At 37.9% G+C, this 120605-nt stretch overlaps 5 protein-coding genes across 5 annotated transcripts; 3 read left to right on the top strand and 2 right to left on the bottom strand.

Moving 5' to 3' along the window:
• Positions 1–48113: 48113 nt before the first annotated feature.
• LOC131994832 (uncharacterized) lies at positions 48114–48810 on the bottom strand. Its single transcript, XM_059361749.1, has 3 exons — positions 48748–48810; positions 48358–48696; positions 48114–48272 (listed from the first exon to the last, which is right to left on the bottom strand). The coding sequence occupies exons 1-3, from the start codon at positions 48808–48810 to the stop codon at positions 48114–48116; spliced, it is 561 nt and encodes a 186-aa protein (XP_059217732.1).
• Positions 48811–64960: 16150 nt separating this feature from the next.
• LOC106083621 (glucose dehydrogenase [FAD, quinone]) lies at positions 64961–94995 on the top strand. Its single transcript, XM_013246764.2, has 5 exons — positions 64961–65251; positions 65436–65556; positions 90157–90561; positions 90621–90952; positions 93885–94995. The coding sequence occupies exons 1-5, from the start codon at positions 65090–65092 to the stop codon at positions 94695–94697; spliced, it is 1833 nt and encodes a 610-aa protein (XP_013102218.1). The 5' UTR covers positions 64961–65089; the 3' UTR covers positions 94698–94995.
• Positions 94996–98114: 3119 nt separating this feature from the next.
• LOC106083595 (general odorant-binding protein 84a) lies at positions 98115–101206 on the top strand. Its single transcript, XM_013246725.2, has 4 exons — positions 98115–98419; positions 98989–99050; positions 99115–99241; positions 101005–101206. Exons 1-4 carry the CDS (start codon positions 98146–98148, stop codon positions 101094–101096), a joined length of 555 nt encoding a protein of 184 aa, XP_013102179.2. The 5' UTR covers positions 98115–98145; the 3' UTR covers positions 101097–101206.
• A 1714-nt stretch (positions 101207–102920) lies between these two features.
• LOC106083588 (tRNA-uridine aminocarboxypropyltransferase 2) lies at positions 102921–104366 on the top strand. The gene is made up of 2 exons (XM_013246707.2): positions 102921–103098; positions 103456–104366. Exons 1-2 carry the CDS (start codon positions 103004–103006, stop codon positions 104213–104215), a joined length of 855 nt encoding a protein of 284 aa, XP_013102161.1. The 5' UTR covers positions 102921–103003; the 3' UTR covers positions 104216–104366.
• A 3777-nt stretch (positions 104367–108143) lies between these two features.
• Positions 108144–116379, bottom strand: LOC106083617 (uncharacterized). The gene is made up of 7 exons (XM_013246761.2): positions 115933–116379; positions 114826–114950; positions 114632–114763; positions 113332–113852; positions 113184–113273; positions 112949–113118; positions 108144–109337 (listed from the first exon to the last, which is right to left on the bottom strand). The coding sequence occupies exons 1-7, from the start codon at positions 116295–116297 to the stop codon at positions 108497–108499; spliced, it is 2244 nt and encodes a 747-aa protein (XP_013102215.2). The 5' UTR covers positions 116298–116379; the 3' UTR covers positions 108144–108496.
• Between the last annotated feature and the right edge of the window lie 4226 nt (positions 116380–120605).

The following is a 120605-nucleotide window of genomic DNA, read 5'->3' as shown; positions in this document are numbered from 1 at the left end:
GCCAGCTTTACGAGTTCGACCGCTATCGGGATTTCGACAGACGGACGGACGGACATGGCTAGATCGATTAATGGGATATTAGACGAATATTTCGAGCTGTTACAAACGGAATACCTAGAATAGTATACCCCCTCCTATGGTGGTTGGTATTAAAATGTATAGGTCGACTAATTGCTTTCCGCAACCTTATTTAGTAAATCCTGATGAACTCTGCCAACCTGGAGCAAATGCTTTCTTCTGTAGTTTGACAGATGTACCCGAACTTAGTAACAATTCGTTTCTGCTGCCCTGCAACTTCTCCATTCCGTGTTTGCACCCTACACCGCAACTGTGGAACAGGGTATGTTTGCAACACTAAGAAGGAGACGTGTTAGACTCAGAGTTAAATGTTCCATTCCGCTTGGAATTACTTTCTAATTCCATGTATTCTTGTAGTTAAGGTTCAGGTCGCATTTGTGTCCGATTACCATAAAATTTTGCTCATGCCATTTTTTTTGGCCCAAGTACCAACTCCACTGATTTTGGTCCAAAAACGGCCCAGTTTTAGATATAGCTCCCATATATGCCCGATTATGGCTGCATTAGCCACAATTTTAAATTCTGAGTCGAACTCTACATTTCATCGCAGGCACAGAAGGGATGCAAAAAAACCGCAAGGTTAGGCGTTTTTCTATTCGCAAAAAAATGTTCTCCCTTATAGGGTGGGACGGTCTGGGGTAGATACTAATAATTAGAGACAATTCTATTAACATTTTGTCTGATTGCATTTATGTATACCTTCAAGTTCCTTCAATTTCATTCACCTTTTCAATTTATTCAAATCTTGTCATACTATTTCGTCGCAATAGGGGCATACAAAATTCCCCCTCAAAAAAAATAAACAACCACAATAATGAAACTGGAATGAGTTCAAAGCACTTTTTATAGATGTTTACATAAAGTCATATTAAATTATTTTTACCTTTGCATTGAATAACGATTACAATTAAGGTGCTCGCTTAAGCAATTAAGAGGTACGCTGCAGCTATATGGCAAAAGTAAAGCGAAACAGCGAATTACTACGCATGGTCGGACTAAAAAGAAATGGCCAACAATCATCACAAAATATACAAGTCACACCAGAGATTGCCTTTAAGAAATAATAAAAGCGAAAGATATGGAATTCATATGGTCAATTGGCGAAGCGTAATGAATACAATTAATGTCACATGCGCCATAGAAAAGGAAAGGCGTAGAGAAATTTTGGCTATGACCATGGTAAATGCCACTTCAGGCTATTGAAAAATACGGACATCGTGGTAGCTCATTATCCCAATGGCACTCAGCGTTCGCATGATACCAGTGGCAATATATTGCCAAATCATTATTCCCATCCCAGAGTAGCCAGTAGGGGATGAGTGATTTGTTTTTTTTTTTTATCAAATGCATCATTAGATGAATGACTGCTGATTCCGTTTCAATAAGATTTGCCCGATTATTGGCACTTTGGTATTTGTGTTATAAATTAACCCCCAGGAAACATTTAACAGACTACAATTTCACTTCTATTTTGTTAATTCCGGTTGAAATAACAAAACAAAACAAAAATAAAGCACAAAAAAAAACTCCAAAAAACAGAAGAAATCCATGGGCGCTCATGCATTAATCAATCGTTTGAAGAAGTGCTGCGGTTATGGCTTTCTCACACTCTGTCTCTTAATCAACGAAAATGCCACACCATTAGCTACACCACCCCCTTTCGGACAACTTCAAGCGACAAGGAAAGATTTTAAAAGAATTTTAAATTATATAGGAACTTGTTTTTGTGGTTTGTTTTTATCACCTGAGTTTTGGTCAATGAAAGCTTGCGTCTGTCTTGCCCTGCCCAATGGCCACCCAAGAAATGGGCCATAAATTAAACGACTAAGCGCATTTCTATTTCAAATAAATTACCATTTCGTTTTGTAATTAAGCTAATTTTTTAATGAAAGAAAACATTATTCCCAAATATTAGAAATATTTTTGTATAATTAAAAAAAAGATAATCAAAAAACTTAGTCATGCCGAAAAATAAAAGGTAAACATGGAAATATGCCTATAATACCACAAAAACTTGGTATTAAGCGAGAATTCATAGCAATTTTCCAACAGGTTGATGTATCGATAACTACAGACGGGAAAATAGAAGACAGTTTATACCAAATCTAGGAGGCCACCGTGGCGCAGAGTTTAACAAGTCCGCCTATGAAGCTGAACACCTGTTATCAAATCCCGGTGTGATCTTCAGAAAAATTTCCAGTGATAGTTATTCCCTTACTAGTGCTGGGTACATTTATCAGGTACCCTGTCATGTTTAAAACTTCTCAACCAAGTGATATCTCTATGCGGCACTTCGTTTGAACTCGGCAAAAAAAGGTTTGAGTTTAAACTTTCATCTGACTGCACTCATTTATATGAAAGAAGTATCTCTTGTTCCTTAATGGAATTTTCACGGGAAATTTAGTTACAAAAAATCTTGTACTTAAAAAATTCCTATTTTAGGAATTATTCTTTTTATTCTACCCTAAAGCACACCTTAATCATCTAAGCTTATTCACATTTGAAATGTTTTCCATAATACTTCCCCATTTTTAAATTGTTATTCTCCCACTATTTTATTAAATACAAAATTCTCCCAATGGAAAATATTCCCTCAATTACCAGCTAAAGTCTTCCCTGTACTCTCATTAAAGGCCTTAAATTGCCCTCTTCCCAAAACTGACCTCAGGAATTTGACCTATCTCTAGCAGCTATACAATGCACACCAACCCACTTCGCCAAAGGTAAACAAAAGTGAAATGAAATAAAGACACATACATAAATAAAAAACATCCACAAATTATGCGATTGCAACGTGAGAAAGTAAACAATTTCAATTTTCTTGTCGTGAAAAATCGCCAAAGAAAATTTACCCCCTAAAACCTCAGCAAAGTTGAGATAATTTAACAGGAAATATTTCAGCACTTTTAGCTACAGACAATTGCCGCAGACGTGCAAATGATACGTAAAACAAAACAGACCCTAAACATAAATTTAAGGTAAACTTTGTTGCATGTTGTTCCAGCCACTCTTTGAGTGCGGGTGGAGAAAGAGAGAAATACAAACATCGAAATAATAGCTTCCACGTAATCACAATTAATCATGACTGATTTTCTGCTCCATCTGTATGAAAAGATAACAGGCGGCACATCAGGCGTACATATCGGCAGCAGCATCGTTCAGAAGCAACAATTGCTGGCACAAGTATTTGAAACATTAACACCAAACGAAACATTATAACAGCAGACGCGCAAGCGCCATGGAGAAAAAGTGAATCCCAATTAGGGTGGGGTATAATCAGTTGGGTGAAAATGATAATAAAATGGTATTTAAAAAAATTTAGGAAGTTTGTGTCTTAAGTCTTTTGTTTTAGAGGCATTGCGAATTGTTATACCCACCTTCACAAAACTTTTCATACGATCACCTTAAAATTTGACATAGACAGTTTTTCGATTTAAGGACGAAGCTCATTGAAAGGCATCGATTCAGATGTGGATTTAAGGGGAAACTGATACGAAATGTTACCAATATTGAAAAGCTGAAGAAATCCATACTACGAAGATGGGACAAAACAGCGGCAGGCAGACCGATTCAGAACAAAAATTAAGTCAAAAGGTGCTGATATCCAGCAAAAGTGAATGCATTCTAAAATTGAGATTACTTCCACACATTTTTATACCCACCACCGTAGGATGGTGGTGTATAGGGGGTATACCAACCTAGCCATTCGGTTTGTAACACTTCGAAATATTGATCTGCGTCCCCATGAAGCAAAGTATATGATCTTTGCAACGAAAAACTCAAACTGAGCCACTATGCAATGAAACTGAAATTATTTTTTCAATTGCGGTTTCATAAAGACACTAATCTCTGCATGAATCTACAATTGTCGGACAGCCCCCACAACATACCTTTGTTAAGTGCATTGTAGTAGAACCCCAATCACGTCTCACTTTAGAAGTCATCATTGAAGATCGAGGTTTCATTTTCTAAAACAAAGAATTCACCAAACATAATGGAGATCCTGAAGAATCTAGACGCCATTTGTTCTGAGATTTTCATCAGTTCTCCTTTACATCAATGGAATCCAGAATGGGCCTGCGGCCATTAGGGGAGGTTAATTTTGACGGTCTCCACAATCGAAATACAAATCGATCAGCCAAATCGGATACAAATTACGGCTTCCAGGGGATTAATAAGTCAAATTGGCAGATCGATTTGTACGGGAACTATATCCAAAACTGTACCGGTATGGCCCTTTTGCAATCTACAACGACCTACATCAATATTAAGTATCTGTACGAAATTTCAAGCGGCTAGCTCTACGCGTTCGACCGCTATCGTGATTTCGACAGACGGACATACGGGTGGATGGACATGGGTAGATCGACTAAGAAGGTCAAGACGATCAAGAACATACATACTTAATGGGATCTTTGACGTATACCGACCACCATCTAATGTTGGTTGGTATAAAAATTAGAACAGAATATTGGTCCTGCAGTGCTTCATTGAGCTTTTGTTAATTTTTCTAAGACTCTGCGATAAAGACCACTCTTTTGTTGGATTTCAGCAATAGAGCCAGGCTGACCAGGTGTGGTCCGGCAGATTTGAACTTTCAACAAGTACGCACTCTCCACACAGACTTATCCTCGTTAACCATATCTCCTTTGAGAGGCGGCTCTTGTTTCACCAAGAAGTTTTTATTTACTCTGCTTTTCATCTTTCACGGTGTTCGTTCAGGTTGTCTGCAATGTTATCTACTTTGGTTCCGATGACCACTGGTTACTGGTTAAGGCACTGGTAACCATGCTTTTAGAAAGGCGGCGTTCCGGGACAAGAATCAAACGGTAGCTAAATAACAAGCAACACCTTTTTAAAGACCAATCTGAATGACATGCTCATTGTGCCTAAAATTAATATTTCAGTCTGTTTATACCCTACACCACTACTATGGTACAGGGTATTATAACTTGGTGAATTTGTTTGTACCACCCAGAAGGAAAAGAGATAGACGCATTGATAAGTATACCGATCGACTCAGAATCCCTTAGCTATGTCCATCTGTTTGTTTGTCCGTGTACAAAGTACAGGTCGCAATTTTCATCCGATCGTCTTCAAATTTGGCACTATCATTTTCTTGGCCTTAGAGACAAGGCCTATTAAAATGGGAAAAAAACCGGTTCAGATTTAGATATAGCTCCCAAATATATGTTCCTCCAGTTTAGACTAGTATTGCAATAATCTGGTCGTTTGTTAACCGATTCTCACGAAATTTTGCATGAGAGGATCTCGATTAAGCTTACATTAGCTTCCATACATATGTTCTTCCGATTATGACTAATATTGAAATAAAGTGGCTAGTCTTAAATGGACCTTCTCAAAATTTGGCACATACGATTCTCTTATGGCCCACGCGGTTACTGGTGAATTGCAAAGAAATCTGTGAACGTATATGATTCAAAGCCTATCCAAGCGTTTTTATCACTAGAGCTTCTCAGAATTTTGCACAAAGTCTTTTTTCTCTCCCCATTTTATTATTCCCCCTCGTTCATTATTTATCTACCAAAAATATTATATGCTGGTATATGAGTTAATATTTTGTCTTTATTTTTTTTCGTAAAATCCCCCATAATTGTGGAGCACTGGGTAAAAGACATTAAAGTAGGTAGACCTTATCATAGGTGCTACCATGCCGCACATAACATTTGATTTTTTTCCTAGTTTGTTTATGGTTTTTCATGCAAACCTTAAAATCCAATGGACAAAAAGTCAAGCTTAGCTAATTTTAAGGCAAGTTATATCAAAAGTTCAGACAACAAAGGAAAAACGCATAATTTTGCTGTAGTAATTAACAGTGTGGTTGCTTGCATACATAACTCAAAGCTTTAGTTTAAGGCAATTCACATTTTTCCAGCCACCTCTAACATTTGGAGCATGCTGTTGGCCCCCAGAGGATGAAATGGAAAACCAACTACTCAAATTCATTCTGTTTTTACTGCTGTTGCGTTTGCTAAATAGTATTTCTTTGAAAAATTATTAAAAAGAAACACGATTTTTCCTAAATCCCAAACATTTTAAAAAGATTAGATAAAACCAAAAACTAGTCTTAAATGCTTTGAGTAATACTTAAAATTATGCAAAAAAAAAGAAATGCTAAGAGTATCTTAAGTTACTATTCAATTCGTTGTTATGCCATAGGATTTCCTTTATAATTTCGACTACTTCCCATGTTTGCCAATTACGAAAATGCAAAATACAAAACAAACAGCCGAAATGTTTGACGTTTCGTAGTTGTTAAAGGGACATGCTTTTGGTTAAATTATCTTTTATTTTCATGAGACTTACAAATAAATAACAACAACAACAACAACAATAGCAGCGACCAGATGTCAAGATTTCGTCAAACAGTAACCGCAAAGAAACGTGCAATACTTTACCATCATTTACAAGCTTTTGTTTGCGCCTGCTGTTGTTGCTTTTATTTTGTCTGTCCTCAGTAAATTCCAACAGGGTTCCTGGAATTGCCAGAAATGAGAGGCAAGTTTTGAAAAATTGATTTTGTCATCGTATTCCTTATGTTATTGTTGTAGCAAAACAAAAATCATTAAAAAGAAGAATTATATTGAGTTATGGAGAAATGCTTTTAGCATCAGCCATCGAATCTTTGGATTGTTAATGCTTCATTGGAAAATGTTAATTGGTGGTATTTTCCATTGACGGTAGTAATGATGATATTGGCAATAGCAAGACATAAAAAAGCGTAGGAAATTTCGTCACACAAAGTACTTGAAAAAATGTTTTACATCATAAGTTCATAGCATAGGAGTCTAGTACATCACTTTAGCTCTGTAAAAATGGAGCATAGGCAAGGACATTTTACACATTAGCCAATGTACTAGAAAGTCATACAAAATTTAGCCATACCAATCCTTAATACGCAAAACTTTAGCCAGATCGGTAAGAGTTGTCCGCTTGGGAGGTTTTTGGGTATAAGACTGCTCCAAAGATATATAAAAAAATTTTGTATTGGACTCGTACTCTACTCCCGGAAAACAAGGTTGCTGACGCCCGGCACGTAACAGCTGTGAGCACCACACAAGCTAGAACTTTAAGGTCCAATCTGTGTGTGGTGTTCATCATTGTCACGAGAAGCTTGGCTGCGAGCTACCGGACATGTCCACCTGTTGCGGATAGTGGAATGCTCCATATGGAGTAGCTGCAACTGCAGTCGCGAACAATCAGCGGTATAGAGCGGAGAGTCTCGGTGAGATGTATTGGACTAGTACTCTACTACCGGAAAACAAGGTTGCTGACGCCCGGAACGGGACAGCTGTGTTCACCACACAAGCTAGAACTTTAAGGTCCAATCTGTGTGTGCTGTTCATCATTGTCACGAGAAGCTTAGCTGCGAGCTACCGGAAGTGTCCATATGTTGCGGGTAGTGTATTGCTACGGAGTAGCTGCAACTGCAGTCGCGAACAATTAGCGTTATAGAGCGGAGAGTCTCGGTGAGACGCCGGACGGCACAGGCTATTCCATAAATACTGAGTGCCAGTGATGCTCGATAACACAAGGCGAGATATTGGAGAATGGCCACCCTGTTGCTCACCTACAGAAGCTTAACGTGGATTGCCATATCCACACAAATATGCCTTTGGGCAAAAACAAAAAAAAAAGGTGCTGACGAGCTAACCAGGTATGGATCACTGATAAGCTGGCACCATAGCACACAACCGACAAGCCCTTTCCCGCTAAGTCTTCTTGATAAAATTCTCGTAGATGCTTACGATGCTCTATGAAATCTAGGCAGTAAGGACATATCCTTCTAGCCAAATCTCAGAGGGAACCAAACATTACTTATTTTATGGTCGGCCCAGTATGCCGCTCACGGCGCTGGAGTTTAGTATAGCCTTTCTATACGCAAAAAATTGCCATTTTTATGACAAACAAAATACTTGTATTACACAGTCTTTCTTTTATTGTTACAGTGTAACGTTTCGCTTCAACATATCAAATTTAAGCCATAAATAAATCATTATTGAACGTAATTAATTAGGTTTATTGTAAACCCTATACCAGCTTCGCTTAGAAGAACCCTTCTTTTGTTGTTAAACCATACACTCTTTACCGGCAAACATTTTTTGTTAACCGCAAACGATTATTCATTTACAGGACCAATAATTACTCTCTTGGGTCTTTTCAAAGAGGAGACCTTTTAAAAAAACAAAAAGGGTATTTAAAGTAGCCTTACCCAAAGGAGAGGCTACTAAAACCACCCCTTCCCAAACGAAAGGGTACTAAAAGTATCCTTTTCCAGTACTAAAACTACCCTTTCCCAAAGGAGAGTGTGTTTCCCAAAAGAAAAGGTACTAAAACCCCCCTTTCCCAAGGAAATGGATACAAACACTACCCTTTCCGAAAGGAAAGGTCATTAAAACTACGCTTTCTCGAAGGAAAGTGTACTAAAACTAATCCTTTCCCAAGGAAAGGGTAGAAAAACAACCCTTTCTCAAAAGATGGAGTAGTAAAACTACCCTTTCCCAAAAGAAAGAGTAGTAAAACTATCATTTCCCAAAAGAAAAGGTACTAAAACTACCCTTCCCAAAAGAAAAAGGTGCTAAAACAACACTGTTCGAAAGGAAAGGGTACTAAAACTACCCTTTCCAAAAGAAAAGGGTGCTAAAACTAACTTTTCCCAAAGGAAAGGGTACTACAATTAATTTTTCTCAATGAAAAGGGTACAAGAAAATCGTTTCTGAAAACCATTTCTTAAAGGGTACTAAAACCTCCCTTCTCCAAGGAAAAGGGTACTAAAATTAGCCTTTGCAAAAGGAAAGAATACTAAACCTAAACCTTTCCCAAAGGAAAGGATACTAAAACTACCCTCTCCCAAAGGAAATGGTACTAAAACTACCCTTTTCCAAAGGAAAGGGTCCTAAAACTGCCCTTTTCCAAAGAAAAGGGTACTTAAATTAGCCTTTGCAAAAGGAAAGAATACTAAACCTATCCTTTCCCAAAGGAGAGGATACTAAAACTACTCTCTCCCAAAGAATAGGGTACTAAAATTATTTTTTCCCAAAGGATATAGTTCTAAAACTACACTTTCGCAAAGGAAAGGGTACTAAAACTACCCTCTCCCAAAGGAAGGGGTACCCTTTCCCAAGGGAAAGGTTTAATGTAAGTTAATGTGGTTTTGTAATTAAAGTACAGGTGCATTACTTGTCGAATCGTCACATAATTCTATAGATATCACTTTTTTGACCCAAGAACGAACTCTAAAAATTTGGTGAATATCATTTAAGTTTAAAGTATAACTTCTATTTGGTTGCCCAAAAAGTAATTGTTGGTAATATAGTAGTAATATAGTCGGCGTTGACAAATTTTTTCAACGGCTTGTGGCTCTGTAATTGCATTCTTTCTTCTGTCAGTTATCAGCTGTTACTTTTAGCTTGCTTTAGAAAAAAAGTGCGCGAAATGTTGTTTACATTTGTTTGTTTGGCGTCAATTTTAATATGGGTACCACATGTATTGAAAGAAATTCATTTAACAAACGCAATCAACGCTTGTGATATGCACCTTAAACGCAATGAATTCGATCCGTTTTTAAAACGAATCATAACTGGAGATGAAAAATGGATTGTTTACAACAACGTTAGTCGAAAACGATCATGGTCCAAGCATGGTGAAGCAGCTCAAACCACTTCAAAGGCTGATATCCACCAAAAGAAGGTATACTGTCTGTTTGGTGGGATTGGAAGGGTGTGGTATATTTTGAGCTGCTTCCAAGGAACCAAACGATTAATTCGGATGTTTACTGTCAACAATTGGACAAATTGAATACAGCCATCAAGGAGAAGCGACCAGAATTGGTCAATCGTAAAGGTGTCATATTCCACCAGGACAACGCTAGACCGCACACATCTTTGGTCACTCGCCAAAAACTGAGTGAGCTTGGCTGGGAACTTTTGATGCATCCACCATATAGCCCTGACCTTGCACCATCAGACTACCATTTACTTCGATCTTTGCAGAACTCCTTAAATGGTAAAACATTCGGCAATGATGAGGCTATAAAATCGCACTTGGTTCAGTTTTTTGCAGATAAAGGCCAGAAGTTCTATGAGCGTGGAATACTAAATTTGTCGGAAGATGGCAAAAGGTTATCGAACAAAATGGCAATTATATATTTGATTAAAGTTCATTCTAAGTTTTATTAAAAATGCATTTACTTTCTTTTAAAAAATCCACAATTACTTTTAAGGCAACCCAATATAACATGTCACATTCATATCTATAAGGCTGTAGAAACCAAGGGAGTGGACTTGGCCAATACTGGCTCCACTCCGACTCTGGGGAAGAAATTTGAATTCGACTCGGAATTCCTAAATGACTTAAAAATGCTATGTTTTTTATACCAACCATCATTGCATTTTATATCCAATATTGTTGCGATGGAGTAATCATCGGGGTGCTACAATCTTCATTCATCGTTCATATTGATTGGCTAGCCCATAAAATATATATATTCTTGATCATCCCTACATTCAACCTAGTCTTGTATGTCGCTCCAACTATCAATATCACGATAGCTTCCACACTAATGAAGCCATGTTCGTCCGTCCGTCGATCTGTTGTTATCATGCTACAGCCAAATGTAGAGTTGCAAATTGTATATCTAGGAGTGCTATCCGATTCAAGTTTAATCTCATTGATAGCAGAGTCCGAATGACTCAAATTGAATCAGTGAGTTTCGTTAGGCCCATCGACAGTTATGCCGAATGTGGTTCAGTTCAGTCTATAAATGGATATAGGTGCCATATAGACCGACCACATAGACCCCGATTTAAGGTCTTGAACCCATAAAGCCACATATAATACCCAATTTCGCTAAAATTTGACTCAGTGAGATACGATAAACCTTTTGACATCGCAACTGAGTATGGTCTATAACGGACTATATTTGGATATAGGTGCCATATATACCTATCTCCCGATTTAAGTTCTAGGGGTCCATAACAGGCGCCTCTATTATCTGATTTCGCATAAATTTGGCACAGTGAGCTGTGTAATGCCCTTCCGTCCGCGCAGAATATAGTTCAAATCGCACCATCGGCACCCATATAGACCGATTTCCTCATTGAAGATCTTTCAACCATAAATGGCATATTTATTACCCAATTTTGATGAAATTTTGTACAGTGAGTTGCATTGGATTCCTACATATCCTTCTTGACTATGGTGAAGATCGTATCATACTTGGATATAGCTGCCATCAGCTGGTAATTTTTTACTCCGTATTGTTGGTATATATAACTACCAAAATTCTTCATTTTATTTTATTTCTTTAAATCAAATTATTACATTTTTCCCTCATTTCTCTCCATTTCAGATTACAATTCTTACGTTCTAATTATTTTTTCTGCCAAAGGTAAGACAATTTGATTACTTCAGCAATTTTCATAAACAAAAGAAATTTTGCGTTTATTCCTCTCTTCGATATAAAGAAATTAACATTAAATCAAAGGAGACATTATAAATGTTATTAAAATTTTAATATATGTTAAAAAACCGCTTTACATATGTTTAACAAATTTAGATGAAGTATATCTTTTTATATATAAAAATCAATTTGTGTTTGTTTGCAGGTTTGTTTGTTTGTGTGTTCCTTATAGACTCAGAAACGGCTGAACCGATTTTCTTGAAATTTTCACAGATGGTGCATAATGACCCCGTGGTGAAAATAGGGTACTACATTTTTTGGGGGGGGGCGGACCCTCCCCCTTACCCTAATTTTCAAAAACGCCAGATCTCGGGGATGGGTGGTGCGATTTAAGCGAAATTTTGTGTGCTTTCATATAAAGGGTGATTTTTTGGAGGTTAGGATTTTCATGCATTAGTATTTGACAGATCACGTGGGATTTCAGACATGGTGTCAAAGAGAATGATGCTCAGTATGCTTTGACATTTCATCATGAATAGACTTACTAACGAGCAACGCTTGCAAATCATTGAATTTTATTACCAAAATCAGTGTTCGGTTCGAAATGTGTTCATTCACCGTAACGTTGCGTCCAACAGCATCTTTGAAAAAATACGGTCCAATGATTCCACCAGCGTACAAACCACACCAAACAGTGCATTTTTCGGGATGCATGGGCAGTTCTTGAACGGCTTCTGGTTGCTCTTCACTCCAAATGCGGCAATTTTGCTTATTTACGTAGCCATTCAACCAGAAATGAGCCTCATCGCTGAACAAAATTTGTCGATTCACTGAAAATGATTTCACTGAAAATGATTCACTGAAAATGATTTGCAAGCGTTGCTCGTTAGTAAGTCTATTCATGATGAAATGTCAAAGCATACTGAGCATCTTTCTCTTTGACACCATGTCTGAAATCCCACGTGATCTGTCAAATACTAATGCATGAAAATCCTAACCTCACAAAAATCACCCTTTAGTACCCCAAAAATAAAAATTTGGTATCCAAATTTCGGATGGGGTACCTAGGGGGGCTGCCCCACCCTTAAACCTATCAAACATATATTTTGATCAATCACGACAATATAGGACTCAAACGAATATGATATCAAATTGTCGGACCAAGTGCTAGGGGGACCACCCCTAAATCGGACATATTTACCGACCATGGCAATATGGGACTCAAATGAAAAGTATTTGCGAGTTGAATACGAATCTAATATCCAAATGTGGGACCACGTTTCTGCGGGTCCACTCCTTTCCCAAAACATCCCCCAAAACTGGACTTATTTACTGACCATGGGAATATGGGGCTTAAATAAAAGGTATTTGAATGTAGAATATAAATCTGATATTCAAATATGGGACCAAGTGTTTGGGGGCCCACCTCTCCCCAAAAAGCCTCCCCAAAAGGCAATATGGAACTCAAATGGATGGTATTTGGAAGTAAAGCACGAATTTGATATCAAAAATGACTATGGGGCCACCCCACCCCCACAACACCACCCAAATGGGAAGTGTTATCTGACTATTGCAATATGAGGCTCAAATGAGAGGGTTTTTAAAGTGGAACACGAATCCGATATATATTTTCAAGGCCAACTCACTGAGTGGCCGCCCATCCCCAAAATACCCCCAAGCAGGTCATGTTTGCCAACTATGGAAATATGGGGCTCAAATTAAAGGTATTTGGGAGTAGACCACGTATCTGATATCAACATTAGGGGCCAACAGTCCAGCGGACGTCCCACCCACGGACGTTTGCTCACCAAGACAATTTGGGTCTTAAAAAGAGTGGAAATAAATATTCATAGTTTTTAGGGCCAATACCCCAAACCGGACTTATTTGCTGACTTTTGCAATAAAGAGTTTAAATGAGACTAGAAAACGAATTTGATATCCAATTTTGAGGGCAATGGCAAAATGAAGTTCAAATAAATGAAATATGAGAATAGAGCACGTTGCTGATATATTTTCAGGGCTTAGAATTTGGAAGACCACCCCACTCCCCAAAACACTCCTAAATCAGGCATATTTACCGACCATGTCAATGTGGACCTTAAATGATAGGTATTGGGGGGTAGAGCAAGAATTGATACCCATTTTCGGGACCAATTTTCTGGGGGTCTACCCCTTTCCCAAAATACCCCATAAACAGCAATTTTTTAGGGACCATCGCAATATGGGGCTCAAATAAAGGTATTTGGGAATAGAATACGAATTTGATATCCAAATGTAGGACCATGTATTTAGGGCATCATCTCTTCACCAAAACACCCCCAAAGGGAGAAAATTTTCATATTTAAGATTAGAAAACGAATTTGGTAACCTATTTTGGGGCCATGTGTTTAGGGGACGCCTCATTCTATAAACTCCTCTTAAGCCAATGGCAATATGGGGTTTAAATAAATAGTATTTGAGGGAAAAGCACGATGCTGACATTTTTTCAGGGCCAAGTATCTGGGGGACCAACTCTCCCCCGAAAACACCACTAAATCAGACATCATGAGAATATCGATCTGATATGAAGTATTTTAAGAATGGAGTACACCTTACATCCAAGCTTGAATTCGTAGACCAATAAAGATCATATGGGATTCAGATAAAGGCACTTATATTGTTAAACTGTTAGTCAAGCGATATACTATTTTCATAGCATGGTATTTCACTAAAAGATCTGTAATTGTCGAAAATAAATATTCCAAGGAAACTTTTGTTCCGTATAAAGCAAAAGAAAGCGCAGAGGAGCGGGCCCGGGTCAGCTAGTTCAATATATAAACAATTCCTTCAGTTGGAAAAAGGAAATATTGGGTTACCAAAAAGTAATTGCGGATTTTTTAAAAGAAAGTAAATGCATTTTTAATAAAACTTAGAATGAACTTTAATCAAATATACTTTTTTTACACGTTTTTTCTAAAGCAAGCTAAAAGTAACAGCTGATAACTGACAGAAGAAAGAATGCAATTACAGGGTCACAAGCTGTGAAAAAATTTGTCAACGCCGACTACATGAAAAATCCGCAATTACTTTTTGGGCAACCCAATAGTAATCAAAATGCAATAATAGTTATAAAAAAATTTTTTCAAAAAAAAATCTTTTTTAGTTACCACCCAAATTTTATTATAAAAAATGATTGCAAATATTTTAACAAATTCGCATAAATCCAATAACTTTGACATTCAATACAAGTGATAAATTTCTGTAATTTATTCCTAATTAACTCTACAACCACAAATTCTGTTTTAGAAGTCATAAAAGTAACATTAATCATGACCATAGGAGTTGACCAACTTTATCATAAAAAGGCCCTCAAGCATACAATGAGTGTTAAAAACTATTCAAATGTGACCATCAATGTTAAATTTCTCAAATTCAACACCTCAACAATTTATCAGCATTTTATGACACAGGTTTCACTACAGAACCACATTAAAAAAAAAAACAGCCCGACTTTTAACAGTCATTAAGAAAAAAATTTGCATAAGAAATCAATCAATATCCAAATTTTTGCACTTTTGCGAAAAGTGAGACAAGTGCTACAATTCGCTATCAGCACTATGAAAGGTTTATTATTATCAACATTATTACCAGACAAAGAGGAAAAATGAATAGACCTCCCATCCTATGGTGGTGGGTATAAAAAAAACTCATTTAGATTTGCGTAAAAGGCCAAACCAAGAGGAAATGCTTTGAAGATTTATTTAATGGCCATTGATTTGAAGAAAAAACGCATATAACAAAAAAACATATCTGAGCGATATGTAGGTAAATAATGCAAAAAAATACTAAAACTCCAGCTTACTATTAAACCAGCCAGTCATAGACAACGTTAATATGGGAAACTGTGCGTTGCATTATATTCAATTTAGATGTTTTTTTTTTGTCTTACTCTGAAAGATTAATGTGAGAGATTTTCAAAACGGCAAACAAAAGCGGAAAGACCAGTTATTTTTTTGGAATACTGGTCAACTGATTCAGTCAATATACTCGTAAATTTGCATAAGAAATGGAATTGATTTAAACTATCTCAAAGTGAGTGTACACAGACATAACAAGGATAAGAAGAAATTTGTTTATGTATAAACAGGTGTGAAATAAAATCCATTGAGAAATCCAATTAAATAAAAACATTTCTCAATTTTCTGTTTGTTTCTCTTTCGAGACGAGCCTAATTATGGAGGATTTTCTTCGCAAATGGAAAAGGAAAGCTAGAGATCGCAACACATACTAACCACAATGGGATAGGTTTCTTAATTTGGTTAGAATTACTCATCGGTCATATCAGGTGTGAAAATTTCAAAACTCGAATATATTGGCAAAAAAAAGCATCTATGATATAAATACCACATTAACCACGCTCGACAACCCTGTCTATTAGCTGTACTTTTCCCAATTCATGTGTCTTTGAGTAATGGCAGATTTTTTGTCTACACAATTACATTACTCCCTTGGTATACACATGATTGTGTGCATCTGTTGGAAGTCGTATTGATGGCTGTGAACGCCAGACAACGCTAACGACTCTTGTTGTTACTCCGTGTGCCCTGGTTCGAATCCCGGCCAGGCTCTACTTTCATAACAAACCCCATCAAGCAAAATTTCAGCCAAACTGGATAAAAATTGCACCTTCTAGTGGCTCAAGAAGTCAACATGCAAGATCCGTTTATATGGCAGCTATATCAAAACATGGACCGATATGGCCCATTTAAAATTCCAACCGACCTACACTAATAAGAAGTTGCAAATTTTGCCCACAAACATTCCACAAAGGAACAGGGGCAAACTTCTCACATATCAATGAGTGCAGTCCGATTCAAGTTTAAGCTCAATGATAAGGAGCTTCCTTTTTATAGCCGAGTTCGAACGGCGTGCCGCAGTGCGACACCTCTTCGGAGAAAAGTTCTACATGGCATATTACCTCACAAATGTTGCCAGCATTAGGAGGGGAAAGCCACCGCTGAAAATGTTTTCTGATGGTCTCGCCAGGCGAGAACCCAGGCGTTCAGCGTCATAGGCGGACATGCTAACCTCTGCGCTACGGTTGCCTAATAAAAAGTATTTGTGCAAAATTTCAAGCGCCTGGCTTTACTCCTTCGAAAGTTGGCGTGCTTTCGACAAACAGACAGACGGACATCGACTCAAAATATCATGACGATCAAAAAAGAAAAGGAACAAGTATAAGCGGGGTAAGTTCGGCCGGACCGAATCTTGGGAACCCACCACCATGGATTCTGTTAAAAATTTATACAAAATAAAGTTATTAGATGGGCATAATTTTATTCAAAATTCTGTCAAGCTAACATACTTTAAAGCTTCTAGGAACCGAACAAGTATGATCGAGAGACCAGTTTACATGACCAGTTTACAGCTATATCAGGTTATAGACTGACTTGAACCGTATTTGGCACAGTTGTTGGAAGTCTAAACGGAACACCGCATGCAAAATTTCAGCCAAATCGGACAAAGATTGCGGCTTATAAAAATTCAAAAAGTCAAAGCGGGAGATCGGTTTATATGGGAGCTATATCAGGTTATAGACCGATTTGGATCGTACCAAAAAACACATTTGTTGAAAGTCATTACAAATCGGACAAAAATTGTAAGGGCTTAAGAAGTCAAACCGGCACATCGGTTTATATGGAAGCTATATCAGGTTGTAGACCGATTCGGACCATTTATGGCACAGTTGTTGGAAGTCACAACGGAACAGCACATGCTAAATTTTTGCCAAATCGGACAAAAATTGGGGCTTATAAGGACTCAAGAAGTCGGGAGATCGGTTTATATGGGAGCTATACCAGGTAATAGACTGATTTGGAATATATGCATATAGCACAGTTGTTGAAGGTTATAGAAGAACATTACACGCAAAATTTCACTCAAATCGGATAAGAATTGCCTTCTCTATAGGCTGAAGAAGTAAAATTGGGAATAATGAAACGACTTGGACTATAATTGTGCACATTGCACCCTCTAGAGATTCAAGAAGTCAAATCGGGAGATCAGTTTATATGAAAGCTATATCAAAACATGAACCAATTTGGCCCATTTACAATCACAACTGACCTACACTAATAGGAAAATTTCAAGCGCTTAGCTTTATTCGTTCGGAAGTTAGCGTGCTTTCGACAGACGGACGGACATAGCTAAATCGATTTTCAAGACGACGTTACTTTATTGAGTCTATTCCGATTAGTTACACATGGAATGCCGATATTAGTATACATCCCCACCCCATGATGGAGGGCATAAAAATTAAAAATATAACAATTATTTAAAAAAAAAAAACTCAAAATACATTTTTCCCCTTTCAAACCACCTTAGATGTCTTAATCTCATCTTGCACACACTTTCATATTCATTTGACATCATGTAATATTGCATTCAATTTCAAACAAATGGCTTAAGAAATGCTTATCTCTCCTCCTCAAAACAATACAAAAGACTTAAGAAACATGCATCATGCTCAGCCAACATATGGTGGCAGCATTAAGCATTGTGAAATAAAACATTTAAACCATCCATCCACTATCCAAAGCTCTCGTGTTAGCTAATAATAGCAATTTCTGTTTTGTTAAATAAGATTTAAGCTTAAAAATGTTATCATTAAATTGCATTTAAGTTCTGTTGTGCAAAATCCCCGTTGATATATTTAATAGTACAATTATTGGTAAGCAACTTTGGCCAGAGAGTATGGTATGCCAGAGGAGATTGAATGCTACAAACAGATGTTTTAATGTGGCAGCCGTAATGATTGCTGCAATAGTAGCAGTAACAAAGCATTTGTAAAATTTTGTTTAAATTAAATATAAGTATAGGGAGTTACAGTATTAGGAACCCATACATAAAAGTATAACGTCGGCATGTGTTTGTAAGACTTTCCTTTTTTGCTTGGCAGCTTTGACCCATCTTCCTTGCAGCTTAAATAAAGATTTCACCGAGTCAGCGGGCATTTTGCCCCTTTTGAATCAAAATGTTTCTGCAATGCTATAAAAAAAGTTTACATTCTCCCTTATTGTTTTATATTTTTCACTTCATTTGTTGGTTTATAAAATTAAAAAAATCGTATACTAAGGGGGCCACAACAGCATCGATGGTGAAGTGAAGTGAATTGGGTGTCATGCTTCCATGCATGTACTTAGGGGATATTTTAGGCAATACTAGCTTTATAATGGAGCAATCACCTCAAGATTGATGTTTAAAACTAAAACAAAGAAAATATTTCCAAAGAAATTTTAGCAATTTAAGGCAAAAAAAAACCTTTTTATATCCTAACCATAAGAGGAGGTTGGCCGTCTCATGCTATAAAGGAGAAAATGATTTTTGCAAAAAGAGAAACGCAAATCCTCCTGTTTTTTCTCTTGATGCCAATCAGAAATTAATTCAATATTATGGCGTTCGGTTAACTATAACCCATGCAGACATGGCTTCCATATGGGTATGAAATGAAAATAAATGAAAAATGTGTTTATTTTAGGGGACAGATGAACAAATTTTCACCTTAGATCCTTTTCCATTTTTGTCCCATAAAATAAAAAAAAAATGTTTAAAATTCTTTCATTCTCATTTCTATCTACTATACCACATTAATAATCTATTCTTCAATCCCTTTCATTTGATACCCATATTGCCTAGGTTAAAAGGTCCAAATATTTTGAAGGCCCCAAAGGCCATTCCCGGGTCCAATTTTTAGAATTTGTTTTGCACATTTGTATTCTACTTGTTATTATCTTTCGTTTGATATGCATATTGACCAGGTTGGAGCACTTCCCAATAAGGGGGATTTCGGGGGGTCCACATGCCTTCGCCCCAAAAGCGGACTTCAGGTTCATGTTCCTGCGGTTAACCCACATGTACGTATATAGATTCTAGTTTCAGCTAACCCCAAATATAGTAGTGGTGTGGAAAACAATTAAGCAATTGCTAACTTAAAATTTTCTTTTTTGGGATTACTTTTTATACCCTCCACCATAAGATGGGGGGTATACTAATTTCGTCATTCTGTTTGTAACTACTCGAAATATTCGTCTGAGATCCCATAAAGTATATATATTCTTGATCGTCGCGACATTTGATGTCGATCTTGCCATGTCCATCAGTCTGTCCGTCTGTCTGCCGAAAGCACGCTAACTTCCGAAGGAGTAAAGCTAGCCGCTTGAAATTTTGCACAAATACTTCTTATTAGTGTAGGTCGGTTGGTATTGTAAATGGGCCATATCGGTTCATGTTTTGATATAGCTGGCATATAAACCGATCTTGGGTCTTGACTTCTTGAGCCTCTAGAGTGCGAAATTTTTATCCGATTGGAATGAAATTTTGCACGACGCGTTTTGTTATGATATCCAAAAGTATTATTGAAATCGGTTCTTAACCTGATATAGCTGTCATATAAACCGATCTTGGGTCTTGATTTCTTGAGCCTCTAGAGGGCGCAATTCCTATCCGATTTGGCTGAAATTTTGCATGACGTATTTTATTCTTACTTTCAACAACTGTGTCAAATAAGGTTCAAATCGGTTCATAACTTGATATAGCTGTCATATAAACCGATCTTGGGTCTTGACTTTTTGAGCCTCTAGAGGGCGCAATTCCTATCCGATTTGCCTGAAAATTTGTACGACGGATCCTCTCATGACCACCAACATACGTGTTATTATGGTCTGAATTGGTCTATAGCCCGATACAGCTCCCATATAAATCGATCTCTCTATTTTACTTCTTGTGCCAACAAAGGGCCCAATTCCTATTCGAATTGCCTGACATTTTACACAGGTCTCCAACATATAATTTAATTGTGGTCCAAACCGGACCATATCTTGATATCGCTCTAATAGCAGAGCAAATTTGTTCTTTTATCTTTTTTTGCCTAAAAAGAGATGCCGGGAAAAGAACTCGAGAAATGCGATCCATGGCGGAGGGTATATAAGATTCGGCCCGGCCGAACTTAGCACACTTTTATGAATTCCGCTGTAAAAATTTTGGGAATTAGAATTTTCTAGCTGGAGGCCACCGTGGCGCAGAGGCTAGCATGCCCGCCTATGACGCCGAACGCCTGGGTTCATATCCCGGTGTGAACATCAAAAAAATGTCAGCGGTGGTTATCCTCTTACTAATGCTAACTACATTTGTGAGGTATCCTGCCATGTTAAAATTCCTCTATCAAGTGGTGTCGCTCTGCAGCACGCCGTTCGGACTCGTCATAAAAAAGGAGGCATTTTATCATAAAGCTTAAACTTCAATCGGACTGCACTCATTGATATGAGAGAAGTATCCCCGGTTCCTTAATGGAATGTGCATGCCAAATTTATTTGTGTCAGACTTTTCCAGCGCTTTTTCCAAATTTAAAACTGCTTGTCTTGTATAGGACCAGACCAAGGACAAGGTATACATAAATGTCTTGTTTGAGCCATAATTTATAGATGAGAAAATTATTTTCTGACACTTGGTTTCAATATATCAAAGTTTTACAAACTTAATAATAAGAAAAATATTAACACCGGGGTATACACAAATCTACATTAAGTTTTGTGAATTCGACCGTAAATGTTTTTGGATTATCCCAATAACTATGTGTGTCATGTTTTCTTAATCGTAATCTCTCCATCGTTATTCAAGCGTAATCCCAATAAGCAAGTCTTTGCATAACTTGTCACCTTTTTAAATAAAAAAAACACATCAACAAGTTTCTTAAGCAAATCAGCATGTGGCTTATATTTTCTATGCAAGTCTTTCTATTTGACTTACTTTTGGTGTAATCGAAACTTGATTGCATATATAGCCAGCCTACCATAATACTATATAAGCCACTAATTATAATTCACAAATTAATTGGCTTGTTATTACTTTCATACTCCACCAGCTGCCAACTTGTGGTTTAACTATCGAACATAGCTCCCCCGTTTTTGTGGTGAATTGATTTTCTCAACTGCTGGCACAAATTTAAACAAATTTCCGTTGCGATATGTGTTAACATAATATCCCATATACAAAACGAAATTAGTGCATTTAACTGCAAAAAATAAAAAGTAAAATTTTTCCTCAGCAAATATGAACAAAAAACAAGTAAAAGCGCGCTAAGTTCGGCCTGGCCGATTCTTGGGCACCCACCACCATGCTAAAATATGGGAGCTATATCAGGTTATTGACCGATTTTGACCGTACATGGCTCCGGTGTTGGGAGTGCAAAATTTCAGCCAAATCGGACAAAAATTTTGGCTTCCATGGCCTCAAGAAGTCAAATCGGTAAATCGACTCAAATGGGGACTATATCCAAATCTGAACCGATATGGCCCATTTGCAATCCCCAACGACCTACATCAATATAAAGTATCTGTGCAAAATTGCAATTGGCTGGCCCTACGCGTTCGACCGCTATCGTGATTTCGACAGACGGACGGAGGAACATTTACTTTATGAGGTACTAGATCAATATTTCGTGGTGTTACAAACGGAATGACTAGATTTATATAACCCCATCCTATGATGGTGGGTATAAAAAGGCATTCAATTCGGCCGGGCCAAACTTTTGATATCCACCACCATGAATATATTTGTAATCCTTTTTTATTATAACTCTACTAAATCCATACTAAAATCCAAATTTAGTTTATGTGAAGTTCAACGGCAATACCGAGAGTTATAAGGAAAACGTTTTAGAGAAATTTCGTGAGAATCGGTTAATAAATGACTAAATTATTGGGAGCTATATCCAAATCTAAACCGATTTTGATAAAAATCCGAACGTTTGGTGGTTAGGTTAGGTTGAAAAGAGGGTGCGGAAATTAATCCGCCCCATGCCACTATGAACATTCACCTAAGCCAGTAATCGGCTTGCTGCGCGCTCTAAAAACTAAAAACTAACCTCGAAAAAGTAAAGGTTACGTTAAGAATTCCGTGCTAATTACAAATCCTTAATTGTTTTCCATAGCACTCCCCTAAGTGGATTCATTTCTGGTATAGTATACCCACCTAAGTACCCGTGTCTTTTAGCCTCGAAAGCCGGGCAATGACAGGGGATATGCTCCAAATGTCTCATCATCTTCCCCACATGCCCTACACATGCTATCACTTGCCGCACCGATTTTGCATAAGTGAGCTCACAGTCCTATGTGTCCCATTATGATACCAATAGCGATACTCACATCCTTCTTACTTCCTTTCAATAATAGGATCGTCCTCTCACGATCCGGGTCACCCCATAGGATTTTCGCCGTCCTACCGACTGTTTCGATGTTTCACAGTGTTACATGTTCGTTCGTCGCCCACGCCCTTAAATCGGAATGCGTCGACCCGAAAGGTTTCAGATTAACTAAGTTTATTGACGCCAGTTCTCTGGCCCTCACTACCAAATCGTCTGCCCTCTCATCCCCCTTAATCCGTTATGGCCCGGCCCCCAAACGTTGCGGATTGTGCTACCCTCAGAGCAGTCGTTAATCTCCTTCTACACTCCAAGACTGTTCGTGACCTTACCTTCCTTGTTGTCATTAATCTTATGGCGATTTTACTGTCCGTAATGATGGTCACACTCGACGACATTTGAGTGAGAGCAGAGACAACGGGGAACATGTTGAGGCTTTTGATTAAAAAACGCATTTTCCACAGGATACGACGGGACTCTCGGAGACACCGGAGTCTTGGAATAATGAGGTTGATCGAAGGTTTATCATAACTGAATTTATGGTCAAGGAAGCCTTGAGGAGCTTCAAACCATTTAAGTCACCCGGACCTGATGGAATATTTCCGACGTTACTACAGAAAGAGGCAGACTATCTAGCGGCTAATCTAGCCAAACTTTTCACAGCGGAAATGTGCGGAAAGACACATTGATACCATCCCAAGTATTTGTATCAGTATCAGTACCGGGTAGACCAGGTCCTAACAGACTGAAAAAACCATATGTTAAGGAACAATTAGATAAATTTCGGGTCCCATGACATTAATATAAGGGAGAAAGTGGCATAGGGCACTCCATAGGAGGGCATTTTATCGCATTCCTTTGGTTGACTACCATAAATAACCAACAAGTAAAAGCGTGCTAAGTTCGGCCGGGCCGAATCTTATATACCCTCCACCATGGATCGCATTTGTCGAGTTCTTTTCCCGGTATCTCTTCTTAGGCAAAAAAAAGGATATAAGAAAAGATTTGCTCTGCTATTAGAGCGATATCAAGATATGGTCCGGCAATTAAATTATATGTTGGAGACCTGTGTAAAATTTCATCCAATTCGAATAAGATTTGCGCCCTTTGGGGGCTCAAGAAGTAAAATAGAGAGATCGATTTATATGGGAGCTGTATCGGCCTATAGACCGATTCAGACCATAATAAACACGTATGTTAATAGTCAAGAGAGAATCCGTCGTACAAAATTTCAGGCAAATCGGATAATAATTGCGACCTCTAGAGGCTCAAGAAGTCAAGATCCCAGATCGGTTTATATGGCAGCTATATCAGGTTATGAACCGACTTGTACTTTATTTGACATAGTTGTTTAAAGTAACAATAAAAAACGTCTTGCGAAATTTCAGCCAAATCGGATAGAAATTGCGCCCTCTAGAAGCTCAAGAAATCAAGTCCCCAGATCTGTTTATATGACAACTATATCAGGTTATGAACCGATTTGAACCATATTTGGCACAATTGTTGGATATCATAACAAAATACTACGTGCAAAAAATCCTTCAAATTGGATAAGAATTGCGCCCTCTAGAGGCTCAAGAAGTCAAGACCCAAGATCGGTTTATATGACAGCTATATAAGGTTATGGACCGATTTGAACCATACTTGGCACAGTTGTTGGATATCGTAACAAAATACGTCGTGCAAAATTTCATTCCAATCGGATAAGAATTGCGCACTCTAGAGGCTCAAGAAGTCAAGACCCCAGATCTGTTTATATGACAGCTATATCAGGTTATGAACCGATTTGAACCATATTTGGCACAATTGTTGGATATCGTAACAAAATACTACGTGCCAAAATTCATTCAAATTGGATAAGAATTGCGCCCTCTAGAGGCTCAAGAAGTCAAGACCCAAGATCGGTTTATATGACAGCTATATCAAAACATAGACCGCCATTTACAATACCAACCGACCTACACTAATAAGAAGTATTTGTGCAAAACTTCAAGCGGCTAGCTTTACTCCTTCGGAAGTTAGCGTGCTTTCGACAGACAGACGGACGGACGGACGGACAGACGGACGGACATGGCTAGATCGACATAAAACTTCACGACGATCAAGAATATATATACTTTATGGGCTCTCAGACGAATATTTCGAGTAGTTACAATCAGAATGACGAAATTAGTATACCCCTTATGGGGTATACCCTCCACCCCTTATGGTGGAGGGTATAATTATGGATGTTGACTGAGGAGGGAGTTCAACCCGTTCCTATGCAGACGATGTTATTGTACTTCTTAGGCGTAAGGATCCGAACCAGCCATGCAAAAAGGCCGAAGGGGTCTCCAGAGGTCTGAATGTTAACCCAGAGAAGACTGAAATATGCCTGTTCACGAGGAAGACGAAGGTGGGCCAATTTAATGCACCACGTTTCCTCAACGAAACGATTTTCATATCTGACAAGGTCAAGTACTTAGATGTGATCTTGGTCAGGAAACTGAATTGGAAGTGTCATTTTCAGGAGCGTACTGAGAATGAGTTCGAATGGGTTCGAATCCTGGTGAGATCATCAGAAAAATTTTCAGCGGTGGCAACATTTCCCTTCTAATACTGGCAACATTTGTGAGGTACTTTGCCATATAAAACTTCTCTCCAAAGAGGTGTCGCACTGCGGCAAGCCGTTCGGACTCGGCTATAAAAACGAGGCCTCCTATCATTGAGCTTTAACTTGAATCGGACTGCACTCATTGATATGTGAGAAGTTTGCCCCTGTTCCTTAGTGTAATATTCATGGGCAAAATTTGCAATTACTGAGAATGTTCACAGATGTTGGGCACTATGTAGACGGGCCGTAGGTTCGAAATTGGGCCTGAATCCGAGGATAGTCCACTGGCTGTTCAATAATTACTTACGCCTCAGTAGTTTGGTGGACTGCTATGGTGAAAAAGTGCAACATAAGGACCATACAATAGGTTCAGAGAAGATGTTGTCTTGGTATAGGCGGAGCGATGAGGACCATCTCCACTAGGGCACTGGAGATTATAATAGATATCCGATCGATTGACATACAGATTAAGTGTGAGGCAACCACTGTGGCTATGAGACTTAAGGCGATGGGATAATGAATTGAGGATGGGAGCAGCTCATACCATCGCGGTATAATCGAGGCGACGATAGGAAACCTGAAAGGAAGGGAAGAGGTTTCCAATCGGATACCTGAGACGTCATTTGAGGTCGAGTGCGAGGCGCTGCTGCCAGCGGCACAGTGTTGGATTGAAGGAGCCCTAGTATTGCCATTTGGAAGATCATGTGACACGGATGGATCAAAGCTAGAGGACGGAGTGGGCCTGGGGGTCTACATTGAGAACTCAAGCACTGAGATCTGTCTTAGACTGCCTGACCATAATACGACCCTGCAAGCGGAGATCCTGGTGATCACGGAATGCGTGAGGTGTTGTGATACTAAAGGTGGTAGTCGCAGAAGCAACCATTATGTAAAATATTGGAAAGATTGGTAGATAAATGCGGTCGCAAAGGCTCTAGGAGTGAAAATCGGGCGATAAATGTATGTGGGAGCTATATATCTGAACCACTTTCAACGAAACTCAACAGTAAGAGAGTCTCTCTTATGACTCTCTTACTATGTACATAATTTCGTGAGAATCGGTTAACAAATGACGATGTTATTGCAATATTATTCAAAGTCGGACGAACATTTATATGAGAGCTATAACCAAATCTGAACCGATTTTTTCCAATTTCAATCAACTTCTTCTCTAGGCCAAAAAAGATGCACGTACCAAATTTGAAGAAGATGTGATAAAAACTGCGACGTGTACTTTGTGCACAAATTAACATGGACAGGAGGACAGGCAGACAGATGAACAAAGCTAACCAGAAAGTGATTTTTAGTCCAACAGTATATTTATCAATGGATTTATCTCTCTTCCTTCTAGGTGTTACAAAAAAATACACTATAATACACGGTGGTGGTGTAGGGTATACAAATTATATCCCCTGGATATTAATAACGAAACATCTCCACTTTGTATTCCTAAACCACATCGAGTTTCATGCAGTGTTGGAAATCTAATCAAAGCTTATTTATGAGAAATATTATGCTATTTGCTGCAAGTTTCGCTTCTGGTTTCGCAATAAACACAAAGATTGTCAAGTTAAAATGTGGTGCTACATTTATTATGGAATAATCAACATTATCGCAATTTTTTTCTCTCATGCATTTATTGCTTGTATGCAAAAAATAGAGACGACCTGTTTTCCAGGTACCAAAATAAACCAAATTTCATTCATAAATAGAGGAATCAGGCGGCACATAACATTTTCTTTGATAAAACCAGACACTATTATTGGTTCATAGTAAATATGGTCTATGATTTGTGTTTTGGTAGTAGGCAACCAGTTTATTTTTGCCATTTTACTATGCCAAAATGCAGTGAGAACCCCTTCGCCTGGCTATCATTCATGTGTATATGTATGCCTAAGGTTTGGCATTACGAGGTAAACTGCCTTTTCATTTTTGGTGACTACTTATTTGAACATTTGATTCCATTTTTCCTTTACTTCGTTTCTTACCAGCCAACTCTCATGAACTTTTTTTCCAAATTTAAATGTCATTGGTGCACATTAAGACTCATCCACTGAGATGAGAATAATGAGAGGGGGAGAAGTACCTTGAACAAAATGCAATTAAATGATTTGTAATGCAAGTCATAAACATCTCGAGTTTATGGTCATCAACATCTGTAGAAGCTGTGATGTCTATTTCAAAATGGAATTGAAACACATTGCGTGTTATTTTTGGAAAAAAAAACAAAGGCAATCCATATGCTTGTTTGGTGGCAGCAAACAAAAGACTTAAGTGACAAACTTGTCTTTTGGTAAACTGGCCTTTTAATAGTTGATTTTTGTTTTACCATACAGCCCAAGTAATAAAATTGTTAGCATTTAGATCTATATTTTAAAGTTAAACGAGCTCACCACTTCTTGAAGTTGCCCCTCAGCTGCACTTTACCTCCCCTGTACCTTCAATTATACAATCAATCGCATAAAAATGCAAACCAGTACTTATTGTTTCATCTTTAATACACCCCCTCTCTACCCCCCTCTACACCAACACTGCTGTTCCTAGTCTACAAGACGTAATATACAATAATTATTTCAAGAAATATAATGAAAGACACAAACATCATATTTGTGTTGTCCAGAGTTTTGGATAAAATTTTTATTAATATTCAGGTATTTTACTAATAGAACCTGAATTATTTATTTGCCTACATTTTGCATTTCGTTCATTCCTCTGGTCTCAGCTGATAAAAATAAAAATCGTAAATGATTGCAGGCAGTTATTTGACTTCAAAAGCACCACAAACAACAAACCAGAACAGTCAACTAATGCAGCTTCATTCATTGACCTTGTCCCCACCATTTCAAGTGCTTTTTGATGTCTAAATGTGATAATTAAATCATTGTCTAAAAATATTGCAGTAGCAAGAGGATGTGTGACATTTTATTCATCATACGCAAAACTGAGTGTGGAATACACCACATCACCAGATGGTGTGGCAAAACATCTTGGGCTGGCAGAAGAAATTGAAAAAAAGAGTAACCCATTAACGCCTGACTCTCGATTCCCATGACCGATAGTGATGAAATTTCGTATATTTATTATTTGGAGCCATCGTAGCGCAGAAGTTAGCATGTCCGCCTATGACGCTGAACGCCTGGCGAGACCATCAGAAAAAAAATCTTTCACCGGTGGTTTTCCCCTCCTAATGCTGGCGACATTTGTGAGGTACTATGCCATGTAAAACTTCTCTCCAAGGAGGTGGCGCACTGCGGCTCGCCGTTCGGGCTCGGCTATAAAAAGGAGGCCCCTTATCATTGAACTTAAACTTGAATCAGACTGCACTCATTGATATGTGAGAAGCTTGCCCCTGTTCCTTAGTGGAATGTTCATGGGTAAAATTTGCAAATTTGCAAATATCAATATCAACAAATTCTATAGCCTATTGGTTCTTCCAGACCATAATCGTAATCTACTCCCTCATATATTTCAATGGAGTCAATATCATCCAATATGCGTATTTGATGAAATCATGGGCTCGGGGCGGCCCCCTAGGTACCACGGACCTAGGTGGCCTTAAAATTGTTATACCTTCCACCATAGGATAGGGGGTATACTAATTTCATCATTCTGTTTGTAACACTTCGAGATATGCGTCTAAGACCCAATAAGTATATATATTCTTAATCATCGGGAAATTTTAAGTCGAACTAGCCATGTCCGTCCATCTGTCTGTCGAAAGCACGCAAACTTATGAAGGAGTAAAACGAGCCACTTGAAATTTTGCACAAATACTTCTTATAGGAGTAGGTCGGTTGGGATTGTAAATGGGCCAAATCGGTTCATGTTTTGATATAGCTGCCATATAAACCGATCTTGGGTCTTGACTTCTTGAGCCTCTAGAGGGCGCAATTCTCGTCCGATTTGACTGAAATCGTATAAGTAGTGTTTTATCATCATTTCCAACAACTGTGCTGAGTATGGTCAAAATCAGTTCATAGCCTGATATAGCTGTCATTAGATGGCCCAATTCTTATCCGATTTGGCTGTAATTTTCCATGGGGTAGTTATGATACCACTTCCAACATTTGTGCGAAGTATGGTCCAAATCGGTCCATAACCTGGTATAGGTGCCATATAAACCGATCTTGGATCTTGACTTCTTGAGGCGCTAGAGGGCGCAATTATCGTCCGATTTGGCTAAAATTTTGCATGAGGTGTTTTGATATGAATTTATAAAACTGTGATAAATATGGCGCAAATCGGTACATAACCTTATATAGCTGCCATATAAAGCGAACTGGGATCTTGACTTCTTGAGCCTGTAGAGAGAGCAATTCTCATCCGATTTAGCACAAATTGTGTACAACGGCTTCTCCCATGGCCTTCAATATACGTGTGCAATATGGTCTGAAAAATTAACAAAATTTCCCGTACATCTAAACTTTGAATAAAGTTCCAATAAGAATGAAATTCTAACAAAAATTCCCTTAAAAATTAAATTTTGACAAAATATCCCATAAGAATGAAAAAATTTCCCATTAAATGAAATTTTTACAAAATTCGCCATGGAAAGAAATATTAAAACAAAAATTCCCATAAAAGAAATTTTTAGAAAATTTTCCAATGATTTAAAATTTTGACAAAATTTCCCTTCGAAATAAATGTAAAAAAAAAATTCCTCTAGGAAATGCAATTTTCATAAATTTCTCACAAAAATTAAATTTTAAAAACTCCCATAAAAATGAAATCTATTCCATAAGAATTACATTTTGACAAAATTTCCCACAGAAAAGAAATTTTGTCCAAACTTCAATAAAACGACAATTTTATCAAATTTCCCATAAACATGAAGATTTGACACAATTTCCTAAAATAATTAAAGTTTGATAAAAATTTCTTTTGCAGAAAATTTTACAATTAATTTGAGTTTTTTATTTCAATTAAATGTTTATTGCAATCACATTTTGGCCACACGAAACCTTGATACCATTGAGATATGCAAATATATGTATAAGGAGACTACCTCTAATAGATGCCATAAGTCAGAAAATGAAAGGGTATTCATCCAAGTAATCTTTGCCATAAATATAAATGTTGATGTTTAAGGCCATCCATTCAAATTGCCAATGATTTTTCGAAGATGGTTGTCATTATGATGAACACGTCGTGTTTTCCTTTCCATAATCGAGGCACTCATCATACTCACGCACTTCATAACGCATAGTGAAGGGGAAGCATATTGCACTACAAAATTATTCAACATAAAATCCTCAAATATGCAGCCAATTTGAACAAACATTTTCCAATGCAATCTAACTGAGTTGGCTTATAAATGGAGTGCGAACAAAATCCCGCAAAAAAACGAAACAAAACGGCATCATTTTGTGCTGCTTTGGCAGTTAAGACCATTTGAAAACAAAAAGCAAGTTAGCAATGATATGGACATTGGTTTATTTCCGTTGCAAAAAAAAACCCAAAAGCCTATGAATGAAACTTAAAAGCCGGCAATTGAAAAAAACGCAAAGATTCAAAACCAGCCGATGAACAAACATAGAAAGAAACACCGAACAATTGACCAAAAACTAGGCAATGGTCTATGGGGTAAAGCATAAATTGTAACTATGTTGGGCTATTTTAAATGTTCGTTTTCCTTACACTGGTATATGTAAGTGGCGTCTTTGAAAAAATCCCCTAACTCTTGTCGCCTCTTTTTTTTTTGCCTGCTGGGTAATGGCCTAAAGACGTTTAGCCACTTTGGTATGCACAAGGCACCACAAGGAGTTTGCTTACAGGTGATACTTTGGTTTTTATAAAAGGCGAACCATACAACACACTAAGCTGGTTGTAGTATTGTTTTGATGTTAAGACATGCACCAAGTGTGGTCTTTGAGTTTGTTTGATTATTTGCTTACTTCCTATTTTCACTTTTAACCGCCAAAAACCCAGTTGGCTTAGGTGGTTTATATTTTCGTTTTTCTTTCTTTTCTAGCGATTTTGCAATGTTATTGGCACATATTGTCTGTGATGTCATTTCACACAGCAATGGCAATGACAATAAAATTGATAAGAAAGAAACCCACTTATGGTGAGTTGCAACACCAGCAGCAGCAGTCATCACAACACCACAACCACTGCTATTTAAGCATGGATCATTATCCTATTCAATAGATATATGGTGTTAATATGCAACAATGTAGGCTACTAAAGTTTAAGTTCGAGGTTAAGTTTATTGCCTACAGAAAAGAAGAGAAAAGGGATTTAATTTTGCTTGGTGGTAAAAGTTACGGTTTTATAACCAAAACCAATAGCCGTTTTTACATCTTGAAGTAATTCTATAAGGTAATCGATTTCAAATTTTTATTCACAAGGGGCTTCAGTATTTAACAGATTTATCTGAAATTATATAACGTTTCTTTGCAAAGGTAAGGTAAGGCATATGAAACAGTTCGTCTTTGGTAGTGTTTCTTCTATAAGGCAGCAGGAGCCTATGGTTTGCTGGCTGGATTTTAGGAACGGAGGCGATAGGATGTTGTGTGCATCAGTTTTCTATGTAATAGGGCGAAACAAATATCTTACCTGATGGTTTGAACCTCAGCATACTATGTCCCATACACAAGAAAGAAGACTAAGGAGAAAATATGTGGCAGGGGGGGGGGGCACCTCGGAGATTTCTACATCAATTTAAATGAACTTTTTTTTTTTGGAATCTTATGGTAACCCAAAAATTGTACTAAAACTACCCCTTTCCAAAAGATCGGGTATTATCACTACCCATTCCGAAAGGATCGAGTACTAAAACAAGCCTTTCCCAAAAGATCGGGTACTAAAACTACTCCTTGCCAAAAGAAAGAGTACTAAAGGTACATCTTTCCAAAGGAAATAATACCTTCCCAAAAGAAAGGGTACAGCACCAACCTATCCCAAAGAAATGCAAATTTGCACATAAACATTCCAATAAGGAACTGTTCACGGATCAGTGAGTGCAGTCCGATTTAAAATTAAGCTCAATGATAAGCGACCACCCTTTTATAAAATAAAGAGCAGTTTTTGTTGAAAGATTAGTTTTAGTACGCTTTCTTTTAAGAAATGGTTGTTTTAGTACCCTTTCTTTTAAGAAAATGTAGTTTTAGTACACTTTATTTTAATAAATGGTAGTTTTAGTACCATTTTCTTTAAGAAAGTGTATTTTTAGTACTCTTTCTTTTAAGTAAAGGGAAGTTTTAGTACCCCTTCTTTTAAGACAGGGTAGTTTTAGTACTCTTTTCTTAAGGGAGGGTAGTTTTAGTATCCATTTTGAAGAAATGGTAATTTTAGTACTCTTTATTTTAAGAAAGTGTAGTTTTAGTACCCTTTCATTTAAGAAAGACATTTTCAGTAACCTTTCTTTTAATAAAGGTTAATTTTAGTACCCCTTTTTTAAGAGAGGGTAGTTTTAGTACCCTTTTTAAGAGAGTGTAGTTTTAGTACCCTTTTTAAGGAAAGGTAGTTTTAGTACCCCTTCTCTTAAGAAAGTATAGTTATAGTACCCTCTCTTTCAAGAAAGTGTAGTTTTAGCACCCTTTCTTTTAAATAAGGGTGGTTTTAGTACACTTTCTTTTAAATAAGAGTATTTTTAGTAAACTTTCTTTTAATAAAGGCTATTTTAACTCTTTCATTTAAGAAAGGGCAGTTTTAGTACTCCTTTTTCTTAAGAGAGGGTAGTTTTAGTACCTTTTTTTAAGAAAAAGTAGGTTTTGTAACCTTTCTTTTAACAAAGGGTATTTTTAGTAATCTTTCTTTTAATAAAGGTTAGTTTAAATACCCCTTCTTTTAAGAAAAAGGGTACTTTAAGTACCCTTTTTTAAGAAATGGTAGTTTTAGTACCCTTTCTCTTAAAAAAGTGTAGTACCCTTTCTTTTAAGAAACGGTACTTGTACTACCCTTTCTTTTCAGAAACGGTAGTTGTAGTACCCTTTTTTAACAAAGGCTATTTTTCGTAACCTTTCTTTTTATAAAGGTTAGTAACCATTTTAACCGTTTTAGTAACCATTTTTTAAGAGAGTGTATTTAGTTTTAGTACCCTCTCTTTTAAGAAATTTTAGTTTTAGTTCCCTTTCTTTGTAGAAAGGGTAGTTTTAGTACCCCTTCTTTTAAGAATGAGTAGTTTTAGTAACCATTTTTTAAGAGAGTGTATTTAGTTTTAGTACCCTCTCTTTTAAGAAATTTTAGTTTTAGTTCCCTTTCTTTGTAGAAAGGGTAGTTTTAGTACCTCTTCTTTTAAGAAAGATAGTTTTAGTACCTTTCTTTTAAGAAATTGTAGTTTTAGTACCTTTTCTTTTGGGAAGTGTACATTCTTTTAAGAAGTTTTAGTACCCTTTTCTTTAAGAAAGGGTGCCTTAGCTACCCTTTAGCAAGGGAAAATGTTCTTAAGCTACCCTTTCCCAACGGAAAAGGTTATTTAACTACCCTTTCCCAAAGAAAAGTGTACATTAACTATCTTTTCCCATAGGCATATACATAAACTACCCTTTTCCTAAACTAATGAAAAGGCACTTAAGCTACCCTTTCCCAAAGGAAAAATTAAGGGGTGTTTAAACTACCTTTTCTCAACGGAAAGTGTATTTAATCTACCCTATCCCAAAGAAAAGGGTGCTTAAACTACCATTTCCCAAAGTTCAGGGTACCTAAGCTTCCGTTTCCCTTGCCTTTGGAAAAGGGTACTAAACTACCTATCCTTTGGGAAAGGATTCTAAAACCAGGGAAAAGAAAAATGATGGGTTGTTTAAACTACCTTTTCTCAACGGAAAGTGTATTTAATCTACCCTATCCCAAAGAAAAATGTGCTTTATCTACCCTTTCCCAAAGTAAAGGGTACTTAGGCTTCCCTTTCCTTTGATTTTGGAAAATGGTACTAAAACTACCCTTTCCTTTAGGAAATGATACTAAAACTAATAACTTTTTCCTTTGGTAAAAGCGTAGCGCAGAGGATAGCATGTCCGCCTATGACGCCGAACGCATGGGTTCAAATCATGCCAAGACCATCAGAAACAATTTTTAGCGGCAGTTTTCCCCTCCTAATGCTATGCTGGCAACATGTGTGAGGTATTATGTCATGTAAAACTTCTCTCAAAAAAAGATGTCGCACTGTGACACGCCGTTCGGCGTTCAGTGCACGCTTGAACTTGAATCGGACTGCACTCATTGACATGTGAGAAGTTTGCCCCTGTTCCTTAGTGGAATGTTCATGAGCAAAATTTGTAGTTTTACTAAATCTAGTAACTCTTTTCTTTGAGAAATTGACACTTTGGTTCTCTTAGCTTAGGAAAGAGTAATTTTAGTAATCCTTGTCAAAGACAAGGGTTCCTAAAATGCCCTTTCGCAAAGCAAAGTGTATAAAAATTACCCTCTATCAAAGGATAGGGTACTAAATCTACTCTTTGCCAAACTATGTTGCACTAAGAATTTTTGCATCAAGTGTTTTGCTTCACCTTTAAACAAGAGTATATATAATATAGCTATCAATTATGTCTTTTAGTTGGTATGCGCCTTTCTATTTGCTCGATTTAAGTTGGATAGTAAGGATATTTTGTTAGAGGTTTTACTTGATATGTCAATATTATGAATCATCAAAATCTGGCTAAACAATGCTTTCCGCATTACACTGCGCGTTCAAAATAATATCGTATTTGCTTACAATTGGTAAGTAGACTTGGTAAGGTAGGGTATTAATTAGTTGAAACCGCTCAGCTTTTACTTTTCCTTTCCTGTTTGTTTTGGCTATGACCTATTTCAACATATTATGTCCTTCCACATATCACTTGACCCCGATGTTATTAATAAACCGAAGGAAAAAAATTTAACAAAAGACTTAAGACACAAACCCACGTAATTGATTTATTGAACATATTGAACACAAACAGAGCAGCACATCTATGAGAATAACAATTAGCAAATGTTATTTAATTATTTGCAAAACGCATAACAATATAAAAATCAAATTAAGCATGTTCCGCATGAGTTGCAACTAAAATAATGGTCTTCTATCTGCTATGAAAAATATTAACATTTGGTTTAGTGGCAACACTGTTTTATGCACTGAAGACCATATCCACATTTAACCTTTAGTTAATAATTTTATTGGTCTCAACTAATCTTAGCTTTACAAAGAAAGAAAAAAAAAACAACCGCAATGTTTGGAAGCAATGATTGAATGATTTTTGTTTCTATAAGAAAAAAACAACAAAACAAATATGGGTTAAACAATTAATAACCATTGATTAACAAAAACCAAAAAATTTTAAGAAACTTTAAATGTTTGTACCTAGCATACAGAAGAATGGCAGAAGACAAAGAGAGAAAATGAAAAATTAGTTAAACAAAAGCAAAAACCAACTATGAATGAATCTCTGCATTGAACGAAGCGTAATTAATTTCAAACGAGGGAGAAGAATTGTAGCGGAAAAGCGAATTGTTAAATAATACCCCAGAAAGGAGGATGGGTATGAAAATTGAGGGAATTATGAGCAATAGAAAGATTTTAATGATATGATTCGAAGTAGTTTCAGTAAATGAGTGTGGCAGGAAACAAAGTAGCAAGATACTGCAATCTTAAAGCTACATTTACTATGTAAAGGAACAGCAAATCTGTATATATTGCCATTTTATGTTTTTAATCCTGCATCATTTTTAGATTTTCTACCAAACTTATTACATCTTACCCCTTTAAAAAAAAAAAAAAAAAAAACAATAAAAAGAAACCTCAACTCGTAATAAATCAATGCAAACAAACGGTAGTGGATTTTAGCTCTTCCTGTCAGCTATCATAAGCTGGGCATAGACTTAAGATTTTCTTGTTGCCGCTTCTGTTAACCCCCTGCTGGCAAAAAATAAAAACCAACTCACTACTTACACACACACACACCATGCTTCTTTGCCCCCATGGTACATAACCTACTGAAGATGAGGTTACCCATAGCCATCATGCATCAACAATTGCATTTGCTTTTATTATATCCATATACACAAACTGTCTGTCTACCCGTTCCGTCTGTCTTTATTATTTTGTTATTAAAGGCAATATGTGAAATTCACATGACCTTAACCACATGGGCAGGAAAAAAAAACAAAAAATGTACGCGAAACCCATCAAACAATAACTGCAGAAATAAAATGTGTAATTAAAAAAGGCACACAATAATAATGACGTTTACATACGAGTGAAGAGCAAACCTATGATGAATACTTGTCTACAGTATATTCTTCATTCATAAACTTGTGCGAAGTACCTATGTTTAGTATTCATATTTCAAAATCAATGTGAATAAAATACCATCCATATCTGATGATGAATGAAGTATGTGTAGAGAATTGTGTCAAATGTAAATAGAGAGGAAACTATGAAATTGTTGAACTTTGATGGTAAAAAGATGTAGTGTTATTTATAGAAAATAAAAAGTGAAAAAATCAAAAGACTTAAGACACAAACTTTGTGTTAACAATTATGCTAATAAATGAAACCAAATTTCTTTGTGTTATGTTAATAAACCAATGTGAAGTTAGGTTAGGTTGAAAAAGAAAGCGGATATTAATCCCCATGCCTCAAAGCACTTTAGAGTGTCCCAAAGCACCAATTTTTTTAAACACATGCCCTCCATTTCCTTTCTTTTGATTCGCATAAGCGTAATATTATGGCGACCGGTTAATGGTTACCCTTATCAACAGGAAATCCAAAGTTTTAAGATAATTCTAGGTCCTAGATTTGTTTATATTTACATATAGCTCCCATATATAAGTAATCAAGCTAAACCCGGCCCGCTTCACTGCGCCTTCTTTTACACCATATGAAATACAACTTTCTTACCAATTACACTTCTTTGCATTAACTAAATTACCTTTATTTTCTGATCATCTTTTTGTGGAACGACCATAAGTTATTCCCCCCAGTTCCTGTTGTGCATAGATATTTTTCAAAATTTCTCATTTTATAAAAAACGAACCGGGCCCACTACGCAGCGCCCTCTTTAACGCTCATATAGATTTTATTTAAGCCTTATATTGCAGTGCTCGATATAAAAGTCCTGTTTTGGAAGAGTTTTAAGATGAGAACATTTCGAATGTGAATATCGAATTCGTGTCATTGAAGCGCAGAGGTCTGTTCTACTTTCTTATACTTTTCTTTGGTCTCCTATATTGTAGTGGGTAAATATGTCCGGATGTATGGGTGTATTTGGGAGTGAGGTGTCCTCCCAGACATTTGGCCCTTAAAGAAATATAAGATTCGTGCTATACTCTCAAATACTTTTTATATGAGCCCCATATTACCATAGTCAGTAAATAAGTCCTGTTTCATTTGAGCCCTATATTGGCCACTATATCCATTTTCGGGGGTTCTTTACCCTCAAACACTTTGCCCCAAAAAACTGAATTTCTTTTCTACTTTCAAATACCTATCATTTGAGTTCCATATTGTCATGATGGGTCAAATAACCAATTTGAGGTGATTTAATTAGGTTCAGCACCACCTAGATACCATACCACAAATTTTAATGCCATTTTCCTTCAACTCCATAACTGCCCACACAGATATCTTGGACATCATGTCAATATGGGGCTTCAATGAAACAAATGGCAAAAAAAAGTCCATGTAATGGGCGATTTCTCCACCCCCAAAACCCCCCAAATGTGCATATTATCATACCATGATTATGTGGAACTCAAATGAAATGAAAAAGCAATAATCTACTCCCAAATTGCTTTCATTTAAGTTCCACATAATCATGGTATGATAATATGCCCATTTGGGGGGTTTTTGAGGGTGGAGAAATCACCCATTACATGAACTTTTTTTGCCATATTCGTAATTTACTCCCGAATTCGTTTCATTGAAGCCCCATATTGACATAATGTCCAAGATGTCTGTGTGGGCAGTTTTGGGGTTGGAGCGGCCTGTTGGGTACTCAAACTCAAATTTTAAGACCTACGAATATGGTCTACTCTCCAATACAATATGATACCCATATTGTTCCCATCGGTCCACTTTAGTTTTTGGGTGGTGTTTTAAGAGTTAGGGGAAGGGTGCACCCCCTTCCTATATTGAAAAATTATATAGCCGATGTTTCCTTACAGACCTACACAATCTGTGAAAATCTCTAGAAAATCGGTTCTGCAGTTTATGATTCAATACGGAACAACCAAACAAACCGATTACCATATAGTCGTTATAAGCTAATATCCCCATTTGGGGGGTTTTGGGGTGGTATAGGGGGCTATACATCGACCTGATTCTGTATGCCAGATTTCTAATCTAATCTCGAATATCTTTTGAGTCCCATCTTAATATGGACGTTCAATTTATCTGCTTTTAGAAGTTTTGGGGTTAGGGCGACTTCCGCGGTACTTGGACCCAATTTTTAAAACCATATTCGTATGCTACTCTTCAATACCTTTCATGTGATATCCATATTGTCCTTATCGGCCCACTTTTCATTTTTGGTGGTGTTTTTGGAGTAACGGGGGAGGGTCCGCCCCCTTTCCCATATCAAAAAATTTAAAAGCCTACCCCTTTTTCCAGACCATATTCGTAATCTACTCCCGAATACCTTTCATTTGAGTCCCATATCGCCATGCTCGTCAAATAAACCTATTTTAGGGGGTTTTGGGGTTGGGGCTTATTTTTACAAAAATTTTTAGCATTCGTCTTTGATCTGAAAAAGTGTAAAATGTATGTTTATGCAAAATTTGGTGGTGAATGGATAACAAATGCGATCTTCACCTTGATTACAAAAAAAACTACGGACGGCCACATGGTACAGAATGGAGAAAGGAACTAAATCGTATTGTACACTGCATTCCAGCAACAATAGTTGCCTAGCGTACAATTCATGTTTTAACCACAAAAGTCATAAATGTGTACATTGTTTACGAATTTCATTCTAGGACTTAAAATCGGTCCTTAGTGCCTATACAGCCAGATTCGTTGGTTTCGCTGGGCATCTTAATAGGTGATTGGTGTCATGGGGTATAGTGCCACACTCAGTGCAAATATTTGTAGTGGTATAGTCTAACCTTGAACGCTATGATTTCAGCCTATGCCAGCGCCCGGATCTCAGTTGGGCCGGATTAGTTCAGGTCCTCCCGGACAGATCTTTCTCGTCAGCAGCAATGGGTGGTGAGTGCTCACTAAGAACTATACTTACTTATAGAGGGGGGTAACGCTTCCTGACCAGACTCTGGGAAGGCAGTATTGTTCCAGTCATAAAACCGATCGCAGTAGGAATGTATAGTGTGGGACAGTCCATTGGTTATATACCGAATTCGGCGAAGTTCGTTTTGCGCTCGAAATACTATAAAATTTACTTCGACAAAACTTAAGTCAGGAATTTCATGCTACTCACAAAATGCTTATTCGTTTTTCCATTGCAATCAATTAAGTTACAGCAGCGAAAGCCACCATAGAAAATGCTCCCTCGTCTCATCATCTTCCCCACATGTACCGATCTATCACTTCTAAAACAGTAACTGATATAGACATAATGGTCAAGCGGATCACGAAGGCTCTTAATGACTCGCTTGAGTCAGCATGTCCCACATGGACGCCAGAACTGGTAGGTCTAAGGAACGACAGTAGAAAACTCTTTAACAGGGCGAAATCCACAAGGGCACGATTGGGACATCTATAAAGCTGAGCTAAGAAAATACAAAGACGAGATGAGAAAGGCTCAAAACAAATCCACGGTGGAATTCTGCAGCTCCGTTGAGGATAAATTTAAAGCCTCTAGGCTAAGGATGATTCAATCTTCCATACCTATATCATAAGTCAGAGAATGTGAGGACACTGTCTGGTGAGGTAATACCAGAACTACTCGTTGACATACACTTCCCGGGAAGAGGTTATGCATTCGCTGAAGATTATTGCAAAAATTGTATCTTAGCCGAAAATCCTTTGGGTGATAAAAAAGTTTCGACACCTTAAAGTCGTCAGGCCTTGATTCCGCATCACCGACTGCATAACAGGCTGTGCCCGACAAACTGGCTCCTTGGCTTAGGGACATATACTTTGCTTGTTGTCTCCCTCCATCCTATATAACCGTAGGATGGAGGGACACGAAGCTCATTTTCATTCCAAAAGCAGAAAATCCTTGCCATAAGAAAGCAAAAGATATTTGCCCTATTAGTCTGTCATTCTTTATGCTGAAGACTCTTGAGAGTTTGATAAAAACATATCTTAGGGCTAAGATTCCTGGAGATCGCCTGTCTCGGCAACAACATGCATATAATAAAGGCAAGTCCACTGAAACAAGCTTTCACGACCTAGTCGGCTACAAAGAGGGTTCTCTCGCTGTCAAGGAATATACAATGGTAGAATTTCTTGACATTGATGGTGCTTTCAATAATGTAAAACCGACGTCAATCATCAATCTCTACCGTAATAAAGTTTATTAATAACTTACTTACTAAGAGAAGCATTACAGGACCTGTGGATGTAAAAAGATGGGTCAGCAGAGGGACTCCTCAAGGCGGTGTACTGTCTGCTCTACTTTGGAACAAAGCCATTAACAATATATTATTGTCTCTGGAAGAAAAAGGTGTAAAAGTGGTCACGTATGCTAATTGCGGTTAGGGGAAAGTTTCCCAACACTCTATGACATATACTTCAGGAAGCTCTATGTGCTACAGCAAAGTGGGCTACCGAAAGTGGTCTAGGCGTAAATCCGTGCAAGACAGAAGTTGTTCTTTTTCAGCAGGAGATACAAGTTACCTACAGTGACACCTGTTTCCTTAGGAGAAGAGAATGTTCCATTTACTGATAGCCCTAAACACCCGTCTGTTTTGCTGGACAGGAAATTGAACTTCAAATCAAACATTTTGGAAAGGACAAGAAAGGCAACTCTTGCCCTATACATCTGCAAGGGAGCCATTGGCAAAATTTGGGGGTTTTAACTTCGTATCATGCACTGGTATCTATTGCAGTTTTCAGACCTATAATGCTATATGGTGTTGTGGTATGGTGGACGGCGCTTCAGAAGTCCACCTACTGCTTAGTAGTCAACTGCATCCAAAGGATGGCTTGTTTGTGCATCACAGCTGCATCTGATGTACACCACCGACACCATCTGATGCACTGAATTCAGCAGGAGATACAAGTTACCTACAGTGACACCTGTCTCCTTAGGAGAAGAGAATGTTCCATTTACTGATAGCCCTAAACACCCGTCTGTTTTGCTGGACAGGAAATTGAACTTCAAATCAAAAATTTTGGAAAGGAAAGGAAATGGAACTCTTCCCCTATACATCTGCAAGAGATCCATTGGCAGAATGTGGGGGTTTTAACCTCGTATCATGCACTGGTATCTATTGCAGTTGTCAGACCTATAATGCTATATGATGTTGTGGTATGGAGGACGGCGCTTCAAAAGTCCACCTACTACTTAGTAGTCAATTGGATCCAAAGGATGGCTTGTTTGCGCATCACAGCCGCATCTGATATACACCACCGACACCATCTGATGCACTGAATTTAATGCTACACCTTCGGCTTCCGGACATTGTGGCCAGACAAATTGCTGCGACCACTGCCGTGAGGCTAAGGGAGATTTCTCTTTGGTCATGTGGCGGCTACGGACTCTGTGTTGATACAATGCCGAGGCTGTGTGGATTACACACTGCCTGAGCCGCTCTTTGATAAAAAGTTCTGTACCACTGTTCCTGATAGAACTGATTGGAACTACGATATCCTTGGTAACAGAAGTTACATAGCCTCCTATACGGATGATTCCAAACTAGATGACCGGATGGGCTTTGGGGTGTACTCTGAAAAAATAGAAATCTTCATATCGAGAAGGTTACCACTACTGCAGTGTGTATCAAGCGAAGATCCTTGCAATTAAAGAAGTGGTGGAATGGCTAAGATAGAATGTCATAACGACAACTGGCATAAATATCTTCTCAGAGAGTATTTCCAAATTCAAAAACCGCGCTCCACTGTCGCAGATCTCTCAACGTGATGCAGACATCACAGTTCGAAAGTTACCAGTTATGGGTGCCGGGCCACCCATTACGTATTCCGTGGAAAATACTTTTTCATCCGAAAACTCAACATGTTCTACTTACTGTCAACTAATATTTCAGTATGGATATGGGTTTTTTACAGAACCATTTTCATTTAAGCAGCATCTTTAATGCAATAGACCTGTTCACTGCAAGGATTACAGGAGGTACGTTTTGCCGTTTTGATCATATACCAATGTAACAAAACTTTTAGAGCTGATGGAATAACATGTTTCTCTATGACATCAAATGTCTGGCTTCAAATACGGGGGCAAATATCAAAACATTTTTCAACGATGGTCACTCATTCATTAAATTCTGGTAGCATTGGTAAAGCTTTCACGCTTAAAAACTGCTCGGGGGGAAGTGTCACTTTGCGGCATGACTCACCGCCTTAAATTTTATCTCAAAAAAGTCGTTCAGTTCAAAATTCAATTCAATCTGCCTCTTCACATTTTGTATTCTACAAATATCAATTTAACACTCTCAAGTAAATAGCTACCTCTAAGGTTTCCTACTCGAAGTGCAGATCGCTTAAAGACAGCATTCGTTTGTGTTTTAGTTTTTAATTTAATAAAATTTTCACAATTTAATTTTTTTTTCAGTTATGTTTTTTGTACAACTACGTAGATGAAATTGTGCCACCTTCCACTATATAAGTGTAAATAACTTTCTGGTGTTCGAAATAATTTATAGTACAATTAAAATCCAAATTTGTTGGTGTATATGGTGGAAAAAACCTATCACTGACCATGAAGTTGGACATGTTATACATGATGTTCTATTAACAAAAAAAAGCAAAAATAAGTTTTAGTTTGAATTTAGAAATGATAGAAATCTATGATATCTGTTTCCACTTACCCCCTTTATGGGGCACGAACATGGCACATTACTTGTCTGCAGGGCTTCATTTAATAATGTATTGGCCAAGGGTATGGACAATAATTTTTGCAGAGCATCACACAGGTTAACCTTAAGGTCCACGAATTTCAGCCATTTACCACTGCCTCGGGAAATATGAATTTTCAATTGTATCTCAGCATCTCTATCCAAATCGTAGTTTAACATCAAAAGAGATCCCAAAGTGTATTTACTGGTGGCCACTTTCCTCCATGTACACTCAGCATATTTGATGCGATCACTGAACTTAGGACAGCTAACGCGATCTAGTTTGACAATGAAGGGTTTTTTTCGAGCAGCCTGGTAAAGTTAAGGCATATAATGAGCAATATTTCCTATGAAAATTGCATCAACTTACCTGGGTTTTGGGTAAACTAGCAAAAAAGGCTATAAGCAATAACAGAATTTTGTAGAATATTTTCATCATTTGACTATTTTAAGGTTAGGATTCAGCTTGGAACATTATATTTTTTTTATCGATAGGTCTGATAGCAAATTATGTCATTACATATTAGATGACTGATAATGACTATTATTAGGTAATTTATAGTTGATTGCTACTTTAGAAGCACAAAAAAAATCATAATTACAACCATACTAATTATGATTTGGTTTTTGTTTTGGTTGCCTTAATATCTTGTTTACATTTGGCCTGGGCTCACTTTGAATATCCATTTCTGTCTACAAGCTGCTATATTTAAATATTTCCCTATATGACCCGAAGTACAAATTATGTGAATCGATCCGTATGCTTATCAATCTCTCTTCCTTCTGGATGTTACAAACAAAAGCACTTAGCATAAAAGCTAGTAGCGCAGTAGTGGTGTAGGGTATAAAAAAGTTCTCAATTTTTGATCTGAGCAGTACAAAATATCCTAGAAGAACACATAGAATGTCGGGAACATAATGTTGTTTGTCCATATCTTTAATATGAAGTGTGATACAGGCTGTCAATGATGGCAATTTTAGCCTCTTCAACTTTCTGAAGGCTTTAAGTGGTTATCTAACATGCTAAGCCGTTTTGCATGATTCACCCAAATTGTTTAGGCATATGGACATATAAAGGGTGATTTTTTCAGAGCTGTAGAAAGTTTATCAAAAAAAGAAAAAAACACATAAAATTCAGAAAAATACATGAAATCTTTATTTGAATCAATAGTACGATGCATATAATTCAATGTTTGAAGATTATTTCATGCAAATGTTGACCGTGACTGTTCAAGAAGTCAAATCGGGATAGCAGATAGCAGGTTAAAAACTTATTTACTCTTAGACGAGTATTTCGAGGTGTTACAAACGGAATGACTAGAATGGTATACCCGCCTCCTATGGTGGTGGGTTTAAAAAGGCATAAAGGTAGACCGGGCCGAACTGTGGATACCAACCAGCTCGGGTAGACATGTAAACCACCTTTTGTCTTAATCAGGTGAAAAATGCATAATTTATGTACCCACAGCAGCTATATCGAAATATGGTCCGATCTGGACTATATAGGACACGGAGTTCGAAAAGACTAACGTAAATCACTGTGTCAAAATTCTGCGAAATTGGATAATAAATGCGCCTTTTATGGGGCCAAGACTTTAAATCGAGAGATCAGTCTATATGGCCCAAGACCTTAAATCGACAGACCGGTATATATCGCAGCTATATCCAAATCTGAATCGATTTGGGCCAAATTGAAAAAAAAAATCGAAGAGTCTAACACAATACAGTGTCCCAAATTTTGGTGAAATCAGACAATAAATGCGCCTTTTATGGGCCCAAGACCTTAAATCGAGAGATCGGTCTATATGGCAACTATATCCAAATCTGGACCGATCCGGGCGAACTTAACACAACTCACAGTCCCAAATTTCAGCAAAATCAGACAATAAATGCGTCCATTATGGGGCCAAGAACTTAAATCGGCAGATCGGTATATATCGCAGCTATATCCAAATCTGGACCGATCTGAACTAAATTAAAAAAAATATGTCGAAGGGCCTAACACATCTGACTGTCCCAAATTTCGGCAAAAACGTACAATAAATGCGACCTTAAATCGGCAGATCGGTATATGTCGCAGCTATATCCAAATTTGGACCGATCTAAAACAAATTAAAAAAAAAATGTCAAACGGCTTTTACACAACTGAGTGTCCTAAATTTCGTCAAAATCGGATAATAAATGGGTCTTTTATGGACCCAAGGCCTTAAATCGAGAGATCGGTCTATATGGCAGCTATATCCAAATCTGGACCGATCTAGGTCAAATTGGAGAAGGATGTCGAAGAATCTAACACAACTCACTGTCCCAAATTTCGTCAAAATCGGACAATAAATGCTACTTTTATAGGCTGAAGACCTTAAATCGAGAGATCGGTCTATATGTCAGGTCAGAGCCAAATTGAAGAAATATGTCGATATGATCTAACACAAAATCGCAAAATAATAAAGGTAGCAAAATCGGATAATAAAGGTAGCTTTTATGGGCCCAAGACCTTTAATCGTCAGATCGATCTATATGGGGGCTATATCAAGATATAGTCCTATATGGCCCATCTTCGAACTTAAACTGCCTATGGACAAAAAAAAACCGGTAAAAACCAGCTGAATATCTCTATTTTTTAAGACTGTAGAGTGATTTCAACAGACAGACGGACATGGCTAGATCGTCTTAGACCATCAAGAATATATATCAGTTATAGTTTCGGAAATGGATTTTTCGATGTGTTGGAAACAGAATGACAATATCTATATACCCCCATCCTTCGGTGGTGGGTATAAATAGCGCACAGTGCCTTACGGCTTCTTTCCTCGGTATTTCTCTTCTAGGATAGGTACGAATCGAGGACTATGCCAAGGTAGTACTTCGCCTCCTTCGACATCTGTAGGGCGACAACGTCTGAGCTCCCGTATCTCATATCCATGCTAGAAGAGTATCAGCTCCGTCTTCCTTGGGTTTGTCCTCAACCCATTTCTGGTAGCCCACCGCGACAACCTCCTCAGTGACGCTTCCATGATCTCGCTAATCGTCGACAGAAACCTGACTTGGACCAGCAGCACTACGTCGTCTGCATAAATGATTATCCTCGTGTCGCCCATTAATCGCTAGGTCCCATAGAATGGGCTAGAACACCCCATCTTGGGGTGTTCCTCTGGTCACCCGCCTTCTGACCACACTATCTCCCAGGTTCGCATTAATAATCCTGCTATAAAGCATATTATTGGTCCACCAAGAGTAGACCATATTATTGGACCGCCAAAGTGTACTCCTTGTGTTGGAGAGACGTCTCGACCTCCTATATCACCTCGCGAAGGGCCGTCTCCAACGACCTGCCTTTAAAGTATGAGAGTTGTGCCCCACTGAAGTGGGCCGACTAGATTAGTATACTAATGTAGTCATTCCGTTTGTAACATCTCGAAATATCGATGTAGGACCCCATAAAGTATATATACAATATATTCTTGATCCTCTCGACATTCTGAGTCGAACAAGCCATGTCCGTCCATCCGTCTGTCGAAATCGCACGAGTAGAGCTAGCCGCTTGAAATTTCGCACAGATACTTAGTAGGTCGTTGGAGATTGCAAATGGGCCATATTGGTTCTGATTTGGATATAGCTTCCATCTAAACCGATCTCCCGATTTGACTTCTTGAGTCCCTGGAAGCCGCAGTTTTCGTACGACTTGGCTGGAATTTTGCACATAGTGTTCTTTTATGACTTCCAACAACTGCGCTCACTACGGTCTAATGTGGTAAAGAACCTAATATAGCTTCCATATAAACCGATCTCCCGATTTGACTTCTTGAGCCCCTGGAAGCCTCAATTTTCATCCGATTTGGCTGTACATAGTGTTCTGTTAAGACATCCAACAACTGTGCCAAGTACGGTCCAAATCGGTCAAGAACATGATGTAGCTCTCATATAAACCGATCTCCCGATCTGACCTCTTGAGCCCTTACAAGCCGCTAATTTTATCCGATTTGGCTGAAGCTTTGCATATAGTGTTCTGTTATGACTCTCAACAACTGCGCCAAGTACGGTCTAATTAGGTCTATAACCAGATAAAGCTCCCATATTTTAGCAGAATTCATGGTGGTGGGTTCCCAAGATTCGGCCAGGCCGAACTTAGCCCGGTCTTACTTCTTTTCCAATGGGTTTTGCCCTACCCCTATAAAAATGTCTAGCTACTAAGGCAAGTGGAAGAAACACATAATTTTTACAGCAGAAGCTGTCTTGATAAGAGGTTGTTGATCAGGTCTTTGCATTATTCATATTGGGATCTACAGAGTCACAGGCTTTCTATCTTGGAAGGCTGATTTTGCTTCAATCTGGTAGATCTTGCATCCTATCTCTGAAATGTCTTCTCAAATACATATTTAAGGTGGAATGGGTTCAACGGGGCATGTAATAAGGTCCTACAAACGATTATAAGTTGGTAAGGCGCAGTACCACTGAATGGAAAGCACAGAGTAGATATTTAGGCCGATGCTCCTGCGGGGGATGCACATTATAGTGAGTCAAATTGCACTTACCAAGTGTCTAACAATTTTGTAATCTTCGACAAATTCTAAGCCAACCATAAGTCTTAAAACAAAATCAAGCTTCCGATTTTGAACGGTAATTTGCTTGCTCTTCCTCTCTTTATTTCCACCCACATCTCTCCATTGCACCACATGAATAAAACCAACATTACAACTGGCAATACCTTAGTGAATGACTACCAGTAAAGTTTCAGCCTAAAAGTGTAAAATTTGAAAAATTTTGCCCATGAACGTTCCTCTTAAGGAACAAGGGCAAACTTCTCACATATCCATGAGGGCAGTCCGATTCAAATTTAAGCTCAATGATAAGGGGCCTACTTTTTATAGCCGAGTCACAACGGGGTGCCGCAGTGCGACACCACTTCTTTTTTTTTCAAATATAATTTTTTCACATAAAAAAGTGTTCAACTACGCGGATGGAATTATGCCACCTTCCACTATAAAAGTGTAAATAACTTTCTGGTGTTCAAAATAATTTGTAGTACAATTAAACTCCAAATTTGTTGGTGTATATGGTGGAAATAACTTATCGCTGACCATGAAGTTGGACATGTTGTACATGACGTTCTTTAAATAAAAGAAAAAAAAACAATAACAGAAATACGGAAATGCAGTTTAAATTTTGTCATAAATGATATCCAATTCCACTTACCCCCTTTATGGGACACGAACATGGCACATTACTTGTCTGCAGGGCTTCATTTAATAATGTATTGGCCAAAGGTATAGACAATAATTTCTGTAGGGCATCACACAGATTAACCTTGAGGTCCACAAATTTCAGCCATTTACCTCCACTGCGGGATATATGAATTTTCAACTGTATCTCAGCATCTCTATCCAAATCGTTGTTTAGCATAAAAATAGATCCCAAATTATATTTACTGGTGGCCACTTTCTTCCAATTGCACTCCATATATTTGATGCGATCACTGAATTTGGGACAGCTAACACGATTTAGTTTGACCATGAAGGGTTTCTTTCGGGCAGCCTGATATAGACGACTTAAAAAAGATTTCCTATGGAATTTGCAGCAGCTTACCTGGGTTTTGCAAAAACTTTCAAAGGCCATTATCAGCAGCACAGTTTTGTACATAATCTTCATTATTTAATTTTTTTAGGGCAATGATTCTGCTTATGACACTATGCTTTTAATTGAGAGCACTCATAACAAATTTAGCCTTTATTCATACTTTATTTAGTTATATTTAGCTTTATACTTTTTTTAGCTGACTGATAATGGCTATTAATAGTAATTTATGGTTAATAACACCCTTAATGGAGTTTAAAAATCTTAATAACCACTATACTAATGATGGATTTTTGTTTTTGTTTTGATCGCCAAAAAGACTTGGAAGAGGCTTATGTTTGATCTTATTACACTTTGTTTATACCACTCAGACTATGTGGGAGCTATACTGCAACTTTGACCGATGTGACCCGACCGATAAATTCATTCATCAAAATGCATAGTATATGGCTGAATCTAGAATCTCGAAATTTTCGCTGACAAAATTTAACTCTTGATGCGTAGATACAAAGCTGGGTTGTTGAAAATTCGTGCTGCAATACTATGGAAAGCACGAAATTCAATGATAAATGAAATTGATAATGGAAAATTTCATATTTTGGTTGCCCAAAAAGTAATTGCGGATTTTTTAAAAGAAAGTAAATGCATTTTTAATAAAACTTAGAATGAACTTTAATCAAATATACTTTTTTTACACTTTTTTTCTAAAGCAAGCTAAAAGTAGCAGCTGATAACTGACAGAAGAAAGAATGCAATTACAGAGTCACAAGCTGTGAAAAAATTTGTTAACGCCGACTATATGAAAAATCCGCAATTACTTTTTGGGCAACCCAAACAATGTCGCACAGTGGGAAGAAATCGAAAAAAAAAACCACTAAAAAAATATGCCGTGTGAGAACGGCTAGAGATATCTCTTAGCAGTTTGTATTGGTTAGACCTGAGGTGTTAGCGAGATCGTGTGCAAGAGATCAAGGACCTAAGTTGTCCGGACGCCTTTTCGCAGGCCCCTAATAACCTGATATAGCTCCCATATAAACCGTTGGGGCTGCCAAATCTTCGTTTGTAATCGGATTTTCAAAATGTTTGCTGGATAGTGTACAAAAATCTCTACAAAAAAGTATGCTTTAGGTCTGCAATATCTACACTGGTTTCGGGGATATTCGACTATTAATTTATACCCACCACCATAGATCTAGTCATTCCGTTTGTAACACCTCGAAATATTCGTCTCGTCGTTCCGTCCGTCTGTCAAAATCACGATAGAGGTCGAATGTGTTCTCCCGATTTGAATTCTTGAGCCACTGGAAGCCGCAATTTTTGTCCGATTTGGCTGAAATTTTACACATAGTGTTCTGTTATGACTTCCCACAACTGTGCTAAGTACAGTCCAAATCGGTCTATAACCTGATATAGATCCCATATAAACCGATCTGCCGATTTGACTTCTTGAGCCCCTGAAAACTGCAATTTTTGTCCGATATGGCTGAAGTTTTTAATGCAGTGTTCTGTTATGCCTTTTAACAACTCCGCCAAGTACAGTTCAAATCGGTCTATAACCTGATATAGCTCCTATATAAACCGATCTCCCGATTTGACTTCTTGTGCCCCTAGAAGCCGCAATTTTCGTCCGATTTGCCTAAAGTTTTGCATGTAGTGTTCTGTAATGACTTTCAACAACTCCGCCAAGTACAGTCCAAATCGGTCTATAACCTGATGTAGCCCCCTTATAAACCGATCGCCCGATTTGACTTTCAATTTACAAAGGCACTTGTGGCTCGATTTAAATTTTTACGCGTGATTTGGATTCGTGACAAAATTCACAACTTTTTCACATATTAAGTAAATAAAGCATTTCTGGGCCTTGGTATTTGAAAAATTGTTTTATTAAAAATTTTCCTATTTTGAAGTAAAGGGTGATAAAAAACACATAATATTCAGAAAAATTCATGAAATCTTTTATTTTAATCGATAGTACGGTCCATATAATTTAATGTGTGAAGATTATTTCGTGCAAATGTTGCCCGTGACTGCGCCTCAAAAGGTCCATCAGCTTAGTCCAATTTTGGCATACTCTTTCCAACATTTCGGCCGGTATCTCACGAATAAATTCTTCAATGTTGTCTTCCAATGTGTCAATTGAAGCGGGCTTGTCTGTATAGACATGAGCTTTAACAAAGCCCCACAAAAAATAGTCTAAGGGCGTTATAGCGAAATAAAATGCTTTCCGAACTCGCCACTCAATAAGTCCATTGTTACGCGTGCTGTGTGGCATGTGGCACCGTCTTGTTGAAACCACATGTCATGCAAATCAAGCTCTTGAATTTTGGGCAAACAAAAAACGTTGGATATCATCTCACGATAGCGCTCACCATTCTCATTTACATTTTGATTCGCATCATCTTTGAAGAAGTACGGACCAATGGTGCCACCAGCCCATGAACCGCCAAAAACTGTGACTTTTTCTGAATGCATTGGTAGCTCTTGCAATACTTCTGGCTGATCTTCACTCCAAAATCGACATTTCTGCTTATTTACATACCCATTGAGCCAAAAATGAGCTTCGCCGCTGAACACAATTTTGGATGAATGAACTTTCTTAACAGAGCACGCAAAATTCAATAATTTGCAAGCGTTGTTCATTTGTGAGACGATTCATGGTTAAATTATAGACCAAACTGAAGATGATTGACAGTGAAACAAAACACGAAACGTGTGTGTGATGTTTAAACCAGTGTTGCCAAAAAGATAATGGATAAAAAATCACCCCTTACATATAGCACCCATTTGTGGGGATATTGTAGACCTCAAGCGGACTTTTTGTAGGGACTTTTGAGCAAAATTACAAATTTTGCCCATGAACATTCCACTAAAGAACGGGGGCAAACTTCTCACATATCACTTTTGAGCACTTACCAAAAAAATTTGGAAATCGAACCACAAACGAAATTTTGGAAATATCGAGGTGACCAGTTTTCGAAGCCTGCGAAAAAACGCCTAAAGATTTGCACACAATCTCGCTAACACCTCAGCTCTAACCATTCAAAATTTCAAGGAGATATCTCTACCCGTTTTCACAAGGTACATTTTTTACTAGTTTTTTTCGATTTTTTCCTACTGTGCGTCAGCTCGTCCAAATTGGAAGTAAGAGCTTTTGGTCATTTGTAAAAAGAGTAAGGGGGCAACTCGTCGACTATCCCGATCCAGTCAGAGATGACCAGATATTCACTGACCCGGTTGATAAGATTAACCTACTAGCTGGGATGTTTGCAGGGAATTCCTCATAGCCGGAAAGCAATCAACCACCCCCTGTGATTGAAGGCGTATCTGATTCGATGCCCCAGATATTCTTTTGTATAAGAGGTGTCAAAAGTGTTCTTGGCAATCTCAACGTTAACTAATTCTCGGGCCCGAATGGTATATCAACATTTGCCCTGTTTAAGTGTTTTTCGATGCTTACCCGTCCATTACTCAATCTCTTCAACCTTGCTTACCGTGCGGGTGTTTTCGCGGCGTGTTGGAAGGTTGCAAACGTTCAGCTGATACCTAAAAAGGGTGAGGCGAGCAAACCTGCGAATAACAGACCAATTACCATATGATCCGCGCTTTCCAAGGTTATGGAGAGCATGGTTATTCATTATCTTGTGAGTTATTTGGAGTCTAATGATATTCTTAGCGACGGGCAGTCGCGCAGAAATCGCTCCAAGGGAACGTTGGGGCCATCAACCACTTTGGTGAGAGCAAAGTCGTGGCTCTAGATATCTCCAAGGCATTTGATAGGGTTTGGCAAGGTGGACTTTTGTCAAGGTTAGTCGCTTAGGCTATGGGTAATGACTTTCTTCGATTTATATCGAGCTTTCTTCAAGATGGCACTATACAAGTTGTTATATATGGATTCTCATCCATTGAATTCAAGTTCACCGCAAGGTGAACCCAAGGCTCTGTCCTTTCTCACTTCCTTTCCTTATTTTCATTGACAATCTTTTGGATTAGACTTCGAATCCGATCTACTCATTTGTGGATGGCAACAAACTCTTTCTTTCATTTGCTTTCGACCATAGGCCGTGTCTTCAAGAAATTAAAGACAGGAGGCGGATTATGAATGATACAGTACTTGTTGGCCATTTCAGAGTGGAGTCAATTGAACAGAGTAGATTTAAATGCACATAAGACCCAGTGCTGTTTGTTGTCACATAAACGATTCCCTGACTCTTTGCGATCCTCATTATCTATCGGCGGTATTGATATTTAGCAATCAGACGCTCTTGATGTTCTTGGAATTATTGATGTTCTAGAAATGAGGATACAATGTGATATACGCTGATCAAATCCTATTTTCGATGTTTCGAAAGAAGCATTCAAGTGCTCGAGCTTTCTTAAGCGGCGCAGAAATTATTTCAATTCCGATGATCTTCTCAATATTTATACAACCTACAACAGGCCTAAGATGGAATATAACTCCCATGTTTGGGCAGAACCCCAAGGTCCTCCATGAAGCTACTTGACCGGCTTCAGGGGAGAGCGATGGTGTTGATCGGCGATAGTAGGTTATCCAATTCCATTGTTTCCCCTGAGTACCGTTGGAATGTGGGCAACGTGATACTGTTTTATCGATACTATCATGGTGTTTAGTCCGCAAAGATATGTCTTCGTATCCCTGAAGTAAGGAGGTTCACCAGGGACACACAATTTTCTAGGAACGCACACCGGTATATGATCGATTGGCCAGTTGACCAAACCCTGCATTACCGTGAAAACTCGTCTTTTGCCCGAACAATACGAATGTGGAATCAACTTTCCCACTACTTACGACCTCCAGAAATTCAAAGCAAATGTGAATAAACACTAATCCCTCTTTCCCCCCTCCGTCTTTTTACTTTTCCCTAACGCAATGAACAGCAAGTATAGGGGACATCCCCTGTGTGTTGGTTACATATAAAACAAAAGTAATTAATATGGTGGAAATCAGACCGTCTGTCTGTTAACGAATGTGACAACCACCAAAATTAACCAACCCTAGTATGCAATCCAGCTAGAAAAAGGCATACCCTATGATTGGAACTTGAGCATGCCATATACATAAATTTCCTTAAACTCATGATATCTTTCTAACTTCTGGTTTTAATCCTGCCTGCACAGATATCTCTTGCGGTGTTAACTAAAAACCCCTTACCTTTATGCCGTTTTTCCTTACTAAGCCTCATTTGTCATCATTGCTTTAAAGCAAACCATAAAATCAGTTTTTCCCCATTCATTAAGGTGCATTGCCAATTTCAAATACTTCAAACAACAATTAGCCTTTAACATATCTCTCCAAAACTCACCAGCGAAACTTAGCTGGGTTTTGAAAGATTTGGCAAACACAAAAATTTAAGTTATTTCTTTTTGTAAGATATACCACAAAGATGTACTCCAAGCCGCACAATTGCGAAAACAAAAGGAAACCTGAGTTAAGCAAACAAAAGACTTAAGACACGAACATCAACGAATATCACTTGAAAAGTAATATAAAGGAGACCAATTTTTTTCAAAAGCTTTAAGGGACTACATTATAAATCATCAATTCATTGAGTAAAAATATTGAAATATATTTTTTTGTTTTTTTTTTCTCTTGACTTCAATTACACCTCAACTATATGCCCCGAGTCAAAATGAGGAAATAATCCTTTAGCACCCACTTCGAAAAGTAACAACTGCTAACAATTTCATTTTATTGCAACCTCAAATAAATGAAGCTGCATGAAATGTTTCTCAAAGAAAATAAATAGAGAAAAGCCCCAAAAAAGCAACACAATTTTACTTATGCCAGCATTAGGCAATTGCTTCATGACCGCACTTTAACCTATTTTTGTTTTTTTGGTAGCGGCAGTTTTTTTTATTGCGCTTTATTTTTTTATTGATAACAATTCAGCAATTGTTGGCAATTGAAAATCATTGGCCACAAATCAAAGTTTGTTGTGTTTTCAAAAGGCAGCTGCTACTTTGATGCTCCACCCCTTGAAAATAAATGTGATGATGACTACTATGAAGTGATGGTTAGTTACTATGCCGGATGGATTTTAACGGAGTTTCAAAGTGGGCCGTTTTTTTTAAGTTTCTTTACGTATTTTCTTTGGCATCTTGGCCATTTATAAATAATGTATGATTTATTTTTATTGCTGTCGGCATGGCAAATGAATTTTCTGTTACACACTTAACTATTAATTGCATTTCATTATCATTAACATTAACATTGGCTATTTTTGTTTTGTTTGTGATTATTTTTTTTTTTTTTTTTTTTTTTTTGCTGGTTTAAATTTTTTTTCTTATTATTTCATTAATTTGTGTTGAGGGTCTGGGAACTAAGGCTTAAGTTTTTTCATACTTTTTGATTGTTTTTTGTTTACTTCTTTATCAATGTAAGTGAATTGATTTGTTTAATTTTTATTGTTTACATTTGTTGGGAATTAGCAAATCTATTGGATTGTTATTAACGTCAATTGCCCTTAGGGTTTATAATTTATGGTTTCTCTGGTCGAAGGAGAGGCAGATGCAATAGATGCTTATCAATCGATTTAATATTTTCTTCAATTCAAATGCATTTGCTTTCAGCAAATTCTATTGATTGGCTAAATTAAGCTTGAAAATTCGTGACATTTTATATAATTTGTTGGAATTATTTTTGTTATTTCAATGACTTCGAATCAGGAATTGAAAAAAAAAAATAAAATCTGTCCACTAAACCGGATTTATGCCAAAAACCATGTAATTTTTAAATCCTTCGCCATGGGGTTAGAGCAAGTTAATTACACCATGTCAAGGTTAACACCTGAGGTTGGTAAATTCCATGCTTAGTTTCTATGGGCCTAGTACCCCAAAGAACAACACCCTAAACGAAGATGGCCAAAATTTTGTATGGCCCTTTTCACCTACATACAATACAATTTTTTTTTGGCGTAAAGGTGAAACCTATTAAAATTGGAAAAAATAGGTTCATGTTTGTCCGATTTTGAGAAATATTGCAATAAAGTGCTCATTTGTTAAAAGATTCCCTCGAAATTTGGGCGGAAGGATTTTTTATAACTCACCACATTACTGGTGAACTTCGAACAAATCGGAACCAGGCCCGCTGCGCTATGCCTTCTTAAACTCTCTAATATCTTTTTAGGGTGGGGATAATTCGCCCTGAATGCGGATATCGAATTCGTACCATTGTAATCTATGACGCTGAACGAGTTCGAATCCTGGCTAAGTCATAGGACAAAGCGGTATATATCCTCTCTTAATGTTGGCGACATTTGCTAGGTACAATGCCGTGCATGGTCATTTAAAAAATTTTCCCCAAAGAGGTGTCGCACTGCGGAATCCCGTTCGGACTCCGCTATAAAAAAATCCATTCTCATAGAGTTTAAACTTGAATCGGAAAGCACTCATAGGTGGTAATGTTCTTCCTTAGGGTAATGTTCTCTTTAGGGGAGGGATGGATGGCACCTCAGACATTTCGACTCAAATATGGATTTAAAATTCGTGCTTCCAAATCCCTTTAATTTGAGCCCTATATTGCCATAGCCGGAAAATATGAACCGTTTGGAGAGTGTTTTTTTGGGGCTGGGGCTGCCACTGGTATTTTGCACTGAAAATAGATATCAAATTCGTTCTTTATTCTCAGCGAAAATGAAGTTCAGTTTTGGGGGTGCTTTAGGGCGTACCCCAAAACACTTGGCTCCAAAATTGGATTTTGATATTATGGGACTGAATTCATTTGAGTTCCATATTATCATAATGGGTCAAATAACCCATCTGACGTATCTTTAGGAGGAAAAGAGCCAACTAAACTTGAACGCAAATTTTAAAGTCATATTCGTAATCTACTCCCTTATACCATTCATTTGAGTCCCATATAGCCACGGTCGTCTAATATGCCCATTTAGGGGTGGGCGACCTCCCATTACTTGGACCTAATGTTTTATGCCATATTTGTAAACTGTAGGGAATGGATGAAGGGTCCAACCCTAGGATATATTAATTGCAGGATGAAGGGTCCAACCCTAGCAGTTTTGAGGGCAAGATTAAGGGTCCAACCCTAGTGGTTTTATATTTCATTAAATTATGAATTTTATGAACAAATCCTAACCAGACGAAACGTCCTAGCTGGATAATGTTCAGTTTAATTTTATATTTATTTTACGGGCCAAGTCAGACTTAAAAGTCCTAACTTGTCCTCCTATGAGTTTCTTCCGCTTTAAATAATGAGACAACTGTCTTCGTTGAATGCTATTAGAAGAATGATTTTATTTTTAACAAAGTTTAAGACTAAGCCTACAAGTGTTTGACAAACTTAATCTGTTATACACTCAAAACAAAAGAAAACATGTTATACAAACGAGAGTGAGAGTACTCACTATAGATCATATGACAAAACGTATAATAAAGAAAGAGACAAATGCTATTAGGTGAGTGATAATGATTCGAGTGTAAAATTGCAAATGAGAGAATAAATCCATGGTATATAAATCAATGGTATAAGTTAATGTTACAAATGGTAAAAATATCAATGGTATAAATCAAAACTCAAAAGAGTGTTTTAATATTTAACGTTAAAGAGAAATTGGTTACACTCAAGCAAAAATCTAAGTTCAAATAAAATTAAAGTGCATTACGTATAATATCAAAAATATAATTATCTTCAATGTGATTTATATAAAAGCTGCTTCTACATGCTCCCCCTCTGCCTCAGAAATCGTCCCGATGATGTGGCAGGACATTCCCGTATCTGTGTGGCTGTCGTCGGTTGCGGTAGGACCTTCTGTTCATTGTAGTATTACCTTCTGTGGCATTTGTTGAAGGTGGTATATTTTCGATGGGTTGTTGCATTATGTGTGTTGTGTCATTGGGTGTAACGTTTTTAGGCTTGAGTATCGGCTTTGTAGTAGTTGCATTCTTGTTCGTCGCAGTTGCATTTTCAAATTGCTCTGTGTTGTCTGTTGAAGAGGCTTTCCTAGGCCGACCTCTACGTTTGAGTTTATAAAGAGGTTTATCAGTATTTCCTTCATATAAGGTTAGGTCTGATGAGTGATAAGTTGCTATTGGAACACTGGGTTGATCCATTGAAGCTACAGTGTAACACGAGGTTCCCTTTTTGTTCAATATTATATATGGTCCATCACGCCGAGGTACCAGTTTTGAAGTGAGATTATTATCTTTCTTACTAAGAATGTGCGTTGAAATAAGCACTCTGTCACCAATTTCAAAGTTTTGCTGCGGTCTGCGTTTCAAATCTGCATATAGTTTGTTTCTGTCTTGCATCTTTTCTTGGCACTCCATTGCAAGGGAAAGGCTATCAGCAAGTCGAAGAAGGTGAGGTGTTATTTGAGGTACGAAATTTTCTGCTTTTACTATAGCTTTTAGATCTGTTTGAACTTGCATCGGTGTCCTCAATTCACGCCCAAATGTCAAATATGCGGCAGTATATCCAGTGGATGCACATTTCGCAGTATTCATGGCAAATCTTATGGATGGCAAATTAACATCCCAGGTGGTATGATCTTGACCAACGTAGATTGACAGCTGCACTTTTAAGTCACGGTTCTTCCGTTCCACCGGGTTGGCTTCCGGATGATACACCGGTGTAAATGACTGCACAATGCCTAAGCAGTAAGTGAGTTTTTGCATTACGCTCGAAATAAATTGTGTGCCATTATCTGAATGGACTCTTCTTGGAATTCCATATCGCAAAAAAACTTCGTTTAATAAAATTAATGCACAGTTCTCAGCTGAAGCAGTTTTTAAAGGAAATAACTCAGTCCAACGGCTACATAAATCCTCTACAATCAATATCCACTGGTGGCCTTGTGGGGTGCGTGGCAGTGGTCCAAACAAATCAATTGCTATTATTTCGAATCTCTGATTGCTGCTAACAGTTTTCAGAAGACCAGCAGGTTTTAAGTTTGAGGGCTTATAGCGTTGACACTCAATGCAGCATCTGACATAGTTTGTGATCTGTTTTCTCATACCTGGCCAATAATAATGTGGCGATATTCGACTGATTGTTCTATCGATTCCATAGTGACCAGCGGTAGAGACGTCATGAAAGTTATAAAGAATCATGCTACGCATTGACTCAGGAACTACCAATTGTCCATTTTCTGATTCTTCCTCAGAGCAAAATCTATATAGAACACCATCTAACATGATATAACCTCTGCCTGTGTATTTAGACACATTTTCGTCATCATTTTCGAATGAATCAATTATGGCTTTCAATGCTGGGTCTTTTATTTGTGCCTCTCTGAAGTCTTCAGCTCCTTTGTGTGGAAAATCGATTTCAATGGCCATACATTCGCACTTTAGCTCATTGTGGCTCTCCAGCAAGCAAGGTGGTCTTGAAAGGGTGTCTGCCACAATATTTTGGCGACCAGGGGTATATTCAAATCGAATGTTAAATGTCTGGAGTTGTAGAGCCCATCTTGCTAGACGACCTGTTGGGCTTTTTAGGCTAAATAGCCATTTTAAGGGCTGATGATCAGTGAGCACCAAAACTTCAGAACCTTCGATATAACCCCTAAATTTTTGAACTGCCCATACTACCGCCAAGGCTTCTCTTTCTGTCGTAGAGTAGTTTTTCTCGGCTACCAATAATAATCGACTCGCATATTCGATTATATGCTCTTCCTCCTTCTCCCCCTGGACTAAAACAGCCCCCAAAGCATAGTTGCTTGCATCAGTTTTCAATATGAATGGCAAATTTTCGTCAACTTGTTTTAAAATCGGTGGAGAGGACAGAAGGTTTTTCATGGTATCAAAAGCTGACTGCTCTCTTTCTGACCATCGCCAAATAGCGTTTTTCTTGATTAAATCTGATAAAGGTTTAGAAACGTTGGCAAAAGAAGGAATGAAACGCCTGTACCATGAGCACGTTTGTAAAAATGACAAAACTTCTTTTGGATTTCTTGGTTTAGGCCTTTCCATTATAGCTTTTGTCTTTTCTGGATCGGGTTTGAGTCCTTTGGTAGTAAGAATATGCCCAAGGTATTTGATGACTGGCTTGCAAAAGAAACATTTTTCTCGGTTGAGATGAAATCCGAACATTTTAAGTCGTTCAAATATTTGTTTTAAATCGGATATATGTGAACCCAAATCTTTTGAACAAATAATGATGTCATCCAAATACGCCAGGATTAATATATTCGGTAGGCCATTGCGAAACTTATCAATAAGACGTTGGAACGTAGCTGGGGCATTTTTTAAGCCAAAAGGCATTCTATTAAACACATATATACCAAACGGTGTTGTGAAGGCAGTCTTCTTTCTATCCTTTTCCGCAACTTTTATCTGCCAGTAACCGGAACGCAAGTCTAAGGTCGACATGAATGGCGTGGTTTTCGCTGAGTGTAAAAGATCATCGATCCTTGGTAAAGGATATGTATCTGCAGTAGTTATCGCATTTAGGCGACGATAGTCAACGCATAGTCTAATTGAACCATCTTTTTTAGGAATCAGAACAACTGGGAATGCCCATGGAGATTCTTCTTCTTGTATGATGCCTTTTTCCAACATTTTATCTAGCTCAGCTTTTAAAACAGTTTTCATTTTTGGCGAAATCCTGTATGGGGCGTTAGCTATGGGTTCATGTGATCCTGTTTTTATATAGTGTTCTACATGAGGTGCTGGAATATCAATGTCCTCAAATATTTCCTTTTCAGCTACCAGTAATTCTTCAAGTGATTTTCTTTCTTTTTCGGTCAAATGTGGACCTTCACTTCGACGGAGCTTTATATCAATTGAATTTAATTCAATTGGTGTGAATATTTCATCGCAATACTCATCGTATTTTACTTTCTTTGGAGGTGGAAAAAGACTTGAAACAGATTGGATTTCGGTATTTTCTGAAACTGAGTCTTTAAAGATTTTGTTTATACTTTTTGGCGAGTAATCATTATTGCCATTCTCGAACCAGGACAAAAAGTCTTTTACAACGTCTGGTGTCTCATTCACCTTTTTAATCGAAGAAATACTATTTATTATACCAGGTTGATGAAGTTTGAAGCTAAAATTTGTTGACGGATCATCTTTAAAATGCCATATACGTTGGGCTAGGTCCAGAACAATATTATTTTCTTCAAGGAAATCTATTCCTAGTAGGGTTCTGTTTCCTATAGCCTTGGGCAAACAAATGAAACGTATTTTCTTAAAGCGTTTTCCAATTATAATATCCACTACTGTAGAGTATACGGTCTCATTTCTAGCAATACCATCTGCCAGTATAATCTCAGCGCATACTTTTTGGAATGGTACCTCTTTTTGAATTAGCTTTTGATAAAGAAGGTAACCAGCAACGCTAGTTCGAGCTGCGGTGTCAAAATATGCCTCTCCCTGTAAACCATTTACATTTATGTCCACCACTGGGACGTTACGTCCCACTACTGTAGAATGCATGGAATTAAAATCAAGGTGACCATCTCTTGGATCAGTATTCGAATTTGTTTTATTACAGAATGGGCAATTTGAGCGGTAGTATCCTGCTGCTCCACATCCGTAACAGTTCAAATTTGTTTCTGGCCTTTCCCTAGCATTCTTGTGCTTTTCTGCTTCAATTTTCTTGAAACAATTTTCTGCCAAATGGTTCCGTTTTCTGCAGAAAGTGCATCTTAGGACAGATTTTCCCTGATTTTCGGCTGGCTTTGACTTTTCTTCCACCTTATCTTGCCTATTCTCAGCAACAAGCATTTCAATTTCCCTTGCCTTACATAGGAGATCATGAAAAGATGTTACGCTTTCTCTTTGAATTCTTTCTCGGATTTTCAAACTAAGCTGGCTAAATATCATGTTAAGCATAGTATTTTCTGAAAGTTTTTCTGATAGTTGTGCGAAAAGTCGTCGCTTTCTACAAATGAAACTGTCTGTAGTCTCAAACAACTTTTGTTTTTCTTGCGCAATCTCACTGAATATTCGCCAATCTGGTTTTGGAGGTGCAAAGGCTCCTCGTAAAAGATCTACAGCATCATTGAATGTCTTTGCTTCATCCTTGACTCCTTGCCACCAACTGGAAGCGTAGCCTTCTAATAATAGGGGAAGACTAGTGAGTGCCAGAAAGTCTGAAATATTTTCGGCTTCTTTATAGACTAAAATTGTAGCTAAAAAATCTTCTACGTTTGTCGAATTTCGGTTGCCATGAAAACGAGCTGTGCAGTTACTAAATGTCGATTTGACTTCTTGTCTGACGCTTAAACCACTTATGAGTGTTCTGAATTGGGCATCGCTTAAGACCATATTTCGTGAAGCCTCGCTTGTGGTTCCAGAAGAACCTTTTGTACTAGCGCTTGTACTTGCACTTGTACTAGAACTAGTATTTGAATTTGCCTTGGCAACATTCTGAGTGCGGTCCAACTCCATTGCTAATCCACTGTTTAGGGTATCAGTTAAAGATGACGTTGAACGTGGGCTTCGCCTTACAGCCATATATGGTAAAATATATTTTCAAAATAGGGGAACCCTGTTTAAGAGAATCTTCTTCAACCTCGCTGCCTATAGCAATATCACCTCTCTTTATATGGAATATCACTCAAATTCAAAGCAACAACGCAAGCCTTCTTTGCAACGACAACAACGAATGGTCAAACCGATGACTGAGATGATGAATTGCAATAACAACAGAAGCAAATGAAATAATGGTTATGCTGAAGATATGCAACAACAACTACAGAAGCAACAGAAATGATGATCGTGGTGATGATTTGCAACAACAACACTGGTGGGATTTGACGACTAATGCAATTGAGTATCAGCAAGAACGCAATAATGCACTGAAACCAAACCAATGCTGGACAACAACAACAATACTCCAAGAATAATCAGAGCAGTATGGTCGGACAAATGTTTGATGACGTCAGCACCACGTTGAAACCACAGAAATAGTAAAAATCTTATTAATTTTCAGGAAACTTAAGTTTTTGTTGGGCGCCAATTGTAGGGAATGGATGAAGGGTCCAACCCTAGGATATATTAAGGGCAGGATGAAGGGTCCAACCCTAGCAGTTTTGAGGGCAAGATTAAGGGTCCAACCCTAGTGGTTTTATATTTCATTAAATTATGAATTTTATGAACAAATCCTAACCAGACGAAACGTCCTAGCTGGATAATGTTCAGTTTAATTTTATATTTATTTTACGGGCCAAGTCAGACTTAAAAGTCCTAACTTGTCCTCCTATGAGTTTCTTCCGCTTTAAATAATGAGACAACTGTCTTCGTTGAATGCTATTAGAAGAATGATTTTATTTTTAACAAAGTTTAAGACTAAGCCTACAAGTGTTTGACAAACTTAATCTGTTATACACTCAAAACAAAAGAAAACATGTTATACAAACGAGAGTGAGAGTACTCACTATAGATCATATGACAAAACGTATAATAAAGAAAGAGACAAATGCTATTAGGTGAGTGATAATGATTCGAGTGTAAAATTGCAAATGAGAGAATAAATCCATGGTATATAAATCAATGGTATAAGTTAATGTTACAAATGGTAAAAATATCAATGGTATAAATCAAAACTCAAAAGAGTGTTTTAATATTTAACGTTAAAGAGAAATTGGTTACACTCAAGCAAAAATCTAAGTTCAAATAAAATTAAAGTGCATTACGTATAATATCAAAAATATAATTATCTTCAATGTGATTTATATAAAAGCTGCTTCTACAAAACTATTGCCTAATAATTTTCATTTTAGTCCCATATTGACATGCAAATTGCAAACTTTGCCCATGAACATTCCACTAAGAAACAGGGGTAAACTTCTCACATATCAGCTTTTTACCGATTCAGAGCATACTAGGCACGATTGTTGAAAGTCGTAACAGAACACTATGTGCAAAATATCTGTCCGATCAGACAACAATTGCGGCTTATGGGGGCTAAAGATGGCAACTCGATAGATGAAATAGAGGGTGCAGATATTAATCCGGCTCATGCTACAATGAACATACACCTAAGCCAATAATCCTCTCGTTGTACGCTCTAAATAATAAAATGTGGCCTCGAAAAACGAAAATCTAAGTCATGTTTTTCATACCACACCCCTAAGTTGGTTCATGCCTGCAATTTTGTCTTCACTTAAATGCCGCTATCTGTTAGGCATAGGAAATGCTAAAACGTTTCATCATCTCCCCCGCATGTGTGCCGTTATCACACCCAAAGCTATACTGACCTCCTTATTACTTCCTTTCAGTAATATCATCTTCGCCTCAAGATTCGGATCTGCCCATATGACTTTCGTCATCCTACAGACAATTTCGCTTTTCGTAGCCAACGCTTTTAACTAGGACTGCGTCGACCCGAAAATCTTGGAGTTAACCAAGTTTATTGATGGCAGTCCTCTGGCCTTCACTGCCAAAACTTTTGCTCTTTCATTCCCCCTAACTCCGTTAAGGCCCGGTACGGTCGTATTAGTTATCCTATCATCACGAAATATCCACATATAATTTTTTTGCGCATATACGAGCGTAATAAATATTTGCCCGATTTACACTTATAAGGAATGGCACTGCTTAGTTTCATTTAAATCGTTTCTGATTTGGATGTTAAAATGTCAACTTCTTTCCCAACATGTTTTGGTGCAAAATAAAACAAAATACTTAAGACCCAAACTTATTGTGAATTTTGCCATACGTCAATTGAGCTATAACATGCCATAATTCAAAATATTTGTCTAGGTGTGAATAATTTTGATATGCTTCGATGCAAAAACCATAACTGAGTTGTTGGTAGTCGAAAAAAAAACAAAAGACTTAAGACACGAACTCCATAAAATAGCAAGCCTATACCTCCAATTGTTACAAATTGCTTGGGTAATGAGAAAAGACAAATCGTACCGTTACTCCAAATAAAAATTGTGTAAAATAGTGGTAAATAAATAAAGTGCCCAATAAAAATCAATTTAAAAAATTTTTAGGTAAATTATGATTGCATAGAGGTAAGAGGGTGAATGATGTGTCACAAAAGGTTTCACTGGGGGAGTTACCTAACTCACCAGCTGTAGCAAAATTAATGCAAATAGTTTTTTGGTGTCCAACAACAAATTTGGCAGTAATTAGTTATGTAGCTACAGAAAAAAATGTCTTAGTTTTGTTTTAATCACATTTTGTCCAAAAATGCCTATAAATAATAACATAAAACAACCATATAAGCCATATGCAATTTAATTATATTTTTTATTTTTTTACTTTTCAACATTTCGTTACAGATACAGTTTGTTGTAATAAAAAAAAAAATAACAACCAAAAACAACAACAACACGACAATCACCCATAATCACTACCAAAAGCCAGTGAGTTTTTTTTACAACTCAATAAAAGTTCGTCGTTTGTGTTTGTGAGGCTAAACATGGCCCCCGGTTCTTGCGATTGTTTGGTGGGGGTGCCAACCGGACCCACCTTGGCAGCAACATGTGGCGGCAATGCATTTATGTTATTCATGGGTTTGTTGGAAGTATTTGTGCGGTCCCAATGTGATCTTGAGGATCCTTGTGGCCGAGCTAGTTCAAGGGTAAGTATGTAAAAGTGAATGAATAACAATCAGCTGCATATATTTTTGGTAAAAAACTTTATTGAAAATAAAAGAAAATTTATTTTTAAACCCATATAAACATGGCTTGTTTAACAAGATTACATTGGCTGAAATTGTGTATGGATTATTTTTTTATTATACATATCCCTATGTCTTTTTGTAGTTTCGTTCCGAACCCGATTATGAATATGATTTTGTTGTGATTGGTGGCGGCTCAGCCGGTTCTGTGGTTGCCTCACGCTTATCCGAAGTCCCCCAATGGAAGGTGCTGTTAATTGAAGCCGGTAAGTTTGGTCTGCATTGCGTATTTTCCAACATGACGCTAATGACGTCTAGCCAATAGAAAAACTACTAGCCAAACTAGTTTTGTGCTATTTAAAATTAATATGTGTGTGTGTTTGTAGTTGTGTGGTAATATTATATGAAAGCTTTTGAGAGTTTTTGATCTTACCAAAAAAAAGCATAGCAATGACAAGTGTTACCAAGAAAAATGTCACATTGATTTGTCACATGAGAGAAATAAAAAAGATATTCGAATAATTATATTTTATTCCCAAATATTTTTCATTTGTGTCTCCTAATATCCCTGATTGGTCTAAATGTACGCTAGTGTTGTATTTTGGTGGTTTTTGGTTAGGATATTTTGGGGTTGGTCTTTCCTTGTCAAGATCGGATCAAATTCGTACTCATCTTCCATAGATCTGTTATTTTAGTATCATTCTTGTTCGTAAATTGTATTTACTTGAGTTGTTGTTGTAACAGCTCGATTGCTAAGTTTTGATAAATAACATGATGCGGGATCTCTGTGACTTGGATGGGGTGCATCCAGTGGAATCTGGTAGTAAGTCGAGGAGAATTGGCAGATATTACGTGTGTTGTGTGCTCTCAGGTTATACGCAGAAGATACATTAAGCACGTTGCGATTAATCCCAGCTCAATAGGAATTGAGGCGTCTACATTTGCCAAACATGAACATACCATTAAGGAACAGAGGTACTCTCACATATCAATGAGTGTTGTCCTGCTTTTTATAGCCGAGCCCGAAGGACATGCTGCAATGCTACACCTCTTTCGGGAGAAGTTTTAACATGACATAGTACCTCACAAATGTCGGCAGCATAAGAAGGGGATAACCAGCGCTTACAATTTTTTTCTTATGTTCCCGCCAGAATTCGAACACAGGCGTCAAGCTCCATAGACGGACTTGCTAACCTCTGCGATGAAGTAGCCTTTTAACAAAGCGGAAATTCGAAATGCTCAGATACCCACCACCAAAGGATGTGGGTTATTAAATTCTTCATTCCATTTGCAACACATCGGAACATCCATTTTCGGCCCTATAACGTAAGGTTAGGTTGAAACGAGGTTAGCAGATTAATATCTGCACTATGCCACTATAGACATAGCTCCTAAGCCTGTAATCGGCTTGTTGTGAGCTATTAAAACTAAAAAATAGTACCCTCGAAAAAGAAAATTTTAAGTAAGGAATTCCGAGGAATTCCGTACTACTTACAAAATCCTTAATTGTTTGCCATACCACTCCCCTAAGTTGGTTCATGTCTGGTATCGTGTCCCCACCTAAGTACCGCTATCAGTTAGCCGCAAAAGTCGGGTAATGACAAAGGAAATGCTCCAACGTCTCATCATCTTCCCCGCATGCCCTACACATTCCGCAAGGATTTTATATAAGTGAGCTCGTAGTCCTATGTGTCCCGTTATGCTACCAATAGCTATACTGACCTCCTTCTTACTTCCATTCAGTAATAGCCTCTTCTTCTCACGATCAGGGTCTCCCCATAGGATTTTCGCCGTCCTACCTACCGTTTCGCTGTTCCACAATGTCACATGCGCTTTTTTCACCCACTCTCTTAAGTCGGACTGCGTCGAACCGAAAGGCTTCGGGTTAACCAAGTTTATTGAAGGCAGTTCTCTGGTCTTCACCGCCAAATCGTCTGCCCTTTCATTCCCCCTTACTGCGTTAAGGCCCGGCACCCATACGATGTGGATTTTGCCATTCTCAGGGAAGGCGTTAATCTCCTTCTTAGACTGCAAGACTGTTCGTAACCTTACCCTCCTGGTTGTTATTGCCCTTATGGCCATTTTACTGTCCGTAAAGATGTTCACACCTGACGTCCTCGCGTTAGCACCACACCACCTCACGCTTTCCGTGGTCGCCGGGATCTCCGCCTGCAGGACCGTATTATGGTCAGGCAGTCTAAAAAAGATCTCAGTTCCTGGGTTCTCAATGTAAACCCCCAGGCCCACTCTGTCCTCTAGCTTTGATCCATCCGTGTAGCAGGTCGGTCTTCCAAATGGCAATACTAGGGTTCCGTCAATCCAATACTGTGCCGCTGGCAGCAGTGTCTCGCACTCGATCTCAAGGTTCATCTCAGGTATCCGATCGGAAACATCTTTCATTCCTTAAAGGTTTCCTATTGTCGCCTCGATTATTCAGCGATGGTATGAGCTCCCATCGCTGTAAGTCTTGTAGCAGCAGTGGTTGCCTCACGGCCTAGTGGGCGTGGTCCTCATCGCTCCGCCTATGTCAAGACAACATGTTCTCTGAACCTGTTGTATGGTCATAACGTAGCACTTTTTCTCCATAGCAGTCCACTAAACTACTGAAGGGTAAGTTAGTATTGGTCTAATCACGCTTCTGTAGCGACAGTGGACTTTCTTTGGATTCAGGCCCAACTTGGAGCTTACGACCCGTCTACATAGTGCCCAACATCCAATTCAGTATCATGTCCAAGATCACACCTAAGTATTTGACCTTGTCAGATATCAAAATCGTCTTATTGATCGTGGTGCGTTAAATTGGCCCACCTTTGTCTTCCTCGTGAACAGGCATAATTCAGTTTTCTCTGGGTTAATATTTAGACCTCTGAGTCTAGCCCAGTCATATGTCATATGCAAGACCTTTTCGGCCCTTCTGTATAGCTGGTACGGATCCTTACCTCTTAGAAGTATTATAACATCATCTGCGTAGCAGACGGGTTCAAATCCCTTCTCAGTCAGTATCCGTAATTGGTCACCCATAGGAGTGGCGATAAAATTACCCCCTGTGACTTGCCTTGTGCCACTTTCTCCCTTATATTTATGTCATGGGACACAATTTATCCACATGTTCCTTAGCATATGGTTTATCCAGTCTCTAAGGACCCGGTCCACCCGGTACTTGTCTAAGGATTGGTCATGTCGGCATCGAAGGATTATTCTATTTTATGCACAACCTAGTGTAGGCCAGTCTCCACCGACTTTCCCTTGACATAGACATGCTGTTTGTATTTGACCAGTTCGCTGGATATCCTACTCTTATCATGATGTCCACAACACGTTACATGGTGTTGAGAAGAAAGGGCGTAAGGCTTATAGATCTGTAGGCTTTTGGTATTGCATAACTTGCCTTGCCGGGATTGGGTATAAATACCACCCTTGCCCCCTGCTAGGCTTTCGGGGTATATGCAAATACTAGGCACACTGTGAAAATTTTGATTTTGCTAAGAATTTAATTACAATTATGTCCTTAAGAAAATTAAATTTGAGGCGACCCTGGGCTAAGGTAAATTTCAAACAGTTATCTCTATCCGTTCTCAAATGGCATATTTTTTACTATTTTTTTTTTCGTTTCTATTCCACTGTGTGATGTATTATTAAGGGCAGCCTGTTCAGATTTAAATCCCGAGCCGAATTAAGCATGTCTCTTAACCATAGGATCAGTCATACTAAACCTTTCAATAAATTTGAGAATGATGCGCCAAAAAGCCGTACTACCCGATTTCGCTGAAATTTAGCCCAATATGTAAGGATCATCGATATTCTTGCCTAAATCGAACAATTTTTTGATATAGCTGAGCCGCATTTATTACCCGATTTCGCTGAAATTCAACAGAAATTGTATCCTTGCCAAATATAATCTAAATTGGTTTGTTGTTGTTGTAGCAGTATGTTGAACACCGAGGCGGCATCCCTTGCCGATGAAGGACTCCATCGGATCAATCCGGTACGTACAACTGGCTGCCATGGAATTGATTTGTATTTGAATATGGCAGCCAATATACCGATCTCCCGATTAAAAGTATTGAATTTATGAAATCAGCATTAATTTCCCGACTTTGCTGAAATTTGGCACAGTTGTTTAAGGACTCTCAATATACGAGCCGAATACGGTCTCAATCGGACAATATTTTGATAAAGCTGCCATATTTACCGATCTCTCGTTTTAAGGTGCGGCAGACGTTAAATTGGAAGAAATGCGAATTTATCCAACGATTTTACAAAATTTTTCACAGTGAGCTGTAGAAGGTCCTTCAACGTCCGTGTCGAGTTTAATCTAGATCGGTCAATATTTCGATACAGATTTTCGATAAAAATTTTGGCACAGTGAGTTGTGTAATATCCGTGCCGAATACAGTCTAGATCGAACTATGTTTTGATATAGTTGTCACATATATCGATCTCCCGATTTAAGAGGCCCAAGACGTAAAGTTGGAAGAAATCCCTATCATTTTTCCTGAAATTTGGCACAGTTAGCTGCCTTAGGCCTTTCAATGGCCGTGCCGAGTTTGGTCTAGATGGGACTATATTTGGATATATGTAGCTGTCATGTGTACCAATCGCCCCGATTTAAAGTCTTGGATCCGTAAAATGCGAATTTATTACTTTTGATTATTTTGATGAATTTTTCATTGTGAGTTGTGTTAGGTCCCTCGATATTCGTGCCGAGTATTGTCGAGATCGGAAATATAGCTGCCATATATACCGATAAACAGATGTAAGGTCTTTTACCCATAAAAGCCGCATTAATAATCCGATTTCGTCGAAACTTCAAACAGTAGGTTATGTTAGGAGTTAGAAGCCACCGTAACGCAAAGGTTGGCATGTCCTTTTACGGCGCTTATAGCCTGGGATCGAATCCTGGCGAGAACATCAGAAAACAATTTTGTGGGTTGGTTATACCTTACTTATGCTGCACAGTGGGATAGAATTGAACAAGTTAACGCGTGCTAACTTCGGTTATAGTTATACAAAATAAATTAAGTTATAGGGCATATATTTATTCTAGGAACTAGGAACGGTACAAGGATGATCCAAACACCGGTTTACATGGGAGCTATATCAGGTTATACAATAGACTGATTTTGGCCGTACTTGGCACAGTTGTTGGAAGTCATAACAAAACACTACATGAAAAATTACAGCCAAATCGGACAAAAAAAGTTAAATCGGGAGATCGGTTTATATAGGAGCTATGTCAGGTTATAGAAGGCTTTAAATCGTACTTAGCAAAGTTGTTGAAAGTCATAACAAAACACTGAATGCAAAATTTCAGCCAAATCGGCTTGTAAAGGCTCAGGAAGTCTAATAGGGCGATCGGTTTATATGGGATCTATACCAGGTTATAGACCGATTCGGATCGTACTTAACACAGTTTGTGGGAGTTATAACCGAACACCATGTAAAAAATTTCAGCCAAATCTGATGAAAATTGAGGCTCCCAGGGGCTCAAGAAATCAAATCGGGAGATCGGTTTATATGGGAGCTATATCAGGTTCTTGACCGATTTGAACCGTACTTGGCACAGTTGTTGGAAGTCATAACATAATACTACATGCAAAATTTCAGATAAATCGGTCAAAAATTTTAGATTTTATGGGCTCAAGAATTCAAATCGGGAGATCGGTTTATATGGGAGCTATATCGCGTTCTTGACCGATTTGAACCGTACTTGGCACAGTTGTTGGAAGTCATAACATAATACTACATGCAAAATTTCAGATAAATCGGACAAAAATTGTGGTTTTCATGGGCTCGAGAATTCAAATCGGGAGATCGGTTTATATGGAAGCTATATCCGATATGGACTATTTGCAATCCCCAATGGCCTACATCAATATAAAGTGTCTGTGCAAAATTTCAAGCGGCTAGCTTTACGCGTTCGCTCTCTATCTTGATTTCGACTGACGAACCGACGGACATGGCTTGATCGATTCAGAAAGACGAAACGATTAAGAATATATTGGGTTGCCCAAAAAGTAATTGCGGATTTTTTAAAAGAAAGTAAATGCATTTTTAATAAAACTTAATATGAACTTTAATCAAATATACTTTTTTTACATTATTTTTTTCTAAAGCAAGCTAAAAGTAACAGCTGATAACTGACAGACAAAAGAATGCAATTACAGAGTCACAAGCTGTGAAAAAATTTGTCAACGCCGACTATATGAAAAATCCGCAATTACTTTTTGGGCAACCCAATATGTACTTTATGGGGTCTTAGACGAATATTTGGAGGTGTTACAAAAAGAATGACTATTTAGTATGCCTCCACCCTATGGTTGTGGGTATAAAAAACTATTTAAAAAATATGCCATATGAGAACAGATAGAGATAACTCTTCGAAACGGTTGGAGCTGAGGTATTATCGAGATCATGTGCAAAATTTCAAAGCCCTAAGTGGTCTGGGCGCCTCTTGGCAGAGCACTTCAGTTGCCATTTCGGGTTGCCAACTTCATTCGTTAACCGATTTTCAAAATTCTCTTTTTGCTGAATAGTGCTAAAAAATCCCTTTCGTAAATCGCAAAATACAAAACCAATCTCAAAATTTCAAAAAATTAAAAAAAAAATCGAATATTCCCGAAACCAGTGGAGAAATTGTATACCTCTAGCTGACTTTTTAATGGGGATTTTTGAACACTATCCTCTACTTCAACCGTTTCGAATGTCAAAGAGTTATCTTTAGCAGTTCTCAAATGGCATATTTTTTTCTATTTTTTTTTCGACTTTCTCCCACTGTGCCACAATTGTGCGATACTATGCCATGTAAAAAAATCTACCCAAAGAGCTGTCGCACTGTAGCACGCCGTTTTGACTCGCTATTAAAAAGTAGGTCCCTTATCATTAAACTTGAATTGGACAACACTCATTAAATGTGGGAAATTTGGCCCTGTTCCTTAATGGAATGTACATGGGAAAATTTGCAGTTATGTAAAGCCACTCGATGTTCGTACCGTTTGGTCCAGATCAGATCATATTTTGATATATTTAGCTGCTGTGCGACATTTGTGAGATACTATGCCATGTAAAAAATTCTACCCAAAGAGCTGTCGCACTGTAGCACGCCGTTTGGACTCGCTATTAAAAAGTAGGTCCCTTATCATTAAACTTGAATGGGACAGCTCTCATTGAATGTGAGAAGTTTGGCGTTGTTCCTTAATGAAATGTTCATGGGGACAATTGGCGGTAATGTAAAGCCACTCAATGTTCGTACCGATTGGTTCAGATCAGATCAGATTATATTTTGATATATGCAGCTGCGATGGAGGTGATGAGTTTCCAAAGTTCGGCTCGGCCAAACTTAATGCCTTTTTACTTCTTCCATTTTATGTCACTACGACTCATTCAACAATACAAACGTTGTTGCATTAAAGCCACCACCATATACCTAATACATATTTTTGGTCTAGTGATGACAACAAGTGTAGTGATTTTTAATTCAATTTACTATCTCTAATGCTATTGAGCCTAAGCGATTTTCTTAAGCTAAGCTTAGTTCAAACACAATTTGTCAGCTTAAAAATTGCCTACATGGGCCTATGGGCTTACGACCGGTCCTACTCAAAGTGTTTGAATGAAGCAATAACAGATCGTGGCGACATTATCAACTGTCTTGTCAGTGTAAATGTCAACCTGTCATCGGTGACGAACTAGAAGTAACCACAAACAAACAAACAAGGGGGAGATGCAATCGAATTCAAGACCATTTAAGGTATTGTGGTCTTCTTCTCTGTGTTGCATAAAGCAAAAAAGAAACAAAAAAAAACAATCGATCAACTTGGTAACTTGCCAGGAATGTTATGCAATCAGTTGGTGTTGAGAGATAGAGAAAGTATTTTTACGGCATTGGGCCAACTGGTATTTAATAATGTCAAATGTAATTAAGATGTAATTAAGCTTGCCTCTTATATGGATAATACGGCCATTAGCCATTTAAACACTAGACTTGATCGAATGACAATGTTAATGTGACAAGATGAAATATCAATTAGTTGAGCATTTGTATGCATGCAAACTAAAGATGATAAAGGAATTAATGTTCTAACAGTTTGCTGAAAATCCAACACAATTAAGCTGGTTATTAAACAAAAGACTTAAGACACAAACTTTGAAAAATTATGGGGTTGCCCAAAAAGTAATTGCGGATTTTTTAAAAGAAAGTAAATGCATTTTTAATAAAACTTAGAATGAACTTTAATCAAATATACTTTTTTAACACTTTTTTCTAAAGCAAGCTAAAAGTAACAGCTGATAACTGACGGAAGAAAGAATGCAATTACAGAGTCACAAACTGTGAAAAAATTTGTCAACGCCGACTATATGAAAAATCCGCAATTACTTTTTGGGCAACCCAATATAAATGGTAACCATCTCAAAGGTTTGTGCTCTAAGTCTTTTGGTTAGATCCCTCTCTCTCTCTCACACTCTCTTTTCTTGGCAATATTTCAACAAATTATAATTACCACTGTATAAGTATTAATCAAGAAAACCTCAAACGCCATTTATTAGTTATTAACTCTTATATTGTGTAAAAAATGCAAAAAAGTGAAAAAAGTACAAAAAATTAAAAAAAAACTGCCATACTTAAATTAAATGACATAAAACCATTAAATTCAATTTTTATTGCGAACTCTTGTCAACTATTCAAACAGACAGAAGGCAGCAGACACACTCGTTGGTTGGCTGGCTGACTGCCTGGATGACTTGTTGTCCGTCTCCATAGACTCCACATGTCGTGTGAATGGTGGTTACACATTTATATGTCACATCAATGGACGGATGTTTAATTTTTATTGTTATCATTATCTACATAGTGCGCCAAACGATAATACCATCAAAACACGCTACCCCGATAAGATAAAAAATTATTTAATAAAACATTAATTTTATTATATTGTGGTGTTGGTGTGCCGGTGCTGGTTTTCAGCTCGACATTGACAGCTGATGTACCCACAGATGTCTCCCACCTGTTGGTGAGAATGACCACTGAAGTGACGATACAGCAAAAGTGTTACTTTTTATACCCACCACCATAGGATGGGGGTACACTAATTTCGCCATTTGTAACTCATCGAAATATTGATCTGAGACCCAACAAGGTATATATTTTCTTGATCGTATTAATCGACAAAGAACGCGATTTCCGTCCGTCCGTCTGTCTGTCTGTCTGTCAAAAGTACGCCAACTTTTGAAGGAGTAAAGCTAGGTGTTTGAAATTTTGCACAAATACTTCTTATTAGTGCAGGTCGGTTGGAATTGTAAATAGGCCAAATCGGACCATGTTTTGGTTTAGCTGCCATATAAAATGATCTCGGATTCTCATATGATTTGGCTGAAATTTTCTCCTATGACCTTCACCATACCTGTCAAATCTGGTCGGAATCGGTTCATAGCGTGACATAGCTCCCATATAAACCGTTCTACCTATTCTTCCTATAAGGCCGAATTCTTATCCGATTTGTTTGAAACTTCCCACGTAGCTTTTTGTTATGATTTCCAACAACTGTGCCAAGTTTGGTCCAAATCGACTCACAATCTAATATAGCTGCCATATAAACCGATCTCGGATCTAGACTGCTGGAGCTTCTAGAGTGCGCAAATCGTATACGCTGTGGCTGAAGTTTTGCTTACAGTTGTCTGTTATGACTTTCAACAACTGTACTAAGTATGGTCTTAATCGGTCCATAACCTTATACAGCTGCCACATAAACCGATCTAGGAACTAGAATTCTCGGGACTCTAAAGTGCGCAATTATTATCGGATTTAGCTAAAATTTTTGAAAAAGTGCTGTACCACTATTCCTGATAGAACCGATTGGAACTACGATATCCCTGGTAACCGAAGTTACATAGACCTCTATATGAATGGTTCCAAACTTAACGACCAGGTGGGCTTTGTGCTACACCCACAAAGATCTAGAACTGGTCATATAGAAAACATTACCCGACCACTGAAAGTGTGTATCAATAGGAGATCCTTGCACTTAAGGAAGTGGTGGAATGGCTAAGATATAATATCATTACGACGACTGGGATAAATATCTTCTCAGACAGTCATGCAGCCATTAAATCCCTGGATAACGTATTTCTGAACACAAAAAACCGCCCTCGACTGACGCAGATCTCTCGTCGAGATGGCTGAACAATTCAATTTTCACCTGTTCTGGATCCCGGGCCACAGAGATATTCAGGAAATTGTAAAGCGGATGAGCTTGCGAGACTAGGAACTACCCTACACATTCCAGGGATATTGGAATCTGTGGGTGTGCCTCTAGCGACATGTAAGCTAAGAGTTCAGGACCAGGCCCGAAGAACAATGAATGATAGATGGTCACAAAGAGGTGGCTGTGAGCATTCCAAAACTATTTGGCCTAATTTAGACTTCAAGGGTTCTACTGCTTTGCTGTAATTGGCTAGAAAAGACATCTCAGCCATTGTGTCCGCCAAGACAGGTCACTGTCTAATCGGAAAACGTGCTGACAGACTGAAAGGTGCCAGCAACGACATTTGCAGAAGCTGTGAGGACATCGAAGAAGATCGAAGCAATCAGAAGGAGTTCCACTTTAAGTTCTCATTTCTTTGAGAACCTGTCCGATTTAGCGGATGTGAACAATTGCAAGTTATTGGGCTTTTTAAAGCGATCTGGATGGTTCAACGGTAGGAACTAGAAGGCATCTTCCTTCTTCTGTTTCTGTGGTATCACAATGGACGAAAACGTCTTAGTGAGTCTGATGGCAGACTGCCACTTATTACGATTTGACTGAAATTTTGTACAATGACATTTCCTATGACCTTCAACATACGTGCCAAATCTAGTCTGAATCGGTCCATAACCTGATACAGCTCCCATATAGACCGATTTCCCGATTTTACTTTTTGAGCGCCTATGGGGTCGAATTCTTATCCAATTTGGCTGAAATTTCGCTCAATGACTTCCAATATGGAAGTCATTCAAACCAAGAATGGTTGGAATCGTTCGATAACCTGATATGGCTCCAATAGCATGGAAATTTGTATTCCTTATCCTTTTTTTGCCTATAAAGAGATACCGGGCAAAGAACTTAACGATCAATAGTGGGGGATATATAAGATTCAACCCGGCTGAACAAGCTTTTACTTGTTATACCTACAACCATATGATTGGAAGGTCCATTGTGACGCCATAGAAACAGAAGAGGGAAGATGCCTTCTAGTTCCTAATATTGAAATAGACAGATCATTTAAAAAACCCAACAACTTGAGAATTTTAACATTCGCTAATTCAGATAAATCCTCAAAGAAATTAGAGCTTAAAATGGAAATCCTTCTGCCTGACAGAGCAGGTCACACACACATAACAGAAGTTTTATAGTCTCCACTTTCTTTCACTGCAGAAATCGTTAGTTCAAACATTTACGGCCTAGATCACTAACATTTGTTCGCTTTTTGTCACTCGATTCGTTCACCAATTTCATTGGAAACAGCTGATTTTATAAAGGGAAAACAGGTATTTTCATTTAATTGGCGGACGAATCGGAAGACAAAACGAAAAAAATTGTGGTATAGACAGTTAGTCTATCAGCATGTTTTCCAATGAAATAAACCTCTGTTTTAACCCACAATAGCAAAGTGGAGGATCTCTTCAAGTTAAGATTAGTTAACAACCCTCAATTTTGTAACCATCAGTCAAAACGAAAAAAAAAATTTGTGGTATAGACAGTTAGTCTATTAGCATATTTTCCAATAGGACAATGACCTGTTATGACGGACACAAGGAAATAGACCTCTGTTTTAACCAACAACAGCAAAGTGGAAGACCTCTTCAAGTTAAGATTGAGCCACATAATCTTGGAGCGTTAACAACCCTCAATTTGTAACCATCAGTCACTCGTTGCCATACGGGTCTCATCCTGAAGACATAGCTCACATGTCGCTAGAGGCATATCCGCAGTTTCCAGTTCACCTGGAATGAGTTACGTAGTTCATAGACTCGTAAGATAGTCTGCTCTACAATTCCCTGGGATAACTCTGTTGCTTTTCTTGCCATTTCAAAGCTGTTGTCGAGATCTGTATCTTTCAAACTCTCCAGAATCTTTAGCATAGAGAATGACAGACTAATAGAAGGGAAATATTTGCTTTCGTGTGGCACGATTTTCGAGCTTTTTGAATGACCTTCGTGTCCCTCTATCCCACAGGCTTATACACACCAAGTCAACTTATTGTAGTTTATTATTTTCTGTGAAAAAAATTTATTTATGACTTATTGATTTAAAAAATGACTGCAGCCCATTGAAGGTTACAGCGACTTGGCTTGTATTGTTTGGCGGGTTGTTGAGAGCTTTATTCCCATGCTGATAGAATTGGTTCGGCGAAGCTCATCACGTTCATCTACTTCGGTCGAGAAATTTGGGTTCATATTAGATAAGTAATGCGAATGCGTCTTGATGGTTGAACGGAGGACCTTCTGTGCGCTGCGAAAATCAGAAGTGAGCGATTGTTGCGGAATATGTTTTCGGTATGAACTCTGAAGCCTAAACAGTCCACATTCGTTTGGTTGGCGTATATATATTCGGCGATACTATGAAGATACTATGAACCTCAATGATCATGAGAAGGCGGTCTGAGGCAAGGGTGAGATCCTCCATCATGTCGTCCTTCTGGGAGAGTCTTCATATTTGATGCAGAAAGTAGAGCCGTCTATTTGTTATGCCAGTGCTGGACATATCTGGTAATCATTGCGTTCGTAACTATGATAGAGCGTATAAAAATAGTTCAAGAAACATGCCGAATGCCATTCATGGTAGAGATTCTCTCAGCTTTGTCTTACCACCATTAACGGGTGTTAAAAGCAGCTACCGCAGGTGACCCTATGGAGAGATCAGTAGCCAGTAGCACTTAGCTAAGTTAAATCCACTCAAACCCCTTACCTACAATAGTATTAGAAATTTTTATCATTTAAACAATCTTTCATTATGTTGTGTTGTGATCTCTATATGTTAATGTAAATCATTAATTTAGCATAATCAAAAACAAAATAAAAGTCAACAAAAGTTATGATTTCAATTCAATGTATGCATACATTTTGTTTCTTAGTAATGCTTTGAGATGAGATGAATATAAAGCGAAGATTATGTTAAAAGTTAATTAACTTATGAGTTCAGTAGCTTCTCATAGATTTTATCACATATTCATTAGTACCCAAACAAACTTTTATTTTCAATATTACTTTCACCTTCGTTGGATGGCGAAGTAAAATTTCTTTTAAAGTAATTGTAAAGCAACTGCTTTGAATATTCAGAATTAGAAATGATTAAATTAAAATTTCAAGTTTTATTGATGTCTTAATAGCAAGGCTTAAGAATAAGCCTTCAAAGTCAGCAGGGTGCTGTATATATTTACAATAAATAAGGATTTATCTTTAAAAAGAAGTAAGAGCGTGCTAAGTTCGGCCGGGCCGAATCTTATATACCCTCCACCATGGTCGCATCTGTCGAGTTCTTTGCGCAGTAAATGTTTTTAGAAAAACAAAGTATAATGAATAAGGACGGAGGAGCAGCTACATCAAGTTATAGTCCGATTCGGGGCTCAAGAAGCGAAATCGAGAGATCGGTTTATATGGGAGCTTTATCAAGCTATAGATCGATTCTGACCATTTTGCACACGTATGTTGAAGGCCATGGGAGTAGCCGTTCTACAAAATTTGTGTCAAATCGGATGAGAATTGCGCTCTCTAGAGGCTCAAGAAGTCAAGACCCAATGTCGGTTTATATGGCAGCTGTATCAGGTATTGGACCGATTAGGACCATACTTCGCACAGTTATTGGAAGTGACTTCAAAACACTAAGTGCAAAATTTCAGTCAAATCGAACGAGAATTGCGCCCTTTAGAGGAGGGCTATATCAGGTTATGGACCTATTTGAACCATCCTTCGCACAAATGTTGGAAGTGATGCCAAAACACTATGTGCAAAATTTCAGTCAAATCGGACGAGAATTGCGACCTCTAGAGGCTCAAGAAGTCAAGACCGGTTTATATGGCAGCTATATCAGGTTATGGACCGATTAGGACCATAATTCGCACAGTTGTTGGAAGTGTGCAAAATTCCAGTCAAATCGGACGAGAATTGCGTCCTCTAGAGACAAAATGGTACGACGATCAGGAATATATATACATTATGGGGTCTTAGACGCACATTTCGAGGTGTTACAAACAAAATGACGAAATTAGTACACCCCCATCCTATGGTGGAGTGCTAAGTTCGGCCGGCCCGAATTTTCTATACCCTCCATAATGGATCGCATTTGTTAAGTTCTTTAGCCGATATCTCTTCATAGACAAACAAAGGATAATGGATAAGAATTTCTATACCATTTCAGCTATACCAAGTTATGAACCGATTGGGGCCATACTTGGTTGGGCTATTGGAGACCAAAGTGGAATTCATTGTGCAAAATTTCAGTCAATTCGGATAAGAACGGCGCCCTGTAATAGCTCAAGAAATACAATTAGGGAGATTTTTTTACATGGAAGCTATACAAGGTTACGGGTCGATTCAGGCCACATTTGACACGTACGTTAAAGGTCATACAAGAAGTTGTTGTGCAAAATTTCAGCCAAATTGGATAAGAATTGCTTTCTCTGGAGGCTCGAGTAGTATAATAGGGAGATCGGTTATATTGGCGAACCAATTTGAGCCATTAGCCAAAATTAGATAATAATTGAACCATCTAGAGGCACACGAAGTCAAGATCGGAGATCGCATTATATGGAAGCTATATCGGGTTATGAACCGATTTAAGCCGTACTTGGCACAGTTGTTAAATGTTAGAATAAAACTATTCATGCAAAATTTCAGCAAAATCGGATAATAATTGCGACCTCTAGCGGCTCAAGATTCAAGATCCGAAATCGGTTTATATGCGAGCTATATCAGGTTATGAACCGATTTCAGCCATACCGATCGGATTCAGCCGAGATCGGATTATATGGAAGCTATATCGGGTTATGAACCGATTTGAACCATACTTGGCACAGTGTTAAAAGTTAGAACAACACATTTCATGCAAAATTTCAGCCAAATCGTATAATAATTGCGCCATCTAGCGGCTCAAGAAGTCAAGATCCGAGATTGGTTTATATCACCTTTATCATAATTGCAGCCAAATCGGATAATAATTGCGCCCTCTAGCGGCTGAAGAAGTCAAGATCCGAAATTGGTTTATATAGGAGCTATATCAGGCTATGAACAGATTTGGACCATACATAGCACAGTTGTTGATGGTCAAACCAAAACACCTCATGCAAAATTGCAGCCAAATGGGATAAGAATTGTTCCCTCTAGAGGCTCAAGGAGTATAATTAGGTGATTGGTTTATATTAGAGCTTTATTAGGTTGCGAACCAATTTGGGCCATACTTGGCGAATTGATGGTCAAACCAAAACACTTTGTGCAAAATTTCACTCAAATTGGATAATAATAGAACCCTCTAACGGCTCAAGAAGTCAAGATCCGAGATCGGTTTATATAGGAGCTATATCAGGTTATGAACCGATTTAGACCCTACCTGGCAGAGTTGTTGGAAGTCAAAATAAAACACTTGGTGCAAAATTTCAGCTAAATCGGACGAGAATTGCGCCCTCTATCGGCTGACAATGTGAAGATCCGAGATCGGTTTATATGGGAGATATATCAAGTTATGAACCGATTTAGATCATGCTTGGCTGAGTCTTTGGAAACCAAAATCCAAATCATTTGGTGCAAAATTTCAGCTATAACGGATAATAATTGCGCCCTCTAGCTGCTCAAGAAGTCAAGACCCAAAATCGGTTTATATGGGAGCTATATAAAGTTATGAACCGATTTAAACCATACTTGGCGTATTTGTTATAAGTTAGAACAAAATACCTCATGCAAAATTGCAGCCGAATTGGTAAATAATTTCGCCTTCTTGCGGCTCAAGAAGTCAAGATCGGAAATCTATACATATAAGAGTTGTGTGACGGACTGATCATCGCCCAGCCCAAGCGGCTGAACCTCGAATCATGAAATTTTGCACGAATGTTGCTGGATTTTGATATTGTATGTTTTGGTACTAAAAAGTACGAAACGGCACATATTTGCCCAGCGCGAACGGAAAGGGCTAGAATTATGTTATTGGGCTCTAATTAAAAAGTGTCCCGAAAAAAAGGGTTTGGTAAACAAAATGTTGGAAAATCGTACCGAAAGTGGGAGAAAAGGTACGTTAATATCGCAATTGGTACTATTTGGTACTTTCTTTGTTAATTGAGTTATAGCTCTGAATTTTGGAACTTACGTACACCATGGCAACCTAAATTGGGTAACTATTAGTGTTTTTGGAAATTTGTATATTAAGATACTAGGAAAACTACCAAAAATGTACGAAATTCGTGAACTTTTTACAGGGCGGGTGGATAGAGATAGAATTTTGATCTAAAAGACATCTGGTGCAAGAGGAGGAGGGTGAAAAAAAATGGAAATTTTAGTATTTTCAACGGGGGAAAACGTACGTATAGTACCGCATTTGATACTTTCTTCACAGACGGTGATAGAAGTCTGAATTTTGCCAGGTAAATCTAGCAAATATATGACTGACTAAATGATTTATTCAAAATTCGTACATTTTGGTATCAAAAATGGTACGATTTGGTACTTTCTTTATGAATGGAGCTAGAGGTCTGAAATTTGGCAGGTACAACTAAGAAATATATCACCTATCATATATTAATTGATCTATTAAAAATTTATTCATTTTGGTACCAAAATTGGAACCATTTGGTACTTTCTTTTCAATTGAAGTTCGAGGTCTGAAATTTGGCACGCAATTTCAAATAGGAAATATATGATGGGTGACAAAATAATATAATCAAAACTCAAACATTTTGGTACCATTTGGAGCTTTCTTTACAAATGGAGCTAGAAGTCTGAAATTTGGCATATAGTGGGTGACTAAATGATCCATTCAAATTTCGTATATTTTGGTGCCAAAAAGGGCAAAATAGTACGAAATAGCTTATCTTCGCCTACAGCGAACAGGGACCGCTAAAAAGAAGAAATTTGACAAATATTATCGCAGTCTTGACAAAACTACGACATGTGGAAGAAAACGTACTAACTGTGCTGTAATTGGTACCTTGAAAGAATATATTGGGCAACGAGAAGATACTTTTTATTCGTCAATCCTACAAAATGGTACTTTCTTAACGGGGTGAGCTAAAGCTCTCAAAATTGGTAACGTGTACACTTTGACTATAAGTTGTGGGTGACCAGAAGATTATTCAAAATCATACATTTATGTACTGAAACTTACAAAATGGTACGTTCTTTACAGAGTGATAATAAGCTTTCAAAATTGGGATATGCTTACAGCTTGACAATAAATATAGGGCGGTTAGAAGATTTGTTTCTAATTTGTGCATTTAGGTACTAAAAAATACAAAATGGTACTTTTTTGCAGAGTGATCTTAAACTCTCAAAATTTGGATACCGCTACACCTTGGCTATAAATTTTGGCTGACCAGAAGATTTTCTTTCAAAATCGTACATTTAGGTACTAAGACCTACAAAATGGTACTTTCTTTACTAATTGAGCTAAAGCGTTCAAAATTGGGATTCATTTATACCTTGACAATATATATTGGGCGACTTAATGATTTTTCCGATGTATATAGTACCAAGAATAAGGTACTTTTTGGTACTTTCTTTACAGAAGGGGATCGATTTTTGAAATTTTATATCCAATTATTACAAAACTTCATAATCTTATAAACTGGGGATCGGGCCATCGGGATGCTAATGTCAATATATTCAAAGTTAAAGTTGTCGATGTTCATATGGTATATAACTCCTCTAAACACCCAAAAGCTATTATGACAAACACATTTAGTTAAATTACTAACAAAAGATCTCCAACATTTATGCCGGTATATCCAACTCCTAATTGAGATTTCTATTTTCTTTTCATCACTTTTTGAGTCTTGTCAAGTCTTGACCTCCACACAATTAGGTCTTCCCCATATTAACTTAAACATCACACCCACCTAAAAATACTTAAAATGAAACCAATTTCACCGATATATGCTTTCTGAACATCATATTTCACACTCTCTTTCAATTGATTTGCTTAAGTTTGCCTCTTAAAGTTTGTAACACTTTTTTCAACAACAGACAAACAATCCCTTTGTCATACACAGTTTTGTCCAACATATGGTGGTGTTTTCAGTTAACATGTTCGTTTCTTAAGTCTTTTGTATTGATTGATAATAGCAGAGCGTGAACCCCGCCTCCTAATTTGTGTGTGAGTGTTCAAACAACTTGTAAACAGCAATGCCCCTTGAGATCAGATTTCATCGAAATGATTTATGATGAAGATCCATTAGACAAAATGTTTTCAATCGTTCATCGTGGTGTATTGTTGTTATTATGTCTCAATTATAGTGTGTGATTTATTGAATTATTATTGAAATTGAAAACAAATATTTAACAAAACATGTATACTAGAGTGGGCCAAAAAACCAAAAGTAATATTTTTGAAATGCTAACTGACCGACGGACGGACGGACAGGGCTAAATCGACTTTAAATATAATGACGATTTAGTATATATATACAAACCGAATGACAATATTGGTACAACCGCATACAAAGCCACTTTCAATAGGCCTGTACTCTTGATCTCTTTACTATACCGCAGGACAAGATTTTTCGAGAATCAGGTGTGAAAAAGCATGTCACCCTATACCATTAGTGTGCAAATACACACAGACACTATTGCACATTATTGTGTACGTGCACAAGAACATACGTTTATAGGCTTGAAAAGTTTGTACCGCATATTGTAAATGAAGGTAAAGTCGAACAGAGGGATGGGCTTATAATCTAGAACATGTCAAAGCAATACTTTGAAATGTTTCAATCGGAATGGGTTAGTTTTAACTCAACCCCCAATCAGAAGTAGTATTGAACACACCAAGTAACCCTATATATCGCTAAAAACTAAACGCTAAAATTTAGATTTTATTCACTAATTTCCTAACAAGAGATCAATTAACCGTAAAAATCGATTAATGACCGCAGACAATAATTTATCTGCATTTGTTTCCATAATTCAAAGGCGACAATAAACCGCAAAATGAAATTCATTATCTACGTGATACAGCGTGAGAGATTTTTTAATGCTTGTCAGCCAAAATGAGTAGCAATCAATTTTAAAGTCATTTGGAACTTGAACAAATAGTTGATGCTAAATGTGCAAATGTCTAATTATACAGAAAACAATTTTTAAGGAATTTTTTCATAAATCCATTCATAATTTAGTTTTACATAATATGCATAAATCGAACTTAAAATACATGAACAAATTCTTCCGTTGATGCGCTAGCTGGTATTATTCGAAAATATGTAAGAATTTCTAAAATCCTAATTAATTTTGTTATTTTTCCATACATTTTAAATTTTTATGCCCTTTTTTGCTCTCTTGTTGGACAAACTCTCTCATATGTGCTCGCTCAGCAAGCAAAAATAGGTTTTGAAATTTGCCTGCAGAGGAAGACTACTTGATTTGGGGTGAATTTTTGTTTATGTTATTAGTGTGTGTGTATAACTGAAGGGCAAATAATGGATACCCAACACCTCGGTTATATAAATGTAAACCACCTTTCGTCATAATCCGGTGAAAAATTCATAATTTTTGAACCCATAGCTGCTATAACAGAATATTTTCCGATTTGGACCAAATTCGGTACGGACATTGAGTGGTCTAATAAATACAACTGTATACAAATGAAGGCCGATCTGAACCGAATAGGACACGGATGTCGAAAAGCCTAACATAAGTCACTGTGTCAAATTTCAACAAATTCGGATAATAAATGCGCCTTTTATGGAGCCATTACTTTAAATAGAGAGATCAGTATCTATGGCAGTTATATCCAAATCTAGGCCGATCTGGGCCAAATTGAGAAAAGATGTCGAAGGGTCTAACACAACTCACTGTCACAAATTTCGGCGAAATCGGACAAACACTGCGCCTTATGCGTCCAAGACTTTAAATCGAGAGATCGGTCTATATGGCAACTATATCCAAAACTAGACCGATCTGAGCCAAATTGAAAAAAATGTCGAAAGATCTAATACAACTCACTGTCCCAAATTTCAGCAAAATCGGACAATAAATGTGGCTTTATTGACCTAAGACCTTGAATCGGCAGATCAGTCTATATGGGGGCTATATCAAGATATAGACATACATTTTTATGGCAGACATGTGCTGACAAAGGCTTCGCCCCTAGGCCCAAACAGATCCCTGTGACCATCGGCAGACAGACGGACACAAATTGAAATGGGCAGACAGACGGACATAGCTAAATCCAATCATAAAGTGATTCTGAATCTATCCGTATAATTATCAAGGGACCTATGTATTTTCCTTTCTGGGAGTTACAAACAAATTCAGCAAAAAGATGGACATGCCTGAATGGAATAAGAAATTGATCCGGATATTTTTCTATGGGTCTATCTCTCTCCTTCTTGGTGTTACAAACAAACTAAGTTGCAATACCCGCTACCACAGTAGTGGTGTAGGTTATAAAAATTTTATTGAGAACAAAAATTGATTGATTAACCAAACTGCTGTCATTTGAGAAAAACTATCTAAAATGAATGCGCTAACGAAAACTAAAATGCTGATAAATAGATTACAAAAAGATATAATGTACATTGTACAACTCAGAAAATGTTTAAGGATTTCCGATAATATTGTCTTATATTGGATTAGAAATTTTACTGAGTTGAATGAAGATAAAGAGCCCTAATTTCAAGTTTAGCAAATATGTTGAAAGCGTTGATTCTTCAAACTTTTTCAGCATCTAGCTTAAAGTTGAATCGATGTAATGGATTTACCAAGTGCAAAGCCATGTTAAAAGAGCCCAATTATCTTCTTGACTTTAGACTCACACACAAAACTCCGGTTAGTATTTTGTATGCTATGAAAATTACTCCTCTATAGCTGTTACATGCCGGTTTGTCTCCATTACTTTCAACTTATCCTCGACTGTGATTTCTTTTCATGTCCGCCCATGACATTGATAGCCTGGATTCGAATCCTGGCGAAAATATCAGAATAGAATTTCAGAGGTAGTTATACCCTCCTATGCTAGAGACATTTGTGAGGTACTTTGCCATGTAAAAGCTTCTCCCCAAAGAGGTGTCGCACTGTGGCATGTCGTTCGAACTCGTCAATAAAAAAGAGGTCCCTTATCATTGAGCTTAAACTTGAATTGGACAGCACTCATTGATGTGTGAGAAGTTTACCCTGTTCCTTAAGATAAATTTACCATTTTGAATAACATTTTATAAAATGTATTTCCCCTGTCAAAAAACGAATCTGAGCTATATCAACAGCTATTCCCATCTCGATTGATTGAAATTAAATTATTTCTTTTTCCAACCTGTTTTACATTCCATTTCATTAGGCATGTTTTGATAAACCTGTATAAACTTTTTTATCATTAAAAAATAAAACACCGCTAACTTTTTGTTACGTTAATTGTATCAAGCAAAACCATCTACCAATGATCAAAACTGATCACATCACACTTCAAGTGTTTATTTACATATGAAATGATTAACTAACAAAAATTTATAGACGAAATCAATGAAGACAGTCAGTTCAATGATTGTTTACCAGAAATTTAAGTCAGCTGGTGTAATAACGCTAAATAAACTAAAAGAAAATAAAAAAATTAGTTTCCAAAAAAAATCAATTATTTTCGAAAACTTGATTCGAAAAGTTTGTATAATAAATATAAACTCTTATATCATTATATTAAATATGTTGTGATTGCATAAATGTATTTCATGTATTTTCAAATGTATTTTAAGACCATAAATATGGTTTATGTACGATATTTAGTGCCTATTGATTTATGTATGTTTATGGAAATATCAAAATCCTTTTCATGAGTTTACAATTCTATTGAGAAAAAAAATTGATTGATGAAATTGAATTGCTGTCATTCTGAGATACTATTGGGTTGCCCAAAAAGTAATTGCGGATTTTTAATTGCTTGTGACTCTCTAATTGCATTCTTTCTTCTGTCAGTTATCAGCTGTTACTTTAGCTTGCTTTAGCTTGCCTCTTAAAGTTTGTAACACTTTTTTCAACAACAGACAAACAATCCCTTTGTCATACACAGTTTTGTCCAACATATGGTGGTGTTTTCAGTTAACATGTTCGTTTCTTAAGTCTTTTGTATTGATTGATAATAGCGGAGCGTGAACCCCGCCTCCTAATTTGTGTGTGAGTGTTCAAACAATTTGTAAACAGCAATGCCCCTTGAGATCAGATGTCATCGAAATGATTCTATTGAGAAAAAAATTCTATTGAGAACAAAAATTGATTGATGAAATTGTGTCATTCTGAGAAACTATTGGGTTGCCCAAAAAGTAATTGCGGACTTTTAATTGCTTGTGACTCTCTAATTGCATTCTTTCTTCTGTCAGTTATCAGCTGTTACTTTAGCTTGCTTTAGAAAAAAAGTGTAAAAAAAGTATATTTGATTAAAGTTTATTCTAAGTTTTATTAAAAATGCATTTACTTTCTTTTAAAAAATCCGCAATTACTTTTTGGGCAACCCAATATATATAGGAGCTGTGCGTTATATGAGTGTATGTCTCTTTATATAGACAATACTTTGTTGCACTAGTACTTTGATTTTGCTTGGATCCCATTAAGAAATAGGAGGGTTTGCCCATATCTTTCTTAAAGCTACGCAGAGGTTAGCATGTCCCCCTATGACGCTGAACGCCTGGGTCATCAAAAAAATTTAAGCTGTGGCGACATTTGTGAGGTACCATGTCATGCAAAAACTTCACCCCATAGAGGTGTCCCACTGCAGCACGCCGTTCGGGCTTGCCTATAAAAGAGAGGCCCCTTTTTATTGAGCTTGAGAGTGGGGAGACACCTCCAAACTTGGTGTCAGAGATAATAAAATGGGCGCAGAAGATTAAGGCGCTTGGAACGCTTTTCTACGTTCGGCTAGTGGAACAAATGTTCTGTCATAGCTAGAGATAGGATTCTACCGGGTAAATATCCCACGATTGGGTATTTATTGGGTAAATAACACATAAATACTTTTTTTATACCCTCCACCATAGGATGGGGGTATACTAATTTCGTCATTCTGTTTGTAACAACTCGAAATATGAGTCTAAGACCCCATAAAGTATATATATTCTTGATCGTCATGTCATTTTAAGTCGATCTAGCCATGTCCGTCCGTCTGTCCGTCCGTCCGTCTGTCTGTCGAAAGCACTCGAAGGAGTAAAGCTAGCCGCTTGAAATTTTGCACAAATACTTTTTGGTATTGTAAATGGGCCAAATTGGTCCACGTTTTGATATAGCTGCCATATAAACCGATCTTGGGTCTTGACTTCTTGAGCCTCTAGAGTGCGCAATTCTTATCCGATTGAAATTTTGCACGTAGTGTTTTGCTAGCACTTGCAACAATTACGCTAAGTATGGGTTTAATCGATCCATGTTTCGATATAGCTGTCATATAAACCGATCTTGGGTCTTGACTTCCTGAGCCTCTAGAGGGCGCAATTCTCGTCCGATTTACCTGAAATTTTGCACGTGGTGTTTTGGTATCACTTTCAACAACTGTGCTAAGTATGATTCAAATCGGTCCTTAACCTGATATAGCAGCCATATAAACCGATCTTGGATCTTGACTTCTTGAGCCAATAGAGCGCGCAATTCTCATCCGATTTGGATTTTGAAATTTTGCACGAGGTGTTTTGTTGTGACTTACAATAACTGTGCTAAATATGGCGTAAATCGGTATAGAACCTGATATAGCTGCCATATAAACCGATCTGGGATCTTGACTTCTTGAACCTCTAGAGGGCGCGGCTTCTCTCATGATCTTCAACATACGTGTCTAATATAGTCTGAATCGATCAATAGCTTGATACCCACATAAACCTATCTCCCGATTTTGCTTCTGAATGAACTGAAAAATTACACAATGACTTGTGCAATGTTCAGCACTCATTTATGGTCCGAATCGGACAATAACTTAATATAGCTCCAATAGCATAACAGTTCTTATTCAATATTCTTTGTTTGCCTAAAAAGAGATACCGCGCATAGAACTCGACAAATGCGATCAATGGTGGAGGGTATATACAATAAGATTCGGCCCGGCCAAACTTAGGACGCTCTTACTTGTTTGGGTATAAATATTTGATGATTTCGTATTCTTTGATCGTATTCTTCTGATCTCAAAAAATCGGATTTAAGTTTTATATAGTCGCTATAAAGTCCGATGTTCTGGTAGACCCCTACCCATTCCTGTCAAATGTGGTCCAGATCGGACCATATTTGGACAAAGCTGCTATATAGACCGATCTACCGATATAGTGTAATGAGCCTATAAAAGGAGCATGTTTCATCCTATTTCGACAAAATTTGGCACAATAAGTTCTGCTACCCCTCTAAACCTTTTTGTTAAACATCGTCCAGATCGGACAATATTTGGATATAGCTGCCATATAGACCGATCTCCCGATATAGAGTATTGAACCCATTAAAGGAGCATTTTTCATCCGATTTTGATGAAATTTGAAACAGTGAGTTTTGATACACCTCTACACCTTTGTGTCGAACATCGTCCAGATCGGACCATATTTGGATATAGCTGTCATATAGACCGATTTCCAGATATAGAGTATTGAGCCCATAAAAGGAGCAATTATCATTGGATTTTGATGAAATACAATAATAGTAAATTTTAATCATCAATCTTTTTTTTTCCATGTGTCTTTTGCAGGTGGTGATGAACCCGTGGGAGCTCAAATTCCGTCCATGTTTTTGAATTTCATTAGCAGTGACATTGATTGGGGTTACAACACAGAACCAGAAAGTTCTGCCTGTCTCTCGTCCGAGGGACAACGCTGTTACTGGCCCAGAGGCAAAGTTCTAGGTGGAACCTCCGTCATCAATGGTATGATGTATATACGAGGCAATCGTGAGGACTATGATGATTGGGCCGCGTTGGGAAATCCCGGCTGGAGGTATGAGGACGTTTTGCCATTTTTCAAAAAATCTGAAAATAATCTGGAAATTGATGAGGTTGGAGCTGATCTACATGCTACTGGAGGTCCAATGCCGGTATCGAAATTCCCCTACAATCCACCATTGTCCTATGCCATTCTGAAAGCTGGCGAAGAATTAGGTAAGGCGTTAAAGTTTCTTTATGGTTTTTTTATGTAAAATTTTCGTTTTTTTTTCTAGGATTTTCTGTACATGATTTGAATGGCCTCAACTCTACTGGCTTTATGATTGCCCAGATGACTTCCCGCAATGGTATTCGCTATAGTTCAGCCAGATCTTTTATTCGTCCTGCTCGCATGCGCAGTAATTTGCATATTTTATTAAATACCACTGCCACAAAAGTTCTGATACATCCTGGCACCAAAACTGTTTTGGGAGTTGAGGTCAGCGATCAGTTTGGCAGCATGCGCAAAATCTTGGTTAAGAAAGAGGTCATTGTCAGCGGAGGAGCTGTCAATTCTCCACAAATTTTACTTTTGAGTGGCGTTGGACCTAAGGAGGATTTAGAAAAGGTAAGACTGAAAAACAGAAAAAAGGATAAGAACTAAAGCAAAAACGGTCTAAGTTTGGCGGGGTCAAATCTTAAAGAAATCAAATGGGTCTAAAATTTAGGGCTAGGTCTAATGAAGCTATGGCCAAGGATCGGTATATATGAGGACTATATGAGGTTAACATGATGTTTAGCTGTGGTTTTCCCCTCCTAATGCTGGCAACATTTGTGAGGTACTATGCCATGTAAAAATGGAGGCCACCATAGCGCAGAGGTTAGCATGCCCGCCTATGACACTGAACGCCTGGGTTCGAATCCTGGCGAGAACATCATGAAATGTTCAACGGTGGTTATCCCTCCTAATGCTAGCGACATTTGGGAGGTACTGTACCATTTGGTATGGCAGCTATAAAAACTTTTCCACTAAGAGGTGTCACACTGCGGCACGCCGTTCGCACTCGGCTATAAAAAGGAGGCCCCTTATCATTGAGCTTAAAAAAAAACTTGAACCGGACAGCACTCATTGATATGTGAGAAGTGAAAACTTCTTTCCAAAGAGGTGACTGGAGAAAAATCGAAAAACAATTGGTCAAGATATTTTGGATGTTAATGATGCCGCCAAGATGAAAAAGTTTCTCTCAAAATCCCATGTCCAAACTGAAACGTTAGTAGGTGACTTGGGATAAGAGCAGAGACGAGGGAGGACATGTTGAGGCTTCTGATGAGACACACGGAGACAACGGAATGGAAGGCTCATCATTACCGAATTTCTGGTTAAGGCAGCTTTATGGAGCTTTCAACTGTCATTTAAGTCAAGGTATTACAGGAAAGAGGGGTGCGCTGTCTGCCGCATTATCTGGCCACTATAATCGCAACGTGCCTAGGACTTGCGTATGCTCCAAATGCCTAGTAGGTAGAGAGGGAAGTATTTATACCCAAACGCGGCAAGGCATGTTATACGGCACCAAAAGCCTGTAGACCTATAAACCTTACATCGTTTCTACACAAAACTACGAAGCGTATAGTGGATAAAGAGTAGGACATCTAACATATTGCTCGGAGAAAAGCGGCATGCCTATGTGAAGAAGTATATGGTGAAGACGCCCCATATGAAATAGAAGAACCTTTGGATGCTAAGATGAAAACGTTGGCGGTATGCTTTGACATCGAGGGTGCTTTTAACAATGTGAGGACCTATACATTGATCCAATTTTTAGGAAATCAGTGAAGACTGCCCCTTATGAGGTTGCTCACAAACAGAATCACCTTTTGATGTCAAGATGAAAAAATTGATGGCATGCATTGACATTGAGGAAGCTTTAAACAATGTAAAGACCTACACATTGATACAATCAGTAGTTGGGCCAGTACCGGGTGGACAGGGTCTTTAAACTTTGGATAAACCAAATGCTAAGGAACAGGTGGTTGAATCCTGGGTGCTATGACGGCTATAAGGGGTAGAAATACGAATCAGCTCTGTAGAAAGGCCACAAAGGTTTTTAGGATGACATATGCCGTTTGCCTCGTGATCAGTTAGATTGTAGAAGACTTCAAATGTGAGTCAATTTGCCGTGCCACGTTTCCTCAACAGAATGATTTCGATATCCGACAAGGTTAAATACTTAGAAGTGATCTTGGGCAGGAAACTGGAAAGTGTCAAATTCAAGAGCGTACTCAGGAGGTTGGCAGATTTTGGGGGAAGGATAGTTAACTAGCTCTACAGGAGAGTGATCAGACCAATACGACTCTGTAGTTTGTTGGACTGTGATGGAGAAAAAGTACAACATTGACACCATACAATGAGTTCAGAGATAATGTTTCCTAAGCATAGGCGGGGCGATGAGCCACTGTTACTATGAAACTTAAGGCGATGAGAGAGTGGATAGACGATAGGAGCAGGTCATACCAAGGTTGGATAATAAAGGCGACGATGGAAAACTGTGATAGATTGGAGGAGGTTTCGGATCGTAAACCTAAGACGACACTTGAGGTCGAATGCGGAACACTGCTGCCGGCGGCACGTTCCCGTCTTTTGGATGCCGGTCTCCAGCAGAATACGGGGAAACGAAAAGCAGACGATTTGGCCGTGAAGGCCAGAGGTCTTCTATCAGTAGACTTGTGTGAATTCAAAGCCTTTCGGGGCCCTGCAGTCTGAGTTAAGTGCGTGGGCAACCAACAGTGAAACTATCGGTAGGTAGGACAACGCAAACTGTATGGGGAAATCTGGATTCTGAGAAGAAGAGGCTAATACTGAAGGAAGTAAGAAGTAGATCAGTATTACTTGTGGTATTATTACGGGACACATTGGATAACCAGCGCACTTATGCAGAATAGGTGCGGCAAGTGATAGCATGTGTGGGGCATGTGGCGATGATGATGAGACGTTGTAGCATTTCCTATGTCATTATCCGGTTTTCGGGGCTAACGGACTCCGACATTGAGTTATGGACATAATACCAGACTTGAACCAACTTAGAGGCGTTTGACTTAAGGCCAAAACAGAATGGGCGCGTTGAGTTTTGATTTTGAGCGTTATGTTGGAAAATGCAACTCTGCAAAAAATCCCACAAAAACAGCACGTAAAATTTTTAACTTTAACGACTGAAATCGAGCGTTATTCTGTGTTGCCATACGTGAAGTAGTGATTTTAGGCGTCAAAGTTAAAAATGTTTGAACTTTTGCACGTAGTTTTTGTTTGCAGAGTTGTATTTTTTAACGCAACGCCCAGAAAACAAAGCTCACCGCGCTCATCCTGCTTTGGCCTTTAGACTTTATCAGGGGTACGTTTTTAGTAAAGCGCACAGACCTAGCCTAATCTGCACCGAAAATTGGATATCGTGACTCACAAAATGAAAACAGTTTTAGATAGACCTTATTTTGTGTAAAGTTTCATTGTTCCATACGTATAAAAATGGTTAAACTCAAATTTTCTTTTCTTTCTTTCCTTCCTTTAGGTTAATGTACGTCCCATCCATGATCTGCCCGGTGTTGGTAAAAACCTACACAATCATGTGGCCTATTTTACAAATTTCTTTATTGATGATGCCGATACGGCGCCCCTTAATTGGGCCACAGCTATGGAATACCTACTGTTCCGCGATGGTCTTATGTCTGGTACTGGTATCTCTGATGTCACTGCCAAATTGGCTACGCGCTATGCTGATAAACCTGGAGTACCTGATTTGCAATTCTATTTTGGAGGTTATTTGGCCAGTTGTGCACGAACCGGTCAAGTTGGTGAATTATTATCGAACAACTCAAGAAGTATTCAAATTTTCCCAGCAGTTTTAAATCCCAAATCAAGGGGTTACATTACACTGGCTTCCAACGATCCTTTGGCACCTCCTCGTATATTTGCTAATTATTTGACAGACGAGCGGGATGTTAAAGTTTTGGTGGATGGTATAAAATTCGCCATACAACTGTCTCAAACTTCCCCTCTAAAACAATATGGCATGAGATTGGATCGTACTGTAGTCAAGGGATGCGAATCCATGACATTTGGCTCGGATGCCTACTGGGAATGTGCGGTGCGTCAAAATACTGGACCCGAAAATCATCAAGCAGGCTCTTGTAAAATGGGTCCAGCTCACGATCCAATGGCGGTGGTCGATCATGAGCTGAGGGTCCATGGCATACGCGGGCTTAGAGTTATGGACACCAGCATAATGCCTAAGGTGACAGCAGGCAACACACATGCCCCCGCTGTAATGATTGCCGAAAAGGGTGTTTACATGATCAAGCGTGCCTGGGGTGCCAAAGTCTGACGATTGGATGCAACGTGGACGCTGCATAGAGTAGTTTAAAAAAAATATAAAATGAGAAAAAACATTTTAAAAAATATTACAAAATTATTATTTAAACATATGTTAAACATACTATGTACATTTAGGCTTGCAATTTGCAAAAACTTATTGAGAACAAAAACTGTTTGTGAATTTTTCGAGTATCCTGAACTAAATTTCATTAATTTCGTCACTAATTTTAACTCTTTGCCCTGTAGTCCACTGTTGCGCCTCTCTTTGTTTTATGATGAATGTAGATTAATTAATACCTTTACCTAAACTAATCTCTTTGTTTTTCATTTTATTATCTTTATTTTTGTTTACTAATGTTTTTAGACTGGCAATTTACAAAAATTTATTGAGAACAAAAATTGATTGTGAATTTTTCAAGAATTCTGCCCTAAGTTCTATAGTTTTTGTCATTATGTGAACTTTTTGCCCTGTAATTCACTTTTGCTACCCTCTTTGCTTTATGATGAATGTAGTTTTATCAAAAACTTAACCTAGACCAACATTTTCTGTTTTTGTTTTTAATTTTATATGTTCACTATTTTTTTAAGACTTGCTTAACTCTTCAGGCCGAAACAGAATGTGGGCGTTGAGCTTTGTTTTTACGAGTTGCAAAAATGCAACTATGCACGCAAATCTCACAAAGGTAACGAGGAAAATATAAAAATGTTTAACTTTGAAGCTTGAAAGCGAGCGTCATTTTGTGCTGTCACACATAAGTAGTGTTTTTAGTCGTCAAAGTTAAAAATTGCTTAACTTTGATTTTTGTACGTGTTTTTTTTTTTTGCAGAATTGCATTTTTCAACACGACACTCCTCATTCTGTTAAGGCCTTTCGCCCTGTAGTTCACTGTTGCGCTTCTCCTTGCTTTGTGATGAATTTATATAAATGAAAACCTTAACTTAGGTCAACATGTTTTTCGTTTTTAATTTTTATGCCTATCTCTCTTATTTCTTGGAAATTTCATAGTTAAAACTAAGACATATTCATTTACAGATAGTGGCAGTTGTCAAAATCAGTGATTAGTGCAACCCTGATTTTGTGTATGTTACTAGTTCGCGCCATTTTTCGTTGTTTGCGTGTGGTATGGTTCTTAACTATAATACTCACACACAACCAAAACCTGTTGAAGGATGCTAGCGAGAAAAAGTTGTACTCAGCTGTTTGCGGTACACTACCTGGTAATTATGTCATGGTTAAAACGGCTCTTAACACAGGTTATGATTTTTTTTATTTAAATGTCAATTACAATCAGCTGTTTGAAGTAAATCCAGGGATGCCACTACTTTAATCTCAGATTCTGTAACAAGTGATAAAATGGGTATAGAAAGATTTTGATTTAAGCGTACCATGTATATAGTAAAATTTATTATTACGCCACATTTTGACTTACATCGGTATTCACAAAACTTAATGTAGATTTGACACAAGTTTTTTGACATATTTCCTTTATAGAACAGTCAAATCTACATTATGTTATGTGAACACAGCCGTTAATAAATAAAATAATGTTGCCAGTTTTTCTCTACAATTGGATGTTATGGAGATAATTGCTGTACTGGATAGACAAGCCGTGAAGGGCACAAATAAAACGCAAAAAAAAACCTTCCAGTGTAAGTCTGTTTGTTTGCCATGAAGTGGTTACTCCGTTTGCCAACCTGCCAATACGAGGAAAAGTGAAAATATTTGTAAAATTTACAAAAAAAATTACGCAACGTATGTGAGTATATTGTAGAATAGAATAGGAGAATAAAGGATTTCTGCAGGATTTCTGCACACTTATTTGCGAAAAACATATCATGACAATCCTGAGGACAGATGTTCTTCATAAGCCCGCACTGGTAATTTTTTCCAGAACTTCGATGATCTGAATAGATGTCATTTTCATACAAATTTCTCATAATGTGGATAGGTCCCACGAACATCGTTTAGATTGTCAAAATCTGCCGATTATGAATGTTAATAATTGTCAGTAATTTTTGTTTTGTCTAACAAAATGCAGTATATTGCACATCTACGCATTATTTTTTTTTATACCAGATATTTACGAAATACGGCATCAATTTCATATATTTTATTGATTCAATTTGAATTTGAACGTTAACAAATGTACATTTACATTGACAAATTTGACAAACTTAATGACGAAAAATCAAAATTGCATGTTGGCTGATCGCTTGGCTTAATCTTCTTAACTAAATCGTAATTCTAAATCAAATTCTAGTATGAAAAGCTGTTAACATATCTCCATTTCTGTCTGCCTGCTGCAATAAAACCCCATTTACATTGCTCTTTAAATCCGGATTTTACGGCTCGATCATCTGTTTTCCCTTTATTAATCAGCTGACGAGAGCCGTAAATCCGGCTTTAATGATCAGTGTAAACGGGGTTTAAGTCTTACTGCCTGTCCAACTAATTCTGTATCACTCAAGTGAGTGACTCGACTCACTGAAACATCTGTTTGTTCCATTTTCAGTGACAAAAAGTTAGTGGTACAGACAGTTAGTTCGTTAAAAGAATAAGTTGTTTCTTTGAATGTATTTCTTTGATCTGATCCAAAATTTTTCAACCAATAACACTTTTGGTCCTGTTCCTCAAAAACTGTTTGTCTCAGGCGAAGTGTTTTTGTACGCAAAATGTTCACCCATAGCAGCTGATTTCCATCACAAAATCAGCTGATTTTGACAGGTCGAAAAGGAATGTCTCGGTCGTTCGCTAAACACATCGCTCTTACCTCGAAAGAGAATAACTGGCAACACAGTTTTCTAAATATTGAGAATAAACTTAATTATGCCTCAACATCATTTGTTTTTAATGTTTAATTTATTCACATCATCTGTTTCTCAAATTTGTTATGAAATCTGTGCCACACATTCAAGCCCTTTGTTATTTATATGTAATCTATATATACTACATATAAACGTATATACAGTTCTTTATTTATATTCCTATTTAAGTATTATAACTTATTCAATCTGCGAAACCTCTTCCCCTCCCCCACCCCTCTCAAAAAGTTTAGACGAGTTCACAAGAATGTATGTATCTATGTAACAATACAAAAACAAATTAACTAAATAGTTAACTGTACTATAGTGAATGATAATAAAAATTTAATTGTACAACAAAAAGTAAGAGAAAAGTTAACTGTAATATTTGTAACAATTTGTAGTACACACAATATTACCTTATACTATATAATAAATAGAAATCAACTATTTAGCATTTAATGTATACATATTTATCAGTACTATAATAAATAATGAAATATATGTAAAAAAAAAATAAAAATAAAAACAAAAAATTGTTACTTGCGTGTCTATCTGCTAACACGAACTATGTGTTCTATAAAAATATCCACACCTTAAACATGCAACTGTAGTTGCATGAAAATGGTCCATCTGTTCATACGGAAGTCAGTACTATGACCATCGAAAGGAAAATTCGTCTTCTCGTAGCCCTTTTATTTTTAATTTTTCTTCAAAAAATTTGGGCCATTGTGGAAAAGGCCAAAAATAATGGTGACATATACATAGTAAGTGAGGAGACATTTCTTCGCAATCATCATGGTTTGATACCAAAGGAATCTACTACCACTGAACCAACGGAGAGCAGTACCAATAGAAATGTGAATCCCGATTTAATTGATTTTAATGCGGTCATTTCCATGTGTAATTCGAGTTTTTCAATACCTATGGGTAAGTTTTTCCGAGATTTGTAGAATAACTTGAGTGAAGCAGAATTTAGCAGCGGGATTACCAACCAACAATTTTGAACTTTTGATTTCTAAATCAGCTGTTTTTCTTATATAAAAACAGCTCATTTTGACATACCAAGGGATAGGTGTAAAGCTTAATATTGACTTTTCGCTCAAACAACTGTGAAAAAAATGGTAACGTACATTGTGCTAATGACGCTACCTCTTAATTGTACCATGAGCTTATAGCAAGTTTAAAGGACTATTCTTGGTCGTATACGGTCTTTGGATCACACCTTATAAGTGCATCCTGGATTAGAGCAAGAATTCCAACATAGATGTGGTCACGTTTGCATAATATGTGACTAAGAAAATCTTTCGATTTGCGTTTTCGAAACTCGGAACAGGCCTGATAGTTTTAGATGCTACTTCCATCCTATTCATGTTGTATGAGGACAATCCAAAACACTCGTAGCCGATATTTATAATAATGATAGTGCACCTAAAAAATAAAGCCCAGCCACATTTAACCCCTTTTTAACAACCCATTTATATCATCTCAAATTGTAGATTACTATATCACATTTAATACTACGGCGGAACTACCAAATGTGGAGGATAAAACGGGAATGGTAAGATATACATATATAAAAGAAGTGAATTTTAAAATATTTTTATGTATATTTGTTTTTTAAGTGTTTTATTCGCTGTTTTTATGAAAAGTCGCGAATTCTGGAGAATTGGCAATTAAATAGAACCAGAATCCAAATGAATATTTGGCCAGCAACTGGCGATACTATAGAGGTGTGTCAAAATGAAGGTGGTAAGTTCATAATGTTGTAAATTTCTGGTATCAGTAGGTGATGGTGAATAAAGAGGTCTTATTTCATAGACACGTGTTCGAACTGCGCACAAAGTCTGTATCCATCGGTCAATAGTCAATAATTTTGCTTTAAAAAAAATTGGTTGAAAAAATCCATTTGTGCACGACTCCTAATGCATATCAAACAACGTGTGTCAAAAGAAACTTAAATTTAACGTCTAAAGCCAAGTACTGACTTCATTCGCACCGAAAATGCCTAATTAATTATTGCGAAATCCGACGGACTTCTTTATCAGAACACAAACAACATCACACAACAAAGACAATAGTATTGAAGCAGAGTTGATTTGGTGCATTTCGTGAGAATTTAGTTACATTTGAAACTAAAATTGTGCGAAATTTATCCACAACAAATACAACAGTATTGAAGCAGATTTGATTCGGCCCATTTCGTTTGCAATTAATTATATCTGCAATGAAAATTGTGCGAAATTTATCCTGATGCAGCGACATGCCGCTACTATTTTGCTCATAGAACTCAGTACTACTTGTACGGAATGTGTTCGCATTATCTTCGCCACCATTTAAGTGTGTTTTGACAGTTGTTCGTGTGAAAAGTCGAAGTCAGTACTAGGCTTTACCATCAAAGGCCGTATAATCAAGGTATTTTCATTTACAGGTAGTGGCAGTTGCCCAACAAAATATTGAGTGCACTATCTGTCAAAATCAGTGATTAGTGCAACTCTGATTTTGTGTATGTTACCAGTTCGCGCCATTTCTCTTTGTTTGTGTGTGTTATAGTGCTTAACTATAATACACACCCACAACTAAAAATCGTTGGACTTCGCGAGAACAAATTCATTCGTGTCATTCCTAAAATTTTTTATAAATATACAATCAGCTGTTGTTTGTTTACCGATTGCTGCGTAATGTTAGGTGTGTATAGTACGCGAGTACTATTTCAGTAACAATTAGCCAGTAGAAATTTGCAGGAGGGTAAAAAACTTCTGCTTAGGAAAAAACCTCCAGCAGATATTTGCAAACCTGTTCCTTAGTGAAATTTAGTTAAAAGTGTGCGAAAAAGCCAAATTTGTCAACAGGAGGTTTATCCTCTCGATAAATTAATGTACCGCTGAGTTATTATGAAATTTATTTTTTCTACGAGTAACTCGACCTTAGTATCTAAGGAAAACCAAAAAATACATTCAGCCTCTAAAGAAATGTAGGATATTTCAACACAAAAAACTTGGTGCCTGCGTTGGAGGAATATATGCTTGTCCCTTGAGGATAATGAATATCCCTAAGGCCAAAACAAAATGAGTTTGTGTGCTTTGTTTTAGAGCAAAACAAATGCCACAAAACTAACTCCCCAAAGTTAAAGAATTTTCAAATTTGACAAAAATAGTGTCTTAAGGCGTCAAAGTTATTTTTTTTTCTTTTGCGCGTTGCTTTTGTGGTATTTGCGGGCAGAGTTGCATTTTCCAATGCGATGCTCAAAAAACAGAGCACAGCGCGCTCATTCTGTTTTGAACTTTAAAAATACAAAATACTTATCAGTCGCTACATCTACATTAGTATACATATATATGCAAATTTTACGATTGTAACAACATACTTCCCTTCTCTCTTTGATTAGTTTGTACTGTCCTAAAACTAAAAAACACTGCTGTACATTATCAAAGTTATAACTTTTCGTATTAGATTTCCTATTTTCCATTTTACATTTCCTAAAAATAAAATATTTGTTATAAATCATTTTTCAGCCAAAGAAAAGAATCCCTGTGTACGAGCGTATGCTATAGGAAAATGCCTGACCATTCGAGCCCTAGTTGATGCACCAAGTAAACCTAATTAATATATTGAAGTTCTAAACATTAATTTATTCTCATTAAGCCTCCAAGAAACATTTAATACCTCTAGCTTCTGAAAAACTTGAACAAAATAAATGGAATCAAATAAATATATCCTAAGCGTCTTTTATTTCCCATATACTATAACTCCATAAAACATTTCCCGTAATGTTTCCTCTTCATAATAAAATTATATGCAAGATAAGCGACAACATACAGCCAACACCTTTTCATATCTGGTTTTTACCTTATCTCTACATATTTCGAATTTCTTCCGTTTAAATATTCGAAATTAATTTTCTAACGTTCTAGTGGCATTTGGATACAACTCTGGAATTGGACAAACAATTAAAGGTGGTCTCATTTGTACAACAACCACAAATCATATGTTGCAATCCACCATCTTGCCTTCAAGCTGATAGCACACGCAAGCAAAGTTGCATGTGTGTGTGTGTATTCGAGTGCGTACATGAGCAAAGAATATGCAAAGAAGAAAATGCCAACAAAAGTCTGACATCTTAATACCGTCAAACCCGGCCGGCTGTTAACAGCTGTTCGAGTGAGACCACCTTTTTAAATCCGCCTTGTGAGCTAGCCTTCTTTAGTATACCTTGCGACCAGCTGTTCACTTACATTTACCCCATGATATATTAATTTAGAGGCAGGAGCAGTTGCCCAACAACAAAATATTGAGCTCACTTTCTGTCAAAATCAGTGATTTGTGCAACTCTTATTTTGTATATGTTAACCCACTTCTGCAGGGAACTGGTTTTGTGCAAGAATTGCTAAAATCTTAAAGTAAGCAGTACTCGTGCCACATCTGTATACTTTCAATGTGTTTGAGTGGCGAACTAAACATGGGGTTGATCTTGATTAGATCAATTGCATTGAAAAAACTTTCCAAAGCCTTTTCCTTTATTATTACTCTTCTTATGTTTCGTTTGCTGACCATTGTCTATGAACTTCTTGTAAATTCAAATTAATACTCACCCACTGTTTTTTATCCAAAAAAATCACTTTATTTCTTTAAAATTAAATTCTTACGCACCACTTCTTTACTTCAATACATCTCAAAACTTTATGACGGTCTGAATTCTTTGTTTTTTTTTTTTCTTATTCCATTTACTCGCATTCCTAAGCATAACGGTATTTTGTTTATAAAATTGTTTTATTATCCCAAAAATTAGATAGAGTAATGTTTCGCAGCAGGTCGATTCAACCCTTATACTACTTGACTTTGAGGCAAACCAAAGAGTTTTTGGTTTTTTACACTACATTTGTATTTCGAATAAACTGATTCAATGGTATTTTGTAAAGAACCAATTACATATTGTCATTTGATACTTTCAAAACCAGCGGGTTACTAGTTCGCGCAATTATTCGTTGTTTGTCATGGCGAAACAATTGAAGGTGGTCTCATTTGTACAACAACAACGAATCATATGGTGCAATTCGCTATCTTCCCATCAAGCTAGTCGACGTTTTGCCAACACACACAAAGAAATTTTTTTGCGCGTGTGTATACGTTTGTGTACACGATCAGAGAATATACGAGAAAGAAAATAAAAACAAAGAGAATGCAAACAAAAATCTGACATCTTAATACCGTTAAAACTGGGCGGCAGTCAACAGCTGTTTGCGTGAGACCACCTTTATAAATCCGCCTTGGATTTGGATAAAATTGTACTCAGCTGTTTAAGGAACATTACCTGGTAATTATGTCATGCATTTACCCTTCAGATTTACCTTCGGCATAATATTTTTGAATACTCCATCGACAAAGCAATTCGCAACGTAACGCAATGCGTTGACGTTACTTATTAGTTATTAACAGCTGAGCCTCCTAAATCTCTCATTTAAAAGAAAACTATTCGTAGTCCAATAAAAACCAACAATACACCATCTTAAAGCTATGCAAGATAGTAATAATGTTTTGGATCCATGGCAGGACTTATTGGGCATAACAGCAGATCCACCAGAACGAAGGAGCAAGTGTGACAAGTGCAAGTAAATAAAATCATTGAACAAATCAATAGGCAAATTATCAATGAGGTTGAAATTAATAGGAGTGTTAGGCTTAAATGTCATGCGGTCCAAATGTTTAAACAACTAAAATATTGACGAAGTTTATTTCTATTGGTGTCCAGTCACTCCTGCTCTGCAAAACAATTTTACTGTCAATTTTAGAAAAAAAAGAGCGCAGATAGTTTTTGGAGAAATAACCAAGAGAAACCTGTAAACTTGTAGTTTTATTAAATAGTTTAGCAAAATTAGGTCGACTACAGTACCCACCATCATTCCTTGCATTTTCCTATATTTATATGTATGTACCATAATTAACTTGTGGAATTTTGTCTTTGTCAGGCGACCCAAGGTTGTATGCTGGTGCTCATCTTTACCAAATCCCCCTGTAGATACTCAAAGCTCCATTGTTATTCTCCAACATCCCGCCGAAGAAAAACGAACGCTGCGAACAGCGTTAATGCTCCAATTAGGTTTAAAGCCTGGAAAATGCATTGTATACAAAGGAAAGAAATTTCCCTCGCCCAAGAATCAAGCAGAACTAGAACCTATACTTCAATCTGCCAATTCCTTATTGCTCTATCCAAGTAAAACATCAGTGCCTTTAGAAACAATAAGACAACAGACACAAGCCGGCGAAGGACCGCAAGGGCCTTTCACTCTAGTACTCATTGATGGTACCTGGCCGCAGGCCAAAGCTATATATGCCAGCAGTCCTATTTTGCACCATATGCATCAGGTTAAACTCATATCGGCAGGCATTAGCGATTATATTATACGCACCCAACCCACAGAGGGATGTCTTAGTACCTTAGAGACAGCAGCGCAATCGTTAGCCGTTCTGGAAGGTCGTCCCGAGTTAAGGGCGTTATTGGTACAACCACTTCATGCTTTGTGTAAATTTCAAATCGATAATGGTGCTGTTGAACACCAATCCAAGGAATATCGCATAAAAAATAATCAATATCCAAAACAAATAGGCAAACGCTTGAATCGCCTTCTCAACTATAGCACCATATGTAGACCGGAAGCCAAAGATGCTGAAGTGGCCAATGGTGAACTGTCTGAAATTACCAATTATACCTCTGTACAAAATAGCTGAAGAATGGAGAAACAAAACAGACTTCGACTAAAGCAAAAACGTACGATTTTTATGAATAGATTAGTAAGCATTATCTCTAGATTATTAATCAAACTGTGTACATCTTTAATAATTAAAAAATGAAAATTAAAGCATTTATTAAAAATACTTAGTAAGGCTTTTGTTGTGTAAAGTTTTTATGTAAACTTATGTATATATGTAGGTGAGAAGAACCAAAAACATGGTAAAAGCAAAAAAAAAATACATATATACCTTGTCAATCGTGGTTTTTCGCTTGTATCACTATAGAGCCTGAGGGACAATATCCGTGGTCGTATTACCGCATACGCAAAAGAGTAAAACTTCCAATCTTTCATTTGCGGACTATCTGTTTCGGCATCGAACTAATCGCAATGAATTCGCAATATTTCAACAAAGAGTTAATCATCTGACCGAAGTCTGACAACCTACCCAGGACAACCTACCACAGCTCAAGTCGCAATAACCTTCAATGGAAATCGGATCGGTGGTATTCGTGGTCTCCGCACCGATCAACAACCATCAAAAATATCATCCGCAACACTGATGCTGAAGAACTTAAATGTACCGGAAATCAATTACATGTCACAGATCCTCAACCTGTGTCTGAAAACTCTCATAGTTCCCCATCTGCGGAAAATGCGGGGAGTGGTCCCGAAAGGACACTAGTAAAGGAGAGTCATACAGACCGATCTCCCTTCTCTCGCCAGTTCCAAGGTTCTTGAAAGACTTCTTTACCGGAGATTATTTCGGGAATTTTCACTTGCGGAACATCAAAACCAATTCCTTAGACTGCATAGCACATTGCATTGCGATTGCTTTGCATGCTTCATCACTACACATATTAATAGTGGTTTAAATAAGATCAGACCTTCGAGAGGTCCTGAGCCGTGCTCTCGATACGGTCCGTCGTGTCATGACTTTTGATGACATCGCCAATACGTTTCCCCTCCAGGTGGACGCAAGTCGTTTGAGAAATTGAGAGATAAAAAGGCGAGGCTCTGTAGCGTGAAACAGGGAATTTCCCAATTCAGGATGGTATCTCCGGCACTAATTTTACTCTATTACACATCGCATCGATATCGTATTATTCGCGAACGATTGCACAATTATAGCTTCGGACCCCTCGCTTTAGGTTGAACCGCTATGTAGTCGATCTCATTGAATGAATTTTAAGAATTTTTGTCTCTAAATATTCATCCTCACTATTCACTCCATGGCCAGAGGAAATACATTGGCACCTTGGCTGGGAGCTAGCTGTGAGCACCACACAGGTTGGAACAATGACATTCGATCTGTGTGGTGTTCAGTGCTGTCACGAGAAGCTTAGCTGCGAGCAACCCGGCGCGTCCACAGGTTGCAGATAGTGGAATGCTCCATACGGAGTAGCTGCAACGGCAGTCACGGACAATCAGCGGTATCGAGCGGAGTCTCTTGCACACTGGTTATTTGAAGGTTATTGGCGGCTTGAAATAACCAGTGGCCAACCTGTTCCCGTGGTGATCGGTCCTTTGGACGAGTTTGCTTACCTACGGGAGGTTGATGAGGATCACCACCTCCGCACGAAAATTTGGCCACAACAACAATTTGGCAGCCTCTATAGTTCTTCCGCCGATGCCACCACAGCTGCGAATCCCATGGAAGCCGGTAGCACATACCGCATTGACCCGATAGTCTCATCGGCGAGGGCTGCCGCCTTAATGAACGTGTTCGTCCTTTTTCACACATTTCAGAGTGCCTTCTCCGCGTGCTTGTGGTCCGTGCCGGGATTGGAAAGAACCCTGAAACCTGGTTCTTTTCAGTTTGCCAGAACCGCCTCCATCATCGGTGTCGATGAAGTGTATGGAGTGGATGCATTTCCTATCTTGCTGTAGCCTAACGTCACTACGGGAGTACAGTCACACTAAATATGTTGCAAGGTGCTGTGCGGACATAGACAGCAATGGATCACAAGCGTCGTCGTCGTGGTCTTCGGCGTCAGACTTTGTTACCCCTCAAACCTCTCCCGTGCGGCAATATACGCAACAGCAGCACCCCAGTCCCAATATTGCCGAGGCAGGGTCGAGAAGCGTATCATTCTTATAATTGAATTGCAACGGACTCCGAGGCAAAATCAACGATCTAGTAAATTTTTTTTGTCGGAAGAACATATTGGGTGCAGCGATCTAGGAAACAAAGCTGACCCAGGCACAGGATAGCTATGAGCACCACACAGGATGAGTTTTGAGCCCCAATCTGCTTGGTGTTTTTTCGTTATTGTTGTAACCACATTTTCATGTGGAGGTGGCGATCCTCGTCAAGCTCCTGTAGGTGAGCAAGCTCGTTCCGGTCCAAAAGATCGATCGCCGCGGGAACAGGGTGGCCATTGGTTATTTAAAGACGCCAATAACTCACCTTGTCATATCGAGCATCGTAGACACTCAGCATTTATGCAAGAGCCGGTGCCACCCGACCTCTCACTGAGACTCTCCGCTCGATACCGCTGATTGTCTGCGACTGCCGTTACAGTTACTCCGGATTGAGCATTCCACTATACGAAACCTGTGGACGCGCCCGTTAGCTCGCAGCTGAAATTCTCGTGACAGCAATGAACACCCACAGATCGGACCTCAATGTTCCAGCTTTTGTGGTGCTCACAGCTATCCCGTGTCGGGCATGCTCGATACAAGGCGAGATAAATAACCAATGGTCATCATTTTCCGGCGGCGATCGGTCGTATAGACGAAGAGAATCGCCACCTCCACATGCAAAAGAGGTTACAACAACAACGCTAGGATGGCTTGGGGAGCGGAGGTGGGGGATTGCGCTTCGTGATACACCATTCCGTGTAGTATAGACCCATCTCACCTGCGCCTGGCGCTAGTGACCGCTACGTGGAATGTATTAGGATTGCCGTCAAGTCCGGAACTGCCAAATATTGTAGTACTATACTATACAACGTGTACATAAACCTGGTTGGTAGTTTTCTCTCAATTAATGGCCAAGCTTACAATCCCGACATAAGTGGGCTGCTGTCTGGCCATAATCCTTTGATTCTGGGAGACTTTAATGCGCATCACACTTCATGGCATTTCCCCCCAGATAACAACCAGCGGGACATAGCTTTGGCAGGGCAAATTGAAAGCTCCACGTTTTGCACGATGAATGTGACGGCCTCCGCTAAGGTCACGAGGAGGTGCAACAGGTCGCCAATGCATCCTCTGATCTCCAGAATGCCGTATGCTGGCAAGCCATGATTTGTTTGAGATCAGATCACGTCCCCTTAAGTATCACCATCGACCGACCACACGATTTCATAGCCTCAGAGCGCCGAACATTTATCAATAAGAAGAAGGCCGATTAGGTCGGCTGCAGAGCATACACTGGTCGCCACTTCATTGAACTGACACCCCCCTTCAAATGTGCTAGTTGCCGAGAGGAAATTCCGAGATATCAATAACACAGCAACCGCTCACCTTTATTCCGGTTGTCGAAGGCAAAAATCGACACTAGTCGTAGTCGAATTTCACATTTCTTTGCTTTCAATAACTTATTCGCCTTCGACAGTTGGATAAAAGAAAAATATTGTGGTAAATAAAAGTGGGTTCCGTATTCTTTCGACAAACAGGTGCCATGTGTTTAGAATGCGATTAAATTTTATATCGATCGTTTTCGTCAAATTTGACAGTAGAATTCGACAACCATAACACCATTTTGTAAAAATTTCGACATTCGACTACGCCATCGCCAACCGCAATAAGGGGGATTACTTGTGCGATGGCATTTTAACTTGGTCTAGATACCATTCATGCAGACCCGTTAGCAGAAGCTGTCCTTGGAGATCGAACGCCACGCCCACTGCTCCCTCTTAAAACCAAAGTAGTTTTGGCTCAACTGCATTCCGCGGTTATAGTATAAATATCAGTAAATGTTCCTTCTTTCGTAATACGTTTTATTATCATGATTAAATATTTTTTAATATTTACAAAATAAAAAAAAAAAACTTAACAAATTTGCTTCAACATCGATGTCATATAAGGCACTTTAGCTTGTTATGTCATGAATAATATCACATAAATTGTTAGTATATTTACTTTTGATTATCGCATCGTAATCGTTCATAAATGAATACATAGCTATTGCTGTTGAGCCGTACTTGGCCAGGTATGATCCTTGGTCTATATCGTTGCGTAAGCTCGACTGCAGTGGGGATCGTTAATATATTGTGCTGCCTCTTTGTGATTGGGTTTTGTGATTTCATGGAACTGATTCGCCTTTGAAAGTTTATAAAGCGCATACAAAGTAGTGACCTTCACATTCTGTGCATTGTACCAATTTATTTTTGTTTGTGCAATTGGCATTTAGTGACGAGAAATAATTTTTAATATGAACAAGAATCTCGTCACCCTTTTCAACAATAAAATTATAGCTAAAATCTTTATAGTTTGACGAAACAAATTCAAGTATGCGATATAGCACCGATTCGGTAGGAATAATAAATCCTAAAACGCGTACAATATCATCCAACATATCGTTGATAAATAGTTGTGCCAAATCCAAAAGAAATTTAAAAGTTTGCTCTGACAAATGTTGAGCCATACTCAAGATGACAGCTTCGAAACTTTCTCCATCGACAATGTTTTGCAGAAAGCTCTCTTTGCATTGAGACAAATACATTAGGGCACCATTGGCCAAGACTATGACGAGGCCTTCGAATTTCTCTCTGAGCCTTCCGGAGAAGCTATAATCGTTTAGGGTATCTTGTAAATGAACGCTTTCATGCATACGCGTGCCAACACCATTGGTAACGAACAACATACGGGCAGAATGCACAGCTGACTCACCACTGGAATGTGTTTGTGGTATAGGACTGGCGACTTGATCCAATAAATTAACATTTTGTCGAAGTACCCCGGCATCAATGGGCATTTCGTTATTCAGAACAATGCCATCACCACCGAAAGATGGTCTTACCTTGGCTTCATTCAAATTTTTGTTCACTTTGAATAAATCGTTTAGGTACTGGCGATCCGGAATTTTGTTTATGTTGCGAACAATATCAATTTTTCCCTGCTTATCTCCACGTATGCGAATAGTTTCTTTGGACATTTTGTCGAACATGCGTCTGGAATTAAAAAAATTAAAAGTCTTAATACAATATGCGAGAGATATTAATACAACAATGACCAATAAAAAATAGTAGAAGCAATGGGCCTGAACTTCAGAAAATCTATCAGTAAATTTTCCAAGCAATTTTTCAACGAAAGTTCTGGATGGAAAGAAAGAGTTTTCGGATCGGCTACCTGATAAGATACTAGAGGTTAAGTGGTAGGCCCTGCTGCCAGCGGTACAGCCTTGGTTTGGCGGTACTGTGGTAAGCAAGGGTCTACATTGGGTACCCAGGGGCTGAGATTTGTGTCTGACTGCGATCACGCGATGCGTTGTTATTGTAGCAGTTTGTTGGGTTCTATCTTTCGTCTGCTTGATTCTGTTGAGTGTCAAGACCCAGGAACTCTGCGACTAAGATGGGGTGCGTCCACAGGGATCTGGATCTAAGTCGAGTGGGTCTGGCTGGGCAGTTAAACAGGTGACGTGTATCGTGCGATCCCTGGTTAAATCGGAACACATACATCTTGCACGTCGGCATCAATCCGTGCTCTGTAGGAGTTGAGGTGGCTGCATCTGCCGGTACGTTATTGAGCCAGAACTACTCTGGTTTGCCGGGGGAGGTTAATTTCATCAGGTGCAATGGGAGGCAGTCGTTCTCCAAGGACTACATTCACCCGGTAGCCATTTACCGCATCTGCTACCGTGTCTGCATGAATGTTGTCTAAACCTGCTTAATATGCCGCTTGATCTAGAGGTTCTCTTTTGTAGCGCTGAACCTTAAGGCTTCTGGGCTGTGGATATCTATCCACAAGATCATGAATTGGGTGGTCTTGTTAGGTCTTCGCACTGGAAGGATCTTTGTCTCCTGATGGAGGTGATCCACATGAGAACTGAGGAGACAGCCTGCCGCAGTTCGGAGGGCGGTGTTCTGACAGATCTGAATATTATTCCACTGCGTGTCGCAAAGCTGACGAGACCACACTGGTGATGCATAACTTACCACAGACCGGCCAATTATTTTGTACGTGGTCAACAAGGTTTCTTTGTCTACACCCCAAGTGCTGCCAGCAAGTGACTTGAGCACCTTGTTTCTACTTTTGATTTTATCGCAAATTACTGTGACATGTGGGGGAAATGTGTAAGAGTTGTCAAATGTGAAACCAAGTATTTTGGGACACTTGATGGTCGGAATCATTTCTCCATCGACCATCAAATGCAGCTCAGTATTCACCTCACGCGTATTTGTAGTGAAGAATGCGGCTGATGATTTGGTGGCAGATAACTTCAGACGTTCAAACTATCGCAGATGTCAACAATGGGTGGGGGCCTGTTCCCATGATCGTACAATCGTCCGCTTATGATACGATCTCTATGCCGTCTGGAAGGGGTGGAATGGAGGATAGGTAGAGGTTAAACATACATAAACTGTTTCACTTTACGGCGCTTCGATTTCTTATCCCTAAATATTACAAATGACTGGCAACCACAGATAATTCGCGACCCTGAGTTTCAGGCCTGGCTGGAGGGACGTTTTGGCGAAGTCATCAAATAGTTTGGCATGGCTAAATGCCTTCGATAGGTCCAGTACCACGGGCACCGTCCTATCACACGATGCGTGAGGTGCTTTGATATTAATACGAAGACGTCGAATTTGGACACATTAAGGGACAGTAAACTAGAACATTTATTTGTTTATTTATTTAATTTCATGCAATGCGAAGCCATCAGGCCTATAAATAATCACACTATGCATAAGACGTACTTTTTCTAACATAAGTTAAAAAACTACTCATTTTACCCAACTGCTAGTTGTTGTTGTTGTGTCGTACACCGAGGCGGCAGCCCTTGTCGGTGAGGGATTCCATCGGGTCAATCCGGTACGTACAACCGGCTGCCATGGGATTGCCCAACTGCTAATGTCCGACGATGGCGGCGAAGAGGATACTGCAGAACCAATCTCTGATGATGGTATCAAATGTTTACCCCCTAGTCAGAATGAAGAACAACAAGGCAGCAGGAGCCGACGGGTTGTCCGCTAAACTATTTAAGACCGGAGGCGAAACGCTTATAAGGTGTATGCATCACCTTGTCTGAGCAATCTGGCTAGAACCTCAGCATACTATGTCCCGTACACAAAAAAGGAGACAAGACGGAATGTGCCAACTACAGAGGAATAAGTCTCCTCCCTATCGCATACAAGATACTCTCTAGCGTAATGTATGAAAGATTAAAACCTAAAGACAATGAAATAATTGGGCCCTATCAATGCGGTTTTAGATCTGGTAAATTCACCCTAGACCAGATATTCACACTGCGCCAAATCCTGGAAAAGACCCGAGAAAGGCAAAACAACACCTACCATCTTCGGAAGTAGTAACTGCAGACTTTGAAAGAATCGAAAGGGAATCAGTGTAAATGGAATAGATAAAAAGAAATGGAAGGTATCAACTCCCAAAACGCCCTGTACAACCGATCAGATAAAGAAAATGGAAACAGTTGGGAATCAAAACCACAACTCATTTCATTTCATTTATTAACCAAATATGTAATATAAAGCCAATAAGGCCCATAAAATAATTACAAACAAACATTTCAGTAACCTGAGTATAACAGATAATTAAATTCATTTCTTAACATAATGAGGTACTATATTATATTTACCTAATATTTGGCTCCCCAGCCATTAAAAATAAAGAATATAAAAGAAATCCAAATGGAAGAGAGCGATAAATAGAAAGTGGTCCAACAAAGTGCACAAGAATTAAAAATAGCGCAGCTATTTTTAAAAATAGTGCAGCTTTGAAAATCCGATGTAAGAATAGAACAAGGAGAAAAAAATTAACCATCAGCAAAAGAGTTATAAAAATCAAAAAGTTTTAAACGGAAAACGTTGTTGGAATGGGAAAAGATTATAAAAATCAAAAAGTTTTAAACGGAAAACGTTGTTGGAATGGGAAAAGATGCGTAATACATGAGGCAGTCGGTTCCAGCATCTTACTACTCTAACAGCATATGATCTCGCATATATGTTTCTTCTAATTCTAGGAATAAATAATTGCGGGTTTCTAGTAGACCGAGAGAATACAAAAATCCTCCTTAGAGGAACAGGTCTAATATTAGCAAAAGCGTTATGAAAAAGTAGTAAATTCCTACACTCAACAAACCTTTTAAATGAGCAATTAAGAAAACGTTTTACGAAGCAAGATATACGATCTCGTCTTCGGACATTGTAGACTCAATCGTTTCGGTTACAGTTTCTAAATAAAGCGAAGAATAATACTCGTAAACAGTTGCTACTTTGGATTAAGTAAGCAGTTTAGAAACAAGGCCACCACTCGACAGACGAAGATTACATTATACAAGACACTGACCATGTTGTTATATGGTCTGAGACATGGGTACTTGTGAAAGCAGACGTGGCAGAGCTTGAAGCGTTTGAGAATGTTTCTTCGTAAAATATATGGACAAGTTTGTATTAATGGAGAATATAGGCGTCGTATGAACCACAAGCTGTATGACGACGATAGCATAGTTACACACATCAAAATCAGTATATTACCTTACCAGATGGCTGCCAGTTTACTCAGAAACAGCTTTGACTAAAGAAAAAATCGCTTTTTCACTTACCTTTGTCGATTACTTAAAGTTTCACGGTAACTTTTTATAGAATTTGTTCGTGCCTCGTTTGCAATTCGCGAAGCCAATTGGAAGTTGTACAACGAATGAGTAAACAGCACCAATGATGCAGATAATTGTAAGACATCCAATGCAGATATCTCATCATCATCTTGATATTTCTACAATGGAATATAATACTGATATTTAAATTTGTTGAAAACAAATCAAAAAAAAAAAAACTTACAAAAATCAGGTCCAAAACACCGTTGGCAACGCCACTACCAGACAGTACAATGCTAGATATGTTAAGGCTATTCACAAATACCTCTATGCCCTGTGGTAAAGAAAAACTATTTCATTTAACTGTTATTTTATTGCAGTTGCAAGCTTACCGCTGTAGCTTTTCCTGTTGCAGCCATTGATGTCATGAAGCGAGTTGCCCCCACAGATGCCATACCTAAAAATCCTCCGGCCAAACCAAAATAACTGGATCTTGCCTGACTATCCGTTACACTTAATGACTGCTCATGTACAGCTCGATCTCTTAAATTAAGGGCCGATGTTATACTCGAAAATGCCCCAACCCCAAGGCCAATGATAGCAGCACCCGCCATTACCGGTGCTGCTACAGGCAGTGCCAAAGCAGCCAGGGGAACACATGCTGCACCCACACCCAATACTGCAGAACCAGTCTGCGCCACATTCAAAACTTTTTTGCTTGTCATGCCATTAGGAGTAGCATAAACATCCAAAATCACCTTGTTGCTCTGATCAAAATTATAAACTCCACGACGAGGTGATACCATAGTGCCGGCTGGTAAAACATTACTATCAACAAACGATTTCCAATTCTGATAAACACGTCCAACTTCATCCACATAAACCATGCAACATTTACTGCTGTCATAATTGGCTAATAAGAAAAAATATGTTGCTCAAAAGTTTGTTAATCTCAATTATTATAGCAAAAAAGTTTTTATAATGACAATTACAGAAACTCAATTTGTGGAATATACGGAGTCGATATTCATACCAAAAAAAAATCATAAATAATTTACGACAAATTGAAAAGAAGTTTTGGTTAAAGTTTGAATTGCTTGTCATAACAATTCGATTTTATGAAAAACTTCCTTTCAATTGTATTGGGTTGCCCAAAAAGTAATTGCGGATTTTTTAAAAGAAAGTAAATGCATTTTTAATAAAACTTAGAATGAACTTTAATCAAATATACTTTTTTTCTAAAGCAAGCTAAAAGTAACAGCTGATAACTGACAGAAGAAAGAATGCAATTACAGAGTCACAAGCTGTGAAAAAATTTGTCAACGCCGACTATATGAAAAATCTGCAATTACTTTTTGGGCAACCCAATATAACAATTTAGAATTTTACCGAAAATTTTGTGAAAGTCTAATTAAAAATTTTTAAAATTTGAAAAAAAAACAAATGACACAATAATTTGATATTCCACTGCTTATAACATACAAATGCAAAAGCTTGTGTAATAGATGTTATAATATCTTAAAATAACAAAAAAAATTCCCCGCTGCGTAATATGTAGATATAGTTTTGTGTGTACATACAGCTAGAACACAATCAATAATAATTTATACTTTTATTGCAAATGTACACAAAAAATTTATGGCATTCCTAAATGTTTAAGATATTTTGGGCATTTCCCTGTTTCTAACATACCATTACACTTTCTGCAACGAAATATTGGATGGCATGAAAACTTAGTCGATTCCGGAGCAATATTAAAATCTTCTTCATTGGTGACCATAACATAGAATATGGAAGTCACTGAACTGCCATTTGTGTATTTACCTACGAAAAGATGTATCAACTTGGAAACTCATATGCCAAGATCATTGTGAAGGAATACTTACGTTGGGCCCATACACTATTGAATAGAGTTTCTCGCATTTTTTCAATAGATTTTTGTCCTTTTTCTTGATCAGGTATAAGTTGCTTTATTTTCTTTTTCATAACTTTGCTGTCACTTTTGTCTAACCTGAAAAGAAATTCAAAGAAGTATTATGCAATAAGAGAAGACATACAAACATTGTTAAATTTTTTCGCGGCAGATTCTATAAAAATGCCCAAAAGATTACAAAGTAGGTCACAGTGGTTAGTCCACGTCAAAATTGTAAAAGTTATCGAAATTTAGGTTTGCGCCCACTCGTTCCTTACCCCGAATTTTGATCCAAGAAAAACGAGGGCGATGAGCGTTTTTTTTTGGGGGGGGGAGGGGGGTAAACCGCTCCACTCAGTCCCTTTTTGTGGCATATTCGAAATCTATGAGGGGTCAAAGTACTTCAGTTCGGTGTTCCTGGGGTCAAACAACGCCTGTGAAAATTTGATAGTAAGAGGGATTCCGCCCTATAAAGGGCAATGTTGCAACTTGCGACTCATCGTTATCATGAGAAGTTCAGCTGATAGCTACCAAGTTGCGGATAGTGGAATAATTCATATGTGGAATAACTGCAATTCAAATCGCTGAGTCGAGTGGATAGTCTCAGTGAGAGGCTGGGTAGCACCTGCTCTTGCCCACATACTGAGTGCCTGCGATACCCCGATATGACAAGGCGAGTTATAGGCGCCTTTGAATAAACAACAGCCATAATGTTCCAGCAGCGATCGCTACTTTTAACCATAAATAATTGTGAAAAAAATTTTATGAACAAAGTGAAATGAGAAAATTCTTTTTTTTTATGCCGAATTCCCGGTCATGATTTCATATAGTTAACTATATTAGATTTTTTTACATCTGTTTTTTGCCATATTAACAAATTCTATAGAAAATGTGAGTTATCCAACACATCACAATATCCGTCCGTGCATGAATCACAGTGGTCGATAATGGTGATAAATGCTAATTATGAGTCAAAATTGGTAAAGGTTTATATTTAATGCTTTCACAGTGCAAAACTACGCCGCATTATGTCGAACACACACACACACACAAAATTTTGTTACTTTTGCATTGTACTTACTGGTCCCATATGATTGCTTCACCAAATCCACAATTTTCCGCCAACTCTTGTTGTATCTCACGTATGGATTTCTTCGGTTTGGTCACTTTTGCAAGGGCCTCCTTCAATTGGTCATACGACATCCGATCAATTTTTACCACCTCAATTTCAACGATTTCGTCACCACCACCCATTGCGAATTTCAATAGCTCTTCCAATTGCTCGCGTTCCATGGAATCTTCGAAGGGAATATCCTTCTCTTTTAACATTTTTGTCAATTTTTCGGTGGTCAGTGACGAGATTTTAACGGTTTTAACATAAGGATATTCTTCAGAGCCGAATTCTTCGAGCAGCTCCTGCCGCATCTCCCCCATTTTGCCATCCATTTTTGCTGCTCAACAACTAACTATTCTCACGTATCTTACACTATTGTTCTGATGAATGACGGAAGCACTAGAGAATAAAGGTGAATGGAAATTGTGTAGATCCCCGCTTATTCAATCAGTAAAAAAAAAACCTAGTGCAAATTCAATCAGCTGACAAGGAATATTGCAATAATCAATGAATTAATGACGAACGTATGGCGTTATAAGGTATGTGACGTATCACGTATCATCATAAAAAGAAAAATGTGTTTAACATATCAAATACTTAAATACTGATTAATTAGTTCAATTTGTATAAAAAAAGTAAATATGATTAATTTACTACATACGTATATACCTATATTTATTTATTAGTTCCAGCATATAATAAATATATGCTCAAACACAGAAAAGGAAAAGCATTGGCTACTATGGCCATCAGCTTAAACAGTTACAAGAATTTGTTTATAACATATAATTTTTACTTAGATAGTTAAATTAGAATGTGTTATAAAATTGAATACTATGTTGATGTTTTCAATAGACGGCTTCCTAAGGATCTCCAGGCCTTTGTTATGAAGAATTATACGTTGATATTGAGTAAGAGAAACGCATGTTTCTATGAAGTGTTTTACAGCTGGAGGATTACCACATTTCGGACAAGAGTGATTTTAGTTTTTATCTAGCAGGTGTATGACCCATCCTAAGACGGCTAAAAATCCGAATTTTTCTCTTATCAATATTTGTGGCAATAGTTTGCGATTTGTGGAAATATTGGGATGCTTAAAAAGTAATTGCGGATTTTTTAAAAGAAGGTAAATGCATTTTTAATAAAACTTAGAATGAACTTTAATCAAATATATAATTGCCATTTTGTTCGATAACCTTTTGCCATCTTCCTGGCAAATTTAGTAATCCACGCTCATAGAACTTCTGGCCTTTATCTGCAAAAAACTGAACCAAGTGCGATTTTATAGCCTCATCATTGCCGAAAGTTTTACCATTTAAGGAGTTCTGCAAAGATCGAAAAAAATGGTAGTCTGATGGTGCAAGGTCAGGGCTATATGGTGGATGCATCAAAAGTTCCCAGCCAAGCTCACTCAGATTTTGGCGAGTGACCAAAGATGTGTGCGGTCTAGCGTTGTCCTGGTGGAATATGACACCTTTACGATTGACCTATTCTGGTCGCTTCTCCTTGATGGCTGTATTCAATTTGTCCAATTGTTGACAGTGAACATCCGAATTAATCGTTTGGTTCCTTGGAAGCAGCTCAAAATATACCACACCCTTCCAATCCCACCAAACACACAGCATAACCTTCTTTTGGTGGATTTCACCCTTTGAAGTGGTTTGAGCTGGTTCACCATGCTTGGACCATGATCGTTTTCGACTAACGTTGTTGTAAACAATCCCTTTTTCATCTCCAGTTATGATTCGTTTTAAAAACGGATCGAATTCATTGCGTTTAAGGTGCATATCACAAGCGTTGATTCGGTTTGTTAAATGAATTTCTTTCAATACATGTGGTACCCATATTAAAATTGACGCCAAACAAACAAATGTAAACAAAATTTCGCGCACTTTTTTTCTAAAGCAAACTGAAAGTAACAGCTGATAACTGACAGAAGAAAGAATGCAATTACAGAGTCACAACCCGTTAAAAAAATTTGTCAACGCCGACTATATTACTACTATATTACCGACAGTTACTTTTTGGGCAACCCAATAGTTTGCGATCTTTCAATTAATGGATCTGTTATCAGCGGTGCAGAGCACCCATATTTAACCACGGAATCTGCATGGTGACGGCTTTTAAAACTGACAAGCTGTCAGAAAAAAATAATAGTCTTCTTTTTAGTAGCTATGGCGTAATCAATTGCATGCAGGATGGCAGCTGCTTCTACCGTAAAGTGTAGATAGGTAGTTATTTAAGCATTTTACCCCTAGCATATTCCTAAATTTATAAACAACTGCATAAGAGATGTTACCATCGTTCTTGGACGCGTCAGTATTTAAGAACTGCCAGTCAGGATGTTGAGAGACGTATTTTCTGTGCAGCTGGGTACATGTTTCATTAGCTTCTCACTGAAGTTCAACACATTTTTAACGCAGTCGTGTATGACTGACGGTAATCTTGGTTTCCTTTTTGCTATTAGAATTTTGGAAACTTCACTATCGGTAATGCTATTGGTGAAGAACAAAATCTTCGGTAAAATTCTATTTCTAGAATGTACAAACTTTTCCTCCAAAGACGGTAGACCAGACTCTATAAGTAAGGTTTTGATGGGAGTTGTACGAAATGCGTAGATGCTGCTTCGAATACAGTTATTATATACGGAGTTTATTTGACGCAGGGAAGATTTTGGACTGTTTCCAAACAAAAATAGACCGTAAGCAAGTTTGCGCATTATTAGCATTTTTACAAGGTAAGTCAAGGTGTATGTATGAGTATGGCTTTTGGCAGCCAAATACCTTATGATATTGCATCGAGGTATAAGAATCTTTTTCACTTTAACCAATTGCTCACTCCATCGATAATAATGCCTAGAATTTTAAGTTTGTTTACGATGGGAAAGTTAATGCTGTGGACTGACAGATCACCAGGCCTGCAGCTGTGTTTTCTGCAAATGTGCAGGGTCGAGGACTTATTGGGTGATATTATGGCGCCTGAAACTTTGGCCCAGTTAAAAATATCGGATACTATGCCCCAAAACATATTGTTAGTGACATTGCTTTCTTTGGTAGGGCTTAAAACATATACATAAGTCATCCGCACAGAGACAGTGATATAAGTTATTTACCCTGGAGATTATCGTAGTTATTTTATTGAAGGCAATTTGAAAACCACGGACCACGGAAAGAGGAGAACCCTGCGGTATTCCGTTATATAGTGGGTATTTATCGGAGTAGAAGTTATTAATCCTTACGCGATCGCTTCGTCCACTTAAGAAAGATTTGATGAAGTTCAATATTTTGTTTCCAACTCCCAATGCTTGGAATGTTTCCAGAATAATGTGAAAGCCAATGCGTTCGAATGTTTTTTCAAAATCAATAGCTAAGATGGATGCGTGGTTTTTTAGCAGAAAGTGTTTTAGTAATAAGGTAGTCGATATCCTCACAACCCTGATTTGTTTTGAAAGCAACTTGAATAACAAACGACGCAATCTACATGCCATTGAGAGCAGAATTCTGCTTGCGGCACGTTCTTATATAATTCTCATTTATATAACCAGTCTATGTGCGAAGTTCAAATTCTTTCAGCTTTATGGATGGTACCAAGGCGTATTTAATAAGGTGGGTGCATCAGCACAGCTGAAGGAACTCGATATGTGAATTCGCCTTGTAAAAAGGAAAACTACAAAATAAATATTTTATAACTTAAGTTCATTGTGTCGCCCCAGATACAATATCCGATGTTCCAGGCAGTGTGGATTACACACTACCTGAGCCGCTTTTTGAAAAAAATTTCTGTACCACTATTCCTGATAGAAACGATTGGAACTACGATGGAATACTGATGGTTCCAAACTAAACGACTAGGTGGGCTTTGGGGTGTACTCTAAAGATCTAGAATTGGTCATATCGAAGAGGTTACTCGACCACTGTAGTGTGTATCAAGCAGAGATCCTTGCAATTAAGGAAGCGGTGGAATGGCAAGATATAATGTCATTACGACGATTGGCATAAATATCTTCTCCGACAGCCATTAAATCCCTGGAGAACGTATTTCTGAACACAAAAACCACCCTCGACTGTCGCAGATCTCTCAGCGAGATGGCTGAACAGTTCAAAATTCACCTGAGCAGACGAGTTTACGAGGCTAGGAACTACCTTACCCACTCCAGGGACACTGGAATCTATGGGTATGCCTCTAGCGACATTTATGCTAAATTTTTAGGACCAGGCCCGAAGGGCAACGAATAATAGATGGCCACAAAGAGGGGCTGTTCGCATTTCAAAACTATGTGGCCTAATCTAGACTTGAAGAGGTCTACTGCTTTGCTGTCATTGGCTAGAGCAGACGTCTCAATCATTGTGTCCGTCATGACAAGTCATTGTCTAATCGGAAAACATGCTGACAGACTGAAGGTTGCCAGCAACGCTTTTGCTTTGCTTTGTCATTACGAGAAGATCAGCTGAGAACTACCGTGCGCGTCCACAGGTAACGGACAGTGCAATGCTTCGTATGTGGAGTAGCTGCAATTGCAGTCGCGGACAATCAGCGATATCGAGTGGAGAGTCTCAGTAAGCGGTTGAGCAGCACTGGCTCCCACTTATATATAGTGAGAGTCAATGATACTCGAGATGACAAGGCGAGTTATTGGCGCC

The sequence above is a fragment of the Stomoxys calcitrans genome, chromosome 2 (genome assembly GCF_963082655.1).
Source record: "Stomoxys calcitrans chromosome 2, idStoCalc2.1, whole genome shotgun sequence".
Classification (NCBI taxonomy): Eukaryota; Metazoa; Arthropoda; class Insecta; order Diptera; family Muscidae; genus Stomoxys; species Stomoxys calcitrans.
Note: the sequence above shows the minus strand (reverse complement) of the source record. Positions and strands in the feature narration are given on the sequence as shown.

Bases quoted from the DNA above. Each gene is read 5' to 3' on its own strand.
- LOC106083617 (XM_013246761.2), bottom strand. From the start codon at position 116,297: ATGGATGGCAAAATGGGGGAGATGCGGCAGGAGCTGCTCGAAGAATTC. The intron at 114,951-115,932 runs GTAAGTACAATG...ATTTCTTTTCAG, and splicing joins GAAGCAATCATATGGGACCA to GTTAGACAAAAGTGACAGCA. The intron at 109,338-112,948 runs GTAAGTGAAAAA...TTTTAATTCCAG, and splicing joins ACTTTAAGTAATCGACAAAG to ACGCATGTTCGACAAAATGT.
- LOC106083588 (XM_013246707.2), top strand. From the start codon at position 103,004: ATGCAAGATAGTAATAATGTTTTGGATCCATGGCAGGACTTATTGGGC. The intron at 103,099-103,455 runs GTAAATAAAATC...TGTCTTTGTCAG, and splicing joins AGCAAGTGTGACAAGTGCAA to GCGACCCAAGGTTGTATGCT.
- LOC106083621 (XM_013246764.2), top strand. From the start codon at position 65,090: ATGGCCCCCGGTTCTTGCGATTGTTTGGTGGGGGTGCCAACCGGACCC. The intron at 65,252-65,435 runs GTAAGTATGTAA...GTCTTTTTGTAG, and splicing joins GTGGCCGAGCTAGTTCAAGG to TTTCGTTCCGAACCCGATTA. The intron at 90,953-93,884 runs GTAAGACTGAAA...TCCTTCCTTTAG, and splicing joins CTAAGGAGGATTTAGAAAAG to GTTAATGTACGTCCCATCCA.
- LOC131994832 (XM_059361749.1), bottom strand. From the start codon at position 48,810: ATGAAGATTATGTACAAAACTGTGCTGCTGATAATGGCCTTTGAAAGT. The intron at 48,697-48,747 runs GTAAGCTGCTGC...CGTCTATATCAG, and splicing joins AAAGTTTTTGCAAAACCCAG to GCTGCCCGAAAGAAACCCTT. The intron at 48,273-48,357 runs GTAAGTGGAATT...TTTTATTTAAAG, and splicing joins GTTCGTGTCCCATAAAGGGG to AACGTCATGTACAACATGTC.
- LOC106083595 (XM_013246725.2), top strand. From the start codon at position 98,146: ATGACCATCGAAAGGAAAATTCGTCTTCTCGTAGCCCTTTTATTTTTA. The intron at 98,420-98,988 runs GTAAGTTTTTCC...CTCAAATTGTAG, and splicing joins GAGTTTTTCAATACCTATGG to ATTACTATATCACATTTAAT. The intron at 99,051-99,114 runs GTAAGATATACA...TTGTTTTTTAAG, and splicing joins TGGAGGATAAAACGGGAATG to TGTTTTATTCGCTGTTTTTA.